Here is a 142955-nt window from a genome sequence, read left to right as displayed (position 1 = left end):
TGTGTTCAATATAGAAATTCCTGGCCCCACCCTTGGCGGTTCTGATTCTGTGGGTCTGTTTCAGGGCCCCAGAAAATGCATGTTAACATGTTCTTGGGGATTCTGATCCTTAGCCAGGTCCTTGAGACCTGCTCTGAATTCCAGCTGTTTCAGAACATGTAGGTCTGGAACATCTGATAAGGAGATGGAGATCTGACTCACACAAGACCCTGTACCAAGTTCTGATACTGCCCCCCCCCACCATGAACCCTTTTCTCCCCAGGAAGCTACCTGCCCACCCATCTCCACAATGCCCTGTGCTACCCCTCCCCTTGTGGCTTGAAGCAGGGAGAAGGGGCCGCTGTATTTTTAGGTAACTTGGATGGGGGAAAGAGCACTGGACTGGGAGTCAGGAAACGCTTGCCCCACCACCTTCAGGCACTCAAAGCCTCCACTCCTGCATCCGCATGTGGGGCTGACTCCCCTGACAGGAGGTCAGAGGTGGACGCTCACCAGGGCCCCACACTGCACAGCACCCCTCCCACAGCCTGCACCAAACTTGGTTTTCTCCCCTTGAAGTAAGGGCCCCATAAAATCCACCCTGGGCCCTGGTTGAGATAGTGGCTCCAAAAGTGCCAAATGAGGGAGAGACCCGGCAGCGGCTCTCGCCCAGGAAACTCAGCACCTTAGGAAGGGGAGAGATAAGGCCTCCTCGGTTGCTGCTGGGGGAGCACCCCCTCCTCTGCCGCTTGGATTTCTCCACTCTCTCCCAGCCAGAGACCTGCCTGGGAGTTTATCAGCGGGGAGTGGCAGGGCCTGCTAATCAGAGGCTGCCCTGGGCCAGGGGATTAACTCTGCAGAGCTGAGCAGGCCCGGGTCAGGGGCCCCGGCTACGAGCTGTGCCCCAAGGGTTCTCCGCTTGAGCTGGGGAGGAGGGGGTTTCTGGGACCCTCAGGGAGGAACCCACGGCAAGGCAACCAGCTACCGGACAGATTAAGGCTAAATGTTGTCCTTCACTGCCCTGCTTAGGACCCTCCAGGGGGCTTCCTCTCTACATAGAATAAACCCCCAAACCATGCTGTGCCCACAAGGCCCTGCTGGCCTCTCGGCCTGCGCTGTGGGGCGCTCCAGCCACACCTGCCTTCCTTCCCTGCTGGACAGCTGCCCCCAGGTTGTTCTCACTCTAGGACTCTGGAACTGGCCCTTCCTGTGTCTGGAACCCCCTTCCCAGACCTTCAAAAGACTCCCCTCTGGGTGTCTTCTCAAATGGCACATCCCAAAGAGGGCTCCCCCAGCTGCCTTCCTGTGGGAGGCCCCTTTCACCCCACTGTCACACTATCATCGCTCTGGATTTGTTCTTTCTTTCTTTCCTTTTTTCTTTTTTCTTTTTTTTTTTTTTTATTTGAGAGAGAGACGGCATCATTGGGGAGGGGAGAGGCAGTGGGAGAGAGAGAAGCAGACTCTCTGCTGAACATGAGACTTGATCCCAGGACCCTGAGATCATGACCTGAGCTGAAGTCAGACAGTTAACAGACTGAGCCATCCAGGTGCCCCTCTCTGTTTTATCTTTTGGTCAGAGACTAAAATTCATACCTGTTTTCTGCTTCTTGTCTGTCTCTGCCATGAGGAGGTGAGCTGAGATTCTCTCCCCGCTGTTAGGACAGTACGGGGGCTGGGGGCTGGGGGCCCCGGGCCCCCTGCTGGGGGCTCAGAGCAATTTACAGGATGAAGGGTATAGACTTGGCAAGACACGTCCTGGGCTCTCTGGTCAGGGACCAGGGTTGGGAAGATAAGGGGGCTATGCCAGGAGCCCTGCTCTGAGGAGTCCACGTGCTTCCCATTGTGGGAGAGCAAACTGGGTATATTTTTTTTAATTTTCTTTTTAATTTTTTAATTCAAATTCAATCAGCCAACATACAGTAAGTACATCGTTAGTCTCAGATGTAGTGCTCAATAATTTATCAGTTGCTTAGCACACCCTGTGCTCATCACATCACGTGCCCTCCTTACTTAATAACCCTCAGACTGGGTGTATTTAAAAAGGCAAGCAACAAATGCTGGTTTCAGGTGCAAGCTTGGGGTTGGGCCTGGAGGAGGTGGTTCCGTACCTGGCCACGTGGTACAATGCCCAGAGAACTTGTTACAAAGATGGCTACCTGAACTTCCCCTCCAGGAGCAGGTAGGATGGGAGGGACTTTGGGGCCTCAGTGGTGAAAGGCGGCTTCCCAGAGAGGCTGTGTGGTGAACAGGGCCAGCAGGTACATCTGGGGTTGAGGAGGAGAGGGTCACAGGGAAGGCTGGACACCTTCCCCTGCCCCAAGGGCAAGACCCCAGGATGGAATATGTCTTGGGGAGGCCCTGAAGAAAGGAAGCTGGGCAGAGTTCAGGCCCTCTGAGCTCCTCCCAGCCACCCCCTCCTGGGATATCCACCATCTACTGTCCCAGATGCAGCTCTGCCCGTGGGCTCACAACCAGCTGGCATCAGAGACCAGTTCACACCCTGCCTCCTACCCACTCCCAACAAGACCTGGGCCAACTGTCAACCCCTGCTTCGCTACCTGGTACGGTGAGGTGCTTCCTGCAGAGCACAGCTGACCCTCTGAACTGGGTTGCAGCCATGGTCCTGCCACAAATTTGAGTGGCTATAAGAAAGGTACTTAAAAATCTCTGAGTCTCAGTTACCTTATCTGTAAAATGGGATAATAAGATAATGTGAGGGTTAAACAAGCTAATGCGTAAAGGGCCCCCAGACCAGCGTTGGGCGCGCAGAAGTATTGCCTGTCCCTACCCCAGGGTCCAAGATCTCCGGGCCTGCGGGGAAGGGGGAGGGGCTGTGGGCAGCCCAGCCCTGGCCTCTAGCGCCACCTACTGGCCCACTGGCAGAATGGAGGCCTCAGGACCTGGGCGGACGAGTCTCAGAGCCGCCCGGACTCGCGCGGGGCCGGGACGCGCCCTTCCGCCCCATGGGTCTCCCCCTCCTCATCAGTTACTCGGTGGTGTCCTTCGGCCCTCAGGTCAGCTTGGTTTGGGGCTTTCGGAGCGTCTTCAGGGCCGAGGGGGCGGGGAAGAATGCTTTCCTGGAGGGACTGGCTTCAGGCTAAGTGCGGAAGACGGGTCCCCAAGGCAGACGTGCACGTGCGGATGCTGCTCTGGCGGGTCACGCTCCTTGCGCCCGTGGACCCGCTGCTGCAGGGCGAATGGCCGCGGAATCCGGATGCATTCCGCTGGGGTTACGACAGGTTCAAGGCTCGCTCCCTGCCCCCACTCGGAGCGCAAGGTCAGAGGCACAGCCGCTTGCCTCGCCGCCGCTGCACCCACTGGCAGGGGAGAACGGGTGCTCCAGACCTGCGGTTCCTCCACCACGCGCACCATCTCCCAGACCCAGACACACGGACCCATGAGGTTCATTTTGTTTTTTCCTGACTTGATTTAAGGTTTGTCCCCTCGACACTTCTCGGAAGTGTCCACTTCTTCAGGGAGGGCAAGGTCCTCAACCATTTTGTCACCCTGTGTCCCTGGCCCCGGCCCCCGGCATGGGGCTGACACTCAGCTAGCTCTGCACGGCTGTTTGGTGAGTTGGTAAACGGAACTACGCTCCCGGCACACACATCGCCTGCGTCCACACGCAGTCACAGAAGCAGATGAGCCCACAAACTGTCGAACTGTCGAGTGTGCACGCGTGCGCTTATACACACACACGCACACACACATACACACCCTCTGGCGCCCGCGTGTGCACCCTGGGTGCGGGCGAGCCCATCTGGCTTCCATTCCAGCCTCATGGCGCCTCCCTCCTTTGCTTTTGGTTGGGAGGGTTCCACCCAGCCCGCTTGAGGCCATCAGAGGAGGGAGTCCCGCAGGGCCCCAGTGACCCACCGGCAGGCACAAAGATTTTAGCAATTTGCTAGCTGTAAATTTCCCCAAGGAAGCCCATCCCCTACCCCTGCCCCACTGCCTTCTCACTTGAGGGGGAGTATTTCCCCACCCTCTGCATGCCCCCAGGGTTCGCCTCCAACTAATCAGCACAATTCTCGCGGGACCATTCACCTAGCCATCAAGGGCACCACACCACCATGGCCATTTAGACTGATAATGCTTGAGTCCCATCTGGCTCTGACCAGGTGGGTGTCAAGTGGGCTTGAGCACTTGAACAAGTGACTTGACCTCTCTTGGCCTCAGGGACTTCCTCTTTGAAATGTGACTAATAACAATACTTACTTCCCGTGGGAATAAGTGACAATGAAAAGAGATAATGCACAAGCCCCTGCCTCAAGCCTTTCACCTGTGAAATGCTCAGAAAATGGAAACAGATTTATTCTTATAGGGTCCTTGATATGACTAGTCTTAGGCTGCTATGTAGACTTAAAATAGCAGAACTGGACATGCTCTTACAGAACCTCTACTGCAATCATTTCACTGTAAGCTGGAGATAAAGAAGCCTGGAGAGAGGGCGGTGGCTTGCTCAAAATCACACTGCCAGTCAGCGGTACAACCATGTCAAGAATTCTGTTCTCTCAGAGGGTTCTTAGACACCACACACACACACACAATCTATAAAAGAAAAAATAAATTGGACTTTATTGAAATTAAGAACTTCTGCACTTGGAAAGACATTATTTTTTTTTTAAGATTTTATTTATTTGTCAGAGAGAGAGCACAAGCAGGGGAGGTGGCAGGCAGAGGGAGAAGCAGGCTACCGCTATACAAGGAGCCACGGGACATGATCCCAGGACCCCAGGATCATGACCTGAGCTGACGTCAGATGCTTAACAGACTGAACTACCCAGGTGTCCCTTGAAAGACATTATTTAGAAAATGAAAAAAACAAGCCACACAAAGGGAGATAATATTTATATTATATATCTGATCATATATCTGATAAATCACAAGTATCTAACATGTATATATAAAGAATTTGTAAAATTCGATAATAAGAAAACAACCCAATATTCAAATGGGCAAAAGATTGGAAGAGACAATTCACCAAAGAAGATATATGAATGATAAATAAGCTGGTGAGAAGATGCCCATCATTAGTCATTATGGAAATGCAAGTTAAAACCGTGATGAGATACTACTACACTCTCATTCGAATGGCTAAAATTGAAAAATAAAGCTGACAATACCTAGTGCTTGTGAGGATATGGAGTGACTGCAATTCTCTTACATCACTGGTGGGGATGCAGCATGTGCAGCCACTTCAGAATATAGTTTCATGGTTTTTAAAAAACATATACTTAACAACAAAACCCAGCAATCCCATTTCTAAGTATTTAGCAAGGGAAGGTGAAAATTCAGGGGCACACAAAAATCTGTACGTAAGTGTTTGTAAATAGCTTTATTTATAATCACATAAACAATCCAAATGTCTTTCTACTGGTGAAGAGGGAAAAACTATAGCACAAACTTACCCCCAGGAAATGCTGTTTCTGAAATCCCATTTGATTTGGCCAAGGTCCCCTTGGGTGAAAAATGTGTTCAAAACTTGAAAAATATTGTTTTAAATAAAATCACAGTGTAGGTCATAACATTATATGTGATTTATCTCCAAGACAATTCCTCATGGCTCTAGGAGAGTCATCTGCAGAATTTGAAAAAACACAAATTTTAGGGTGATTGCTGGAATGGTACTCAGGAATCTTTGAGGGTTTTAACTTTTTTATTGTGATATATAACACATCCTGAAAAAAAAAATTTTTAACACATCCTGATAATTGCACAAAAAGTAATTTTTATAGCTCAAGTAGTTCCCATAAAGTGAAAATACTGATGTGGTCAGCCCAGGTTAACAAATAGAACATTGTCTATCCCCCAAAATCTTCTTCACTCCCTTATGGTTTACACCACCCTCCCTCTTCCTCCAGAGGTCACACCAAACACTCTGACTTCTAACACTAGTTACGCCTGGTTGGGGACTTCATGTGAGTGAAATAATAATGCATGAACTTATCTGCATTTCCTTCTTATTGATCAACGTGTTTTAAAGCTTTACCCTTGGGCACCCGGATGGTTCAGTGGGTTAAGCATTTGCCTTCGGCTCAGGTCATGATCCCAGGGTCCTGGGATCGAGCCCCGCATCGAGCTCCCTGCTCAGTGGGAGTCTGCTTCTCCCTCTCCCACTCCCCCCTGATGCTCTCTCTCAAATAAATAAAATCTTTAAAAATAAATAAAGATTTATCCTTGCCAGCATATGAAACATTTTTTTTAACTTTTTTTAAAGATTTTTTTTTTATTCATTTGACAGACAGAGATCACAAGTAGGCAGAGAGGCAGGCAGAGAGAGGAGGAAGTAGGCTCCTTGCTGAGCAGAGAACCCGATTCGGGGCTTGATCCCAGGACCCTAGGATCATGACCTGCACCAAAGGCAGAGGCCCCAACCCACTGAGCCACCCAGGCGCCCCTTAACTCTATTTTTAAATAATTCTTAATTTTAAATAATTCTTAACGCCCCTTAACTCTATTTTTAAATAATGTCTACATCCAACATGGGGTTGGATGTAGAGGCCCCAACCCACTGAGCCACCCAGGCTCCCCTTAACTCTATTTTTAAATAATGTCTACATCCAACATGGGGCTCGGACTTACCACCCGGAGATCAAGAGTCACATGCTCTAACAACTGAGCCAGTCAGGAATGGAACATTTTTAAGTCAGCTGCTGATTCTTAAGCTCATCTAGGTTTGAAAGTCTTGTCCAAGCAAGCTGAGACTCAGAGGGTGGAGGAAGTCACCCAAAGTCACACAGGCAGTCAATGAGAAACCAGACTGAGCTCTTCTGACCCACATTCTGAGTTTTTGGTGTGTCGTCACATTTTAGTTGTTATTGGTGGTTCCGGAAACAGAATTTTGGTTTATTAATCGCATTTAGGTGGCAAACAACGTAATGGAATAAAACCATTGTTCCTAACCGAGACAACCTTCACAGGAAAACACCCAGCACACTGTAAGAAAGCCCGGATGAAGAGCCCAGCTCTGTCACTTACGGGTGTGTGAGCATGGATAGGAGTCATGACCACTCGGAGCCTCAATTTCCCCAACTGTGAAAGAGGGAGAGAAATACCAAACCTACTTCATAAGATTGTCAAAAGGGCTGAGAGAAAGCCTGGGAAGTGTCTCATCAAATGGCCTCAATAACTAAATGGCAGCTTTCTAGTATTCTCATCCCCCAGGGACTTGCACTGACCCACCACTCAGGGGGACAGCAGCCGCTCAAACAAAACCATAGCAAATCCCCCTAGGGTATCAGAGGGACAGGGGGGCATCATGGTAGAAAGTTCAGTGTAGGGGCGCCTGGGTGGCTCAGTGGGTTGGGCCGCTGCCTTCGGCTCAGGTCATGATCTCAGGGTCCTGGGATCGAGCCCCGCATCGGACTCTCTGCTCAGCAGAGAGCCTGCTCCCCTCTCCCTCTCTCTGCCTGCCTCTCTGCCTACTTGTGATCTCTGTCAAATAAATAAATAAAATCTTTAAAAAAAAAAAAAGAAAGTTCAGTGTAGAGAGCATGATTAGGAAGGGCTCGCTGGGGATACAGTGGTCCAGAGACCCCATTCTAGCCACTAACTGCCTTGTAGCCTTTGGCACGTTTCTTTCTCTCCCTGGACTCCAGTTTGCTCCTACTTAAAATGATGGTATTGAACTAAATGGTCCCTAGGTTTCAGAGTGGACATCTCAAGTCAGTGTATCTCCCCATGTTCCTCCAGCTTCAGTGGTGCTCCTCCTGTCTCTCCCTGAGCAACAAATGTCCTACCTACCCGTGGCCTCTGTGCCTTACCAGAGTAAGAGACCCCACCAGGACACAGCGTAACCTAGAAAAATGTCCACGTACCCCTACACCACTGCCCATGGGACTTCCTCATGCCAGGGCTTCCTAGAGCCTCTTCCTAGACCCCCCCATGAACTCTAACCCCCAGGTTAAGAACCCCCAATCTCTATCCTAGCCTTGAGTTCCAGACCCTTTTCTCCCAATGGTTCACAGGCACTTAAACAAACAAACGAAAACACCTACAGTTTGATGGAAACTGAATTCATATACCCTTTTCATGTGTGTAGCTTAGTGGTGTTTAGTGTATTTGGAGAGCTGCGCAACCATCATCACCACTGTCTAATCCCAGAACATTCTCATCACCTTAGCAGTCATTCCCCATTTCCCTCCATACCTCCCAGCCCTGCACAACCATTAATCCACTTTCTTTCTTTATGGATTTGCTTGTTCCAGACATTTCGTATAAATGGAACCGTACAGCATGTGACTTTTCGTGTCTGGCTTCTTTCCTTTATCATAATGTTTTCAAGGTTCATCCGTATGTAGCCTGTATTGGCACTTTCTTTTTATTGCCGAATAATATTCCTCTGCATGGCTGCCTATACACGTAATATGCATCCACTCATCCACTGATGGGCATTTGAGCTGCTGCCCTCTCTTGGCTGTTGTGAATAATGCATCTGTGAACAAGGGCATACAAATAATCTGTTGGAGTCCGTCCTTTCCGTTGTTTGGCTCTCTACCCAGACATGGAATGGCTTTATCATATGGTAATTCTATGTTCGATTTTTTTGAGGAGCCACCAAACTGTTTTCCATGGAGGCTGCCCCATTTGCCATTCCCATGGGCAGGAGAGGAGGGCTCCGGGTTCTCCACGTCCTCTCCAGTCCTCGTTTTTGATTACAGTCATTCTGCTGTGCGGGACGAGACACCTCACTGTGGTTTTGATTCGTGTCTTCTGGTGGCTAAATGATGGTGAGCATTTTTCATGGGTTTCCTGGCCATTTGCGTATTTCTTCTGGGGGAAATGTCTCCGTTTTTCCCAGTACTACACTGCTTTTACTATAGCTTTGTAGTAAATTTTAAAATCAGCAGGTGTGAGTCCTCCAGCTTCGTACTTTCCAAGATTGTTTTGGCTATTCTAGGTCCCTTGTGTTTCCATATGAATTTAGGATCAGCTTGTCAATTTCTGAAAAGGAGCCAGCTTTGATTCTGTAGGCATTGCATCGAATTTGCAGACAGTTTGGGGGAATATTTCCCATGAACATTGGACATCTTTCTATTTGGGCCTTCCGTTTCTTTCAATGATGTTTTATGCTTCTGTTAAATATGCTCCTGGTGTTTTATTCTTTATGATGCCATTGTAAAGTGGAATTATTTTTCTTAATTTCCTTTTCAATCTTTCCATGCCAGTGTGTAGAAATACAACTGATTTTTGCATACTGAAAAAAAAAATTAGTGCATCTAAAGAATCTTTCAAAATGCTGATTCCTGGACCCATCATAGAGTCTGTAGTGAGGTCTGGAAATCTGCACTTTTATTTTATTTTATTTTATTTTATTTTATTTTATTTTAAAGATTTTATTTATTTGACAGAGGGAGAGATCACAAGTACGCAGAGAGGCAGGCAGAGAGAAAGAAGGAGAAGAAGGCTCCCCGCTGAGCAGAGAGCCCGATATGGGGCTCAATTCCAGGACCCTGGGAGCATGACCTGAGCTGAAGGCAGAGGCTTTAACCCACTGAGCACCAGACACCCCAGGAAATTTGCATTTTTAATCCTCATCCCCGGTGATATGCTTTAGGAAGAGCTAACCTGATCCTTTCTGAAATCATGTTCAATCTCCCATCTGGGTCCTTGCACATACTGTTCCCACTGCTTACGACACTTTTTGTCCAGGTTTCTATGGTGATGAGTCCTATTCAGTCTTCGAAACTCAACTCAGTCTCCCCTCCTCAAGGAAGCAAGGGTCCCTCCATTCCCTGATGACCACCTCCTCCTAACTGCATTGGGCACCCCCAGTACTCTGAGCTTCTCCCTCTCTCTTAGCATATATAACACATCATGTCGACTGTCCTTTCTAAATTATAAACACATTTTCCTTGTAAATACTGAGAACACTGCAGGTAGACGCTAAGTCCTCTTGACAACCAGTCCCACTGTTTGGTGTGTGTTTTTTCCCCAGAAGTGTCTCAATGCATTAAGACTACAGTATTTTGTTTTGCATAAGTGGTATCATACTGTGTCTATTATTCCACGAATTGATTTTCCAGCAGTAGCATACCGAGGAGACGCATCTGCAAGTCAGCACCCACCAGTCCTGTTTGACTCCCACGCAGCACAGCGGAGGGTGGCCATATCCCACTGACTCCACACCTCCTTTTTCCTGTTTCCCCTTCACAACTGTCTTTTCGCATCTCCAGTTTCTCGTTCAATTGTCAGCTCTTTGAACAGAACCCACAGGCTCTGGGTCAGACCACCTGGGTTCAAACAGCAGTTCTGCCATTTACCAGCCATGCAAACTTGGGCAAGCTCCCAGTTTGCCTTTCTCATCTGTAAGGTAGGAACAACGGGGACTGATGCCTCCCGGGGCTGATTTGAGTCACAACATGGAAAGAACCTAGCACCAGCATCTGGTACACAGCAGGTGCTCAATAAATATTTGTTAGACATATCCCCCAGAACATCATGCCCCTAAAGAATAAAGAGAAGTACTGTGGTTAGCAGAGATTAGGAATGGCTGGCATTAGATTGCTTGTTTTCCGCAGCTGGGGGGCTCGGGAAGCTGGATTAGGAGGCAGCTGCTTGTGGTCGCAGATCTGTTCAGCAGGACTTGCCATGGGCTTTCGTAGCACCTCTAGCGTAGTCATAGGGCCTTCCATAAATCAGGGAGCCAGAGTTTGTCTAGTGGCAAAAGGTCCAGCCCTGGAATCAAATTCCAGACAGAATTGGCTTCAAGTCCTGATTCTACCACTTGCTAGTTGCATTGACCCTGTGAAAGTCGCTTAACCTCCCTGGAACTCAGCTTCTTCAACTGTAGAATGGGAAAATGGTGATGCTTATTTGGGAAGATGTTATGAGGATCACTATAAAGGGTTTGCCTTGGGGCACCTGGGTGGCTCAGTCATTAAGCCTTTGGTTCAGGTCATGATCCCAGGGTGCTGGGATCGAGCCCCACATCCGGCTCCTTGCTCAGCGGGAGTTCTGCTTCTCCCTTTCCTTCACCCTCTCCTGCACCCTCTCCTTCAACCTGCCGTTCCCCCTGCTTGTACATGCACTCCATCTCTCAAATAAATAAATAAAATCTTTTTTTTAAGATTTTATTTATTTGACACATAGAGAGAAATCACAAGTAGGCAGAGAGGCAGGCAGAGAGAGAGGAGGAAGCAGGCTCTCCACTGAGCAGAGAGCCCGATGCGGGACTCGATCCCAAGACCCCGAGACCTGAGCCGGAGGCAGAGGCTTAACCCACTGAGCCACCTAGTTGCCCTAAATAAATAAAATCTTTAAAAAAAAGTTTGCCTTGGTGCTTCATATATGATGATGCTCACTTTGTTGGTCCTCTGGATCTAGCTGTGCCTGAAGCTATGTGCCCCCGCCCCACAACTTTTCAGTTAACTGAGCCAATAAATAATTAAATAATTGTTGCTTGAGCCCATTATAGTTGGGTTTCTGTCCTTAACAGCTCAGAGAGTTTGATTAATTCACAGTGTGAACTTTGTTGTAAAGCTCCATATTTGGATGCACTATCCAACTCCCAGTGTCAAACTCCCTTCTTATTTTCCCTTATTGAAGCCCCACTGCGCAGGGTCTGGGGAAGCAGCATTTATTCCAGCAAATCACGGTAAAGGCACAGTCTTTCACCCTGGCCATGGGGGAGCACCTCAGGAGCCTTTTTCACAAGCATCCTCCCAATTCTTTCTGACTGAGGATGCGGTTTCTCTCTGTGAATCACTGGAGGCAGGGAGAAAAATAACTCTGGAGCCATCGGTACTTGGTTTAAAACCGAAATCTGCCGCTTGCTAGTTGTGTGACCTTGGTTACTTGCTTCTCTGGTCTCCATGAGGTCAGCTACAATAAAAGAAACATAAAGACAATAAACTCTCTCTGGGGGGATTTTGACACCAAATATACAAAATGCTAACACAAAGCCTGACACATAGTAACTACAGAAATCGCAACCACTGTTACTGTTAATAATAACAAAACATTTAGCGCAGTCCCTGGTAGAGAGAGCAGCCAGGCACTCAATAAATATTTCACTCAATAAATATTTGTTGGAATAAGTTAAATTCAAATCAGTGTCATGAAGATTGGGGGAGGGAGGAAAGGAAACTGTGACATATTTTTAAGGACTTTTAAAAATATTTAAGAAAAAGTCACAAATACGATGAGTAGACCTTGTTTGGACCTTCGTTTGTATAAAGCAACTGAATAGGGCGCCTGGGTGGCTCAGTGGGTTAAGCTGCTGCCTTCAGCTCAGGTCATGATCCCAGAGTCCTGGGATGGAGTCCCGAGTCGGGCTCTCTGCTCAGCGGGGAGCCTGCTTCTCCCCCTCTCCCTCTCTCTCTGCCTGCCTCTCCGCCTACTTGTGATCTCTGTCTGTCAAATAAATAAATAAAATATTTTTTAAAAAAAGCAACTGAATAAGGGGGAAATTTTAATTTCGGTGAGTGCAACAGCCACTTTGTGGTCATGTAAGAAACTGTCTGTTTTTTCAGATGCATACTGAGGAATCTAGAAGTGAAAGACACGACTCCTGAGATTGGCTTTATAGCACTCCACACGAAAAGCATTAAAGGTGGAGAAGGATGGAGAGAGGAAGTACGCCAAGGGCAGAGAGTTGTTGAAGCTGGGTGATGGTACCTAGATGCCGACTGTACTCTCTGCATTTGTGTATGTTTGGAAATTTTCACAATGAAAAAGAAATGAGTTACCTTGACTGTAAGCCATCTGAGAGCAAGGTGGGCTATCCCCTTGTCCAGGAACTCAGGTCTCACAGCGTGAGCACTAAGACACAGGCTTCGGGCGGGTTGAATGCTGTAAATTCCATAACAGGGGATCCCAGGGCACAGGGGTGCTCAGACATGCCCCTCTGGGGAGCCTGGGGTCCTGGTGGGGACATTTCCCATTTGGGAGCCACACAGGCTGACAGAAGAAGACAGAAGAACCCCAGAGACCCCCTACCCCACTCACACTCACACACACAAAACTGCCAGAGAAGTAGGGGGAGAACCAGGGCTCCCTTTGATGATACCCCTGATTAAATGAGGACTGGTTTTGGTTAAACTTCCTAAGTAAGTTCTATTCAGGCTAGAGCCCCATTGTGAAGTTGTTGTTTCAAATGGCATCTCGAATTTGTGGTCCTGTCAGAAGCACCTGATGTCTGAGAAATTCACCCAGAGGTTCTTTCTGGGTCACTGGGGTCTCTGAACTGCTGCCGGAGAGCTCCTGGCTAGATTTTTTTTTTTTTAAGATTTTATTTATTTATTTGTCAGAGAGGGAGAGAGAGCACGCAAGCACAAGCAGAGGCAGTGGCAGACAGAGGGAGAAATAGGCTTCTTCCTGCTGAGCAAGGAGCCCAATGCGGGACTCGATCCCAGGACCCTGGGATCACGACACACGCTGAAGGCAGACGCTTAATCGACTAAGCCACCCAGGAGTCCCTCCTGGCTAGATCTTGAGGAAGAAACACGACACTGGGTGAGGAGTCAGAGCCCAAGCCCCAGGCCTGACTCTGCAAGCCTTGAGAGCGACAAGATGAAGCATTCAGTGTAGGGATAGAGGAGTCCGTGGAGTCCCACAGACCGGGCACAGAACAGGTGCCAACCACGGGGAGCAAACTGACGTCCGGGCACCTCCGCCCACTAGCTAGGTGTCCCTCAGCCACCTACTTTACCTATGGGAGCCTCGGTTTCCTGGTTCATCAGATGGGGAGGCAGATCTCTCTGGGTCTGAGCCCGTGTCACTTCCCTGACTTCCGGAAGGGGTCGCATTTGCTCTCTGTTCCTGCCCCTGGCTTCCCCAGTTTGCATCGCTTGTTGACTTGCTTATTTCCTACGTCCCTCCCCAAGCCCACTCCCCACTTGTAAACTGCAGGTGGTCGTGCTCTGTTTAATCCGCTGTCGCATTGCCAGCACCCAGCCCAGCACCCAGCTCAGTGACCGACCCCTGCGTAAGTATATACTGGATGGATGCATGAAAAGGGCTTGGCCCTTGGTCTGATACACAGTAAGTGCTCAATAAATTAGAGCTGTTCTTCTTATTAGCAGCAGTATTGCTATTATAATTCCTGGGCTTCAGTTTCTTCTCTGTAGCGTGAAGAACTCATAGAGTACCTTCTGGGGAGAAGCCAGTGGGATGTCGTTTTTTTCAGTGTGACACCCTCCCCCCAAGGTTCTGGGGGCTCACTCTCTCAGACTCTGCTGGACATTGAGGAAAGGCCTGGCCCCCAAGTCACGTCTGCCGCAAAGGACTCCACGTGCATCTCCTTCCCTGTCTGGGTTTGTTTCTCCCTCTGGATGGTAAGGCAGACACTCTGGAAGGGTGCATCCAGCTGTGACTCACTCAGTTAGCTGTCTTGTCCCCACCCTAGACGGCCTTTCTTATAACTGTAACCACCGTGTGCTGAGTAGGCTCCTTTTCTCCTTTATTCCTCAGGCCAGCACTTAAAGAAAGTCTAATATGACTGTATCAGACAAGTTATACCTTCTGGGGCCATGCGACCCAGGAGGGCAGAGCCAGCTTTTAGTCCTTCGTGGGTATGACACCCAAACTCTGCTGTCTGTCCCCTCTGCATTTCATTCCCTTTCCAGAACTTCCCCTTACCCTGTCCCTGAGTTGAGACCCCAGCAAGAGGGAGAAGCTGAGTGGGATCTGGGGACACGTTGAGGGTCCTCCGCACTCCCCCACACCCCAGCCCCTTCCCGTCTCTGGCTTCAGTGTGGAGAGTCGGCCGGCCAGCCGCCCAGCCCAACCCAGGTGCCTCTAGGGGAAAACAAATAAAAATAAAACAGTCATAACTTGGGCCCCAGCCGGTGCATAGACAACAGCTTTAGCCAATTAACATTCCTTCAAGGTTTGGGGAGGCCCCCCCTTCAGCAGCACCTCGTAAATGTCAGGAGGGGCTTGGGAGTGGTCAGGGTTTCTCCGTGGCCTGGCTGAGGGCAGCACCCCGGGCCAGGCCGGCCGAAGGAGCTTCACTGGGAGCAGCCTCCCTGGCACAGCCGGCCAGGGGCTGAAAGCAAACCCAAGTGAACTCCCTGCCAGGTGTGCTAATCAGCATCCCAAGATCAGGGAGAGATTTATGGCGATAACCGGAGAACCTGCCTGCCTTGGGCCTGCAATGTGTTAAGCTTTGCCCAGCCAGAAAGAGGGGGAAAGGCACAAAGGCAGCCCCTCCCCGGCTTGATTCCCATTCCCTTTCCACATCGACAAGAGATGATAAAATCTTGTCCAGTCTCCTCACATCACCCACTGCACCCATTTCACAGGTACAGAGAGTGAGGCCTAGAAACCGGACATGACTTGCTTCAGGTGTCCATAAGGCAGTATAAATGGCAGGAGCACAACATCATCTGTGCCCTCCTTCTCTGTACTCCAAATGTCCGACCCTCACACCCTAGCCTGTGGAGGGGAGCCGCCAGCTCCCACTTCCTTCTCCCTCAGAGCTCAGCTTCCTTGAGGCCCCAGGCAGGATCTGGGCTTTCTGACCCCTTCTCCTGCCTCTCCAGATCTTTCTTTCAGAGCACATTTTGCACTGTGGACTGATGACTTTCCATCTCCTCCACTGGGCTTGAAAGTTCCAGGGCAGGGGCAGGGTCTGCTCTGCTCATGTTGCGTGCCCAGCAAGGGGTCTGTGGATGGGTAAATTCGTAAGGGGACAAATGCCCCATCTCTGCCTGAAGTCTCCCAGGTCCCTGGGGGGACAGAGGCTTTTCTAGGGCTTCTGTTAGTGCTTCGAACAGGCAAGGATCCCAAACATGCTGGCACATCAGATCTCCTTGGGCTGTGTGTGGCGATGCGGGTTCCCCAGGCTCCACAGCCAGAAATCCTGAAGGCGGAGTGCTGGGAAGCTGCATTTTAGCAAACATCTTACAAGGTTCCCATGATGCCAGGGAAGATCTCTTTACCTTTCTTAGCCTTGCCTTCCTTGTTTGCGAATTGGGAGGAAATAGAACAGACCCCAAAGGGCTACGGACAGGAGTTAAGTGGGATTTTATAAATAGGGCTGCAAAGTCACACACAGGCTACTGTGATCCTATCCCATCTCTGTCACTGTCATCATCATCGGTAGCTTGGACGGGATCAAGGTGGCTTTGAATGCCAGGGTGAGGGATGTACATTTAGATTTAAAGTCAGAAAGGTGTGTTTACTCATTCATTTGTTCAACATATGGTCGCTGTGTTATGACTGTGGTCCAGGCCCAGTGCTAGCGCTGGGGATACAGATGCTGTCCCTGTCCTGAGACGCCGCCTGGCCAGACCAGGGGCCCCAGGGCCCACAGGGCCAGGCAGCTCATGTGGGTGGTGTCCAGGGCTGGGGGGGAGGGGTGTTTGGCAGCAAACCAGCAGCCTAGGGACACCCCAGAGCTTCATCCCCTCACCAGCCCCCAACGAGCACCTGCTCTGGGCAGCCACTCCTCAGCCCACCCATAGGAAGTCAAGGTCAAGGGAAGCCAAGCTTGGAGATTCACGAAAGAGCCTGGTAATGTTCTCAAATGTTGGCCTCTAATCCAGAAAATCAGTTTAAGCTGAGCACTGAGGCGCTGAGTGAGAATTCCTCGGGGAATTCCTATCAGCCCAGGGAGCGGTGGGGGCGCCCTCCCCAGAGGAGGAGCCTGACGCAAGCCCTTGGGTTTCCGCTCAGAACAGCAAGGGGCAGGTTCTGGCCCTCCTCCTCCTCCTCCTTCCCTCCGGGAACAGATGCCCCCTGGGGCGAGGAGCCAGCTCAGACCCCGCTCAGACCCCTTACCAGGAGGAACACCGAGTCCAAGGAGCGACCAAACTTGCTTCCAGAGATCATCACCCGGGTGAGCGGCAACACCGGCAGGCCTGTGAAATCTGAGGGGATCTCCCAGGGAGCCAGAGACCTAGATGGGGGCCAGACCCAAGCAAGGTCCCACAGCAAGGAGCTGTCAGGCTGGGCTGAGAACCAGCCTTCGGGGATCCCTGCCCAGGGCGATTGCCGCCGCCCTAGGACACCTCACCGATGGCGTGCTGCTGCTGCTGCCTGTCCGGGACTGGTCAGCCAGGCCCCGGGATCAGGGGCAGACAACTGGACAGGTGGAGGACAGAGGCGGAGTCCGATCTTATTTCGCACTCTCCCTCCCCCACGGACACACACCCGTGCGCTCAGCACCGAGCTGGGCACGTGCCACAGGTGGAAATTAACTGCGTGCTGACAAACTTGTTCTCTGGCTAAGACTGGAAGCTCCCCCGTGCCTGGCAGGTGGCGTTCGGTATCTCCCCTCTCCCCGCACACCCACTCTGGGGAGCGCGGAAGGTGGGGGGATTTCTCGGAGCGGGTGTGTTGGAAGCGCCACGATCGCCGGGACCTCAGCTGTTCTCCGCCAGGGACACCGGCGGGACCAGCTCGGAGCGCGCGGGGTAGAGCGGGGCGCGCTAACAAATGCCGCCACGAGAGGGCGACAAACCCCAAGGCCTGAAGCTGGGGACCCGAGAGGTCAGGGTCCTCGAGATTGCGCGCATTTGGGGCACCCGACCCGCCGCCCCCGGACTTGGGCCGCGCCTCCGCCGACCGGTTCCCCTGGAGGAACGCGGGAACACCCCGCGAAGACTCGCGGCCCCGCATCCGAAGGAGGAGATGGCGCGCGTTTGAAAAGCTGGCACGGTGGGAGGAGGAGCTAGAAAATGCCGGAATGCCGGGGAAGGCTGCGCTCACGGCCCCGGCGGCCCCCTCTTCTGTGTTTCGTTGTCTCCCTCTAGCGGCAATCAAGGGAGCTTTAGAAGCTTTGTAACCCGGAAGATGCTTGTTTTCCTTCCCTCTCCCTCCCTTCCCCCCTTCCCTCCTTACCAGTGCTTGCTGCTTGGTTTGTTGTTTCTTTCTTTCCTGTTAAATGGCCGTCAGAAGGAAAACGGAGTGGAAGACCACAAACGAAATAGTAAGCTTTATCTGGTTCCCCGCCGAGTTCCAAGTCCCATCGTTAATCTACAAAACCAGGTTATGGAGAAATAGAAACACAGAATTCCGCGTCTGCATGTTCATGTATATGAATAGAAATAGCTTGAAACGTTTGGGAGAAGATCTGCAAAAATGAACGCCCGACGGGGTGGTTTCTGGGGAGGAAGGGACGGAGAGTTTTACCTGTGATGTGGGCATGGTTACGTGAGAAGGCGCTTGGCGACATTAAAAATTAAGGTAGCTTTTTGAAAAAAATTACAGTATTCGATATATAGTTAAGCAAAATGCTGGTTATGAAGTAATACATATGGTATGATTCCATATCTTTAAATAACGTGTGGGCATGTGCAGGAAAAAGGCTGGGAAAATATAAGCAAAATGTTTATCAATCGTTATTTCTGAGTGGTGGGGTTAAGGCCATCTTTGTTATTTACTCAGTAATCTGTGTCAGTGCTATAGGTCTGTATTTTCATTTTTAATCGTTTATGATCTGGTGGTGTATGGGCATACCATAATTGATTCACCAAATTCCCTTATTGATGGACATGTAAGCAGCTTCCAACATTCTCCTATTATAAGCAATGCTGTGGGAGACAGCTTTCATTGCATAAGGACAAATTCTGGAGGAACAGCCTCTGGGTCGGAGAGTGTGGCCCCTTACGTCTTGATATTATCAAATCTCTGTCCAGAGGTTTGACTCATTCTCAGTCCCCCCCACATACACACGCACACAGCAGTGTAGAAGGGGTCTGCCTCCGTCTCCCCACTTAACCCCCACCTCTGGAAACTATCGTTCTTCGTCTTTGCTAGACTGATAGATATAAAAGGTGATCTTGTTTTAATCTATGTTTCTTTCATGACCAAAGCGGTGAAAGAAGACGACTGGTTTTCCTGATGCTTTCTCTTTTCTTCATCTGTATTCCCAGAGCAGTACTCTCTTAATCATAGATGAAAAGCCCTCATACTCAGCCTTGCTCTTTGATAGAAGTTTCCCTTTCAGATCTTCCAGTTTCATGAATTTCTTGATGGTGGTTCACTCTTCCGCGTCATTCTAAAATAAGTGTATTAAATGCTACAGAAGACCTCAGTGGTGTTTTGATTGTATTCCTTTGCACTTCTAAACTGGGAAGAGTTGACATCTTTCATCGATGATGGTGATATATCTTGCCGTTTATCAGATTTTTTTGTTTTGCTTGGCATCCTTCCTCGAAGTTTTCTAATTGCCTTTATAAAGCTGACTCCAGGGTTCCCACCGTCAGCCACAGCACACACCCAGGGAAGCAATAACAACCGCCCCGGAAGGAGCCGAAAGCAGGAGCCGGCTGCTAATCATGTAGCAAACAGGTGCACCTGCCCGAGGTTCGCAGGCGGTGGAGGGTTCCGCTGAAGACCCAGCTGCGGGCTCTGCCCACGCACCATCCCCACCCGCTTGGGTAGGTCTCTTAGCCCAGTTAAGCTTTCGTGCCTCCGCAGGTAAAGCGGATTTAATGACAGGGGCCACCGTGTGCTGGCAGTTCAGGGAGGTGATGCCTATGGAAGTGTCAGCCCAGTGCCTTGCGTGCAGGAGGAAGGATTTTAAAATGTGGCCTTCCCACCGTTCAGCTGTGACACCAAGTACTAGCTGCGCGATTCTGCCACGTTCATCAACCTTCGGTTGGTTCCTGGCGGTTTTCTCTTTTGTAGAAAGGGATGACTGTAGCATCTCACCTCAGGATTTTGTGTGTGCGTTGAGAGTTGCTACTCCCCGGTACAATACATCCCAGACGGAGGTGGCCATTTTACTCCAGGGCTGTCACTGGTCCCGTGCTCAGCTGGGGCTGGGGGGGGGGGGGGTTGCAGAGAGGAACCCCAGGGGGTGCTCCTCAAGAAGGGAGGGCATAACTACAGCAGGTGATATGCAGTTTAAAAGGGTTGAGTGGGTGGCATCTGGGTGGCTCAGTCGGTTAAATATCTGCCTTGGACTCAGATCATGATCCCAGAGTCCTGGAATCCAGCCACACAGAGGGCTCCCTGCTCAGTGGAGAGTCTACATCCCCCCTCTCCCTTTGCCCCTCCCCCTGCTTGTGCTCTCTATCTCGGTCAAATAAATAAATAAACTCTTTTTAAAGAATACAAATAAAAATAAAGCAAAAGGGCCAAGAGGGAAAATGGCACCAGCAGAGGCACACAGGGGACCAGGCGGAGGAGGGGCTGGGATGGGGCAGGTGTGGCCCAACCAAAGGGGCCATGGAAAAAGCTCTGAGTTTCTGGGGCTGACTTGGCTGCTTGTTGGAGGGTCTCTTGCCTTGGCACTGGGGCCATCTGACTCAAGGGTATCCTGCCTGCCACCTGCAGATGAGGACGGCTGGTGGCTTTGGCTGAGTGTCAAAGAGCACCAACACCAGAGTCACCCCCCTGGGATTGGCTACCCCCTCCCAATCTGGGAGACTAGCCAAATGACCCCAGGTCAGACCCGTCCTGCTCAGAAACCTCTTGCTGCTTTTTTTTTTTTTTTTTTAACTTCCCTGGGCCTCCCCTGGGTCCATTTCCCACAACCACATTGAGTCACCCCCTTTCTGGACCTGTTTGCTCAGTACTAACACCGGAAGTGGCAACCTTCTTCCTACTATCCATTAAGCTAATGGATGCAGAAGGGACTTGTGGCGAATAAAGCACCCTACAAATAAAATGTCCTTTCTAGCCTGAAACCTTAGACCCCACTGTCACTTAGCCTTGCAGGGCTGGGTTTCCTTGTCTGGGAGTTGCAGGCAAATGTGACACTTCTCCACGAGGTTTTTCACTGATGTTTTCACTCATGTAGCCAGCCAGTTTTGGGGGTGCTGGGCACTGTGTGGGCCCTAGCCATGCTCAGGCCAACCCCATCCCCTCCTCTCTCCACTTGCCCTGAGCTGGTATACTCTCCTGCTCCGGGCAGGACGTTCCCGGGGCTGTGCCAGGCACCAGGGCTCTGCAGAGTGAAAAAAATTGGGACCATGTGGGCATTTCACACTGGGCCACATGTATTCACCCACAAGGACTATCCTTTATTCTGAAACCCTCTCTCTGTACGTAGACGAATAGTAAAAAAGTCTGTTTCATTTGTGAGATTATGGTAGCCAGAGGTGGGAAGTGATTTTCTAAGTGGGTAATTGGTGTGGCAGAGAGGTTCTAGAATGGCCCTCTATGATCCCTTCTTCCTGATATTCAAGCCCCTGTGTTCTCCCCTCCTTTGGAGGGTGGGCTGGGTCCAGTGACTCCCTTCTAACAAACAGAATGCGGCAAGAATCACTTCCACGATGAGGCTACAGGAGATTGTGACTTCCTTCTTGCCTTCATGCCCTGCTTTACACTCTGATGAAGCACACTCCCACGTGGGAGAGATTGGAGGTGTGGCCAGGAGCTGGGAAGATGTCAGTCCAACTGTCCTTGAGAATGAATCCTGCCAGCAGCTGCCACATGACCTTGGAAGCAGGTCATTTCCCAGTTAGTGCCCTTAAGATTAGCCCAGGGGCACCTGGGTGGCTCAGTTAAGCGTCCACATTTGGCTCAGGTCATGATCCCAGCGTTGGGCTCCTTGCTCAGCGGGAAGCCTGCTTCTCCCTCTCTCACTCCCCCTGCTTGTGTTCCCTCTCTCGATGTGTCTCTCTCTGTCAAATAAATAAATAAAATCTTTTAAAAAAAAAAGAAAGATTACTAGAGCCCAGCTGTGGGCTGGACTAGGGGCAGTAGGGCATCTAGGATACCAAATAGGTTTTAAAGCAATTTGTTATAGAGCAATAGTCAATCTACATCTAGGTTTGCTTTTTTTTTTTTTTTTTTTTTTAAAGTTCCTGGTATGTGGAATCCAAAACTCAGGCACCAGTGGTCGTTAAAAACAAAAACAAAACCTGTGCCCTACAACTCCTTTTCAGATGAGCAAGTGAAATGGTATCCTAAGCGGGGAGAGGCAGCTCCTGGCCAGACTTGGATTCTCATCTTAGACGTTACTGGCTTAGCCAAGTAGCTTCAGTCAAGTTCCCCTGACTTTTTCTGAGTCTCAAGTTCCTTATCTGTGAAATGGATATAATACTGCTTTCCTAAGCAGCAAAGAGATCTGTGTGTGAATACCAGTAATTACCATTTCTCGGACATTCTTTTGTGTCGGGGCCAGTGTTAAATGCTTTACATGAATGATTGCGTTTGATCCTCACAAAGGTATGAAGTACGTTGTTATTACTCCCCCTCTTGAGATGAGAAAGCTGAGTCTCACAGAGGCCTGGGACCGTTCTCAAGCCTGTCCGTGTCCAGCTCCAAGGCACAGGACCTGTGTGTGTCTAACACCTTCTAGACCCTTGATAAACGGGACTGGAGTGTATAAAGGCAGGAAGGAAGAATGCATTCCAATGTGTACTTTCTCACTATGACCACTAGGTGGCACCAAAGACAGGCATGCGAGCCTCCAGCGCTGAAAACTGAACTGAAAATTGATTCCTGAAAATACAATTGTTTGGCTGAAAGTTGATTCCTGCTTTACTTCCCTAAATATTTATGGACTGCTTGTTAAGTGCCCAAATGATTTACAATAATTAGTTATACTGATGCTCATCACAACCCTATGAGGTTTGTTATTACCTGCTTTAAAAGGGGAAACAGTCTGAGCTGTCCTTCCCCAAGTTCACACAGCTAGAAATGGCATGCGTCAATCATTTGTTGTAACTCCTTCCAGAACTTTCCATGGTAATATACTTGAGGTGCCATATGCGTTCGTTAAGAAGGGCAAGTAGCTTTAAGTCATGTATGTATGGTTTTCAGAGTTCCTGTTCATACATAGTCTTCAACTTGCTTCTTTCACCTGCGGTGAATTTTGGAAACATTTCCAAGGGACTCCACGCCTTGGTATTCCATAGGGTGACTGGGTCACACAATGTGTGGCTAATAACCGACTGTGGACAGTCACATGAAATACTTCCAACATTGTTTTGCTTTTTCCCACCCCCTCCCCAAAAGCTTTCACAAACACCCATGAACAGATGACTCTGCGAGGGGGGGTTCTGTCCCGTGGATTCCCAGGAATGTGACCCCTGGGTTGGGGGTTGTGTGTGTGGTTGTGTGTTGGTAAAGATATTTGTCACCCCCCTGGGGGCTGTGCTCATCGTCATTCTCACCCACACTGAGGGCAGAGCCTGTCTCCTATGTCCCCCCAACCCCGGAAGTGGTCCGTGTTCACACTTTCTGCCAGTTTAATACAAAGAATTATTGGTCTGTTTTTGAGCTCCTCCCTCCTTGCAGGTGAGTAGTAAGAGTCTGTGCAAACAAGACTTTCCCAGGGGAAAGAGGAGAGAAGATGTCCCCTCCTGGGCAGAGACTGCGGCTGAGCATACATACCATGTGTGTGCACTGGGTACTGGTCTTTTAAGTTGCAGTGTGCAAAGCCCAGCACTGCACCCAGCCCGGAAGCCCTCTAGGTTGCCTTTGGGCTTCCAGTGACGGAAGCTGAGTAACACGTATGGTGACCCTGGCCACAAGAGGGGACAATGGGCTCCAGGGAGAAGGTAGGATTTGCAGGCGGTGGGGGAGAACGTGGAAAGGGAGGCAAAGACTTCCAGGCCCCACCCTGTGACTTCAGGCTTAGACGGGGGACTCCTAGGCCTCCTTACAAAGCAGTGGGGGCTTCCAGAATGTGGAGCTATCCCTAAAATTAGAGGGGTGAAGCCCCGCCCACTCATCTGGCAACACCCAACCTCAGCCCCCGCGCTCCACTCTGCACCCTGTCTGCAAAGAGCTGTGATTGTCCCCATTGCACAGATGAAGTAGCTGAGGCTCCAGGAGGTGAAGGCACAGAGCAGCGTGGGGCAAGGGGTGGGTGGTAGGAGCAGGCAGAGGCTCAGTGAAACAGAGCTAAGTGGTCTCGAGGGTGCCCCTAAGCTCACAAGGGAGATGGAGCTCACCCCAGGCATGGCCTGCAAGAGCAGACCTGGCAGGGCCTCTACCGGGGAGGGCAGCCTGGGGGTCAGTCTTGTCCCATCCCTCCCTGGGACACACGTTATCTGCGTCCCGGGTACACAGCTGCAGACTCTCACCAGCTGAGGCCCTCCCTGGCAGGCTGCGACCGACCTTTGGACACGTAAACAAGCCTTGGCCTGGCCCAGGGTGGCCTGGCTCAGCGTCCTTGGGGCCTGCAGATGTGAGTATGCCCAGACAAGCAGGTGCACATGCGCTCAGCGTCCCAAGGGTGCCTTGGAGCCGCCACACGTCCACTCAGAGTTGAAGCTGGGCGCCGAGGACATCATGTCTATTCTGTTGTCTGTCCATACACTGGGGACTGTCGAGGATGGCTTCAGGGTCCAAGTCACTTCGTAAAAGAGGACCAAGCTGGAACCAGAGAATCCCAAGGGAACCTGAGGATCAGAGAGGGCATGAAGTGTGCCCAGGGCCGCACAGCTGACAGAGCCAGGTCCACATAGCCCAAGCAGGTCACGCCTTCTCTGGGTCTCAGCAGCCTTGTCAGCCCATTGGGGAGACACCTACCAACCCCTCTGACTTCCCACCCCACCTCCCTGCTGCAGACCCTTACGCTGCTGGTCCTCACCACCAAGCCCCAAGCTCCTGTTATCTCCAGGGCCCTGGAGCCTGCTGATTTCTGGAACAGGGACCTCCCTCCCTGGGGGGACCAGATGGATGGGCCCATCAGGGCTGCTCAGGCCTGATACGGGGCTCAGTGGGCCCTTGTCTTTATCAGTGGAACTTGGGGCTCTTGGCAGGCATGTGGCCCCATCTAGAAGAGGGAGCAGTGGGGGGAGGGTGCAGATGAGATATAGGACAGGGATGTTTTTCAGTAATTTTTTTTTTAATCTATACTGCTTTCTCTGATTAGGAAAGTAATTTGGGCAAGTTATAGTAAGTTCAACGTAATAGAAGTAGATAGTTTTGAAAGTGAAAGTGCTTATAAATCCACCTCCCAGACACAATGCCTGGGCCCAGATTGGGGTCATCTCTCCAGATTTTGTCCACATGTAGACTCACATTGCCAATTATTTGCTAGATTAGAGTCACTCCATAGAGCTCAGTGTGGTGGCCCAGAGTGTGTCCAAGGTCCCAGTCATGTGGCTCCTTGGCTTCGTACCCAAGCACGTGACTTCGTCTCTTTGAACCTGTTTCCTTCTCTAAAACTTCATATGGATATTGTCAAGGTTAAATAAGGTAATGCATGTGAGGCACTTAGCCTGAGCCTGGCCCACACTGAGCTCTCCACAGCCGCCCATTCACCCAGGTGGTCCCATCATTTGCCTTTCTTTTTTCACTTAACAATACAACGTGAACATCTCTCCATATTGATACCAAAGTTGTAGCCCTCTTTTTGACAAATCCAGAGCTTTCCTTGTGTGTGTGAATCATCATTTGTCTTAGTTTTTTTTTTAATTTTATTCATTTATTCATGAGTGACAGAGTAAGGGGGGCATGGAGGGAGAAGCTGACTCCCCACTGAGAAGGGAGCCTAAAGCGGGGCTCGATTCCAGGACCCTGGGATCATGACCTGAGCCGAAGGCAGACGCTTAACCAACTGAGCCACCCAGCCGCCCCATCATTTCTTTTTTAAATGAATTTTATTATTGTGTAATTTGTATATAGTACAATACACCCATTTTAAGAGTACTTTTCAGTGACTTTCAAAAATTACACAGTCATGGGGCACCTGGGTGGCTCAGTGGGTTAAAGCCTCTGCCTTCGGCTCAGGTCATGATCCCACGGTCCTGGGATTGAGCCTCATATCGGGCTCTCTGCTCGGTGGGGAGCCTGCTTCCCCCTCTCTCTCTGCCTGCCTCTCTGCCTACTTGTGATCTCTGTCTGCCAAATAAATAAATAAAATCTTTAAAATGGTTTAAAAAAAAATTACACAGTCATGTAACCACCAGCCATAGTCAAAATCTAGACTATTTCTGTCACTCCAAAAGTTCCTTCATGCTCCTTTGTAGTCAATCTTTTGCCCCCACATCCTGCCCCAGGCACCCCCTGGACTGTTTCCTGCCCTTATCGCTTAGATTTCCTTTTTCCAGAATTTCATTTCAGGGGATTCATCAGGAGGCACTCACCGGGGCTGCTTCATCTTGCACAGTGTTCTTGAGATTTGACCCATGTTGTTGTGTGACCTAGAGGTGATTGCTCGTCATTGCTGAAAAGGTTCTGCGGTGTGGTTGTTCTGGTTTGTGGGTCTGTGCACCTGCTGGAGAACATTCGGATTGCTTCCAGTGTGGGGCCATTATTCCCAGGTGTTTAAAATCCCAACGAGGAAAGGACATTGAGATGGCTTCTCAATGTTTACTGTTACTTTATAAATGATACAACAATAAATAGCCATGCACGTTTTCACGGTCATTATTGCCAGGGGAATGTCATGATGCTACAGGTACAATAGATCTCTCTTAAATGGACCCTTCCCCACCCCAACCCCCATTCCAGCTGGGGCCACAGAGACCCAGACATGGCAAACAGTGTGCTAAAACCACCCTGTGAATCAGTTTCCATGCAGAAAACAGAATACAACTCATCATTCACCCGTCTCTTCCTGGGGCCTTGAACAAAGCAGGGCCATGATGGCAGTGGTGATGTGCTCCCAGAGGTAACTACCGGCATCCAATGCTAGAGAGTGTTCTTTGTGTGGATCAACTTGCTTTAGTCCACACAGTATGCCAATAAAAGGTAAAATTGCAATTTCCATTCTATAGTTAAGAAAGCTGAGGCACAGAGAGATTAAGCCTCTTGCCTGAGGTCACACAGCCTGGAAATGGCAGGGCTGAGACTGGCACCAGACAGTCAAGCTCCAGAGCTCGCGAGTCCCTGCTGAGCAAAGAGGACAGCGTGCGTGGCACGGTGGACACAGCCTGAGTCAGACGCCAGCTGCCCTGGGCCTTTTGTCCCAACTTGCTGTGTGATGCAGGCAGTCTGGTTCCCTCTCTGGGACTCAGGTTCTTCACTTACCAACAGGGAGAGGGAATGGTTTGGCAAGATAGTTCTCAGATCATCCAACACTGTGGTTTAGACTGTTCTAGAGCTGGGATGAGGAGAGAAGCAGGGAGCTGGAGTCTTCACACCCGGAAGTGGGGCAGGAGAAGAGGTGGTCTGGTGGCTCTTCGGGGCCCAAAATTGGAAGCCTGTGGCCTTGAGCAGGGGATCCAGCCTCTGTGCCCAGGAGCACATGAGCCTGGCCCTCCCTTCACACTGCATCTCTCTGCTGGCGGGGACGCCTGAGTCCCTGTGGTTCAGGCCAGTCTGTGCCCCCAGCCCCTGAGAACAACACGCTCCTAGTCTGGAAGCCCCTCCCTCCCCCTCCAGGCCCCTCATCTTCTCCCTGCCATGGCCCTGCCTTCAGGACCGATGCCATAGCTGCCCCCTGCCTCTCTCCAGCTTCAGCAAAACCACGTCATGGCCTGTTCCCAAATCTATACCAACTCAAAGATGTGTAATATATTTATATTATATGTATGGAGCACTGTTACAATTTGCATGAATTAACATTGAATCCTCCCCATGACTTCATGATGTAAATACCATATGATGACATTTTACAGGAGTATCTGAGGCTCAGAGGAGTTGAGCACTTTGCCCCTGGTCACACAACATGTAATGGCACAGCCAGGATGTGTGTCCAGGTGCTGTTCCCAAGCCCATTATCTTAACCACCATGCTACATCTCCCCAGAACCTTTGCTCCTTCCTGATCCATTTCTCCTACCACATCTGTCCATCAGCTAGGGGCTGCAGTACAGTGTTGCTGTTAGGAACTCACTTTCCCAGAGTCAATGATCTTGGGTTCAGATCTTGATACCACTGCTCACTGGCTGTGTGTCTTGGAGCAAGCCTTGGAACCTCTCTGAGCCCCATTTTGCTCATCTACAAAATGGAAATAACAACAGGATGTACTCTGACGGCGTAGTGAAAATTAAATCAATAGTGTAGACCAGTGTTTCTAAAGCATGGTCCCTGGGAACTCCTGAGTTCCCCGAGACCCTTTCGGGGGATCCATGAAAGGGGTCGAAATTGTTTGCACTATCAGACCAAGGTGTTATTTGCTTTTTTACTCTCATTCTTTCATGAGTGTACAGGGGGTTTTCCAAGAGGCTATGTATCATATCTCACAACAGACTAGAGAAGCAGGTATGCGAACCCAGCTGTCTTCTTTTAAGCCAGGCAATAAAGATTTGGAAAAATGTAAAACAATGCTACTCTTTGCAATCTTTTTTTTTGTTCTCAAAAATATTATTTTTCATAAAATAGATTCTTTATATTAGAATGTTTATTGTTGTTTTTACATTAATTAGTACTTATTAGATATCTCAGTTTTAATTTTTAATACAATAAATGTTGGTGGATATAATGACCACAAAAAGAAGATCCTTGGGGCCGTTGATAATTTTTAAGGGTACAAAGGGGTCCTGAGACCAAAAAGTTTTAGAACGACTCTGGGAGTGCAAGGCACTGGCTACATTTGTGGAGGGAGACGCCCTTGACCTTGGCCTTGCTAAAACTCCTCTTTTTCACCAGGGCTCTGTCTGCCCTGTCTGCCTGCCCTGCTGGAGGTCATTGCTAAACCGCAGGGGATTGAACACTGGCCAAGAGACACATGTCAGACCTTGGCCCTGGTTCCACCATGGCTGATTGCTATGTGACCCTGGACTAGACCCTGGGATGCTCTTGGCTTTCCGCTTCCTCACCTGAAGGACTAGACCCTGGGATGCTCTTGGCTTTCCGCTTCCTCACCTCTGCATGGTCAGCCACGCAGACTTTTCGGGCACCTTGAACTGCTAACACGTGGAGAAAGTGTGAACAATAAATCCTAAATCTGCCAGCCTCGAGGTTGGAGCTTGAGAACACCGGTAGGAATGCAGCCGTTTGCCCCCAGCCTTGGAGGTGACATTTGCCATGGCTGGGTCACGAGACAGGATGCCAGCATGAGAAAACTCCACAGTGGGGTCTCCTGGTCTGGGTTTCTGGCCTCTGCAAACTCTTTGTGGTGCAGGACCCACAGCCTCAGGGATCCTCAGCGACGGCATCTGTGAATGGGAAGATTGAACCCGGGCTTGCCGATGTTCTAGCGGGAACTTGGGAAGCCCCAGTCACGCGCACCTCCTTTGTCTTGTCACCTGGAAGGCGGCAGTTGCAGAGGAGAAAACTCTGAACAGAGGGAAGGGCTGGATTGGAAGCTGCGCAGCCTTATCTGGCTCTGCCAGAGTCCCGGGTGACCTCAGGCAAGTCTGTGTCCTCATCTGAGCCTTAGCTCCCAGGAATTTAACATGGGCACAGCCTGGTGGGACAGAGTTGGCCTCTGCCTGCCTTGCAAACCGATGGCTGGTTGGGGATTCAGCAGACACCCCGTTCTCAGGGTCTCATGTCCCAGACTGAGATGCCAACCCCAAACATCCTTGTCTTTCTCCAGAGGGCCAGTCTGCTACTGAGTCACTCAACACAAGTTTATGCAACACTCACTGTCACCAAGCCACAGAGCAGGTTGGAGCCCAGATACTTTCAATTCTTTGTATTCCAGTCTACTTAATCAGGATGCCGGAAACATTCACTTGGGTCCCAGCGCTGTGCTAGAAATAAGAGAGGAGTGAATTGTGGTCTTTGTCTTATAATGAGCCTGGGACCTTACTACGAGATGCGTTTGTTCATTCATTCTTTCATTCATTCATTCAACAAATACATACTGAGCACCTACTCTGAGCCAGGTCCTATGGTATGAACAAAATAGACACGGGCCCTGCCCTCATGGAAATTATAGTTTAGTAGAGGAAGCAGACATTAAACAAATAAACACACAAGTGTTATCATCCATTCTGGTGACTTACCTGAATGGCGTGAGATGGAATAGGGAAGATTTTTTAGTGGGCATTTTGAGCAGCTGTTAGTAACGCCTTAAAGACAGTTACATAAGCATGTAAGAGTCTGAAGATAGTGGCTGCTGGTATTAGTTCAGCAATTCAGGAACAGAAGTCTCTGTTGTACCTCATGTTCCCAAGATGGCTGCTGGAGCGTCAGCCTTCATGTTTGTATTCCAGACAGAAAGCTCGAAGGCTGGGAGATCAAAAGAGTACACCTTGGTTCTCTATCCCCCTTTTAAGGAATCTTCACAAAAATCCACACAACCTCTGCTTATATCTCACTGGCCAGAACCTTGTCACATATCCATCCACACCTGGCTGGAAAGGAGGCTGGGAAATGAAGACATGAGCTGGGCATCCTTCACGAAGTAAGAAATCTGTAAGCAGAGTGAAAGGGAGAAAGAATATTGAGTAGGTATATTTGTTTCCTGTTGCCTCCGTAACAAATTACTATGGTCTGGGTGGCCTGAAACAAGACATTTATCCTCTCACAGTCCGGGATGCCAGAATCCAAAGTCAGTATCACTGCGCTGAAACCAAGGGCTTCACAGTGCTCCAGGGCGGCCTCCGGAGGTTCTACAGCAGAATCCGCTCCTTGCCTCTTCCAGCTTCCGGGGCTGCAGGCGTTCCTTGGTTTGTGGCCACGTGACTGCAGTGTTCAAGGCCAACATTTTCACATCTCTCACTGCTTCATCTTTGTGCCGCCTTCTCCTCCATGCACGTGTCCAGTCTGCCCCTGCATCTCTTACAAGGATAGGTGTGATTGAATTTAGCCCCACTCCGCCTCCCCCATCCCCACCCCCACCACCTGCCAGATAGTTCAGGATAATCCCCCCATCTCCAGTCCTAAACTTAATCACATCTGCAAATGTTACCCTTTTTCTAAACAAGGTAACACAGGTCCCAGGGATTAGGGCCGGATAGGTTTTGGGGTTGTTGGGTTTTTTTTTAAGATTTATTTATTTATTTCAGAGAGAGCAAGAAAACCAGGGAGGAGCCAAGGGAGAAGGAGAGAGAAACTCAAGCAAACTCCACGCTGACTGCAAGGCCCAAGGGGGGCTTGATCTCACAACCCTGAGATCACGACCTGAGCCGAAACCAAGAGTTGGGTGCTTAACTGACTGTGCCACCCAGGCACCCCTAAGGCCTGATAGCTTTGGGGGCCATTTATTAGCCTTCTACAGTAGGGAGCGCCAGTTTCTTTTCCCCGTGACTTCATTTAAACCGAGATGTCTCCAAAGAAGGGATACTGCACCTGAGCTGGAAAGGATGCCTGGGAGTTCGCCTGGGGAGGGGTGGGGAAGAGTGTCCCAGAACAGCATGTGTGAAGGCCTGAGGTGACAGAGAGCTGGCCATGCAGCCAGTGAAACTGGCAAGGGTAGGGGACTGTAGAGAAAGAGGAGCTGCAGTCCAAAAGCCTGGAAGCCATGGTGGGGCTCTTTGTCTTTATTCTATTTTTATCCTTTTTTTCAGTTATTGGTTTTGGTCTTTGTTTTGTTTTGTTTTGGAGGGTTTTTTGTTTGTTTGTTTGTTTGTTTTTAGTAATCTCTACACCCAATGTGAGGCTCAAACTCACAACCCTGAGATCAAGGGTCATACGCTTCTCCAGCCAGGTGGCACCTGAGCCAGCTAGGTGCCCCTGTTCTACCTTTAAGATCACTTAGGCAGCCATTTGGACACAGGCTGCCGCCGTAATCCAGAGTGGGGGCGGATGACAGCTTGGTTGGGGCCGTGACTGGGGGCTGGGAGCGGTGGTCAGGGGTTGGTGACAGATTGGATGGGGTGGACGTGCCCCCTCGATGCTGGGACATAGGATTCAAGGCTCTCTCAAAAAATCAAAATGAAAAAACCCAGCAACCTGTAATTCCATAGTTCAAGGACACTTAGACTTCATTTTCCACTTGCAGAAACTGCATCCCAGAGGGGGAACTATACTGGCCCACACCACGATGAAAGCAGAGCAGAGTAGGGACATACATAGCTAATGACCCAAATAGGAAGAGGCCAGAGTGGACCCATGGAGTCCTGAGGGGCTTCCTGGAGGAGGCAGAAGTTGATAAGATCTGGATAGAGAAAGAGAAGGGGCTTGGGGGTTGGGGCACAAAATATGTTTGGCCTTATAATAGCACTTACTTTTTCCAGGTTCCTGATCTTACCTTCTCCTCCTAGCTTGGGAGTGCTCTGGGGATGTGTCTGAATTTATTTACCAAACCCAAGAGTCATGGGTGTGTAGAGCTGGTTAGTGTGAAGGTCACAATGGAGAGCTGATGACCTTGGACAACCCGTTTCCTTTCTAAACCTCAGTTGCTCCATCTATGAAATGGGGTAATAACAGTGCCTACAAGATAGAATTGTGAGGATTCAATGAAGTAGAGAATTAAATCTAGGGGTGGATTTAGTGAGAAGCTTAAACCTTTCAGAGGCCCTCACTTGCCCTAATTCTTCCCCTGTGAGGGGCCCTCAAAATGCATTCACAGAGTGATTTAGAGGGTGAGGGGCCAAAAACCTAAGCCCAAATACAAGAAGGGTGTGTCAGGCAGTTAACTAATAAAAGTGTTATTTTATTTATCTGGATTTTGTCATGTTTATGGGATGTGTTATTTGCTGTGCTTTTTTTTACACACTATTTAGAATTCTGTATTTAGAATTTTGCAATTTGCGCTCCTTTTCCTGAGGAAGGCTCTGATGGTTGCATGAGCTGCAGGCCTCTGTACACCTGCACCCGTAGGCCCAGACACATGTGCTGTGCTCATCTGCTCGCCAATGGATGGAAGGGCACGTTGCTAGCAGCCTCGTCTGGTCCCCAGTCAGAGCAAACAGCAGGCACTTACTGCCTTTTCTCTTGCTACTTGAAAACTGTCTCCCCAGGACTGAAGTCTCTGAGGGTGGGGATCTGTCCCTCCTGACCCCGACCAGACCTCCGGCACTCACGCAGCACCTGGCACGAGGCAGGCCTGCAGTCCCGAGGACGAGAATGACTGAACACAGAGGAACGATGGGTGCTGTGAGACAGGTGCTGGAGACCAAACCTGAAGGCAAGACAGTGCATGAGCAGGCTGGCCTGGAGCTCTCCCAGGGGCTCGGTGGGGTGGGGGTAGGGGCGGACCCTAGACCAGTGGCCCAGGGCGGGGTGGGGGGGTGATTCAGAGGGAGGACAGTGCAAGGCCTTGGCTGATGAGAACAAGTTCAAGACCCATTGATAAGCCACAAGAACACCTCTCAGAGAAGACCTCTCTAGCCAGGCCACCACACCCCTGACTGCACCTCACTGGGACCTGCCCTTTTGTCCCCTGACTTTGGACTGAACTTCAAACTCAGGGCAGGCTACCCACTGGTTCTCAGGGCACAGGGTGGGCAGAGAGCAAATTACCTGGAAGTAAAGTGGGAACTGCCATAGTTTACTCAACCTCTCTAGAGGCTGGCTTCCAGATATGTAAATTCAGATATGTAAATGTCACCTTTCTGAACCTCAACTTCCACATCTGTGAATGGGCCAATAATAGTTTCCATTTCCGAGGCTTATGGTTAGGATTATGTGGGATAAGCCCTGTAGAGCATTTAGTACAAGGCTTGGCACATAGGAAGACTCAACAAATACCATTTATCATCTATTCATTATTTCCAAATATCTGTTTGTGGAAGTTTTCTTTGATTCAAGGTGAAATAAGAAAAATTAATATGGCAGAAAGCCTAATTAATATTAATATTTCCATTTTCTTCTGTTTATTTTTTCCTACATTTCCATTAATGTACTACTTTAACAATAAGAAAAAAAGGAACAGAATTCATATATAAATTAGAAATACACTATATATGTTTAATAAATACTGTTAAGAAACAGCTGAAATGTTAATGGTAATTACCCCTCTGGGTGCTGAGAATAAGGGTGGGTAATTTTTATTCTGTTTGTGATAAATTTCCCAAATGCTTTGCAATGAGTGTGTGTTTCTTTCACTAAACAGTATGTGTTTATTCTTGGAAAACAGGAATAAAATTTTATTCAACTCTCTATTCTGTGCCTGTGTCCTTCTAATTTCATGTTAAAATGCTCTTTCTTTTTCTGAAATCATGATCAGAATAGACAATTCATTTTTTAAATTTGTTTCCCTCCCCTCTCCCAGTCCTTCGTCTTTTAAAAAAGATTTTATTTATTTATCTGAGTTAGAGCACTCATGAGCAGTAGCAGGGGGAGGGGGTTAGAGGGAGAAGCAGACTCCCTGCTGAGCAAGGAGCCTGATGCAGGACTCCATCCCAGGACCTGGGATCATGACCTGAGCTAAAGACAGATGCTTAACTGCTTAACTGGGTGGCTTAACTGAGCCACCCAGGCATCCCCGATAATTCATTTTTTAAAAACCCATTCTGGGGGGTGCCTGGGTGGCTCAGTGGGTTAAAGCCTCTGCTTCTATCTCTCTGCCTGCCTCTCTGCCTACTTGTAATCTCTGCCTGTCAAATAAATAAATAAAATCTTTAAAAAAAAAAAACCGATTCTGGGCAAAATTTAAAATAGTCATCCCTATTGCCGATTTTTTTTTCCCTGAAATTTCATTTGTCCCTGTAACCTATTATCTGATAACCACACACATTCTAGATGAACAACCTTATTTTAGAGCTGGAGAAAGTGAGGCCTAGGAAGACCGAGCAAGCTTTTTTTCTAAAAACACAAAAAATACAAACAGTAAGATCACAAACCTCCAAGTCCTTCTATTCAGAATTGACAACTGGTAGGAAGTAGTGATAAATACTTAATCTGTGTTTTTACTTTTTAATTACAGACAGAGTCAAAGCCCCATTGGCCTCCATCTCTGTCCCATTCCCTCCTACCCACTCCCCCACGCAGCCCCCACCATCCTCTATCAAATGCAAATAACAATATTTGTAGTATTTGTACATATTTAGTGTATATATTTTGAAATTACATAAATGGTACAAAACTATACCTGTCATTCTGTCACTTGCTTTTTTTCTCCCCTCTCAACATTGTATTTTCCAGGTACATCTGCATATAAACTCTGAATCATTTCTCCTTAGTATTTAGTGTTCTGACTGGTATAGCCATTCTCCTTTGAGGTACATTGAAGTTGTTTCCAGATGACTCTTCCCAGGTCACACGGGAATCAAATGCCCTTTCTACTGCCCAGTGGCCCAGGCGCATACTCACTCTGGGGGAGATACAGTTCAGTATTCAGAGCTCCATCACGGTCACCCATGGTCACGGGTGGGATCCGATTGTCTCCCTGGACCCACTCTTCTGTTATCCTTATATCCTGGAGCCCCAGAAATTTAGGGCAACTGGGCTTCACAGTATGGTCAAGAGGGGGATGGGTCTTTCCTTAGGGTCAGAATGCTGACAGATGCCCAGGCACTTCTGGCCTGGACTTAATGGTTCCAAAACGTGCTTAGGACTGTCAGACTGTCAGACTGTCTCTAAATGGTCAGCAGACGACAAGGCCTGTGGGGGGCATCAGTGTTGTTCAGTTCTCCCCACTTGGAGCGCATGGAAGAGAACAACCTCTCTTCCCCGCTTAAGCATACCTATGCGATTTGCTTTGTCCAAAAAAAAAAAAAAAAAAAAAGTGACAGGAAGTAACAAGTCACTTCCGGGTGAGGCTTGAAGAGCCAGTGAGCTATTGACTACATTCTCTCTTGCCTCCTGGAATGGCAACTGGTCAGGTTGGTGGCTGACCACGCAACAGAACCCATCGCAGCCACAATGAATGAAATGAAACAATGAATGTTTTAAGCCCCTGTCTCGGGGTTGTTTGTCACCGGAACATAACCTGGACCATCGTGTCTGTTACGGGCCGTGTCTGTTGTGTCCAGGCTGCCAGGGGCCTGGTGATAAGCTACCAAGACCTGTCCTTTTAAGCCGATGCCTCTTTCAAGTCCAGTGCTGCTCACGAACCTGCCACAGAGCAAAGACAAGTATTCCTCAGGGGCACTGTTGGAATAAAGAACTTTAGGACTGAGAAAGCGGGGAATTATCCAACCTTAAAAGGCACTCTGAGTTAGACAAGAGCCTAAAAGTGTCATTGTCTAGCTGAGTTTCCCTTGGCTGTGGAGGATTAAGTGAGGTGCAGCCACATCAGGGACTTAGGACAGCCCCTGGCACGCAATGAGCTCTGGGCTCCAAAGATGCTCACTGATACCTCATTGTGAATAGGAAAAACTTGGAAGCTAAGTGTACAACAGTAGGGGAAAGAGTTAGCTAATTATGGCGTGTCCATATATATAGCTGTCCCTTACTTTTGGCAAGTTTGTGTTACGCCACTTGCTTTTACAAAAGACCTACATCAGGGGCACCTGGGTGGCTCAGTCATTAAGCAGCTGCCTTCGGCTCAAGGTTCTGGGATCGAACCCCACATCGGGCTCCCTGCTCAGCAGGGAGCCTGTTTCTCCCTCTCCCACTCTCCCTACTTGTGTTCCTTCTCTAGCTGTGTCTCTCTCTGTCAAATAAATAAATAAAATCTTAAAAAAAAAAAAAAAAGACCTAATCAGCACCTATGTGAGTACTTTGTCAGAGACCCCAAGCCAGAGCCCATGCAGCTAAATCACTCCCGAATTCCTAATCCACAAGGAACTGCGAGATAATAAATATTTGTTTTAGGTACATTGAGGTGGTTTCCAGATGACTTTTCCCAGGTCACACAGGAATCAAATGCCCTTTCTACTGCGGTAGGACTTGTCTACACTTTAGGGTTATTTGCTACATAACAATAAGTAACTAATACAACTACACAATCACAGTACAAGAAAAAACAACTCCTTGAATATCTTTAAAAGAAAGCAAGACAATTATCACATGACTCTCTTTGTCCCCCTTGGCCAAGTATTGGAAGAACTAACGCTTGTGCACAGAACCACCTGGCCACGTTCTCACAGCTCCTGATACGCACACCGTCTCTCTCTGGCATCAGCTCTAAAATGGGCCGCCCATCTCTTCCTGTGACTTAAAGCCTTCGTTACCTTTCCTACAACCCAGTTCAAACAAAAGCACCAGAACAATATATACCCTGGCTCAGAATACAAATCAACTTTATGCACTAATAAAAACTTGGCAACACCTCTTAGAGGTCATGAGACCACGGCCCACTGTGCTAGGAATTTCATCAAAAGCTGAAAAAGGGCAACTTCACCCCTTTATTTTTTAATCTTTTTTTCTTATGAGAGGAGAGAACAAGTGGCAGAGGGAGAGAGAGAACCTTAAGCAGGCTCCCCACCCAACATGGCACCCAACGTGGGGCTCGATCCCATGACCTTGAGATCATGACTTGACCTGAAATCAAGAGTTGGATGCCCAACTGACTGAGCCACCCAGACGCCCTGATCCCTTTTAAGCCAAACCCCTCCTCTGCCCAGGGACCTCCACCACCATTGCCTTCTCCATGTCTCCCACATTTCTGCTGCCCGCCCCAGCTGGTGAGGAGCCCCGCTTCCTATGGGGAAATCTGCTTTCAGTAGAGATCAGGGTGATTAGGCTTTGCAGGGACAACACCAGATTCCTCTTAGCGCCGTCACCCGGGGTAAGTCACTTAGCATCATCACATCTGAGCTTCCTCTTCGCTGCTGTGAGACTAATAATAGCTCTTTCCTTACAGAGCTGTTGAAGGGATCAAAGGAGGAAAAAAAAAATTGTCCAGGACTGAGCCCAGGGCCCGGCAATTAACAAGTGCTCACGTGTCTTTCCTTGTTCCTAAAGAATAATGGCAATAGTGGGAGCCGCTGTTTATTAGGGGCTCCCTGCATACCTTGTATCCTTTACACGTACTACCTCATCTAGTCCTGCCAGACCCGCCTCTCAGTATCCCCACTTTAGAAACGAGGAAGTTGAGGCACGGGGAGGTGAAATGCCTTGCCCAAGATCACCCAGACTCGGGCAATGAGGTGCCAGAACCCCACCTTTTTTTTTTTTTTTAAGATTTTATTTAGTTCAGAATCCCCACCTTGAACCACTCTGCAGCCTCCCAAGAGGAAATGGAACGAGGCCTTGCAAACATAGGCACGCTGCACGGGTTGCGGGAGAAAGGAAGGAGCACAGGGAGAGCCGGGGCAGCAAAGGAACACACCGTCGGGAGAAGAGAGCTTCGGGGGCGGTGGAGATGGCGGTGGTGTGGAGGTCCTCTGTGACCGTGGCCCGCTCTGTCTTGTCTGTAGCAGGAGCCTGAGGCCTCCGGCTCGTGTGGCAGAGCTATGGCTCTCTCCTCCACCTGCCACCCAGGCCCGCCCAGCAGCACGAACACCCTGCCCAGGTCTGGACACGCCGACGGCCTTGCACATGGCTCCACCTTGCCCTTCCTGAGCACCTGCTCTGGCTATGAGGCAGCTCTTGCTCATTAAAATCAGGCCCTGCTGGTGGGGAAAGTCAAGCTGTTTTATTTGCAAAAACAGAATAGCATAATTATGACAGCGTCAAAGGGGACCAGCTTTGGCTCAACACTATAGCACTGTATTCTCACCAAACCAGGAAAGCAAACTCGCAGAACCAGCAGCGTCCACAGCTCTAGGCCAGAGAGAGCTGGCTGGCTTGGGGCCCTCTTTCTCCACGTTCTGACCCCAGGGAACCCCTGTGACTTGCCGGATAACAGTAAGAGCTGTCGATGTATCAGTGGAGTGCGAAGCGTTCTGAGGCTGACGTTCAGAGAGGTTGAGTTGCTGAGCAAGGTGGCCTAGCTGCTCAACCCTCCATTTGTGGCACAGGCGAGGGGCTACGTGCATGAAAGCAAGGATCCCCGTGGAAGAGGAGGGGGCAGCTGAAGCCACTGGACCAGGTGGAGAAGGTACAGCCCCTCAAGAGACATTTAGCCAGCGAGGCAGGACAGGTCTAGCACAGTGGTTCTCAATCAGGGGGTGATTCTGTCCCCAGGGGACATTTGGACTTGTCTGGAGACATTTTGGTTGTCACAACCAGGGAGGGAGGTGTAACTGGCATCCAGTATGGAGACCACGGAGGCTGGTGACCATCCTATGGTGCCCACGGCAGACCCGCATCACTGAATTCTCTGGCCTCCAACGTTAATAGTGCTGAGATTGCAAGCCCGTGGTCTAGCCATTGAGAAGGCACGAAGCCTCTGGAGTCGGAGGCACCCTTCCTAGCTATGGAAACAGCAGCAGGCACTTGACCAACTCAGTTTCCCTTATGAAACGGGGGATACTAGATTTCTGCCTCCCAGAGTTGAACCAATGCTAGTTCACTGCTTTCGTGGGAGCTCACACAGCCAGTGAGCCCCCACGTTGCTATTGTTCATTAGCAAGGTCATGCGCTCCGCAGAGGAGCACTGCCCCGGGCTGACAAGATGAACCGACCTGGGAGGAGGCCTGGAGACAAAGAGACTAAGCACCTGAGAGGGCCCAGAAAGCCAGAGGAGGCTACAAAGGCTGGTGCTGGCATTCGAGGTCTTGCTTTAGCCTACCTTGTTCCCCCAGCCTCCCACTGCTCTGAATGGCCCCTGGGCCAACACAACAGGGGATTTTTCTCCCTTTCACGGTTCCCACCCCCTACACACACCAAGGGCCTCTTCCTCCAGGAGGCACCTCCACTAGCCCAACCCTTAAGAATCACATGGACCTAAAAAAACAAGGAAATCCTATCGGTTACAATAGGGATGGATCTTTTAGGCCTTATACTAAGCAAAATCAGTCCAACGAACAGAAGTACTGTATAATCTCATTTAAATGTGGAATCTAAAAACAAACAAACAAAAAAACAAGTGATAGAAAAAGAGATCAGACTTGTGGTTGCCAGAGGGAGAGTGAAAGAGAAAATGGAGGAGGTGGTCAGAAAACACAAACTTCCAGCGAGGAGGTAAGTAAGCACCAGAGAGGTCCTGCACAACGTGAGGACTATAGCTAACACTCTCAATGATATGTCAGAAAGTTGTTAAGAGTAGATCCTAAGCGTTCTCATCACAAGGAGAAATTCTCTTTTCCTTTTTTTCTTCTTTTCTTTTATTGTATCTTGTATCTGTATGAGAAGATAGATGTTAGTTAGCTGAGCCTACTGCGGTATCGCTTCACAATATACGTAAATCAGACCATCATGCTGTACACCTGACACTTAGACAATGATGTATGTTATTTTTCAATAAAACTGGAAAGGATCACATGCCTCTTAGACTGAATCAGAAGAATGACTACAGAGAGGCATCAAGACACGTACACAACTGTATCCATTCAGACTCTGAAAAACGAATGTGTTCTCACTTATACACACAGACACACGCATGCAACCTTAAGACACACTCCAGCCTAGGTCACAGACTCACAGATGTATTCTCCTACGGACACACACACCTGCATAACACAATCTCACCAAGACACATGCAGTCCCCCATACACACACACACACAACATCAGCACATGAAAGCAAAACATACCCAAGGACATGTAGTCACATACACAAACCTACAAATTCATGTGCAGATATATATTTACATTCAAACTTAGGGATGCCCGTAGATCTCATACATACACACACATGTTTAGCCTTGAGGCACATAAGCACCTGTGCATATCCACAGAGATACATTCTAGGCACACAGATTCATACACAACTATCAATATGCTTACATGTATAAGCACGCATATACATATATCATTCAACACACACACACACACACACTCTCCTATACATCCTCCCAAACACACAAGAACACACATTCATATAAAAAGGCATTTAAAAATAACTGCACGCATACGTGCTCCCACTGCACATTTCATTCATTCATAGATTCATTTATATTATCAAAAATTTGTTAAGGAAACTTCCTTGGGGCACCTTCCAAATTCAACTTTGTGTTACAGCTATTTGTGTAAGCCCCCCAAAATGAGCCAGTAGATTATTTCTCCCTTTAAACTTGCACTTGTAGGGTAGGAGGTGTGGGCTATCTCTCGCCCGCAAGCACCCCCGCCCTTCCAAGCAGAGCTCAGACTCCTTCATCTCGGTCTCCTAGGTCCTGCCCAGGACCTAAGGCCCCCACCGGGAGGTGCTCCATAAAAGTCCACGGCTAAAGGTGCATTCCCTCTCGCCAGCCCATCAACGGCAAGGGTGGGCCTGTCAGTGTGGCTAGGAAGCGCCCGTCCACACGCGCATTCGGGAGTCGGGCTCCACTGCGGGGAGCGTACGAACCTCCCTTCTCCGTCTCAGCCGCGCCCCCTCCGCTATTCCCTACCCAGCTCCCCCAGCAAACAGCCAGCCCGACGTCCGTACGGCTGCTGGAGCAAGGGGGCGGGGCTTAGGCCTCCCCCTCCCCCCCACTCAGCCCCGCCCCTCCTTCCTCCTCCCTCCCCTCCCCTCCCCCCAGGCCCCTCCTCTCCGCCCTCCCTCCCTTCTCCGCCTCCCTCTCCTCCTCTCTCCTCCCTCCGCGGCCACTTCTCGTCCCCTCCCTTTCCCGTCTTTCCTCCTTCCTCCTCCCTCCCCTCCCCGCCCTCGCCCTCGCCCCTCCCCCGCCGCGCCCGGGCAGCCAGAGGCTGAGTCATCGCTGCGGCGCTGCGGGGACGGCGGGCGAGCAGGTAGGGAGGGTGCGAAGAAAGCGACGTGCGCCCGTCGCCGCCACCACGGATGGGGCCGAGTGCCTGCGCACGGCCCTCCGCGGGAGAGGCCTGGGAGGGGGCACCCGTGGGCGCCGGCGCCGCGGCGGGGAGGGGAGGGCGGTCCCGGAGGGCGCGGATTCTGCCGCCCTTGCGGCAGCCTCTGTGCGGCATTCTGAAAGAGCTACACGTAGGTTGGAGTCATAAACTTACACCATTAGGATGGCATCCAGGCCGGGCAGCGCGAGCGGGAGGCCCACGGGCACATCTCCCCTGCACCTGATCTGCGTTTGACCCACAGAGTGTAGTTTAAGTTGAAGCAGATGCCCGTATTTAAACACCGTATGATATTCCGTAGGGGGAACACCAGATTCCCAACCCTTGAAAAATTAGAATTACATGGCGACACCGGTCCCCTATTTCCCGGGACAACAATAGCCTAAGGCTGAGTGAGGCCGCCTTTTTTAGTCAAGGTAATGCACCCTCTCGTTCACCACAGTCCCCACGAGGCCCCTGAACTTCCTTGAGGCTACACGCCAAGCCCTGGATCTAGTGATTCCTGCCCTGTCCATCGTACCCATTTCTCAGATGCCAATGAGGAAGTGGAGTTGGGAGTTTCCCAGGGTCACAGAACATGTGGCCTTAACGGGGAGAGAACCCAGCCTTTTCTCACCCACTCATCTTTTCCCCGGCAAACCACCTTGCCTCCTTTGGTATGGGGACTGAGAAAGGGAATTGTCTTGCCAAAGGTGGGTCCCAGAACATGATCTGGGGGTCCGTGCACCCCAAATGGAAGATGATTTGGAGCAGTAATTAACCAGGAGAAGGGTCAAATCGCTTCACATATATTCCTGGATGAGAGCAGATCATACTAAGAATTTGAGCAGAGGTAGTGTCTCAGCAGCCCCTCCCTGGAGTTGATGGAGCATTCTTGGTCTTTCTTTTGGAGTCGCAACAGAAGGCAAAACTGAGGCGGTGGATGGATGGAGCAGTTGGCAATTCTGGCAAATTTGGTTAGAATAAGCTGTTTTCAAGTCACTGGAGTCCTGCCTGTGAGACTCGAGACTGTTGTGTAAGGGTTGCAAAAGCAGTCATTGCTTGGATTAGTCTCGGTGTTCTTAGCCTGTGATGTGTACATGAGTCGGGTAAAATGCAGATTTGAGGTCAGTAGGACGGGGATGGTACGTGAAAGTCTCAATTTCTGACAAGTTTCCAGGTGATACCAATACCTCAGGCCCCCAGACCCCACTCTGAGTGGCAAGGTGCCATACTCCCTGTGCCTTCTAGTTTATTCCTGAGGGTCGTTCTACCTGGCAACCAAAGGAGGGGCTCAGAATCCCACAGATCTGGGTGTGGGTCCCCGCCCACCCCTGAGTAGCCAGGTGACATTGGGCAGCCCACTTATCTTCTGTGTGCCTCAATTTTCTCATCTGTTGGATTGGAATCAAAGGATACTTACTTCCTTAGGAGGATAGGAGAGGAAGAATGGGCTAGACGTGTGGCCCCAGCACAGTGTGTGGCTCATGGTAGGTGTTCTGGAAAGGTAGTTTTTGTTACCTTGAACTCTGTAGGCCTGCCCAGAAGCAGTGACCCCCCCAACAGCAACCTGGTCAGGGAGGGGGATACAGAAGATACTTCAGGATGAGAATCAAACCCCCCAATAATGGCTTTCCAGGCTTTGCATGGGATGGTCACTACCCGGCCCACCCTTTGCTGCTCTTCCCCTCTCTATCCACGCTGCAGCTGTGCTAGCCCTTCAGCTATGGTACTTTCTGTCCTCAGAGGCCTGGTATGTGCTGTTGTTCCCATATTTCCACCTGCCTGTATATCACTGTATCACTTCCTCAGAGATGCCCACCTTGATCCCCAGAGTCTCTGAAGTAAGGATTTAGGGAATATATTCTGGTAGACAGGAAAAGCGGGGACTTCTCTTGAGACTGTGTCTATATAGAGAAGTCACCATTTTAATTTAGATTCTACATTTATTTAGAGCAGCTTTTAGGGGGAGTTGTGGGGTGGTCAGAGAAACTAAACACTGCCCCTGCATTTCTGCAAAGTAGAAAAGGGCACAGCTTGGGCAAGCAAGACTTCAGCTTTCGTCTGCCCTCTCAGCTGGTTACCCTTGTGCAGTATACGGACTGTGCAACCTTATGTGGCAGCCTGGAGTGCTAACGCTTCGCCCAAGCTGCCTCACCCAAGCTGCCTCGTGACCTGCTTAATCCTCCTGCCTAGATTAAGCTCCTTTTACAAACTTTCTTAACTCCATAAAAACGAATCACCAAAAACAAACAAACAAAAACACATCACAATTGGAATTAGGTATCTTGGGAATAATTTTTTTAAGTTCTGTCCCCTGCAGTAGACTCTACATTCCATCAAGGCAAAGTCTATCTGTCTTGTTCTAGGCCGCAGTCTTAGTTTGATGCCTGCAACAGAGCAGGTGCTTCTTAAATATTTGTCAAATATTCCAGGAGCATGTTGTCTACCAGGGGAGATCGGACTCATTGAAATCAGCTGTGGCATGAGATGGGCAGGCACAGAGCCTGGTGTGGCCCCAAGGAGGGAGAGGTCACGTCTAGCCAGGGTCATCCGGGGATGCTCCCGGAAGACGTGGTGTCCCAGCTGGGTCTGACAGACTAGGTAGAGTTCACCAGACCCAGACGAGTGGGAGGGTGTTCTTGGCAGTGGAAATAGCAAAAGCAAAGGTACAGAGGGAGAAAAGTTCAATGTGTTCCTATGAGAAGTCACAAATTACGATCAGCCGACTGGCCAAATGTGTTTTGCGAATTAGCTGCCAGTATTAAAAAAAAAAAAGAAAAATCAGGAGATTTCTCATAAAGATCCAGATTTCCGGATTTTCTTTAAAAGAAATTGGAAGATACCACCAAAGGACCATTGCCTGGCCCTGAGAAGTGACAGGCCCTTTAGAACGTCTGTGCTTGCTCCGTTTGCTACAGTCTCCCTTTCCCGGCTGTGTCCGTACACTCAGCTCTCCTTGCTCCTCCCTGTTCCTTCCCCGCCGGCTGTTCGGTTGGCTCGAGGACCGTTTGATCCACTCCTGGGAGATGCGAGGGAAGCTGGTTCAGATGGTAGGGGCACTTACAGGCTAGACTAAGGAAGTTGGCAGATGCCCACCTTGAAGGAAATGAGGAGTCACTAAAGGATTAAGAGCTGTAAACCTTCACTGTAAATCATGGTAAAGCTGGGGGGGACTCCGAGAAGGTCCTCGAGGCCTGTAAAGAACACACGAAGAAGCATAATAACCCAGAGTGGGGGAGAACCCATGCCCCAGCGGGGTTTTTGTTTGAACTGGTAAATAACAGACCTCCTTATCTCACCAAGTAAGCTGGTAACTGCAGGGACCTGGGGGTCATCTCCAGCTCCCCAGGGCACAGCCCGCAGCTGCCGTGGCCAGGCTAGGCCTGACTTCAGAAGCAGAAACTCTGGGCTGAGGAGGCTGGTGAAGTTCTGGAAGCCGAAGGAGTGGGAGCTCTGCATGGGGCTTTCAAAGAAAATAAAACATGGACTGACCCACGGCTGGGGGACGGGGTGCTTGCTAAAGGCAGAATTGTCATCCTAAAGAGTTCTGATTGCTCACAGACGGGTGACCTCTAACTTGTTTCAGCTTAGCCTTGACTATTTTCAAGCACGTTATTTTTCTTTAAAAATCACTGTCGTCGTCTTCTATTTATAAAAATAGTATACTTGTTAGAAAGAGGGAAATAGAGAAAAATAAAGATGAAGACAATAGTTATCAGTAACCCTACTACCCAGAGGTAACTTAACATGTTCATGGGTTTCCTTACCCTTATTTATTTTTGTTTTCAGTGTATTTATACTTTTTAAAAATGTAGTAGGGGTCACACTTCACATACAATGGATTGCCCTTTTCTGATGAACCTTATACCATGAATGTGTTACCATGAGAATATATTTATGCGTCTTTGTGTAAAATCCTTAAATAAGAAATTCACAATAGGGAAGTAAGCCTTATATATTGGCATCACTTTTCCTGGTTATTAAATATGCTTTGAAAAAACACTTTGTATGTTTGTTTCCTTCTATTCTCATAGTAGTCAGGAATCTGCTCAAAACAGATAAAAGAAGGATTATTATCCCCATTTGACAGAGCATATTGAATCACAAAGATGAAGCGATTTACCCAAGTAGGTGGGGGGAGACCGTGCCTGAACGACAACGCCCAGGCCTTCTGAGTCTAAGTTAGTGCTGTGGGGAAAGGGGTCCACAGGATGCTCTTCTCCACCCCAGTCTTAGTTCAGCTGTGCTTTAAATACTGGAAATCAAGGAAGCCTTTAAACTGAGTGCAGTTAATCTGGGTGGACTTCGTAGAGGAGGCAGGTTCTATTCCGGATCTAGAAGGTTTGTCCAGTATGTAAGTAAATTAGTGGCAGGTACCCATGCCTCCTGAGTCCCAGGTTAATAATAATAACCAGCCTTTATCATGTGGCAAGTGCCTTACTAGGCCCTTAAATACTACTTATGTTATTTAATTCTCATACCGAACCCTATGAAGCACTGTTATTTTCACCAAGTTAAAAATGAAAAAACAGAAGCACAGAGGGGACGTGAGCAGCTCAAGGTTGCACAGCTGGTGAGTGAGGACAGAGATTTAAAACAGGCAGCATGGCCCCAGAGCAGTTCCTGTCACTCCATCTGTGCACCCTCCGTGCCTAGGCTGAAGGATGGATGGCAAGGGAGCAGGGAGTCTGCACCCCCAGCTGGGGATGGGGCCTCGGGACAGGGGATGGCCCCCTATCTGAAGGGCTGTGCGACAAAAACCAACTGGGAGGACGCCCCATCCCTCAGAGAGGATTCCCAAAGTGGGAAAATAGAAATTAAAAAACGAAGTATTCCCCAGAGTATGGGGTAACCTGGTGGCTAATCCAAAGCGGTTGTGTCTTGGTCCCTCTTTGATTCTGAAATAGACTCCATCCTGAAAGAGTAGCAGACTTGGAACTAAGAGACACAGCACCACTAGTCCTGTCTCTGCTGAGATATGACTGTGTGACCTTGGGCCAGTCGCTTCCCCTCTCTGGCTCTCGGAGGTTAAGGCTGGGGCTGCAGCGGGTCTTTGCTGCTCACCACGTCTCACTGGGATATGGCCCACAGGTTGCTGATCTCTGGGATGAGGCTGGGATAAAGCAGCCTGCAGGGCTCTGGGGAGTCCAGAGTGCAGGGCCAACCCGGTGTCTGCCCGCCTCGCTGGGAAGGCTGCAGGTGTCCCGCAGAACCCGCCCCTAAATCCTTTCTCCCTCCCAGGCCTCCTGATGCCCAGGAAAGTAAGAATCAGCATACAGGCCTGGGAGGCATCTCCCTCCATCTCTGTTCGCCAGGTCCCACTGGTCTGAAGGGACACCTGGCTTGCCCCTGAGAGCTCACCCCAGCAGCTGTCCACTCATCCTTCACAGGGTTGAGTTCCAAGGTGCATGTTCCCAGATACAGCCCTGCCGCCCAGACCAGGAAACTTGCACTTGCCGCTGGAATAACGTTCAAACTCCGGATGACTGAGAAGACCTGTCTCCACCTGTCCCCAGCCGGCCTCCCCAACTCCGCTGCCCCTGTCACCTTAACACTGGAGCTTAGTGCTTCTTAAAGGCAGAGGTTCAGGAGTCAGGCAACCGGATTCAAATCCTGAGTCTTCCTGTTTCTAGCTATGTAACCTTAGATGAGTTCCCACGTATCACTCAACCTTGACTCCACACCCTTAAAATGGGAAAATGGGGGTGGTGGCACCCATTCCATAGGACTGTGTGAAGAATTAAATGAGTCACTTAGCATAGTTTCTGGAACGCAGTAAACTCACCTTAAGTGTTTGGTATCCTTACAACTATTCTCAACCACATTTCAGCTACCACCTCCTACTTCCTAAAGCCGGTCATTCTCTTCCCCAACACTGTGCCTCCATGTATGTCTGGAGAACCCTTCCTCTTCCTTTGTCTCCAGCCAGTAGCCTCCTACAGACTCTTTAAAGCCCTATTCAAATGTCACTGGGAAGACTTAACCACCCTTCCCAGTTCCTTTCTCCTCTATCTGTCTGTTACCTCCTTAACCCAGGGACCACGCAGCGTGGCCAGTGATGGGACAGCCAGCATTCCCCGCCTTCTGATAGGATGCAGTAGGACCCACAGCTCCACCTGTTTTGGCTCTTGCCCAAAATGTTGAGCCTAAATCTAATCAGGTCTTTAAAGTTGGCTTCAGTTTACAGGAATTTCAGGGGCAGAGGAACATAGTGAATAACACCCAGAAAAGAAGCCAGACACATCCAGAACGTGGGACAGTTTATAAGACGACAGTTGGGATCTCTCTTAAAAGTCAATATCATAAGAACAAAACAAAAGCAAAGGCAATGGGAGAAGAGATTCTAGATTTAAAGAGATCTAAGAAAGATGTGACTCTTGATTATATCTTTGTTCATTTTCTTTCCTTAAGCTATTGAGACCATGTATTCAGACAATGGGGGAAATCTGACTGAACTGGGCATCAGATGACGTAAGGAAATGATTGTTAGTTTGTGAGTTGAGGTGAGTATATTGTGGTTATGGAGGAGTTTTTTTGTTTTTTGGGTTTTTTTTTTGAAATGCACGCTGAAGTGTTTAGGGCTCAAGTGCCAGAATATTTGTAATTAACTTTCAGATGTTTTAGCCACAAATTTAACATAGAGTGAGATGAAGTAAATACGGTGAAATATTCGCAGTTGTTGAATCTGTGTGATGAACATGTAGGTATTCAGTTTACAGCCCTACTTTTTTGTATGTTTCCACATTTCCGTAATGAAAAGAGTCTTCACTGAGATTGGTTTCAGGTGTACAACCAACAATTTGGTCTATGCATATATTGCAAGATGATCGCCACAATAAGTCTAATTACCATCCATCACCCCACAGTTACAGGGTTTTTTTTCTTGTCATGAGAACTTTTAACTCTCTTAGTAACTTTTAAGCATACAGTACTATTAACTATAGTCACCATACTGTATGGTATAGCCCCAGGACTTATTTATTTTATAAAAAGGTTTTTTTTTTTTTAAAGATTTTATTTATTTGACAGACAGAGACCACAAGTAGGCAGAGAGGCAGGCAGAGAGACGGGGGAAGCAGGCTCCCTGCTGAGCAGAGCACCTGATGCGGGGCTCGATCCCAGGACCCTGGGATCATGACCTGAGCCGAAGGTAGAGGCTTTAACCCACTGAGCCACCCAAGCGCCCCTATAAAAAGGTTTTTTAAACGCTCCTTCTCCTGGGCTCCCATGGCGAAGTTTTGGACCTTCATTAATTTTTTTTTTTTTTAAGATTTTATTTATTAGAGAGAGAGAGCACAAGCAGGGGCTCCATCCCAAGACCCTGGGATCATGACCTGAGCGGAAGGCAGTCGCCCAACCAACTGAGCCACTCAGGTGCCCTTTGGGCCTTCATTAAAACATGAATCACAATATACGGAGGTGATGTATACCAGTGGAGTCTTGCCATTCAGATTACAGATTATGAACTTCTGGGGGTAGGATCCAGATCAACTGTGTTTCTCTCAGGGTACTAAATTTATATACTAAATACTCATCAAACATTTGTTGAATGAATGAAGACTGTACATTTGCTATAGTGCATGATTCATCAGTAAACTTCGGAATTTCCAGAATGGAAAATGATGATGGCAAACTTCTATTAAGCACTATGTACCAAGTTTGGTGTTAAACCCCTAATTTTGTTTGTCATGTATTTTTTGCATTAATTTTGGTTTTTAGAATATTGCATTTGCATGTAATTTATCTAGGTTACTAAGTTGGGGGGGGTCCCTTATTTAGTGCCGGAGGCACCCTGATATGGGCCCCCTGATAAAACAAGTTTTTTGGACGTGGCTGAGTAATGACCCATTGCCCTCTGGGAATCCTTCCAGATCCCATCAGTTTGTCTGACAGAATTGAGGCTTGTTTGGCCTCACTGTAACATTGCTCTTGTCATCTGACCTGAAGAGAAGTTTGGAATCTGCAGTGCATATTTATTTTGCTGCCCCAGCAACATTCTCCCTTCTTTGGCAACAGCAGCTCTGGGCTGCTTGGGGATCCTCCCCTCCGTGTCTGCAGAGTGGACTCAGGCCCGTAGCCCGAGGTGCGCATGGGACTCAATTCCGCCAATCAGAGCCTTGCAAATCCTGGTCACAGTGATTGCTTTGGAGAGGGCATGTGACTCAGTTATAGCCAATGAGACTCAGTTCTGGGAGGTTGACCTGAATTGGGGTGGGGAGACCTTTTCTCATTTCTGTGGATCTGAGGTAGGATGGAAGCCACCTTGGAAGCTTGAACCTCTCTTGAGACTGGAGCTCACACAGAAGACAGTATAGGGGGATGGAGTCGGGAAGGAGACGTCCTGAAAGTGTTTGAGCTCCTGGATCCAGTTGTGCACAAAGCCGCTCTGCTGTCTAGGCTTAAGGGATGTGTGGGCCAGCTTTGTCTAAGTCAGTTTAAGTCGTGTTTCTGTCCCTTAGATGATTTACTCCCTCTTGCCTGTGGTCTGTCCACGCTGGCCCCAGGAGATGCCATGGGAAAGCCTGGCACCTAGCGCCAGACTAACGCCCTGAAGGGCTCCTTCCAAGGTGCCTTTCATCCCTTTGCAGCCTTGGAGGGCAGAGGATTGAGAGCAACCACAGTAACTCCACAGAGCCTTCCTGAGCACGGGGCACTGTCAGGTCCTATAGCAAATATTTACACATCGATTTACTCCTTGTGTCCTGTAGCAGATTCCATGAACTCCAGGTTGAAATCATCCACCTGCTCCCAGGCCAACTGTCCCAAATCACCAACTAGAGGCAAAGAGAAGGCCCCAGTTAACCACCAGACAAGCCTGCTTCCCACTCCATTTTGTCTCTTTTGTAAATGGGTAGACTTTCTAGGAGGCAGGCTCTTTCTAAGAGCAGCTGAGCCTGGGTGTTAGCAAACCCTTCCGCTGCTCCCCCCACCCCCCACTTTCCCATAATACTCTTCGCTCCTTGAAGTGAAGGGCCTAAGGGCAGCTTCCTTTGGCCCGGTAGTGTGCTCAGCACCTAGAGCAGTGTATGCTTTCCAGATTGGCATGTGAGTTGACCCAGTGGCCATGGCCATCTTTACCATCTGTGTTCATTTGTTCGTTCAACAAACATTGAGTATCAGATACATGCCAAGCACCAGGAATACAATCATGAATGATACCAGGGGCAATCTCTGCCCCCAGGTTGCTGACAGTCTTGTCAGGGAGGCACGCATTAAATAAATAATTGCATGTGCAATTATTTAATTACAAGCATGATAAGCACTGAGAGGGAACAGTTCGGGCTGTTAGGATTGTTACGATTGAGTGCTCATTGTGGCACTGTGTTTGATGCCGAGTGCTGGGCAGAGTGGGGAACCAGGTCCAGCCCCTGCTCACAAGGAGATCACTGTGCACAAGACCCACACCATCGGACAGGCTGTGTCCCCAGCCTGCCGCCTGTGAGCAGCTGCAAGGTGACAGCTTTGATATCCGCTCAAAAGGACAACTTCACTCCTGCTTCCACAGAGCCAAATATATTTAACCGGTTCCCTTTGCCTCACATTGGTCTGACTGTGTCTTTCTGTGACCCTCAGTGATTTTCACTCTGTAGGGTTGGGGAATTGGGACCAATGGTCACTGAGCCAACCAAGAATGTTTTGTTGGGCTCTCTGAAAATGGGGTCTTGGGTGAGAAATACACATGGTTTCCCTGAGAGGAGAAAGCATCAGGAAAGGGAAGGAACTGGGTATTGAAACTCCCTATGCTCTGTGGCTCCGGCAAGCTGGGGACAGGAGCTCAGCTTTGAGGGCAGGCTTTTGTGATATTTCTGGCTGCCTGGCCCCAAGGGTGCAGACCAGAGTGTGGTGCCCAGCTCACCACAGGGAACTTTCTGGATGGCTTTATTATTCAGAGCATGTGATGCTTTGGCTCTGGCAGCCCGAGACAGTCAGGGAATCTGCAGAGCTGGGGGAATGGGGTTCTCAGCAGTAGAGGTGAGCACGTGTGTGCGTTCAGACCCAGCAGGCCTGGCCTGGTCATTTTTAGAGCCAGCTTGCCTGCGGGATAAAATAGTCAGAATCATTTGGCCCCAGGCGCCCTGATCCAGGCCTGAAATGTAACAGCGTGGGGAGAGATGTAAAGGAAGGAGTGGCTTCTGACCGTATCCTCCACTGGACTGAAGCACTCTGAGGGAAGGAAATGCAGTTGATTCTTTTTTGTGTCTCCCGAGCCTAACACCCTGGCATAGATGTCTTTCATCGTCAGCAGCACAGCTCCTATATATTGAGGGCGTACCATGTGCTAGGCATTAGTTCATCCTGACAACAACCCCATGACATTCGATCTTTTTTTTTTTTTTTAAGATTTTATTTACTTAAATCTTAAGTTAAATTGAGAGAAAGTGTTTGAGCAGGGGGAGAAGCGGTAGGGGTGGTGGGGGAGGAGTAAGGATCTCAAGCAGACTCTGCACTGAGTGTAGAGCCTGACATGGGGCTCGATCTCACAACCCCGAGATCATGACCTGAGCCGAAACCAAGAGTTGGACACTTAACCGACTGCACCACGCAGGTGCCCCCATGACATAGGTTCTATTATTATCCTCATTTTACAAGGAACTGGGTTTCAGGGTGGTGGAGCAGAACCCACACAGATCTAACCACTTGAGAGCAACATAGAATGTAGCATTTTGTCCTTTTGCCAGTGCCTTTCCTTCTATCAATAATAGTAAAAGTAAATAACCTATCCACTGAGGTCTGACTCCTTTACAGTCATGGGGTTAAGTGCTTTATGTATATCAATTCATTTAATCTTCACTTTGACCTATGAAGTATTTCTATACTTCTGAGAAAAGAGAATAACTTGGCCAAGGTCACAGCTAGTAATTACAGAGCCGGGGTTCTGCTAAAGAATGTATGGCTCCAAGATCTGATTCTGCTGAGCATCAGAGACCTCTTACAATTCCTGGTTCCTCCACAAACCAGCCGTGTGCCTTGGCAAGTTCATTTAACTTCTCTGGGCCTCATTTTCCCCATCTATAAAATGGGTAGGTTGGGCTCAATGATATGTCAGGGTCAGCCCCCCCTCTAGCTCTTATATCTAGACTTTAAAATCCTTGAGGGACATCACTTCTGTATTCCCAGGACTCAGGAAAGGGCCTTCCCAGGAGTGGGTACAAAGTCAACATGTTGAGCCAAGTCTATCCTGATGGGGTTCTGGCTCCTGTGTCCACATAGACTTACCATTTCATAGCCTACATTTCATAGCCTACATTTCATAGCCTACAATTTCATACATTTCATAGCCAATCCCTACATTTCATAGCCTCCCCCTGCCTCTCGTGGTCCAGAGATGTTAGAAATTATCCATTTGGGTTGTTTTCCATTTTTGCTATTTAAAAAATGCTTCTGTATGTCTCTTAATGGACTAAAGTTTCTCTTGAGTATAGATCCGGATGGGTCAAAAATTGTAGGAATTTACATTCCCACCCTCTGTGAGAGCTCCCTTCCCTGTATCCTTTCCAAACTTCGAGTTTGTCAGATTTAAAAGATTTTGTCAATTGGTTAAGTGTGAAATGTTATAAATATATTTTAACTTTTCATAGCAGAAATTTTTAAGTATTTACAAAATAACAGAGAGAGTAGGGAACAAATTTCTATGTACCTGTCACCCACCATCCAACCCCTTTCCAATTTTGTTTCCTTTCGATTTTACCACCCATTCTTGTCAGCCAAATCCGAGTTATCACTCCATTTCATCTCTAAATGTTTTAACAAATAGCTCTAAAAGATAAGGACTCCCCCTTTTAAACATAACCACAGTGTATCATCAAACATCTCCAAATGTTAACAAGAATTCCTCCATATTATTAAATATTCAGATCAGTGTCCACATTTATCCAATTATCCCATATTTTAAAAAAATAATTGCTTGAATTAAGAGTCAGATAAGGTCCATACGATGTGATTGGCTAGTATTTCTTAAGTTTCTTTTACTCTAGAGGTACCCTTCTCCCTCAAGATACTTTTTTAAAAGATTTTATTTATTTATTTGACAGAGATCACAAGTAGGCAGAGAAGCAGGCAGAGAGAGAGGGGAGGAAGCAGGCTCCCTGCTGAGCAGAGAGCCAGATGAGATGATGCGGGGCTCAATCCCAGGACCCTGAGATCATGACCTGAGCTGAAGGCAGAGGCTTTAACCCACTGAGCCACCCAAGCGCCCCTCAAGATATCTTTAATATCTTGACATTCATTTGTTAAAGAAATCAGGTTGATTTTCCCGTTAGGCTTTCCCCCAGTTTGGCTTTTGTGTATTGTGTCCTGATGGTGTTATTTCATATGTTCCTCATCCCTGTATTTCCCGTAAACTGGTAGTGGGATTCAGAACAAGGGTTGGCAAACTATGGTCCATGGGCCAAATCTAGCATCTACCCTTTTTTAGAAACAGGATTTTGTTGGAACAAACTGCCCATTTGTTTGGCTATTGTCCACAGCTGCCTTTTGTGCTCCGACAGCAAAGTCGTTGCCTTAGAGACCAGACATAGCCTGTAACGTTTAAATTACCTGGCCCATTGAAGACAAAGTTGGCCAGTACCTACTCCAAAGGCTTGATCAGACTCCTGCTTGATTCTTGGGGCCTGAGTTCTTCCTAGGAGGTGGCGGTTAATTCCACCAAGAGGCCCATTATGTCTGGTTGTTTCTTTCTTTGGAGGATTATCAGCTAGATCAACTAATTCATAAGGAGTTGCAAAATGCTGATATTCCGAGTTAATCCTTCTTCATTCCTATTTCATTTAATTCATTGGAATGCTTACATAAAAAGCACCTTCCTCTCCTCTACTCTTTGGTTGCCTGAGGCACAGTTCTTACAGGAAGGACAGAATAAATGCTTAATTGTCTCCTTTTATTTACCAGGTTTCAAAATATAATGAGTTGATTTCCTAATCCCTTCCAGAGATGATCAGTGAGGTTTTTTGCTTATTTAAAATATCATTATGAACTCACGGATTGAAATATATTCAATGTTTTCTACTCGTTGCAATTCTTTTCTTTACTGATGCAGAAGTTGTCTGGACTTTGGCAAATAGGAGTCTCTTCTGATTATCTCCTGAGTCCCTTTGCTGTGACTCCAGTTTCCTTGATTTGATCAAGAGTTGATGTACATGTTGTACATTTTCTGCCCCAAAGTTGGAATCACCTTTTTTTTTTTTTTTTGAGGAGACTGGGTTCCTTTACAGAACATCGTATTTAGAGACCACAGTCTGGGCACTGAAGGTGCTCACTCAAATGTTGGTTGTTGTTTCTACCCCTGACAACAATAGGCATGGCTAGGGAACATGGTGCTTGTTTTCAGATCCACGACATCAAAAATTCACACCGGGACTTCTGATTTAAATCCAGGATTGTAAAATTTTGACTTCACCACTTTTGCCTTTCATTTGTCTCTCCTTTCTCTCACACCAAAAGTCCTGATTCTCAACACTACCAACATGAAACCCACTTGTTTTAACCCACACTACCCATCCGACAGTTTCAGAATAACAGCCATAACAACTCCAGTGTTCTCACCACTAACATGATGGCTGAAAACAGGCAGCCCTTTTTAAAAATCAGAGTAAGGGGCGCCTGGGTGGCTCAGTGGGTTGAAGCCTCTGCCTTCGGCTCAGGTCATGATCTCAGGGTCCTCTGATCGAGCCCGCATCGGGCTCTCTGCTCGGCAGGGAGCCTGCTTCCCTTCCTCTCTCTCTGCCTGCCTCTCTGCCTACTTGTGATCTCTGTCAAATAAATAAATAAAATCTTTTTAAAAAATAAAAATAAAAATCAGAGTAAAAAATTCTGAAAACAAAAGTGGAAAGGCATTGAACGGGAAGGGGCTGTGCTGGCCCTGTGTCACCACATGGCAGTTTGCATTGCTGCTGCAATTTTTAGTCCCATGTTGTTGGTCAGGATTTGATTCCTCAATGTGGGGAACTCCTGAAATCATAGCCCGTGCCCTTTGGGGGCTTACACATGTCTACATAGTGGAAGAAACATGAAGTAAAAGCAGAGTAGGCTCGTGGAATGATTGTTTTATTGGTGACTCAAATGTGCTGGGCGCCTGGGTGGCTCAGTGGGTTAAGCCTCTGCCTTTGGCTCAGGTCATGGTCTCAGGGTCCTGGGATCGAGTCCCACATCGAGCTCTCTGCTAGGCAGGGAGCTTGCTTCCTCCTCCCTCTCTCTCTCTGCCTGCCTCTCTGCCTACTTGTGATCTCTGTCAAATAAATAAAATCTTTAAAAAAAAAAAATGTGCTGATGAACTCCACACTTCAGTTTCCCTCCATAATGCATGAGGATAAAGAAAGGAAGGAGAAATGGCAAGAGGGGATCTTGGGCAAGCCATTGCTCTGAATCATTTCCTTATCTATTAAAAAGGGAGTTCGGGGATTGGACTATGCTCTAGCCACAGCAGCTTTCATTGTAGTCTCCAAATACACCTGACTCAGGGCCTTTGCACTTGCAGTTCCCAAAGCCTGGAACACTTTTGCTCCAGCTCTTTTAATAACTGGTTCCTTGTTATTATTCAAGTCTCAGCTTCAATATCCCCTCCTCAGAGAGGGCCTCACTGACTACATACTTTAAAATAGCCTCCCCGTTACTTTATCATATCAACCTATTTTATTTCTTCATGGTACTTTTACTATCTAGGCTGTTTACTTGTTTATGTCTATCTTTCTTCTCTCTAGAGTGCAAACTCAATAAGGTCCTTGGTTTTCCCATTCACTGATGTAGCCCTAGGACTTAAAACAGGTGTGGCACTACTAGTCGCTGAAGAACCATGCCTGCAGAATGAGGGAATGCCTGCTGTGTGAATGGATGAGCTAGATCATCTCCCGAGTCCCTTTAAGCTCTAAGTCTCTGAGACACTCAATAAATTGAGTAGAGACTTACATGCAACCATGACCGTACCATCTTACAGATGTGGAAACTGAGGCAGTGAGTGGCTTGCCAGAGGCCTCACTGAGAGGGAGGTGGTGTGGTCCAGGAGCAGTGTATGGAAAGTCAAAGGCAGGAGACTCACGTTTGGGTCCTCACACTGTCCTACTAGGTCCCCCTTCCTTCCAAGAGCTGCGTGAGCTGGACAAGCCATTTCGTATCTCCAAGGACAGTTTCTCCGTCGACCGAGAGGACATATAGGTAACTCTGGTCTAGGGTTACTGTGAGCTAGTGAAGCTTCAGGAACTGAATGGCACTAGGCATTTTGCAGGATGTTTGCCCTTTCTTTACCTCCCGCGGGACCTGCGGTGGGGGCGGGGATAAGGAAGGAAGCCCAGGAAGGAAGGGCTGTCTGGGGAGGAAGGGAGAGCCAGCTCATTGTCACTGTTTGTTTTCTCACCTGAGTCCCCAGCCCTCCCCTAGCCTTGCTTCTCTCACCTGCTCAGGTAAAGAGGTAGGGGGAGCCTTGCTCAGCCAATGAACTGCAGTCATGCTCTTAAAGGCACCCAGCCACTGGCAGGAAAACCAGCCATGCCACCTGGAGAGCTCCCCGGTGGGGGCCAGAGGCAGCTGTGCCAACTAGGTGTAATTAAGCCCTCCGTGGCCAAGCCGTGACCCCAGGGCCTGGTCATCTGGTGGTGTCCTAGTGGGTGCTGTCTTCAGAGAGGCCACCTTCGCCTTTGCCCAGAGCTGGCCTTCCAGGAGGCTCCCTTGCCTAGCTGCCCTGGCAGACACCCAGGGAGGAAAGACAGCGTGGCCTTGGCAACTGCCCGCCAGGAAGGAGCCCACAGGTGTGAGGGAGAAGCCACTTCCCTGTCGTGACCCCCTGCAGCAACCCTGGTGAGTCCGGACAATCTGGGTTTCTTGAGCCTCAGCCCAGCAGGGTCTCGGGGGGAAGATGTGTCTCTCGAGGGGCAGAAACCTTGGGTGCTGATTCGGGCCCTGCTGTGTGACCTTGAGCAAATCACTCCAGCTTTCTGAGCCTCGTGTTCTCCATCTGGGAGAATGAGGAGCTCAAATTTCCATGTCAGCTTTCTCCTTTTCTTATTTTCCCCTGTCACACCCCCTGTTTTGAAAGATTTTTGTCGGCCAAGCTGTACTTGTTACATAATGTCATTAATTGGGACCCTATACTAGCTGATCTGTTTTCTGGGCAGCAGGAACGCACCGCGGTGATACCGCTGAGCTGATGTAAGTTAAACCAAAAGCAAAGAAATGTGGTGTTTTAGGCTGCCTGTGCGAGCTTATCTAGAGTCAATATTTGCTTTTCATTTGGCCTTTTGAAATACGAGAAATAGGGCAATTTTCAGGGAATGGAGAACCTAGGTGGGAGCCTCTAGATCTGGCTTGCATGGTTTATGAGGGAACCAGGCAGAAATACCGCCTTCATACCCCAACCCAGCTTTGGTCTCTACAATACGTGGGATGTGTTCTTGAAAGAGGGATCCTGTGGCCTGAAAATTTCCTATATGGGGCTGGACTACTCCTAGGAGACCCCACAGTGGGTTCATCCCCCCTCTGCCTGAGGATGGACAACCCTGGATGGGAGAGCTGAGGTGTCCCTCAGACCTCTGTTAGGGGTTGGCCAGTGGAGTGATGGAAACAGGTAGGTGTGAGCACAGTATCTGGAGTCCAGGAGCGTAAGGTGGACCCAGCTTGTGCTGGAAATCAGGACACAGGGCTAATCTGCATTGGCTGGCTTTGTAACCTCGGGCAAGTTGCCTAACCTCTTTGAACCTCAGTTTTCCCAGCTGTAAAATGGGGATTGTAATCTTGGCAATGCTTGCCTACCAGGATTATTCTTAGGGCCAAATAAAATAGTGTATATCATGGAAGCTCAGAGACCACAGATTTTTAAATGCTTCCCAAACTCAAAGACTGAAAACCAAAAACCCCACAGGCATGCATTTTAGAATTGACAAAATAGAGTAATGGATGTTTTATAAAATGTGACCTCCACGATAAAGAAGTATTCCAATTATGATGGGAATGTGGTTGCTTGTTAAGTTCTTTTGCTTTTTTACAATATCATTTATTGGGGCTTTTTTTTGAAATACAGACTCATATAAACACAAAGCAGGGGGAAACAGCTCACTGAGTCATGGTATTTTCTAATGACTCCTGGAACTGAACCCCAGGCCGGAAACGTGGCCTTGATGCACGAGGTGGTGTGATACGTGGTTGGAACGTGCACTTTGGAGTCAATCTTGAGTTCAAATACAGACTTGAAGACCTACCAATAACCTTGGGTATAAGTCAGTTTTCTCTGCCTCGATGTCTTCTAAGTTCTAATATGAAGTGTGAGTGGAGGAATATCAAGAGTGTTGCTGGCTAAGTGGTAGCGATGTTGTTGTTAAGCTGAGGTTCAGCTTAGGACAAGGACTCAGAACCCACATACTTGTTCCGTTAGAGAGTCCCAGATCGGGAGGGCTCCTGACCCTTGGAGTGGATTGGATAAACTGACTCAGAGCAAGACATTCGTGTCTGTCTCCCCATCTGTGAAGTGGAGCCCCTCATAGTCGGGCCACCATCTGGGGGTGGCAGGAGACTCCTGGAGACACTGGATGGGCGGGTCTTTGGAACCAGTCCATTCCCCTGAGTCCCAAGGGCTGTTGTCGCTTCTTGCTTCGGGGGCCCGGACTAGGTTCCAAGGCCCTTCTATTCAGTCATTTGAGCTTCTTTGCCTTGTCCCTTCTCCCACAGCTCCCTGCTGAGCAAATCGGTCTCAGGGAATGCTGATTCAAGGGTCAGGATGGTACCTTCCTTCCCAGTGAGCCTGCAGGAGAATGAGAGGAGTGAGAGCTAGAAAAGAAGTTTCCCAAGAACGGGAAAGGCAGCCTCTCTTGCCCAGGCTCTGGGCAGATAGTGTGTGAGAGCCTGTACGTGTGTGTGTATTGGTGCACATGAGCTAACAAAATTCAAGTTGAAAAATTCCAATGCTGTGAAGAACCCCAACAGGTCACGTTCGCCAACCCTCTGCACTGTATAGGCCTCTCTTCTAAACAACACTAGAGGATTGTGGCTGCACCCCAGGGAAGCCTCCTAAACATCTTTCCTTGGTAACCACACTTGGCATCTCCAAATCCTCCCGAGGGTGTGTGCAGGGTATGTGTGAGCAGGTTTGAGGGCCTTGCGTGTCTACGTTAGAGTTCCTTGGGCACTGAGCTCCGAGACCTTGCAGAAATAAGCTTGAGGTGGATGGGCTGTGGTGTTCATCCGATCACCGTGAAGCCTAGAGGCACTTTGGTGGAGGAGCTACAATTTCTTGAGCACCTACTATGATCGAATGATTGGGCTAATTGTTTACAATTCATCACCTCCCTTAATCCATACTCTAGTCCATTCTAGTATTCCCATTTTATAGATGAAAGCTGTGGGGCTCAGAGAGGCTACAGATCTTGAGTAAGACTGCTCAGCTAACAAAATGCCAGAACCGTGACTCAGGTCTTTGTACCACTGAATCCAGAGCCTGGGCTCTCACCTGCTCTCCCAGAAGTTGCTAATCAAGCCAGATTCTAAAGTCCCCAGATCCAATCTGTTTGATCTACCCAGTGTTTTGTTATGTTTTAACCTCTTAAAATTTAGACACCAACATTTGAGAATGGAGTTGTTTAATTAAAAAAAAAATCTCGATTCTGACTTCTCTTTAAAATCAGGAGAATGGGGCCCTCTAGGTCCACACCTTCCCATGCCAACCATCAACTTAAACTGATAATCAGCGGCTGCCTCGCAACAGAACGCGTGACCTCCAATTTGCCACAGTTCCCATCATTCCCTACTATCTACCCAGCACACTCTCTCTGCAGAGACCTGGGCCCTGGTCCTAGCACTTGAACTGGCTGTGACCTTAAGTTATAACACTTGTCTGGGCTTTAGCTGTAACCTGGGCTAGTGAACACTGAGAAATGACTTTCTAAGTGGCTTTTTGTGCCGTTTGGGAGAGAAACCACATATCTACAGCACAGCCACTCTTGACCACCTGCGTGTTGTCAGGCCGTGTAAAGGACACTAGGAGTGGTGGGTGTTATTCACTCTTTGTCACCGTCATTCTGCTGCACTACGTGTCTGTTGCTTCTTGTGACAGGAGACATCTGGGGACAGGTAGGGCCTGGCGTCACTGGTCCTGGCGTGATGCCCATTCCCAACACTGCTCAGAGTTCGACTTCCATGTGCCTCTGCTCATCTGTTCTGGGAAGCCTGATTGAGATTTCAACATCTGAGTGTCCTGTTCTGACCCCATTTTTGCTCTAGAGTGTATAAGAGAAAATCTATAGCCCGGCTAAGAATGTTCTCTCTTTCCTGTCTCTTTCTTTCTCTCTCTCTCTCTCTCTCTCTCTCTCTCTCTCTCTCACACACACACACACACACACACGTCTGAGTGAGAAATAGCCATGCTTGAGAGGTCTGCACTTCTAGCTACTATCTTACTTGAGTTCCTGGACTCAGATCTTTAGAGGCATGGACGGACTAGTCCAGATGGAAATGTGTAGATCTTCTGGTCCAGCAATACCAGATATGATTCATTTGCTAATTCCAGTCAACTGGTAGAGTGTTGAGACGGCTTCTGAAGCTGCCTGTGAACATGGAATGATCGTGTGCTGAAATCTATCAGCAATGTCTACTGTGGGCATGGCAAGGGCTTGTAACTTAGGAAGGCAATTACACTGCCCCGAAAACTGCATGGGCAAGGGAGGTGACTTGCCCAGAGTCGCTCAGCAAGGCAAGGAAGGGTCCCATCTGAAAGCAGGTCTCTCTTCATCTTGAGGCCACTGTTGCTTCTGCTATATTAGCTCAGAGAAGACAATTGAGACTGGGCAGGGAAATGAGAAACAGGACTCGGACCCACAAGTCCTGGCTCCCCCGGAAGCCTGGCTGGGGTCGGGACTGAGGGATTCAGTTCTGTCCCACTAGACCGAGCCCTGCCATCCTGGCCCGTTGGCTTCTGCTCTACTTCTCGGAGTCCCTTTGCTCCTGCCCCACTTTCCTGTCTCATTTTCCTCAGGCTCAGAGTGTGCACGTTGGAGCATGGGGCCTCCGGGGACCCTGGGTCCTACATGCCCTCTTTTGGCAGAGCCTTCAACAGCTCCCAGCCCCCTCCATTCTGGAAGAGAAGTCCTAGAACAGGGGCTCGTAACCTACTGATGCCTCAGACTCCTCTGGCAGTCTGTGAAGCTGGAAGGACCCCTTTCCAGACCATTTTTAAATGCACAAAAGAAAATATGGAGGCATCAAGAAAATTTTTAAATTGTATGCACAATAATGTCTACTTCTTTATTAATAACTTTAAAATGAGATTTGGCAGCAGATATAATAACTATTGTCATTTTAAAGTAATAAGCATAAATGATGTTTTGAAAGATCTATGACAACTATAATGTGATGCAAAAATATCTGATTTCTCTTAGTGACAGAGTCACAGGAACGGTCTCTCTTAGTGTGGTCACTGCTGACATTTATAATGGAACAAAGTATTTAACTTGAGTTAGAGGTCAGTGAAATAAAGATGGAATGTTTTCCTTCCAAGTTCGGAGAATTCTATTTGTGGATCCAGGTGGAGAATCCCTCACTCTAGGATGCTGAAGTAGGAGGCCTCCAGTCTGTGGTTCACAAACTGTGGGCCACGGAACCCTGGGGATTCTGACAGTGTCACGGAGGCTGCCAGATGGTGGGGGCAGTCGGGACAACCAGCCAACCAAATAGCCACCTCTGCCTCAGCCTGAGAAGGTTCTTTTTTATTTGAGTTCAGGTTAGTGATCCGTAAGATTCCTTCGTTTAAAAAAAAGGGGGTTCACCTGTTTATGTCTGAATGTCAAGAACTTTCCTTTGGCCCCACCCACTTCATACGATGAACAGCAAAGCCTGAGCAGGGGCATGCAGGTGCTGGAAGAACGCTGCCCTTCGGCAGCAGGCTTGGGGCTGTGGACTGCAGGGGAGGCAGTGGGAAGCAGCTGGGCAGGGGCAAACTTCCCACCACCTCTGCCTGCCAGTCAGTTCAGGGAAACCATTTTTGTGGCCAAGCATGGAGCCAAGAGTCAGGAGACCTGAATTTGAGGTTCTAATTGTGCCCCTACCTTACATTTCTCATTTGCAAAACAGACAAGTGTTGGGAGGGCCAAATGAGAAAACATTTCCTTAAGAAAACGTCATAAAGTACTATTGAAGGGATTTTAATGTATCTGTCTCTAAGCCTGAGACCCTTTTCTCTACTCTTCCTTGAGGTCTTGTTCCCCATACTGACAGAGCAGATCGTGCCTGTGACTCATGGCAGTGTAGCATGTAACATGTAACTGGCATGTAACATGTAACTGACATGTAGCATGTAACCGACGTGGTATAGTCAGATTTGTGGTTGAACCACGGATTAGGAGTCACCCAGTCTGCCAGCTGACCTCCTCACTTCCTCCCCTTTGCTGGCCCTACTGCCCTGTCATGGTCTCTGGCCTGCATTCTCAGACAGCCCCCCATCTCTCCCTCTCTCTCTGCCCCCACTTCCATGGAGCCCAAGCACTTAGTAACTGTGTCCATGACCTTCTTATGCTTCAACACCCTTGGTGTCTCCTCCCCGCAGACCAGGCCAACTCCAGCCTCCAGAGAGTCATAGCCCAGGTTCCTCGGGATCTACCTCCAGCCTCCCCCCATCCCCCCGGCACCCCTCCTTCCTTTTGCTGGGAGGCTGTTATGCTCCTGCCACGGGAGTCTTCTCTGCCTTTTCCGTCTGATTCTCCCAAGCCCTGGGAGCTGTGGGAAGAAGAGAAGGTCCAGGAAACTAGGAGTGCTTCTCTCCCAGAGGCTGGTCGGTGCGGGGGGTGGAAAGAAGCTGAACATGCACAGGGCTCAGGGGAGTTATGTTGATGGAGGCTGGTCGGTGCGGGGAGTGGAAAGAAGCTGAACATGCACAGGGCTCAGGGGAGTTCTGTTGATGGAGGCCTGGGACAGGCGTGGCTCTGCCCTCTGTCAGGACCAGGCAGGGGTTAATTTCAGAGACCAGCCAGTAACGTGCTGGGAGAGCTGGGAGCACCTGCACAGTCAGAGAGAGTCTACTATTTGCTACACTTATCTGAACCAGAGGCAGGAACCAGGTTACCAGGAAAAGAATACTGCTGAGTGGTGGGGAATTCACAGAATACCTGATTTGTAGAATGTCAGAGCCAAAAGGGACCAGGTAGATCTTTCCTCTAGTTTAATTCTTTTCTGCTCCAGACGGAAAAGTAAGGCCCAGAGAAGGGTAATGGCTTGCCGAAACTCACATGAGTTTGAGGCAGAGCCAGGACTGGAGCTGACATCTCATTTTCTTCCCAATCTCCATGTTCTGGGCTCTGGCCTCTGGACTCCTATCAGAAGACTGAGTAACTGATCCAGGACTGATTTACCAATAATGGGTTAATGTGTCACTTTTGGGCACTGCAGTGTTGGCTCTTACGTGGGGCTGTCAACGTCTTAGCGCAGAGGGCCCCAGACAGGTTATAAGTATGCTGAAATATAGAGCCTTCAGGTCTCGAGTGGCCAGGTGGAGCCTAGGGCAGCCAAAGCCCCCAAATCTGATGAGACAGTCACCTGCAGGCCTCTAATAGCCTCATTAGCATAGCCTAGGTGGTATCCAAATGTTTTCATGTACTGTGATAGGAAAAGTTGGGAAATAATGCCTTAACCCTAGAGTAGGAGAAATTTTAGGGGTGCTGTGGGCAAAGGTGGGGAAAGGGAGAATCTGAAGACACAGGTTCTATCCTGGTAGTACAGAGTGGAATAAAGCATGGTTTCTTCCCCTTTAAAATATAACATAAATGTTAGATGAGCAAGGGTTCTGTATTTCCAATAATTCTTTAATTCCAATAATTACAGATAATTCTGTATTTCCAATAGCTTATTAAAGACCAACCTTACATTGAGAATTGTTAAACGAGCTGAACAAAATAAGTGTGTGTGTTTGTATGTGTGTGTGTGTATTAGCATTAGAGAGCTACCAAAGCAACAAGGACCTGAGAGTTCAAGATTCCAGAGAGAGAAATGCAGAGAGGTATAGTCCATATTCAGGGGCCACTTTGCCCTTCAAGGCATATGCTGTTTCTCAAGAGATGACTAAGAAGCTAAGCAGAAGCTGAACATCTGAAGGCATTATAAAGCTAAGATATAAAAAGTGGATTTCAGTGTCCACCAAGTAGGAGTGTCCCTAGTAAACACCCAAGCTTTCAGATGGAACCCCTAAAGGATTCTACCCTAGGATAAGAGACAAATCAGAAATAAACCAACCCCACAAAACTGGAGACAAGCATATAATCAATTCAGTCCCTTACAGGATTTCTAAGACTCTTGCTTGCCAAAAAGTAAACATTTCTCTGAAGGGAGATAAAATTTTCCTATAATTTTTTTTCACATATAATATCTAGCATTCAATAAAAATTTTTTCAAAAAATCTTAGTAGGCAAACCACATGGCCAAAAACCAGAAGAAAAAATAGACAGTAGAAATAGGTCCACAGAAGATCCAGATACTGGCATTATAAGATATGGACTGGTTTTTTTTAAGATGTGGACTTTAAAATGTGATTTATGTAAACAAGAAATTAATTGACAGGATGGAGAATTTCATCAGAGAACTGGAATCTACCAAGGAAGAGTCAAATAAAATTTGATCAAATTAAAATTCTAAGCCTGAAATACAACAACTGAAATTAAGAAGTCACCAGATGGATATAACAGTACAGTATCTTAAGCATAGCTGAAGATCAAATTAGTGAACTGAAAGGTAGGTCAGTAGAAAGTACCCAGACTACAGCACATATAATAAAGAAGAGAGTCATATGGAACATGGTGAAAATGTCTAATTATGTATAATTGAAATCCCAAGGGAGAGTGGGAACAAAGCAGGTACAGGGATAGAAAAGAAGTAAAAGGAGGGAAGAGAGACTCTGAGGAATGAAGTGACACTGGAGGCAGTATTTTATGATAGTAATTTTCCAAACCTGATGAAAGACATCAAGCCACAGATTTAAGAATCACTTTGAACCACACACAGAATAAATAAAGAGAAAGCTGAACTAGGGCCTATTATGGTATAACTGCTGAAAACCAAAGATAAGGGAAAATCTTGAAAGCAGCAATAATGAAACTGACAGGTTCTCACCAGAAATAATAAAAGCCAGAAGGCAATGGAACAGCATCTTCAAAAGTGGTGAATGAGAACAGATACTGCGTGAGCACAGGTTAATGGTTCTCAAGTTTTATTATGGGTATGAATCACCTGGGCTGGAGTGGGAGGAGAGGAGGAGTGTTAAAATTTTAGACTCCCAAATCCTACCGCAGATGTTTGGATTTAGCGGTTCTAGAGCAGAGTCAAGGAATAGACTTTCAAAGAGTATTCTGCTGTCTCTGATGCTGTTGGACTGTGGTAGACTGATTGCAGTGATGGCTGCAACATTCCCACCATTCCTGTGCCCGTGCTCATTTGCAATGTGACTTTGCCATTTTTCTAATCAAGAGATAGGATTTATTTTTCCTCCCTTTAAATCTGGGCTTGCTCTATGGCTTATTTTGACTGACAGATATCAGTTAACCTGATGTTATGGGACATATGAGCCTTGGCCTCAAGAGGCCTTACATTTTCAGCATTCACCTTTTGGGACACAGCTGCCGTGTTAAAAAAAAAAAAAAAAAATCAAGACTATCCTGCTGGAGACATTTAGAGAGAAAGGCACAGTCAATAGCCAGACAGATAAGTGAGGCATAGGTCCAACTAGGAGAGAGAAACCATGTAGTATGTCAAACGGGAAATGTTTAAAGAATTGTTCATTGTAAAGGAGGTTGAAGTAACAAGGGACTGACTAACAAGAAGTAAAGAGAATTCTTAAGAATTCAAGAACAGCAAATACAAGGGGCATCTAGTATCTCTAGGGGTACATAGAATACCGAAAGAAGAGATTCCCCTGCCGCCCCCAGGGCTGAGATCCAGCTCTCATCGCAGAGGACATGGCTGTGGCCTCTAAATGGCAGAGAGGTCCCCGTGGTACCATGCCAGGCAATCCCCTGGAAGTTGCTGGAATTGTGTCCTCTCATGTTCCAGGAAAGCCATTCGTAGGGAAATGTCTCTCCAGAGACTGCTACAAAATCACTGAAGAGAGATTCCTGGGGAAGCTGTTGGCTGCCAGGTTCTGCTGGCCCCTCTGCCCTGCCAGAGCCTGATGCTGGAGAAGCCACGCACTGCAGGAGCTAGGCATGGGGACCCACACACACCCCAGGAGGCTGGTGAGATGGCACATGAAAACCAGGAGGCAAAACGCTTTCTTACTCAAATGTCTCCCCAGCTCCCTCTACCGATAAGAGGGAGGCATCCTGCCAGCTGCCAAAGGAAACAAATTTAGAAAGGGCCCAGATTAATTTTCCTGGAGCAGGCAAAAAGGGTAAACAGCACAGTCTGTCTTGGGCTAGCTAGCCCCAGTCTATCTGACTACAGTCATTTGAGTGACCTTAGAGGAGACAGCACTGTCTGGCTAAGCCCAGCCCAAACTGTCAACTTTAAGAATTCTGAGCAAATAAATGTCATTGTTTTTAAGCCGTAAGTTTTAGGGTCTTTGTTTATGGCAAAATGTTGTAATACCAATGTTGCAAGCAAGCTGGACTGCTTCTTGCACTCTTGTAACTTTCTCTGTGCTATTTACTCTGTCTGAAGTGATATCCTTGGCCTTCTTTACCTGATGGATGTATTTACCTGGGCTTGCTCTAATTAATTGATGTTTTAATTGACTTATAGAACATATGTAGAAAAGCACATAGCCAGAAATGTACAGCGAGATACATTTCACCAAGTGCTTATATGGTCTTACCTACAGTCAGATACCTACCCCCACGGTCCCTTCTAGTCACTAGCCATGCCCCCAAATGTAAACAGTGTCCTGACATCTGTTTTTAATTTATATTCAATTAGGCGACTTATAGTACATCATTAGTTTCAGATGCAGTGTCCAATTATTTATCAGTTGCATGTAACACTCAGGGCTTGTCACATTGGGTTGTTCTGACATCTTATCATCTGACATCTGATGTCTTAACCACATCATGGTTACTTTTGCCTGGTTTTGCACTTTATATCACCAGATTGTAAGGTATGTTCTTTTTTGTGCCTGGCTTCTTTTGCTCAACATTATATCTGTGAGATGCATCCGTGTTGCTAGGTGTAGCTATCGTTTATTTTCATCACTGTATACTTTTTGATTTGGGAAGTATAGCACAATTTATATATCTATGCTATTGATGCATATTCAGGTTGTTTTCAGTTTGGGACTGTTTTGAAAAGTGCTGCTTGCATATGCCTTTGGGTGAACATAGGTATGTACACATTTGGTTATTCTTAGAATTAATATTGGTTATTCTTAGAATTAATGGGTTATGGAGCACTCTCATAGTATATTAAAAGTTTAAAATCAAGGAGTGCCAGGGTGGCTCAGTCAGTTAAGCATCTGACTCTTGATCTCAGCTCACGTCTTAATCTCAGGGTTGTGGGTTCAAGCTCCAGATTTGGGCTCCATGATCCATTAAAAAAAACCAACTTTATAAAAATCAAAATATGAAATGACACACATAGATTAACAACCATGAGAAAGGAGGGGGAAAAAGACCAAAGATCTATGCATGGAGTAAAAAGATACTAGAAGAGAAAAATAAAACAAAATGTTGACATACCTTATGGGTAAAGGAACTAGGAGTGATTTTACCTCTCAATAGTCTGTATTTTCAAATAATTGTGAAATGACCATATATTACTTTTATAGTCGTAGAACCATTTAGTCCATTTGATCTCCAACGTCTTACTCAAATGCCATCTCCTTCCAAGTAGCCTCACCATGGCCAGATCACTGTAGCCGGCCAATGTCTTACTTCATTTTTGTAGTCTGGAGCAAAAACACCTTGCAGTAGGAGCACAATACCTCACCTAGAGAAGGTGCTCTCAAAATATCTGACCCTTTGCCTACAGTCATAGAAATTTCAGCAACAGCTCACATTTCTCAATAGAGCACCCAGCTTGCCAGTAAGAGAGGCAAGGATATGAATCCAGACGATTGTCTCCATTTTCAACTTGAAAACACCCAACACACAAAGATTTAAAGGGATAGGTTGCCTGCCTGGTAGGGGCATTCTAAACAGCTCAGCCAGGAAAGAGGAATCTAGTGCAAAACATATGATCTACCAAGTATATTCTGAACAGAGCAAAAAAGCAGGGGTGGAGATTAAGAAATAAGCAAAAGTTTGGAAACAGGGGCACCTGAGTGGCTCAGTTGGTTAAGCATCTGCCTTCGGCTCAGGTTATGATCCCAGAGTCCTGGGATTGAGCACCATGTCAGGCTTCCTGCTCTGCGGGAGCCTGCTTCCCCTTCTCCCTGCCACTTCCCCTGCTTGTACACTCTGTGTGTGAAATAAATAAATATTAAAAAAAAAAGAATTTGGAAACCTCAGCTTTGTATTACCAGCGGTGTAACTTTGAGCAAGTTAATTTACCTCTCTGAACTCCAGTCCCCTCTCTGTCACATGGGAGGGATGGGAATGGACCAATTTCCAGGATGGCAAATAGGATTGGACTCTGATTAGGTGGTGGTAGCTGCTGAGAGTGCTATGTTGAGAAAGATTCTGAGATTAAGTCCAGGCTTAGTGAGAAAGAGTGCTGTGATTGATTAATTTCCATCATGAGCAGGGAATCTGAAATTGATTTTATGTTTATTACATATTTATTTGTCTTTTTAAAATAAACTGCTTATCAAGATCCTTTCCAGCCTTAAGTTCAACTCTCCCAAGTTTAGATCTATTTATGTGTCTAGTGGTATCATATTCATCCCACAGGGAATTCTCCTAATTACAAAGGCAAAGGAATTTTAGTTATCTTCTAAAACTCTAAAACTATAGACTTTGGGGTGCCTGGATGGCTCAGTCAGTTAAGCATCTGACTGTTGATTTTGGCTCAGGTCATGATCTCAGGGTAGTGAGATTGAGTCCCATGTCAGGGTGGAGCCGGTTTAAGATGCTTTCTCTCCCCGGGGTGCCTGGGTGGCTCAGTGGGTTAAGCTTCTGCCTTCAGCTCAGGTCATGATCTCAGGGTTCTGAGATCAAGTCCCGCATTGGGCGCTCTGCTCAGCAGGAAGCCTGCTTCCCCCTCTCTCTCTGCCTGTCTCTCTGCCTACTTGTGATCTTTCTCTCTGTTAAATAGGTAAATAAAATCTTTAAAAAAAAAAAAAAAAGAGTCTCTCTCTCTCCCTCCTCTTCCCCTCCCCTCCCACACACTCTCCCTCTAAAAAAAAATTAAAATGAATAAAAAATAAAACTATAAATCTTGTCTCCAACAATGTATGTGATATATATTTAAACAACCTGACTCTCAGAGATCCTTAGAGATGAAAATGTTTGAATACAAAGTGTTAATTACATAATCATAATCATTCTTTTGAAATCATATTATTACAGTTACCATCTTTGACAGCCTTTCTTTCCTGTCTGCCCATTGCCTTCCCCTCAGGTTGAAGTTGGTCCTGGGAGGTGGGTGTGTGTCCTGCTTGGTTGTAGTGGGTAGTGGAGTTAATATCTACACGAATAAGCTGAGTGTCCAGGATACAGTCCCACAATCCCAAACCACTCAGAGTCCCTAGGATTGGCTCATTCATTTGCTGTTTGTGGACCTATCTGGAATGTAATGTGGCTTGGGATTTCTGGAGAGAGGTTGACCTTTGCCTTATCTGAGAAACAAACATCCTACGACCACCAGGAGAGTGGTGGGAGAGCTGACTGAACATTGTAAGTAACACATAAATTGTATGTTCATGGCTGCTGAAGGGACCTGTGCACAGGGTGACAGGTGAGTACATCATGTGTGCCTAGCAGAATAGCCAGGCTATCAGAAACACAGGCTTTGGGATCAGACTGCTGTGAGTTTCAACACAGACTTGATGTTTGTAAATGAGTTTGTACCAGCTACTTAACCTCTGTTTCCTCCTCTGCAGAATGGGTTTATAGTGGTACCTACTTTGAAGGGTGATTGTCTGAGATAATTCGTGAGAAGCCCAAGTGTTGAGCACAGATTAAGTTTGCCCTACATAGGAAATATTACTATTGCTATTGTTTTCTTAAAATTATTAGCAGTGATTTCTAATTATATACACAATAAAACCTCAGGAATGTGAGTTTTGCTTATGAAAATCTTGTGGACATAAAGACAAGGGCCAGAATGGGATAAAGTTTTTGTTGTTGTTTCAGTAAGGAACAAAGTGCTTCCCTAAAAAAAGTTAGAAAAGGGGCGCCTGGGTGGCTCAGTTGGTTGAGTCACTGCCTTCGGCTCAGGTCATGATCCTGGAGTTCCAAGATAGAGTCCCACGTCGGGTTCCCTGCTTGTCAGAGAGTCTGCTTCTCCCTCTGACCCTCCCCCATCTCATGGTCTCTCTCTCTCTCATTCTGTCTCTCTCTCAAATAAATAAATAAAAATATTTTTTAAAAAAAGTTAGAAAATACAGATGGTAAAAAGAACAAAATCAGTACTCAGAAGTAGCCATTGTTAATCATTTGGTGTATATTTGAATGATAATAATGAATATGTATTGGAATGAAAAGGGACATTTGACAAAAATAGGATCATACAGGCTGTTTTATAACCAGCAGTTTTTCAGTGAGTAAAGGGAAGTCTACAGGCAAATGTATTGCTTTCTTGTTTATTTGTTGTAATAGAAGACATCTGACATAAAATTTACCATTTTAAAAGTGTGTGGTTCAGTAGTGTTATGTATATTTACGTTGTTATAAAACAGATCTCCAGAGCTTTCCCATCTTGCAAATATGAAACCCTATATCCATGAAACAGCTCCTCCTCCCCGTTTCCCCAGTCTCTGGAACCTACCATTCTACTTTCTATTTCTATGAATTTGACTGCTCTATTATTTTTTCTGGGTTGTTTTTTTTTTTCCAGTGTAAGTTCTGTGCCCAACATGGAGTCAAGAGTCTCATGCTCCGCTGACTGAGCCAGCCAGGCGCCCCTGAATTTGACTGTGTTAGATACCTCATATAAGTGGAATCATACCTATCTGTTGTTTTGTGACTGGCTTACATTTAGTAGAGGATCCTCAAGGTTCATCCATGTGGCAGAATTTCCTTCCTTTCTCAGGCTGAATAATATTCTTTTTATAGGTAAACACCACATTTGTGTGTCCATTCATCCATTGCTAGACACGTGGATTGTTTCCACCTCGTGGCCATTTTGAATATGGCCGCTATGGACATGGGTGTACAAATATCTCTTCGAGTCTCTGCTTTCAATTCCTTTGGATAAATACCCAGACGTGGGATTTCTAGGCCATATAGGAACTCCATTTTTAGTTTTGTTTTTAAAGATTTTATTTATTTACTTATCAGGGAGAGAGAGAGAGAGAGAGAGAGAGGAAACTAGTAGGGGGAGGGGCAGGCAGAAGGAGAAACAGGCTCCCCACTGAGGAGGGAACCCTATCCCAGGACTCTGGGATCATGACCTGAGCCAAAGGCAGACACTTAACCGACTGAGCCACCCAGGCATCCCATCTGTTTTTAATTTTTTGAGAAAGCTACATACTGGTTTCCATAGCAATCACACCATTTTGCATTCCCACCAGCAGGGCACAAGGGCTCCAATTTTTCCACATCCTCACCAACACTTGTCCATCCATCCTTCCTTTCTTCTTTGGTAATAGCCTTCCAAAGGGGTGTGAGGTGAACAAAGGTATCATTTTAATACAGCCCTAGGAAAAATATTTCAAGTCCTCAAAAAAACAAACCTTTTTGACACTGAGCAGCCTGGAAATCTTCCTTTTTATACATAAACAACTAACAAACTGTTCTGAAGCGTATCAGATCTAATCTCATTAAACACACTCTGCTTTGTGGATTAACCTCCTCCATCTCCATCCCTCCACATTTTGGGGTGTTTACTTGTTAAAGGAGAGTTACTCGTTTTGCAATAGTGCAGCAGGTCAACCTAGGCAACTTGCTTTCTCCTCAAAAACCAGGCTACCTCCAAAGCCTCTCTTTGATGTCCTCCAGCTGTTTCTCTCCTTCACCTCCACTGGTTCCCACCACAGCCCTCCCTTCTTGAATGAGAGGTTCTTCATTGTGTCAGCTTTTTCCAGCCCTGCTCCAACCTCCTACCCTCAGCCCTGCCTCTCAGAGGCCCCGAAATTCTCCTGACTTAACTCACTTGCTGGGTCCCAGGAACCCTCAGATCCTCGTCCCCAGCTTCAGGCCCAGTACCAAAAGCTACCATTCCCTTAGCAGTCTTGGTTCCCACTTGTGCCTTTCACCACACCACATAGCCTCCTTTTGTAGAGATACATTCTTTCTCTCACAGCCTGCCCCCTGCGTGGCAGCCGGCATCCAATGTGGACCTTTGGAAGAAGCAGCAGGCTATTACAATGCTTGCAGAAACACTGGCTGAGAGACCCTGCTGGCCTCAGCTTGTTCCCTTCCGAAGGGCTTAGTTTTGCCTTAACCCTGGCCTTAGACACTGACTCCCTCATGAAATAGAACTCTGCCACACCATTTTATCACGTTAAAAACTGAGTTAAATTTAACCCCAGTACTGTTCAGGTTTTAAGTGTTACAGTTCGATGAGAGTTTTGGGTTGTGTTTTTTTTTGTTTTTGTTTTTTAAGATTTTATTTCTGAGTAATCCCTACACCCAAAGCAGGTCCTAAACCCAGAACTCCAAGATTAGGAGTCACACGCTCCACCTACCATGCCAGTTAAGCACCCCCAGTTCAATGAGTTTTGACAAATGTGAGCCCCCACGAATTACATGATTTTGATACACAATCAGCTAATTTAGAGAAATCACAAGATTCCATAGAATTGTTGGAAAGAGTATGGGGTTTGGAGTCAGGAGACCTGGTTACCTGGTCAAGCCTCTGCCGTAAACAAGCTGTGTGACTTCAGGTGAGTGCCTTCCCCTCTCTGAGCCTCTGTCTCTGATTTGTACAGTAAGACACTTTCTGGGGGCCTCTTCCTGCTGTAGCCCCACATGACATGACAGGTATTGAACAGAAGTCACCCCAGACTTCCTGAAACTATGCAGAGCTCCTGTGTCCTGCCTACATTTACAAAGTGAGTGCACCCAACCTGGATCCTTCCAATCAGATTCCCAAACAAGAGAAACGGAAGAAATAATAATTATGACAGTAAACAAAGATGTCAGAAATCAGCCAAACCAAGCCCTGTGTCCTGTAGGAATGTACCAAATGCTTATAAATAAATCCTTCTCAAATTTGTTTGCTCCAGTGCATTAATGAAAGAAGATTCTGAAGGGATTAGCTTCAAATTCACAGCAAGTATCAAACACACACTGTTTGCCAAATAGGTTGAGTTTAGCTATTTTGCTGTGTGGGAGCTAATGGGCCTGGCTAAAAGAGGACAGGACTCTCCAACAAAATAAGACAAATCCCTCACATCCATGGGCCATTTTTGCACTTTCCAAAGCTTCTTGTTTATTTCTCATTTGATCTACATCAGTTCTATGACAGGAAGCAGGACAGGGATTATTCTTTTTCCTTTTTTCAGGTGAAGTCCTGAAGCCTGGAATGGTAAAGTCAATTCTCATAGTTCCAAGCGAGCCCACTGCTCTGGATTCCCAGCCCCGTATCTTTGGGCTGGCCCCCACTGTCTCTTTTTGCAAACAAATCCACCAACCCCAAGAACAGAGTCGAAGGAGATCTAAAAACGATAATAACAAGGAGAACACTCCTAGGTAGCAGTTAACAGAAATAGACATTTATTGCCTTTGCACTGAGTATTAATGCTTATAGTTTTCCCAACAGCCCAACAGGGGTTCTCCCTATTTTGCAGAAGACGAATGGAGGCACAGAGACGGTTCATGGCTTGCCCAAGCTCACACAGCAAGTAGGTTCCAGAGCTGGGATTCTGCCCAGGCCAGTTAGAGTCCAGACTGTTTGCCCCTATGCTCCACTCCCTCGTGTTCCGTCACACTGCTGAAAGGGCTTCCTAAAACTTCACTGGTGAGATGAGTGGCCCTGAGAGTCAGTGAGTCCCCTCTTTCCAAGCACTTCAAGGGGAATTCAGGTGATCATGCTCACTACTGAGCAAGGGTTTGAGGGCAGTTACGTTTAAGGCAGATGGCCAGGCCAAGTGTCCCGGAGGGTCCTTTCTAACCAGAGATTTACAGGATTTGTTGAACACTCCCAAAGAGTCCAGTCTTTCCTATCAGGACAATGACAAGTCTTCTTGGCCTTTGAACTTCCAGACTGAACATCCTCTCCCAGGTGGCTGTGCAGGGATCATGCTGGAAATCTTATAGCATGTTTCCCAGCCCAGGGACAGGGGAGGAGGGACAGCAGAACACAAAATTACAGGGTGTCTGCCACCTGATTAAATCAGCGTGCTGTGTGCAGTGCTGTGGCAACAGAACATACCAGGCTCACTCCTGGGCCCGGAGCCCAGGTATTAGTCACAGAGCCACAGTCCGAGCTGCCGAGGCGCTCAGCAGCACCTCATTCAAACACCGCCTTTTACACGTGGGGAGACAGAGGCCCAGAGAGGGGATGTCACTTGCCAGAGGCCACCCAGCATTCATTCAACTAAATATTAAGTGCCTACTGTGTGAAGCACTCTACTTGGGACTGGGAATGAAGGGTGAACAAAATAGCCACAAGCTCCAGGCCCACGGAGTTTATACATTATTGGAGAAAAGGGCAAAAGAAGATAAGCCCATAAAGTCAGAGATTGTGATCTGTGGTATGGAGAACACAGAGTACTTCAGCCAAGGCGATCAAGGGAGGTCTCTCTGAGAAGGGGGGCAGTGTAAGCTGAGGCTGGAGGGACAGGAAGTTTATGTGTGGCCTTTGTGTGTGTGTGTGCTGGGGGCCATGTGTTCTGGGCTGTGGGAACTGGGCCCTAGAGCCCCCAGACTGGGAAGAACTCCGCGTGCTTGAGAAGTTGGCGCAGGGCAAGGGCAGAGAACAGGAGCAGAGACAGGCAGTCAGAGGTAGATGGAGTCAGGAGCACATGGGGTCTTGCAGGCTGAGGTGATAGGTCTGGAGTTCATTCCTGTTGTGATACAGAGTCACTGGAGGGTCTTTTTTTTTTTTTTTAAGATTTTATTTATTTATTTGACAGATAGAGATCACAAGTAGGCAGAGAGGCAGGCAGAGAGAGAGGAAGGGAAGCAGGCTCCCTGCCGAGCAAAGGGCCCGATTCGGGGCTTGATCCCAGGACCCTGAGATCATGACCTGAGCTGAAGGCAGAGGCTTTAACCCACTGAGCCACCCAGGTGCCCCTGGAGGGTCTTTTGCAGAAGAGTGGCAGGCATGCCCCAACATTTCCGGCTTTTCTTGGTTGAGGGGCCCTGTAGAAGCCCCATCACCCTGGAGGCTTGCAGAAAACACAGCAGGCGGTGCTACTCACACAAAATGAGCCTGGCTATTCCTCGTCTTTATCCGGTGATCTCTGTGCGCTTTAGCCACGTTAAGTAATTAGGCCACTCACATCATTTGAGGTTTTCTCTTCGTACCATGTGTTGCAAATCTAGAAACTCAAGTGCTGGGGGACCTTGTGGGAATTGGAAAACCTCTCTGATCCAGTGATGGTTGCTGGGACATGTAGTCAGGCAGCTTCATCAGCTTGCCGTGGGCTTTTCCCACCTCATTCTTGTGACCAGCACTCATCCTCTTTGTCAGAGAGGTATGAAATGTGAGAAACTGGGGCACCGGGCGGCTCAGTCAGTTAAGCATCTGCCTTTGGCTTCGTCATGATCTCAGGGCCCTGGGATTCAGCCCCACGTAAGGCTCCCTGCTCAGAGGGGAGTCTGCTTCTCCCTCTGCCGCTCTCCCTGCTATTCTGTCTTTTTCTTCAGTTAAATAAATAAATAAAATCTTTTTAAAAAAATTTTATTTATTTGACAGAGATCACAAGTAGGCAGAGAGGCAGGCGGAAAGAGAGAGAGGGTTAAGCAGGCCCCCCGCCTAGCAGAGAGTCCAATGCGGGGCTCAATCCCAGGACCCTGAGATCATAACCTGAGCCGAAGGCAGAGGCTTTAACCCACTGAGCCACCCAGGCACCCCACATAAATAAAATCTTTTTAAAAAAATGTTAGAAACTGCTATCAAGACTGCTAGAATACGAAGAAGCTTCCACAGCGTTCAGACTTTTTTTTTTTTTTTAATGGAAAACTAAAGTCCAGAGAAGAAAAGAGACTTTTCTAGATTCATAGAACCTAGAAGTAGTCACAGAGCCCGAGCTGGGAGGCAGACCTCTTCCTACACCTCTTTATCTGACACTACCCCAGCAGAAAGGGAGTCAGTGTTTCTCAAAGAGGGTTCCACAAATAGCCAGCTCAGATTTGCTCTGTATTACATGAGTTTGAGGAATGCGCTCTTTCTGAGAGATTCACCATGAATGGTAAAAGTCCCGATCTGTCCCACAGCAAAACATTTATTTAACATTGATTTTTTTTTTTTAAGATTTTATTTATTTATTTATTTATTTGACAGAGAGAGAGAGAGAGAGACAGCGAGAGAGGGAACACAAGCAGGGGGAGCAGCAGAGGGAGAGGGAGAAGCAGGCTTTCCGATGAGCAGGGAGCCTAATGCAAGGCTTGCTCCCAGGACCCTGGAATCATGATGAGTTGAAAGCAGACACCCAACGACTAAGCCACCCAGGCGCCCCATTATTTAACATTGCTTAAATCCAGTGTCTTCCCAAATGGTTTGGTGACAGATTCCATCCTAGTGGACTATCTATTTACATTCTGGAGAATTTACTTTGGGAAGTGCCACCCTAAACAAAAACAAGAAGGGAAAAACCCTGTCTGTAGATCCTGCCATTATCCTTATTATTCTTGGTATTATCACTGAGGGCAGGGGCCCTAGTTCATACTTCTGCTCGTGTGATCACATCTCTCTCCAGGTATCTTGCACGGTGCTGAGTACTCAGGGAGGAGGACACAGATCAATTAATCAACAAACACAGACAATGTGTATTGACTCTGGACCTCCTAAGTCACATGGCCTCATATGAAATAAGGGGCAGCTTATTTATTTTCTCTTCTCCACTAAGGGAAAAACCTGGGGAAGTGCTGGGGAGGAAACTCATCATCCCTGAAGGTCACCAAATGCTAAAGTAATCTTCCCTACCTCATATCCTCCCTTCCATTCTGGACAAAGCCCACTCCCTAATTTTAAGTTGTAATCCACATACAGCCACCTGCAGGAAGGCTTCCCTGACTACCTCTTCCCTGTCCCTCTGGCCTGTGCCCCTCTTTGCCTCATCTTTAGTCTCCACAACTTGTCTATACCATGTGTTTAGTGACTGGTACCATAAGAGCCTGTGCAAGGATCTAAATGTGGGTCGTTCGCTGCTTGGCTGGGAGTAACAAACACCAGAGGAAGGGTTAGGCCTGACGCTCACTAGTGTGTACTAGGCCCATCAAATCACAGTTAAATTCAATTAAAAAAAAATACTGTGTGGGCCAAACAAAACATGCCTGTGGGCTGAAATTGGTCAGAAGGCTGACAGCTTGCGACAGCTAAAATATGATCTGGAGAGGGAAGGCATTGCATTTGGAATATCTAGCAGTCCTGGAGCTACCGTCGGCTAGCATCAGGGTTCTAAATAAATGCCTCATCTTTCCGAGAGTTGGTTTCCTCATCTACAGATCAGGGTGACACTTGTTCTGCGTTTTGTGTGTGGGATTCGAAGAGTGTTTCTCTTGATTCTGTGCCAATGATAATAATAGCAAACATTCATTCAGTGTGTACTATTTGTCAGGCACTGTTCTAAGCACTTTGCATATATTTACTAACTTAATCCTCACAATTACCCTAAAGGTCAGTGCTGTTATCATCACCATTTTACAGATGAGAAAACCCACACAGAGGCCAGGGAACTTTCTCGAAGGCATAATGAATTTTCTCAGGCAAGTATTTTCCTTTCACCGTTTTATAGATGGGGGCAGTAAAACTCAGAGAAGGAAAGGAATTTGCCTAACATCACACAGCTAGGAAGTAGGCAAACCTGAATCTGAACCTAACTCTTTTGAACTCAAACTCTTTACCCCTTTTTTTCCCCCGTACTATAGGTAAAGGACAGGCAAGTGGTCTGTGACGAGAACACTGCTAGTATATGGAGTTTTGTTCCCTGGGACAGAGAACATGTCTTGTCCTTTATTGTTTCCACTCTAGTCCCTAGGTCAGAGCCCTTCTGTTCTGAGAGCTCAGTAGTTGTGACTGATTACACTATGTTGTCAGTAAAATTGCCTCCTGCCTTCGTTTTAGCTGCTAATTTCCACCTCTCTCCATGAACTTGGATGCTTGCAGACCCTGGAATGATTGCACATGGTTGTCTGAGTTTGTCTGATTGGTGGGGACGGGAGGTGCATTTCAAAGTGTGCTGTATCTCCTGTGGGGTTGTGGAAGGGTCTGGAATGGGAGGGGTATGACCTGGGTTCTCACCTTGAGTCTGTTGCCCCAGCATCCTGAAGCAATTAACTGAACTTCTGGGAGCCTCAGTTCTTCAGCTGCCAACTGGGGACAGTCACACCTGCCCTTCTCCATGAAAGCCCTTTGGGAAATGCAGTATAGCACAAACAGAAGGCAGGCAGCTGTGAAGTAAGGCAAACCATAGGCACTCAATAGATGACATAAGTTACTGTGCGTAGGGAATTTGCAGTGCTCATAGTACAGTGTTAAGGTGGGGAAACAAAAAAATAAAGCTGCTGAATGTGCAATATGATCTTAGTTATTTAAAATATCTAAAATATATCTAAAATATGCATAGAAAAAAGGACTAGAAGAAAATACACCAACATGTTGCCAATGATTGCCCTTGGGCTGTGGGCTTATATGCGGATTTTGCTTTGCTAGACTTAAAATACTTTCTGTTTGTTAAAGTTAGCACATTTTATTTTCATATTTTATCATTTAAAAGTACATATGTAATTTAGTTATATATAAGTAATATGTTTATTAGATATAATATATATTAAGTATCTATAATATTTAGCACTTGGCCCTTGACAGTATCACTCTAGCTACCAAAACATTGATGTGATCAGGAGTGAGTCTGTAGTCATTAATTCATTTATTTTTTTTGTGCAGGAAATAGACACTAAGGGCCAGCTGTGCAGAAGGCACCACTGGTGAGTCCCATAAGGGACACTAAGAAGAATGGGGTGCAATCCTTACCTTCAAGAAACCTTATAATCTAGATGGAGAATAAGGCATACTCATAAGTAACCATGATTGAAGGCAGAAAGAAAGTAAAAAATACCATGTGCTTTAGGGAAGTTGCCACTAGGAACTAAGAGTGGGGAGATATCTATTCTAGTTGTGGAAACTAAATAAGATTTTGTGAAGCAGTTAGCATTTTGTGCTGAGCCTTGAAGGACAAGTAGAATTCTGGACAAGTGGAGATGGAATGACATTACTAGCAATAATACATGTAATGAAAGGTAATAATTACTTAGCACATACTATGTGCAGGCATTGTGCTATTAAATTATACACATTTTCTCCTTTAAAGGTCACTGAAGCTCTATGAGATAAGTAGTTTATTATCATCTCCAATTTACAGATGGGGAAACTGAGGCTTAGAGAGAAGTTAAATATTTGCTCGAAGTCACCAGATAGTTGAGCTGGGATTCTCACTCAGGACCTCACTCTCAACAGGAATAACATGGTGAGGGGAATTCCATGACTTGAGGTGGGAAAGCGTGGGGCCCACAGGGTGAGACCAGGAGCTTCCCGAAGGCAGGAAACCCACGTATCTTGCTCACTTGTCCAACTCCAGGGCCCGGGCAGTACCTGGCACATCGTGGATGCTTAATAAATATTTGTCGAAGGAAAGCTACAGTGAGTGGTCCCCTGCTGCTGGAATATAGGGTGTGGTAGAGGTGGCAGGACAGGGTGGGGTGTGAGTAGGGAGATTTTTAGCAGAGGCAAGGCTCATCAAAGTCCAGGAAAGAGTCAGAGAACTGGCTCAGGCATTGTGGTAGGCTGCCCTGCAGTGGGGAGAAGTTAGGGGGCAAGCTCATCATGAGACTATTTGAGAAGTGCAGCCATGCCGGGGAGGGGAGCAGGGCTGGGGAAAGAGGATAATATCGAAGAGAAAGAGGCTGGGATGAGGCCAGTGTGAGGCTGGTCTCTAACTCAAAATGGTGACTATGTTAGAAGTTAAATTCTCTGTCCAACCACCTTCATTACAAACCCATTCTCCTCTTCTCCTAACCCCTGGGGAAGCTGGGCTGCCTCTCAGCCTACTTCCTCATCTGTAAAATGGGGATAATCCTACTTACACAAAAGTGTTGCTCTGGGGATTAACCAGGTCTTATGGAAACAATCAGTATTCCCCCGTCCTCACCCCACTGAGCTATTGCTGTTTGTACTGACTTCACAAGAAGTCTAGGCTGAGCCTCCTCCCACGAACTGAAATAAATTTCTTGGCATGTGCCAAAGAACCCAAGAGTTTTCAGAGTTTGGAATAGCACGCCCCGGCTGGCACCGTTCGTATTGGCCCAGGCCCCTCCCTTGCTGACCCCACCCACTCCTCTGTGTCTGCCTAGAGGCCTCCTGCCCAGGAGCCCCTGATATCAGAAGATAAGTTATGCAGCCCAAGTTCTTCCAGAAACACAAGTTCCTTTGGAAAATCAAACTGAAAGAGGATTAAAACTGTATACCTATGTGTTTTAAAATTTTTCTTGCTAATACAGATAACTGGAGGAACCTCCACACTACCTTCTCCCTGTGCTCCCCACAAAAGAGTGAAGCTTCGTGGAAACTGTACCTTTCACATCCATAAGCCACATAGACAGGGATTACGCTTCCCATTTTGTGGATGGAGAAATGGAAGCCCAGGAAAACAGAGAGGCTGCCCGAAGTCATTGGGCAAAGCCAGAGATGGGCTGTAGCTTATCAGTTAGGTCTCCCAGCTCTCTGGGGTCCCTCCATCCCTGGGGTGGCTTCCTTTGTCTCTCTTCGGGAAGTTGTCAGCACTGGGGGCAAACGAGCACATAATTAAATACAAATAAATATTTGGACCCACCCGACAATTTTTATTTTTTAAGTTTGATTTTCTAATGCTTTGTCTCTGTTTTCAAGCACTGGTGTGTTGAAACCACACAAGTTAGTTTGATCCCTGTCACTTTCTGCCCAAAGCAAATCTTGTCTTACCTCTTTTTTAGCCTAGGGTCACATATTGCTTAATTGCTTGCCCCTCTCCCTGTCGTTGGAGTTTGCCTTTTGGGGAGACAAGATTCAACATTTTTAGCATCTTTCCCAGGACAATATATTTGATGGTTTCTGTATAATTACTTGTGGGTTTGGCAATGGGAGGAAGAGAGAGGCAGGCCTTACAGTGTGGTGTGAGTTAGAACAATGCCTGGGAAGTTACACTGCCCTGAAACAGGTCACTCTGATATTTAGCTGCTGCCCATGACCCTAGGCACCCACCTTACTTTCCTTTTTTAAAGATCTATTTATCTGGGGAGCCTGGGTGGCTCAGTTGGCCAAGTGGCTGCCTTTGGCTCTGGTCAGAATCCCAGGATCCTGGGATCGAGCCCTTCTACCTCTCCTCCCTGCTTGTGCTCTCTCTCACTGTCCCTGTCTCTCTCTCAAATAAATAAGTTAAAATCTTTTTTAAAAAGATGTATTTATTTATTTGAGAGAGAGAGAGCATGAGTGGGAGGGGGAGAAGGAGAAGAGAGAATCTCAAGCAGACTCCATGCTGAGTGGGAGCCTGACACGGGGCTCAGTCTCACCATCCTGAGATCATGACCCTGAGATCCTTACCTGAGGCAAAAGCAAAGGTTGGACACTTAGCCAGCTGCCCCACCCAGGCATCCCAGTGCACCGTGCTTTCTTTTCTGAACTTCAGTGACCTTTTGTGATTGAAGAGTACAGCCACAGGGCCTTGTCATGCCAGGCACACAGTAGGGACTCAATGGATAATTTGTGGCAAGAATTAATATGTATCTCATTGGGTTATTGTGTGAATTAATTGAGATAATGAATGTCAAGGATTTCTCATAGTACCTAGGATATAGTAGGTACTCAATAAAAGCAGGTGCTCTTAACTGGTTTTAGTCATTATTAATATTTAAAACTGAATATTAAATGTCACAGGGGATCAGGAATTTTAAAGACCTGAACTTGAATCCCAATTCCATCATTTTATATTGAAAAAACTACTGGATTTAGGGTCAAGAAATTCAGGTGTGTGACCTTGGTTAAGTAACTTCACTTCTCTGAACCTCACTGCCCTCATCTGCAAAACGAGGAAATTGAGTAATCATTAAGATTCCTTTTTCCAGCTCTAACAGCCTCAGTTTAAGATGTAGTCTTTTCTTTTACTGTCTCTGGCCCCAGTTTGCCCGTCTGTAACATGGCACGCTGATATTTAAGAGCCCCTTTCTGGGACAGAGCAGGCCCAGGGTGTGCAGATCCCAATGCCCCTCTAGCCTCCAAACAGCAATCTTGAAGGTGCTTGTTCAGCTCAGACTGAGTGCTGGGTGGTGTGAACAGGTTACTCATCCAGAGTCCGGGTTCCCTTACAAGTTGTATGGGGACAACTCTACTTTCTACCTCCAGTTACAGGAATATAGAACAGAATGACCAACAGTGACCATAATGCCCCTTATTAACAAATAAGGCCTAGTTTGAATTACCTCTTCAGGAAATACTTATCAGTAAATATGATAAAAAAAATAGTGCATTTGGGTGGCAAGGTGAAATAATTTACCTTCTGATTAAGGGCATATATAATGCAATTATGAAGAATCCTGCTTAAATTTATTGACATTCCTGTAATCATTACAGGAAGAGGTACCATTTCTTAGTAGCTCTTTTGAAGCACTGGCCTCAGTCTCTATAATTTACACAGCACTTTGACTAACATTGTCTCACTTGACTCCTTAGAAAAGATGGGAAGGTAGAAGCAAGTCAGGCATAATTTACCCCATTTCTCTGCCAGGAAAGTGTACCCAGGAGAGTGGAATGCTGACCATGGTGCAGAGGCTGAGTTGCAAGTTAGGGAAGAGCTGGGACTAGACATCAGATTGCCTCGCTGTCCCCAACAGCTCCTCTCCCCAGTAGTCATGGTTACAGCCACCCTACAACCAACCTTATCCCTTGGGGCAGTTCCAAGAGGCTATTCAATAAGCCTCCTCCCATACCCAGGCCTTGGTGTGCTCTAATTCTTGCCATGGAGATGGCTAACATCCCAGGCTGTTATGTCTTGAGCAGGTGGGATCACAGCCCTTCAGAGAGGCCAGGAATTCTCCAAGGGAAGTGTAGGACTGGCTGATCAGTAAGCACCCAAGGGGGCTTCTTAGACACGCGGGTTTCTGGGTCCATCCCATACATACTTAATCCTTAAAACATTTGGAATCTGCATTCAGAATTTTCCCTCATCATCCAAACTGAAGTAGCTGGTCGAGTCCAAGCTACCACTGTAGTAATTATTGTTTTCATAGATACTAGACAAGCGCTTGTTTACCAGTTTCTTTCTCCACCTTAGAGTGTAAATTTCATAACATGGAGACCTCGTTAGCCTGACTGATTGCCGAACCCCGTTTTCTAGAACTCTGCAGGCCCCCACAATACAAGGTTAGTAAGTATTTACTGAATGTGCACCCAAGTTTGAAATCACTGTCCTACACAACTGGTTCCTTTTACAGAAGAGAAACTGAGGCCCACTGAGGAGACCACTGCTGCGGAGTTCTTAAGGCGCAGGGTCAGCGCCTGGATAAAATCTCAGATCTGAGTCCCAATAGGGCATAGGTTTAACTCCGCCCAAAGCAATTATTTAGAAAAAACGAAAAGCACTTGAAAGAAAAAAAACATTTCCTGCCTATAAACACTCGGCTTAGGGGGCTTGGCCGGGCGTGGGGCTGTTGGTAATTCGTTCCCACTTTGTAGGCACCCTCGTCCCCAAGGGTTAAGGGCCTGCCTTCGGGCCGGGCGTCGAACCCAACTCAGGGCAGTGTCCGGGCCAGAGCCCGCGGGGAGGAGCCGAGCACGGCCCACGGAGGTGAGGGCGGCTCGCCCAAGGTCACCCAGGCGGCGCCCAGAGGGGCCAGGCCCATGGGGCGCCAGGGAGTCGGCAGCATCGGTACGTGTTCGAAGTGGATGGGCACCCCTCTCCTTCACCCTGTAAATCAAGGGTGACATTAATGGCTCCTTCTCCCGAATTTGGCGCACCCAACCTAAAGAGCGCGACCAGGCCCGGTCGGCCGCGTGGCCCGTTCCCATGTGCTCCACCTGCGGACGCCCTGACGCGCTGGCCCTTTAAGACACCTCCCCCTCTTCACCCACCCATCTCTCCTGCCCCCCCTCCCCATTGCCCTCCCTTCCGAATTGCATCAGGCACGTGCTCGCCCCCGTCCGGTCAGAGCACCCCTCACCCCCCAGTCTGGGAGGTGCTCCGAGGAATTGGAGGCGAGGGGCGGGGCGAGGGGCGGGGCCGCGAGGCTGTGTGCGCGCGCGCTCCCGCCGGCTTCGCCCGCCCGCCTGTGGCCAAGGTCCGGCCTCGGCGGGCGCGTCCCCGCTGCGCCGTCCCCTCCCCTCGCCCGCCGCGTCGCGAGGCGCGCGCCCGCCCGCCGCCTGCCGCGGATCGCGTGGTCGCCTCGGCTCGCCGCGCCTCTCCCCCGTCCGTCCATATTGCTGCAGCCCCCGAGCCGGGAAGCCCGGGCCGCCCCGGCGGCGGGGGGGAGGGAGGGACGGGACGAGAAGCCTGCCAGGCTCGGGGTGGGGGCGCCTTGCGAGGAACGGGCGGGGGGGGGACGCGCGCCGAGGAGGCCTGGACCGCAGAGTGGGGGGCCTTCCTACCCCCCCCGCCCCGCCAGCGGGCCTCGGATCTACGGCGGCTGCATCAGACCGCGAGGGGGGCCGCACCTAGCGTGAACCCCGACCCTTCTCCGCAGGGACTGGGGCCCAGCGCCCCGGAGGAAGGCGTCGCGGGTGCCCTGAAAGCCAAGTTCGAGGCGGGGGAGGCAGCCTCGGGCGCGCCCGGCTTCTCCGGGGGGGCGGGCGCGCAGATGGCCACTCAGGTGGAGCCGCTGCTGCCGGGGGGCGCCCCCCTCTTGCAGGCCGAAGAGCACGGGGGTCTGGTGAGGAAGAAGCCGCCGCCGCCACAGCCCGAGGGCAAGGGCGAACCCGGGGCGAACGACGTCGGAGGGGGGGAGCCGGACGGCGGCGCCCGGAGACCTCGGCCGCCCTGCGCCAAGCCACACAAGGAGGGCACCGGGCAGCTGGAGCGCGAGAGCCCGCGGCCGCCGCAGCCGCCGGGCGCCGAGGGCCTGGCGATCAGCGACGGGGAGGAGGGCGGCGGCGGTGAGCCGGGCGCTGGCGGAGGAGCGGCTGGAGCCGCGGGCGCCGGGCGTCGTGACTTCGTGGAGGCCCCTCCGCCCAAGGTGAACCCGTGGACTAAGAACGCGCTGCCGCCGGTCCTGGCCACTGTGAACGGACAGTCCCCTCCAGGTGGGTCTCCCTGCTTGCTCTCTTGGATCCGGGGACCTCTTCCGGGGACTTGGACGTCCCCTCCCCCAGCGGCCTTCAGGGCCCGGGGGTCCGCCACTGGTCGTGGTGACTCGGGATTTTTTTTTTTTTTTTTTTTTAATTGCCTCCTGGCTCGTTTGGGTCGCGGTTCCCTTTCACACACTCGGGAAGCCGCCCCTGCCGGAGGGCCCAGCCCCCAGGAGCCCATGGCCACCGCCTGGGCCTCAGCGGTTAGTGGGCAACGGCGTGGTCCGGGCCTACCTCGCCAGGAGAGGGTGGGCGCTAGTTTCGGTGAAAAGGGCTCGCCCTCCCTCCCGCGTGTTGGTGTCGAAGACGGTTTCTAGCTTAACCCTTTCTCGGGAAGCCCCTCTTCCCACCCCGCCCCACGTTCCCCGTTTTGGTAGCGATCGTCCCCATGTTGTAAATGTTTAATGAGCATATGTCACGGGCAGCGAAGCGCGCGGTGATGAGTTCATACCGACCACACGGATTCGGGCTTTAAAAGTTAACAAGTTTTGTTCTCTGGTAGATGATACTAGGTGGTGGAATCGCCATTGGCGACGGGTTGAGGGGTCGGTTACGGGGAGAATGATGAGAAGAGGAAACCCAACGTGTCATTGAATTCGGTGGTTTCCCTTCCCGATCCCGGAGACCTTCCGCCTCGAGAGGGAGCCGGATGGCGAGTGTGCGGGGATCCAGTTAGGGGTTGGCGGAAAATGTGAGGAGAGGAAGGGGGCATGCGGCGACAGGAGGGGCGTGTGGCGGCGGGGGAGGGAGTGGCCGGGCTGGGCGGGCGGGTGACAGTTGGGCGCCATGCGCCGCGCCGCCGGCCCGCGGGCTGCTCGCGGCCGCTGGGCCTGTGCGTTCGGCCCCCGCCGCCGCTCTCGGCGTGGAAGGCGGGTGCGGGCCGGCGGCGCGGCGCGGCGCGGCGCGGCCCGGAGTGTGCGTGTGCGCGAGTGTGAGTGCGCGGCCCCCCTTCCCGGCATTCCTCCGCAGCCGGGACAACGTGGTGCCTCCCCGCGCGGGGAGCGGCATGTGACCGCCGGCCGGCACTCCTCGCGCCCTCCTTCTCCCTGCTCGGATTTTCGGTCTTGTGGACCCCGTCCCTTGGGAGATCCCGGCGGAGCCGTGTCAGCTTTGGGGGGAAAGGCGGTGAAGAATATGGAGGCTCGTCTCGGCCTCCCTTCGCCTAGACGAGATCGTCGGTTGGTTGGGGGGCGCGCCCTGCCGCCTCCCTTTGCCGGCGCGTGGAGGCTCAGCGGCTCTGTTTTGGGTCCTTTTGAAGTGGACCAGTATCAAAACCCGCTTACAGCTAGAATGTTGGGCCAGTGGCCATAGCCCTAGTGCTTTTCAAAACCCCCCTTCTGCAGTCGCTGGTTGAGACTGACTAGTTTAAACCATCAAAATGGGGAAAGTTGAAGAGGGAGCTTATTAATGCTTTTACATTCGAGGGATTAGGATCACTCATGGTCTTAGGGAAAGTAGAACAGCCAATTCGGAAAATACCATGTTGCAATTTTTATTTCTTTTAAGGTTGCTTCATTTGGAGGAGGGGACATTTGGGGTTTACTAATAATACCTCAAACCGTGCTCTCTTCCTTCTGCCCTCTCCCCCTTCCCCCCTTTCCCTTCCAGAACTTTATTATGCAAAGGGCAGTGCTGAAACCTCCATTTTCTTGCATATCCCTCCTGATCCACCCACAGAGGGAGGGAATGTAACTTTAAGACACTCTTTAGTCCTCCCCCCCCCCCTTTAAACTCAAAGGGGTATAATCATCCCCAGGAGAGAGCACTCCTCAGAAGTTTAAATGGGGCTACTCACCCTGGCTGCTGCTGCTTAGCTAATGGTGAACCTGCCTTGTGGGTTTTAAATCAGCCATGACATCAGGTGGTATTGGGTGCCTGAGCTGGCGTTTTGTGCAAGTGCAGGGGCCCTTGATAGGGTGCGTCACTGGGGTTATTGATCGTGGGAAGAAGACAGCTTGGCTGGCATCTCGCCTTCCTTGAGTGGAGAAGCCAGCTTGGTTTAAGTGCCCAAAGCAAAATTCTGAGTCTGGTAGTTTTGCTCTGTTCTTGTTTTTCTGGAATCTTAAGGCAACAAAGTGTCTTGTCTGCTGGTTGGTTTTTGAACCTTAGGACTAGTTTTTGACAGACTGACTCTGAATTGATCCAGTAGCATTTCTAGGTCTGTTGTTAGGGCTTGGTTGCTTTTTGAAGGGAGAATTCTGATTGAATTGTCTGTCTAGTAAGGTTAGATGGAGGCTCTTTTTTTTTTTTTTTTTCTTTTTTTTTTTGGAGAGTGCATGGACTGCTAAGGCCATTTTTTCAGCCCTGATTTTATTTGGAGCTTGGACAAGTTTAAATGTGACACCAGTGGAGTGGCGGTGTGGTCTTGGGAATTTTTGTGTTCTGTGATGCATATGTTTTTGGGAGTCTACAGAAATGAGTGCCTCATAAGCAAGCTAAAAGCTTTCCAGAGCTTGCTGCAAATGCCTATTTTTAGCCCTCCTTTTGGCTCCGATGTTAGTGTTTTAGTGCTTTAAGGGACACATGCAGTAACTAGTAATAAAAGATGTTTTTCAGTATCCCCCCCCCATTCTTGTGGGGTTCTCTATTCTGGTTTAAGTGTCCACATGTTAGATTTGTAGTTTTCATTTTAAGTCAGGATTTGCATTTTGGCCTTTTGTATATCCCTCCCCTAAACTATTTTGAAGACCTTTAAATTTTTTTCCTTATTCTAGCCACAACTCTTGTGAGTATGAAAGAAGCAGGATGGGAAATGATCCACAGCAAAGGTTCTGGGGTTAAAACTGCATTGGCTCAAGTGCCAGCTCTACCACTTGCTGGCTGTGTCTCCTTGGGCAAGGTACTTTTAACCATTCTGTGTCTCAGCTTCTCGGTTTGTATAAAAAGGATTAAATTATGACTTATCTGTTTCATGGGGTTGTGAGCATTGACTGTGGTGATAGCCCAATGCTTAGCATGTGGTAGCTGTTCTACCATGTCTGGGAGACGGGCTTTCCAGGACTTTTTCTGGGTCTTCTTTTTCTCCACCTGGAAGAGGAGGAGGGTGGAGAATGCAGTACTTTCCTTTTCTGGTATTGTGTCAGTACTCAAATATATGGGATCCATCTCCTTGAAAATGGAGTTTTGCTTATCCGTAGACAGGAAAGACATATTGTCTATAATCTTAAAGGTTGCTGACCCAAGGAATTGGCTATTTTTGCTTTGGAATGTGGTATGATGAATGTTTTAAAAATAAATTCTAATTTGTTTATTTGCGTTTTGTAAAAACTACCTTTGGTAGAGTGCACATATGCTCTCAAGGCTGTGGGGAAAGACCATAACTGAACTAAGTTTGCTGTAGCTAGTGCACGTGCGGTGGGTTGAGACCTGAGAGTGTATCATCACCACAAGCTTCTGCCCACCCCAGCAGGGTGAATCAGTGGATTGGTTGTGTAGGACTTCTAACTTCATGTAACAAGAAAATTAAGCAGTGGTATAGTGTTCTTTACTCTTACTTTATTTTTTTAAAGACTTTTAAAATTTATTTGTCGGGGGTGGGGCACAAGCAGGGGGAGCAGCAGGTAGAGGCAGAAGCAGGATCCCCTCCTTGAGCAGGAAGCCCGACAGTCCTGGGATCATGACCTGAGCCGAAGGCAGATACCTAACTGACTGAGCCACACAGGCACCACAGCGTTCTTGACTTTAAAGGGAAATCCAGTCAGGGTCTCTGACATGAGTATTTATGTTCTGGGCATCACTTTTGTGTGTGTTCGTTTGAAGTGTAGCTAACTGATGGCACAAAGTAAAGAAGAGGCAAAGTCTCAGCTAACCCAGAGCAACCCTAGGAATCCTCCACCACAGGGAACTGGCCCCAAATAAATCTCTACTCTCTTTCTCTACTTTTCTTCTTAGGTTTGGTCCCTTTTTCAGGCTCCTCCTAGTGGATGGGTATCTGTGTGGGTCTGGGGTATCAGTTTTCAGTATAGCTTTTAGAGCTTCGTCAGACCCTTGCCTTTTCCTTTCCCCACCATGAGAAGTGGACTATGGAAGCAACAGGTCTGCCTTGGAATCCTGCAGTCTACAGTTTTTAGTCCCAGTTTCGCTGCTGTTGCTGCTTTTTTAAAAAATATCGAGGTATAATTGACTATTACTTGCAGATCAGCAACATAATGTTTCAATATTTGTATATATTGAGTTTTGATTCTAACCTGTTGTGCAATCTTGGGTGAATTACTCAGCCTCCCTGAGCCACCATTTTCTCATCCCCAAAATGAGAATAATGATAGTTACTATTTCTAAAGGGTGTGAGAATTGAAGAAGATAATGTTTATAAAGCCCTTAGCATAGTGCCATCTAATAGGTGCACAGACCATCTAATAGGTGCTACTTATCCAATAATTGCTATTTTAAAATTTTTATAATAAATGATGACCATTATGAAGCATGTTCATTCCACTTCTGATTCTGTTATTGAATAGCATTGTGGATACCAGCATGCCCTGGTCTTCCTCTGCCCCTGTTTCTTCATCTCAGGATGAGGGAATCCAATTAGGTCTAAACGTCTTTAAAGTATTTTTCCTATCGAAAGTTTTTCAGTAGGGCACCTAGGTGGCTCAGTGGGTTAGGCCTCTGCCTTCAGCTCAGGTCATGATCTCAGGGTCCTGGGATGGAGCCCCACATCAGGCTGTCTGCTCTGTGGGGAGCTTGCTTCCCCCTCTCTCTCTCTGCCTGCCTCTTTGCTTACTTGTGATTTCTCTCTCTCTCTCTCTTAAATAAATAAAAGCCTTTAAAAAAAATGGGATAATTTAAAAAAAAAAAGTTTTTCAATAAATCACCCCCCCCACACACACACAAGAAAGAAACCGAAACAGAGTTTTGTTTTTTGTTTTTTGGTTTTTTTTTAAGATTTTATTTATTTATTTGACAGAGATCACAAAACACGAAACAGAAACAGAGTTTTTAATATGTGTTTATTTCTATTTGCTGTAGCAGTTAAGAACTTAGTTTGAATACAAGTTATGCGAGGGCTGGAGAGACTCTTCTGGCTTTAGGAACCTAGACGGGTCACTTGGAGTGCGTATCAGATACTGTGGAGCAAGCAGACAGTATATGCCTTGCAGTGCCGTGATAGAAAGTACCCAGCACTGCCTGTGAACATTTCCCCCCACCAAAGAAGAATTGAACCCAAACCTAATAGAGCCCTAGATCTGTGGACATGGAGGAACAAGTTAATGGACCTTGGGGTAGCAGTCCACTTTCCGGATGTGAGAAATTCTACAGGACAGGTTATCGATAAATGACATTTTTTTTTTAAAGAGTTGAGACGTTAGTGGGATGCATTGTGTGGATCCTGATTTGAACCAGTTTCAAGAAGACATTTTGGTGACAATGGATGAAATCTGATCCCTTTAGATTATGATAAAGGAATTGCTTGTCAGGCGTGATGAGCCCCCTGTTTATATGGCGCACCCTCAGCTAAGAACTGCTAGGTTAGCCTCCATAAATGAGGCTTTAAAGCTGTTTTCCTACATTTCAGATTACTTTTTCCCCTTCTAAAGAAAGCACTCAGTTAGGACCCTCTGAAAGGGAGGTGGGAGGAGGCTGACTGTCCCTGAAACTTCAGGGTAGGGTGTTTGAGTTTTCTACTTCCCTGGGGAAATGAGTGCCTGCTAGGAAGGGAGAGGTATACCCATTCAGGCTGGGGGGGTACGGGGTGGTCTCTGCAGTCTGAAACCCTGAACCTCCTGAGGGGTGGAGTGTCTTGGCTGACCCACCCCCGGTCTGCAGTGGGACCAAGGCTAGAGTAAGCATTTTAGAGCTGTTACTCAGCACTCGGTTCCCTCCCAGAGGGAGGCGGGGAGAGAGAGGAGTGGGTCTGAAACCACAAAAACCTCTTTAAAATGGAGAGCTTGGCAGATGGGAGTGCCACTGTTTGCAAAATCCAAGACAAGCTCCAAAGGAGGTAATTAGGGTGCTGGGGCCTCGAGAGGGCTCACAGGTCCTTCAGTCTGGGCTCACGAACATCCCTGGCTGGTCCAGAGTTACCTGGTGGAGTGGTCAGGAGAGAGGATGGCCTTACCTTGCTGGGGGTTCATGAAAGGAAGTAAGTTTTGATATCTGGCTGATGAAAGCATAGGGAACAGCTGAGTGAGGGAGCAGAAGAATAGGTAGTGATAGGATTTAAATCAGAACATGTGCAGAGTACCTCTCTCTGCCCTCAACTTGGTGACTTAGCCTACCTAAACTCTGTTTTTCTTAGTCTCAGAATGGGACTAATCCCTGTACTGAGGTTGTTTTGAGAACCAAATTAATTTGAGTATGGGGTAGCCCCATTCATTAGTTAAAATGTCACACGCAGGTGTAAGTGGTTTATATTCCAGAAGATGCATTCCAAAGCCAGATATATGTAGTTTCAGTTATCCCTTCTGGGGGGTTATTCATAACTTTCCTAAGTGAGGATGGATAATCAGGAGTTAGCTTAATTTTCAAGTAGCGCTATTCGTGGATGTTACCAGGGCCATTTGGCCAACTTCTTATGGCAGATAGCCTAGGGTGTCTCCCTGAGGGATTTTCTGAGAATCACAGGGACAGTGTTGACTTGGCATCTTTCTTTTGGCTGCACCTTGGACTGGCAAAGCCATAGGTGTGGGGTATGAGCCATCAGCCTTTGTTGATGAATTTTGTAAAGCCAGCCATACAGATCGGTCCTGTGTAGTGAGGGACTTCCGCATCTCAGTATGAGGTACTCTTAGCAAACCCAGCTGACCCCTTCCATCAGAGGCCTTGTTTAGAGGGCCCTTTGTTTTTTGTTTGTTTGCTTTTTGGCTTATTGTTGTCTTAAGATCTTATTTATTTGAGAGAGTACAAGCGGCAGTGGGTGGGGGTCGTAGCAGAGGGAGAGGGAGAAACGGGCTCCTTGCTTAGCAGGGAGCCCAGTGCAGAGCACGATCCCAAGGATCCTGGGATCATCACCTGCGCCGAAGGCAGACACTTGTAATAATAATCCTCCCTACTTTTGATAACCACCTTACCTAACTCCAGACATCCATTCCAGTAACTCGAGGTAGGCTTTTCTTTTCTCTGTCTTAAAGTGAACTTGCAAGGAGCTTCTCAGAGAAGCTGAGTCCCACCGTGGCCAGGAGCCATCTGGATAAATGGTCCACCTGGGCTCTGTATGGTTTTTGCTCTCCTTTTCACATACAGCAGCTTACTTAAGTTCCTGCTGATCCCAAGATAAGTCATGGTGATACCATAGTTACCCCCTTACTGGATACTTGATGTGTTCTAGCCCATGTAGTACCCTGCTTCACAGATGAGGAAAGTGAGACTCAAATTAGTAAGCAACTACCCTTCTAATTGTGTGGACTAAGAGTCTTGGGTCATCCTTGCTAAAGCAGCCTCCCACCTGGCTTCCTGTCATTCTTCCCTTAAGAACTTCTCATGGCTTCTCATTGTGGAATAAAGCCCTAAGTCCTTGGAGTATTCTCTAATCTACCCTTGATATGGCTCCCCACACCACCCATTCATATTACACCCCCTGCCCCCGCCCCAAGCTCTGACCTTCTTTTTCATTGCTTTTCCCACCCAGCAGCGTTGATCTTTGCGTTTCCTAGAGTATGTTGCATTCTCTCTGCTTCAGAGGTCCAGTTCTGGAATGCTCTTTCCCCAGATAGCCATATGGCTTACACCATCACTTTGTTCAGGTTCCTGTTCAGATAATTAGTGCACGAGTGGATAAATCTCATACTTTGACAGCATCACACAGCACATTTTGAGTTTGGCATAGAAAATGCCACGGTGAGTAACAAAAATCTGCGCTGGGAAGGAGCACATGCACTCACAATCCAGTATGAAAGGTGCTGTGTAAGAAAGGGATGGGATTCTCTGGGAGTGTGGGTAGCAGGGGTACCCACTCAAATCTAGGTCAGAGAATTCTTTCTGGAGGAAGCAATGGCTGAACCCCTTGAAATGGGAAGGTTGGGTAGAAGTTATTTGAGAAAAAGCCTGGAAAGAGAGCTCATGCTTGGTGAAGCAAAGGCCCTAGGTTTCAGGGAATTAAGTAAATTCCCTGTGGCTGTAGTGTAGATGACTTAGATAAACTGTGATTTTTTAACTGGAAGGCAGAGGGAAGCCATTAAAGATTTTAAATGAGAGAGTGGCATGGTCAGATTTTTTTCTTTTGAAAGATTATTCTGGCCATGTGAGAACCTCTTAAGAGTAGATGGTTTGGAAAAAAAAAAAAAGAGTAGATGGTTTGGGGTTTCCTGTCTGATCCTTTGGGGCAAGGTTCCCAGAATACAAAAGGGAGCAGATTTCTAAGTCATTGCTGAAGTGTTGGGCAATTATCAGCTGTCATCCTTTAGGCATAGGGAGCGGCTCCATTTTATGGGATTTCTCTGACCTTTCAGAAGGCCACATTAGCTGGAATGTGGCTCAGTTGCCGGAAGAAGCAGTTTCTGATGGACTGGCCTCAGCTGAGTTCACGCTGGAGCTTGGAGCCACCAGCCTGCTTCACCCTGATGCAGCAGTACAGGCATGAAGAAGAGGAAGCCCTGGAAGTAGTAGCAGGGGACAAGCTGGCTGGTGGGCTGGTGTGGCGACTCCCACCTCCACCAGGGAGGCACCTCTGTGGCAGAACTTGCTAGGCTCAGCGGGCTGCCTGTCGTCAACCATTCTGCTGCTTGGCTCTGTAGGCTTTTCCACAGGTAGCCACGTGCACAAGGTTCCCTTCCATCAGAGCCGCCTCCCCTCAGCTTACTTCAGCTGGTTTGACTCTTGTGGGGGGGGTGTGGTGGGTCTGCATTTGCCCATGAATAGACTGCTATCAGGTGTCCCTGAGAAGGTGGGACTCTCATCAGGCTCACCCAGCCCAATACCCAGTTGGCAGCGCAGCTCTGTCCTGACTGCTGTGCTCGTTCCCTACCTTTTTTTTTTTTAATATTTACTTATTTTAGAGAGAGGATAGCAGAGGGGCAGAGAGAGAGAGTCTTAAGTGCAGTCCATGCTGAGTGTGGAGCCACCGTGGGGTTCGATCCCACAACCCTGAGATGACGACCTGAGCCGAAACCAGAGTGAACACTCAGCTCAACCAACTGTGCCACCCAGGCACCGCTCCCTTCTTCTTGAGCGGAAGGAGTATATAGCGCTGGAAGGGACCCCAGAGGTCACTGAATCTAAACCTCTTGTTTACAGGTTATGTGCTTCAGGCCTAGAAAGGAAATAGGGAGTTGCTCAGGGTCACAGTTGAAAAGAACGCCGAGACTTGAACCCAGTCTTCTTGGCTCCCACCCCAGTTCTGTTTTCACTCCACCTCTGGAGGAAGAGGTAGATGGGGTGGTTGATCAGGAACTTGGGAGTCAGTTGAGCATAGTTTGAGGTCATGCCAGCCGCTTAGCAACCGAGTGCCCTTGGACAGGTTGGTAATGTTTAGGCTTCAGTAAATGTGATGTGTTCTATCTAGGGTACTCACACGCTGGAGTCCCTGTTGAAAATGAGGGGGATGAACATGAGAGCTCAGCTGGAGCTCTCAATAAGAAGTGAGAGTTTGAGAGTGTCAAGGGCTTGGTTTTGACCCATGTCTTCATGTGCTAACAGAGGTCAGGTGCCAAAGCCAGCCTTTCTGTCTCTTCCTGGATCTTCTGCATCTCGATCCCTTCTGTTCAGTCCTGTTCAGTCCTGAGGAAGGCAGCTCATGCCTCTTAGAGCCAGCTCTTCAGATCCTGTCCTGGCTGTCAGGCAGCTGTAGAGCAGAGGGGGACTTAAGGAGTCACTGGAGGCTATAATCCTGCAGCAGGAAGCCCTCATTTTGGTGCTTAGGAAGGCACTAGTAGTTGTGTCAGTGAGAAATGGACTCCAGTGCTACTCCATCTTTGATGTCTTTCTGCAGCTTTGGGTTGGTTTGTGGGGAGTGGAGGTCTCTGCTTTTCCTGTTCTGTGTATATGTATTAACAGCAGCCTGAGAAAGATATACCTATTATGTGTATAGAACAAACTGGTTTGGGTTTTGCCCCCTGTGGAGCTGAATATAGGGGTAGAGTTTAGATGTGGTAAGAGCAAGGTTCTTGGGTGTGGGCAGCCAGATGCTGCCGATAGGGAATGTGGGAGGGAGACAGGAAATCAGGAACACAGAGCAGCTCACAGGGATGCTTGCACCTTTCTGTGAGGAGGGAATGGTTGAAGGAACTAGGATTATTTTGTCCAAAGAATCAAAGCTTGGGGTGGGTAGAAATGCTGGCTGTTCTGAAATACAGTGTTTGAATAGACCTGCTTCCTGTGTCCCTATTGAGTAAAGCTCTGAATGCAGATGGGGGGTAGAAGGTCAAGAAGGAATTTTCAACAGTGTCCCCAGATGCATTCAGCTGTTCATGAGGTGTACTGAATTTCTTGATGTGGTGATAATACTTAAACAGGTTGGTTGGTGATGTGCTCCAGGGGCCTGCAGCTGCAGATTTGCAAAAGCAGTTGCCCAGATTTGTTCATTTAGAAATTTTTGAGTACTTGTAGGTGCCAGTCCCTGAAATTCAGGGATAGACAATTTAGGGGCTGTCGTGATAGGGCTTACATTCTGAAAGGGAGAAGTCCTGAAATAGTATTCCTCATCTTACATCCTGAGGCCCATTCCAGCTAACTGACAGGTTTTTTGGTTTTGGTTTTTTTTGTTGTTGTTGTTACTCATCTATTTTAGAGCGAGAACACGCGTGGGAGGGGGGGAAGAGCAGAGGGACAGGGACAAGCTGACTCCACACTGAGCATGAAGCCTGACATGGGGCCTGGTCCCACGACCCCAACATCATGACCTGAGCGGAAATCAAGAGTCAGACGCCCAACCAAGTCACCCAAGTGCGCCCCTCCCTTTTTAAAAGTTTGAACCTACTGACGGGTTTTGATTGGCCTTGAGTTTAAAAACAATTTAAAGCATGGGGAGGGTATGTGCCATGGTGAATGCTGTGAAATGTGTAAACCTGGCAATTCACAGACCTGTACCCCTGGGGCCAATAATACATTATAGGTTTATTTAAAAACAAAAAAATTAAAAAAAACCACAATTTAGAGTAATCACCTATATTTTAAAATCTGAAAACCTAGAGTAGCTTATTTTTAAGAGGGCAAACTCGATATGTAGAAAAACCCCAAATAAACAAGCAAAACCCATTGAATTTTGTACTTTGAATGGATAAATAGCATGGTATGTGAATGATATCAGTAAAGCTGTTAGAGAAAAAAATGAGAAGAGCTGGCCACACTGAATCTGTGTTCTTGAGGACTCGGTTTTTGACCCGTGCTGATGAGTGCTATCGAGTGGCAGTACCCGCCCCACTTTAGACTGGGACACCAGCGTGCTTCACTTGGGCCCAGACTTGGTGTGTTTGATCATACAAAGCAGAGACTGGCAGCAGTCTGTCCAGCCTGCAAGCTGAGAGTATCCTCATGGGAGGAGTTTGAGAGAGGAGGGGAGGGAAGACTTTAAGGCCTATGGCAGGAATTGGGAGTCTCTAGGGGGACTCCTTACCTACGAGGAGACCTGATAGCACTGGGCGTTGTGGCCCAGGACCGTGATAGAAAGCTATCTGGGAGCGAAAGGATGGGAAAACTGGCTTGAGTTAGGTCCCATTGAGCCTTTGCTCCCCTCCTCTTTGAAATGGGTATGGTATCTTTGGTCTCTGTCTCTCAGGCCCCTTCCATTTCCAACACTAGGTGTGAGGGTGGTTGAGGCACATGTTAGTAGTTCTCAGCTGAAAAGGAAAAAGATCCTGACTAGGTCCTGTGTCATTGGAGCATTGAATTCTCTCTGGGGGAAGAGACACTGGAGAGAAGCTTCCCCAAGGCAGGCCTGCTCCTCACATCGTTGTTGGTGTAAGCCCTGTAGTAGGGGTAGGATGGAGAAGTCTGGGCAGGAAACTGGAGACCAGCCTTCTAGTCCCAGCTGTTTGGCTCACTTGCTAAGACACTTTGGGCAATTTACTGAGGCTGTTTGGGTTTTCTTTTCCTCTCTGTAAATGAAAATGTTTAAGCCAGAAGATCTTTCAAGGTCCTTTCCTGCTGGGGTTAAGTTTGATACTTCAAATTGGAGGTGAAGACTACATTAGATTGAGAAAGATTCCATCTAAAGGGAATTACTCTCCCCCACCCGACTGGCCTGGTTTTAGGGTTACACTTGAGAGCTTACCCAAGACTTTGGGATTCTTCTACCTAGGCATGAGCTATTCTGGCTTAGGCTTCTGGAAAATGCTGGGCTAAAATGAGCTGCCGCAGAAGGTTATGAGTACCCGTCGCAGTGTATAAACAGTGGTGGCCCGTCGCTTGACAGAAGTGTTGTTGAGAAGATTTGCCATCCTGTACCTGGCTGTGCTGGGTTGTTGCTGAGACCACCCCCTGCTTCTGGCTGTGAGATTTAGAACCTGTGTCTTGTGGAGGCCAGGGTTAAAGTGTCAGCCAGCTCAGTGGAAGGGAAGCTGGCCCATCTCAAGAGACTGAGTGTTCAGAGTCCACAGGCTAATCAAGAGGAGCACCAGGGCTTGAGCCTACCCTTTTGTGTGAAAGGAACTAACTTGACTACCAGCAAAGTGAAAATCATTCATTTAACATACTTGAGTAACCTACTGAATGTTAGACCATGGGAGTACTGACGGGAACAAGACAGAGGAGGGCTGCCTTCATAGTTTACCTTCTAGTGGGGAGACACAGTAAACCAACAAGGTAGTTCTTGCTGTCTCTTGCTGCCTAACCAATCACCCCAAACTTAGTAACATAAAAAAAACAAGTATTTGTTCACTGATTTGTGTGTGGGTGTGGATTAGGACAGGCTTTAGCCAGGTGAGTCTTTCTGTATGGCAGTGATGGATGTAGCTGGTGTTCTGGTCTGGAGGGCCCACCAGGCTTCACTAACATTTTTGGTACCTTGGCAGGGGTGGCTGGAAGGCTGAGTTCAGCTGGAACTTGAGTGCCCTCAGGTGCCCTCTCCAGCCTGGTGGTTTCAGAGTGGTAGGACTTACTGTGCGGTGGTTTAGTGCTCCCTGACGGAGTTTTTCAAGAGACGAGAACTAGACACTGTCAGTATTCTGAGGTCTGGGTCTGAGCACTAGCGCATCATCACTTTCACCACGGTGTGATGATAGAGGCCACAGACCCTGCTGAGATGAAGGGGAGGGGTCATGGGCCCTGCCTTTCAGTGGGAGGAAGGCCAGCTTGCAGCCATCTTTAATACTACATGGTGGCTGCCAATCATGGTTAAGTGCTGTGAAAGAAAGTAAGGCAGTGTGCTAGAGAGGTGGGGATGTGTGGCTGGGGACAGCTTCAGACACTGTGTTCAGGAAGACCTCCAAGGATGAGCCAAGGTGAGACTGATAAGGAGCATGGTGGTGAGCATTCTTGCCTGGAGGAACAGCAAGTACTAGGAGGTGATGAGTTCTGAGTTTTGCAAGGGAACAGATCAAGAGGCCTGTGAGGATGAGAGGTGAGGGGCCCAAAAACTCAGAAGCGAGAGGCCCTGGGAGGCCAGCCTAGGGAGTTTGTTTGGATTCTGCTCTGAAGGCATTGAGAGAGGTAGTGTGATAGGATTTCCCCTTGAGGGTTACTTTGTCCTTTGCAGAATGGACTGGTGTGGAGGGCAGGGAGAGCCCTTGGAGACTTGTACAATAGCTAGGGAAGAGATGGAAAGGAGTGGACGATGGCATGGTGACTGGGCCTGATTTTTTTACCTTACAATTTTCCTTTGAGACTAGGCCACTTAAAGAGTAAGTTTTCTGGTTGCTGTTTCTTACTTTCTCTTGTTTGTCCAGAAGCCAAATCATTGTTGTATGGTTGGTGCCCATTAATAAGAAGAGGATGGTCTGAGGCAGGTAGCTGTTTTATCTGGGTTCTGGGTCTCTTGGCCCCAGGGCCAGGAGAGTATTGGTGTTGCCCTGCTAGGTGGCTTCCCTTGGACTCTCAGACTCCATGTCCCAGGGTGAAGGTGGAGGGAGAGTGTGGGTGAATAGCATGGAGGCCTGGGGCTGGGGCTCATTCCCCATCCCCCAGGCCCCACCATTCTAGCCCCTCTAACCCCCACCACCTCCTGCTGGTGCCCCCATGCTATTTACCCACACTCTCCCTCCACCTCTACCCTGGGACCTGGAGCCTGAGATAGGCCAAGGGTCCGCCTAGCGGGGAAACACCAATACTCTTCTGGCCCTGGGGCTTTCTAATTCCAGGTAAGATCTTCAGGGTGGGGTCAGAGCAAGCTGAAATCTGTGGATCCAAGTTCTGTTTCTGGCCTTGCTCTCTTGATTCTCCTGGCTAGACCTTCATTTCTCACAACTCGTAAGAAGGGATTGGGTGTGTGCTTATGAACACATTGCTTGTCTGTCACTAATGTGCCTTTATCATGTCCCTGGGCATAGCCAGGTGTCCTAGAATCTGCCTCATGGGTAGCTTGCTTTGAGGACACATGTCCCAAGGGGCCGGGGCAGACGGCCCCAGACCGTCCGCTTCTGACATGATTATCAAACTGAACCACCACGCCGTCTCACTCATTATCTAGGTTCATTTTCACAAAAACCCTGTGGGATCTGGCTACAATTCTTCTAATCCTCATTTTATGGATGAGAAAATAGAAGCGTTCAGAGAGGTTCAGTAATTTGCTTAAGTGTACGCAGCGTTTATTTATTTTTTTTAAGATTTTATTTATTTATTTGACAGAGACCACAAGTGGGCAGAAAGGCAGGCAGAGAGAGAGAGAGGGGAGGAAGCAGGCTCCCCGCTGAGCAGAGAGCCTGTGGGGCTCGATCCCAGGACCCTGGGATCATGACCTGAGCTGAAGGCAGAGGCTTTAACCCACTGAGCCACCCAGGCGCCCTGTACGCAGCATTTATTAAGGAGCTGGGATTGCAGCTCCTGGCACGCTGACTCGAGGATTGGTGCAGTACTTGCTATCTAGCTGTGCATCCTTCCAGACCACAGATGTATACGTACCCTGCCTGGAAACCTTTCTGGAAGAGAGAGGACCCATACAAATCTTCAGGCAGCAGGAATCTACAGGACCCTTGTGCCGCAGCCTGGATTTCCTAGTTCTCCCTGACCACCTTTAGTGGGCGTGAGCTACTCCCTGGAACTTCTGATCTTCTCTCTCTTCCCCCAGATATGTTCCTCTTCAGCTCTGTCAGGCCACGTGCAGCCTTCTGGCAAGGGCTGTGCTGACCTTGTGGGTTTCTCAGGCGTGGCCTCCAGGCCAGTCGTGGGGGGGGGGGGGGGGGCGTGGCTCTCTGCAGGCACAGGGAGGCTCTCTGGCTCTTCCCAGAGGAAAATACTGTTAGGTATTGGGCCTTTTAACTTCTTTTCAAAGGGGAAATCTTTTCAACTACTTAACCAACACCAATTAATTGTAGAAAAATGTCCACCAACCACCATCAACACTACTAAGCAACCACATCCTTTTAGACTAGTGTTGCCTAATAGAAATACAACACAAGCTATGTGTATAATTTTAAATTTTTTAGTAGCCATAGTTTTAAAAAAGTAAAGATAGGTGAAATCAATTAAAATGATATAACCCAAGATAATCAAAAGAGTATCATTTCAACATACAATCAACATCAAAATTGTAGTGAAATATATTCTTTGTACTAAGTCTTCGAAATTTGGTGTGTCTTTTACACTTAAAAACATGTCTTGGTTTGGAGTGTTCACATTACAAGTGCTCAGCATCCACATGTGGCTAGTGACCGTTGGATAGCACATTTCTATACTTTTTTTGTTGTTGCCTGTGAGTATATATATACCTGCTTTTTAAAAAAAAAAAAGTAAGATCGTAATATCTCATGACCTGTGTCCCATCTCCCCTCCCCAACACTTAGAAACATAATCTTTAAAGGACACTTATCTGCTTGTAATCCTCAGAGCAACTCTTGGTAAGGAAGGTAGCATTTTCTTGATAAGGGTTAAGGGTTAATGTCACCACACACACAGCCCAGCTCCGCTGCCCCTGAAGCTTCCCCCCTCCGCTGCCCCCCTGCAGGCACCTGGAGTGGACCCGAACCCACTGAGCCCAGTCCAGAATTCACATACATCACGTGCACATGCCCACACACCACTCACTGTGCTGAATGAAGCAGGCCCCTATAGGGGAGGCTACTGGCCAAGGCTGCCGAACAGGGGTGCAAGGTTTAAAACCCAAGCACGCAGATGCCCAGATTAGTGCTCTTTCCACCACACTTAATCTGCCCTCCAAGAGCTTACTGCTTGGTTTGCAACTAGCCAGAGTACAGAAGGAAAATCAGTGGGGGGAGGGCGGAGTCAGAGGCTTTCACTTGGGTTTGTTCCGGGGTTCCCCCAAGCCCCAAAGTACACACGCCATGGAGAAGAGACGAGCTAGGTCATAGTGGGTGCAGAAAGGGACGTGGTTTGACCTGGAAGGGGTTCAGACTTAGAAATCTCTAAAGGACTTTTTGTCAAGAACCAGTGCTATTGCAGGGATGTGTGTGCTTCACACCAGGCCCCTTCTGCGGCAAGTACCTCATTCTGTAGCAGCTCTGAGATTTGTAGGAGCCTGATTTCAATCCCTGCCCCCCCCCATACACACAAAATTGTGCTTCAGTTTTTCAGACTGTAAGATGGGGTTCCTTTCTAAGTAGATCACATGCTGCTGGCTACCCCTGCCCCTTTGTAGGACAGCTGGGGACAAGGAGCAGACCTTGGATTAGCCCTCAGGTAAAGAGGACTGGAGTACTGATGATTGAGGTTCGGAAGACTGGGTAGATAGATCCAGGGAAGCCGGCCTTCTCCCCCATTACCCTGGCACCCGGGAACGCTGAGCCAAGTCTGCACAGGCTGGGTGCAGCCTGCTCCAGTGGATGAGGAGGTGACTTGGTCTGCACTCTTTTGGGAGCTCTGTTGCCCTGAGGTGTAGGATACTGTCCAGGGTGGCACCTGCCAAAGCCAAGGATTCAAAGCCATCATCTGTCAGTTTATCTAGGGTCTAGTCTTACTCAGCAACTCTTATTCAACTCTTGGATTGTAAGAGTTGGTACTGCCTTTGGGATCTCCCTTAAGGTTTTAGAAGACTGTACATAACATTTCTTTATTCATATCTCGTAAGTGCCTTTCAGGGGGTGGTAGTTGGCCCCCTCTTAAGGAGAAATTCCTTTTTCATAGTCTTATGGTGATTAAGGGACCTGCCCAGGGTCAGAGTTAAAAACTTGTCAGGCCAGTCTGTTCTCCCCCCCCCTTTAAATCAACAACTAATAAAGAAAAGATAAGTATCCGTCTTCCTATTAAGTAAGATATTGCAAGGGTGGCACTTAGCACAGAGTTCATACTAAGGGCTCAATAGTAGCTCCAGAAACACTTTTTTTAAAAAGATACTCGTCTCCACCCATCTTTCCAGGAGCAGTGAGCACAGCAGTTTGTCCGTTGAGCTGGAGGCCCTCCTGCCAGGCATGGGGCAGGAGCACGAGGGCAGCCGCCGCCTGGGAATGCTAGACTGCTGGCTGGGAGTGGAGAGGCTGATCAAGTTCCCCATTTGCTGCTGGGCTTGGAGTTGCTCTAGAATGTTCTCTGCCATTCTAGGCTTTCTTGGTCCCACCCCCTGATTTGTGTCATCCTGCCACTGCCCTTCGGAGGTGGTGGCAGCACTTTGGAGATCCTCAAGGAAGGCCAGAATCCAAAGGGACTTTGGAAGCCATCAGGTTACTTCTCATTCTATAGAAAACTGAGGCCGTCTCTTGGCCAGAGTCTCCCACATGGCACTAAGGGAATCATGATGCCTGTGCTCGATCTCTTTTCATTCTGCTTTGTTCTTTCAAGGAAAGAAAAATGGGAGCCCCCTTTGCATGGCAGGAGCTGCAGGAGCGTAGATGAGAAGAGGACTAGGTCTGGCAGCACCAGCCCCCAAGACTGATCAGCGTGCTGTCATTCCTGCTCCTCCAGGCAATGAGCCTTTGGCTCTTTTCCCTCCCACCACATGGGCCAGCCGTTGACACACCCTGAGCCCTCAGAAGGCCAGGAGGTGTTGCCCAGAAATGTTCTACATTTCCTGGAAACAGGTCCACCCTTATACTCTGCCCTGCCGGTGAGCTCTTTAAGATAGAGCCCAACACATGGTTCCGGGAAGACTGGAGGCACTGCACAAGCTTCCAGGACTGAGTACCTAATAGGAGGCTCACTTCAGAAACTGAGCTGGGGGCGGGTGTGGAAATATTTGGCTGTGGCCTTTCTACAGAAGATTGATTCTGCAGCGACTTTTATTGAATTCATAGAGGCATTCCTTTATGAAAAATAAACTAAAGTTGTACAGGCATGCTTTGTAATGGGACAAACCAGGGATGAAGCCTGCTTGGATACACAGAGATGCCTCTAAAGTTCCAAGATAGGGGCGCCTGGGTGGCTCAGTGGGTTAAAGCCTCTGCCTTCGGCTCAGGTCATGATCCCAGGGTCCTGGGATCGAGCCCAGCATCTGGCTCTGCTCAGCAGGGAGCCTGCTTCCTCCTCTCTCTCTGCCTGCCTCTCCGCCTGCTTGTGGTATCTCTCTCTCTCTCTCTCTCTCTCTCTGTCAAATAAATAAATAAATAAAATAAAATCTTTTAAAAAAAAAAAAAAGTTCCAAGATAGTAGCTAACAAGTGTTTGGTGCTTACTGTGTGCTAGGTGTTTTTCTGAGCACTTCACAAATAGCAGCTCAGTTAGTCCTTATAGTCCCATTAGGTTAGAAACTATTCCCATTTACAGAAACCTGGAGTCACCAAGGGGGAACAGGTATTGGAGCCCAGGCGCTTAACCGAGCCCATTTACTGCATCCCACGCAGTGGAGATGAAGCAGTCACATGTGGAGGTTAAGATTAAAGCCCTTGTATGAAGTGAACCCTCAGAGGACAGGGACTGTCTTACTCACCACTGCTTCCCCAGTGCCTGGCACACAGGCCCCTCCATAGCCCAGTTACCAGTGGTCAGGTGTCTCGGTAGGATGGTGGGAACTCAGGACAGGGACCTCAAAAAACAAGTTGATATTCTTAGCACAAGTCAGGAAGCTCTTTTTCTCAGTTCTTGTTCTGTGATATGGGGAGAACCACGGCTACCCTTCCTCAGACTGTTTGAGACTCGGACACAGTGATGGGTGAGGAAATGTCTTACAAGCTCATTAGTCCTGGTCAGCAGGGGGAAAGAGAGTTTACCTGAATGGGTGGTGGTGTATGCTTTGTTCAGGTTTCTTCTGTGTGCCAGAGCAGGGTCTGTACAAAGTCCCTGTTTTTTCCACCTCCCTTTCCCTTCTCCTGCCTGTCCATTTTCCTATTAAGTGTCCGCAGTTTCCTCCATCCTTTCCTTTCTGATCTGCTGGAGGCGGCAAAATCCTCCTGGGCTTGGTGCTGGCTAGAGCTCAGGCCTTTGGGTTGCAGGTGGCCTTAGAGCATTGCCTTTCAATAAACAGTGCTTTGATTCCTGACTGTGCTTTGCCCTTCTTCCCTTACACTGTGTGATGGCATCCCCACCTGGTGGCAGGTAAGCAGGCTAATAGGCTCAGAGAAGCAGATTCCAGTGCTGGTGGCCTCAGTCCCTTGTTCAGCCTGCGCACGTGAGCTGGAGCCCTTTGGGGACTTGAGGAACATAATGTTTGTCTCCTGCACTGCCAGAAGAGGCCTCAGGTAGCCTGGGATTTCGTATCCTTAGGGTCAGGTATCTTTTCACTGTGACCTTGGCTCGCCACTTTGCCTCTGAAACCGGGATTGAGTTCCACCGTTGTGAGGATCGGGAGACATGATGCGCAGAAAACCTGCAGCAGGAAGCTTGCCGTGGTGAACACTTAGTAAGTGGCAGCCGTTATTATGTAGCGGACTCAGACCTTGGGGCCATTGGATGAGCAAGGAACAGGCTTAGCCTAAGAGAGTGGAGATTATTTGGCTGTGAAGGAGGGAGGCAGGCAAGCAGTTCCCTTAAAGAGCCTTCGTTCTTCTCCTTTTGGCACAGCCATAGTTTGGGGCTCGTTGTGAAACTGAACCCCAAGCCCAGCCCAGGCTGATCCTTTGTGACCTCACGTCTGTCACAACATTGAGCCTGTGGCTTCTTGGCCTGATGGGTCTTGGTTCCTAATGCTAGAGATTGAACTCGTGGGTAAATGGAGGGGTTGTGCTCCTTGTGCATCCCTCTTGTGGCTGCTGTTCGTGTGTGTAATGAACTCATGCTACGTCCTGCTCTTGTGAGCCTGTTAATTCCTGTCTGCAGAAGTGAGACCCTCGTCCGAGGGTCGGAGACCGGGGTTCCTTCCCAGCACTCTCGTTCCCAGGCAGCTTAGTTCTCAAACATTAACTGGCACCCGTATTGCATAGGAAGCTTGCTGAAACTGTAGATGCCCAAGCTCTGTCTTCCTCAAACTGATTCCTGGAGCTCGAGGGAATCCAGGAATGTGCATTTAAACCAAGCCTTCCCTCTCCACCAAGTGGTTTTGCAAGCCTGCTAGCTCCCTGGTCCCAGTTTCCACAGCTGTGACGTGGGGGCTTTTCATACAGGCTTCTCTGGCTGAGCAGAAGGTAAACGGGGAGGGGGCTTGGGTTACACATCCATTAGAACAGCTCTGCCAAGTCAGCGTATGTGACTCTTGATCTCAGGGTTGTGAGTTCAAGCCCCACATTGAGTGTAGAGAGATTACTTAAAATATTTTTAGAAAAAATATTAAACATACTTTTTAAAAAGAACATAAATGTAGAAGTATTAAATGTTTTAATTTTAATCCAAGTATGTTGAATTTAATTATGAATAAGTAGATGTAATATTAATTTTAATATAAAATAGGGGCACCTGGGTAGCTCAGTTAAGTGTTTGCCTTTGGTCTAGCTCATGATCCCAGAGTTCTGGGGACGAACCCTGCTTCAGGAGTCTGTTTCTCTCTCTCTCTCTACTCCTACCCCTGCTTCTTCTCTCTCTCACTCCTCAAATAAATAAAATCTTTTAAAAAAATAAAATATAAAAATGAGACCCATGTACCTACTACCAGTTTAAGAAGTGCAGCCATGATTTTAAAATGTTAGATGCGGTGTTGTAGTTCTGGGTAACCCCTATGAGAATTTAACAATTGAAACTCCTTGGGTTCAATAAAATTAACTCCCTAAATATGTCCAGAGAAGACCTGCCTTAGAATTACCTAGCAGAATAAACAAAATCTTTAAAAAGGGAGGGAGCGCCTGGGTGGCTCAGTCTGTTAAGTGTCTGCCTTTGGCTCAGGTTATGATCCCAAGGGTCCTGGGATCGAGTCCTACTGAGGGCTCCCTGCTCAGCCAGGGGGCCCTGCTTCTCCCTCCACCTCTGCCTGCCCCTCCCTGTGCTTATGCGTGCGTGCGCTGTCTCTCTCAAATAAATAAATAAAATCTTTTAAAAAATGAAATCTTCGAGTTGATATCCTGTGTAGCAGTAGTTTTGATGGTAGCTTGTTCCCCTGGGAAGCTAGCTTCATCTAAAGTTGTAGTTAGGGTGATCAGTGAATGTAGGGATAAAAGTCAAAGGATGTTAGGCTTGGAAGGACTGCAGATGACAGGATCCCGTCCATCCTAACCATAGGCCTCTGAATGGAGGGACTGAAGACCCCCAGATAGGAATTCACCTGAAGCTCACACAGCAAGGGCTCTAGCACCTGCATTGGTGCTGGCCTCCCATCCCCTGACTCCCAGCCCAGGGCTTTGCTCACCACCCCACTGTCCTGGAACATGGGGCAGTGGTCCTTCTTTCCTGGTCTTTCCTTCCCCTGGTGGCCAGATTAAGCAAGTAAAAATAAGTAAAAATACAAGTCTCCCAATTAAATTTGAATTTCAGATAAATGGTGCATTATCTTTTAGTATAAAGTGTTCCAAATATTGCACAGGACGTACTTATTCTGAGAGATTACTTGCTGATCATCTGAAATTCAAATTTAATTAGGTACATCCTGAGATTTTTTTTTTTTAAAATCTGGCAACCATAATCCATCTCACTCTTTTTTTTTTTTTTAGGCACCAGACAGATAGAAGAATTACCTCAAAGAGATAAAAAAAAAAAAATACCATGCATTGTGTGTTTAATGAGGACCTCATTTAAGCTGTTAATGTGTGAGGTAGCCGCTGTCATAAACCTCACAGTTAGAGATCCAGTCTGGCTCTGGGATCTCTCATATAAATTGCCTTTTTGCCTCCATCTCAGACCTGCTTGTTTGGCACTCATGCCTGTGTGGCGTGGTTAATGCCTGTTGCGTTACAAGTGCATGAAAGGTTAGTCGGATCTGACTGTGTCCCCTGGCCTTGTGGGTTCTCTTACTTGACGCCAACTGATGGCTAGAACAGCTTTGGGAGGACCCAGCCTAGTATGTTGGTGATGCTGTGGGGTTTGGGTAGAACGTAGACACCCTCTTCATTTGCTGAAGGGTAAGGGACCTGCCAGTGGCTGGAGGGCATCTGAGCAGTGGTGGGAAGTCTGCCAGTGATGCAGCCCCTCTCCACCCATGGGTTCCCAGGGCTCTGCTCTTTCCCAGCGGGGGTGGAGCACGTGGCACTGAAGGGGCCCCCTGGCCCGAAATCCTCAAAAGAAACAGATCAGCTGCTTCTGGGAAGCAAGGGCTGACTGGCTGACCGGCTGACCTGGGTTGGGATAACTAGTCCCTACCCAAGAACTCCAGCTTGCCATCCGCTTCCGGGATTCCTGGCAGGTCTCTTCCACTGCCGTGGAGTTGCACTTTGCCAGGTATACCCAGCCTGCAGGGCTGTAGCTGTTAGGGCTTGGTGATCTCAGAGAGCAGGAAACTGAGGACTGGTGGGGGTGCCTTGCCCTACCTCACCACACGGATAAGGGATCAGTCCTGCCTGCCTGCATCCTGTCTTGCAGAGGGAGCCCTGGGGAGGTGTGAAGAAAAAAGTTGGAGGTAGAAATGACCTCTGCCTCCTAGATCCACTTCAACAAGAGCACTCCTCCTCTGTCATGTGTTCCAGTTCCATGTGAGAAGTTGTTTTCTGAAAAACATGGGCAGTTCCTCTAACGCTTGGGTTCCTAAGCCTGCCCTCCAGCCCCCATGCATGCCCTGCCCCCTTCCCATGAGTGGGTGTCCAGTGCGTAGAGCATAGTCTGTTTCGGCAGGAGCTGGGTATTCAGCGGCAGCTCCGCAACAATTAACTGGCCACTGTGGGCACGGCCTGGCCCCTCCTGGGCTCACTTTTCCTGTCTGTACAAGGAGATGCCTTCTTAAGTCTCTTCTGGCCCTGGCTGGGTCTCAGAGCCTCTCGGTTCCAATAAAAGTGATAATCGAAGTAATTGGGACGAGGGAGGCTGAGAAGCCTCTTGAAGCAGAGAATTAGGTTAAGACAATAAAAAGGGTGCCTGGGTGGCTCAGTTGCATAAGCTTCTGCCTTCAGTTCAGGTCATGATCCCAGGATCCTGGGATTGAGCCCCACTTCAGGCTCCCTGCTTAGCTGGGAGTCTGCTTCTCCCCATCCCTCTGCCTTTCCCCTGCTAGTGCACAAGCGCTCTCTCTCTCTTCTCTCAAATAAAATCTTTCTAAAAAATGAATTTGTATTACCTTGAGATGGTGGGTGAGCACTAGGGACGGGAAAATCAGCTTTCAGGTTAGTAGCCTCCCACATCAGGATGGTGGAGTCAGGCAGGCAGCAGAGCATTGCTTGTGCCTCAGAACCTTCCCGAGAGCAGTGGCTCCTGAAATCCAGGGCTTAGGAGAGCATGCGGGAGCCCGGAAGTGGAATTTGGCTGGTAGACGATTTTTTTTTTTTAAGGTGAACTGTTTAGCAGTATTTATAAAGCAGGAAATTCTACTTTATTTTTCTGCTTTTCTGGGAAAACTCAGAAGCCCTGGCAACACCAGGTCGTTGGAGGGGAGAGCTTGACTGCTGCTGAGCAGGTGCTACTGCTGCCCCCTTAGCTGGTATATGTGCCTCCCGGCTTGCCAGGGCTGCCAGCCCGCCTTGGGATTTCTGCTACAGCCTGAGGCCCAGAGGCTGAATGTCTGGGAGGCTCGCGTGCTGTGTTTTTTTGCTGCATACCGTCTCTGTCCTCTCTTTTCCACGAACTGGTTTGGGTTAAAGCTCACCGATTCCAAGTCTGAGAATAGAACAGAGGTCTAGACTTCACAGGGGTTGCTGGTGCCAGACCGTACCACTGTGCTATCCAGTCGTGATGCAAAGGGGTCATTCACCTTTCCTCCCAGAAGAGAACGCTTTGGGAGTTCTTTGAGAAGCACCCATACTTAGGTAAATTCCTTCATTGAGTGAAATGTTGACTGTGGGCCTGCCATGTATGTGCTGCAGTCTGGGGTTACACAGGCCTGCAGGCACGGTAGAAAAGATCCCTACCCCATGTGGTTGGTGGTCACTGTCCACAAAAGGTGTGTCACAGGCTGACAAAGCCCAGGGGGTCAGGCTGTATGAGGATTTCTCTCCCACTCTGGAACCTGGTAGCCTGCTGAGCTTGGACAAGTCATTTAGCCTCTCAGCCTTAGTGTCCTCATCTGTGATCTGGGAATCATCCTAACCCTATCTCCTGAGTGGTTGTGAAAAACAAATGAGCTGCTGTATGTAAAGAACTTTGGCGGGGCGCCTGGGTGGCTCAGTGGGTTAAAGCCTCGGCCTTCGGCTCAGGTCATGATCCCAGGGTCCTGGGATCGAGCCCCGCATCGGGCTCTCTGCTCAGCAAGGAGCCTGCTTCTACCTCTCTTTCTGCCTGCCTCTCTGCCTACTTGTGATCTCTGCCTGTTAAATAAATAAATAAAATCTTTAAAAAAAAAAAAAAAAGAACTTTGGCATCTGAGGGGCACCTTGGTGGTTCAGTTGGTTAAGTGTCTGCCTTTGGCTCAGGTCATGATCCCAGGGTCCTGGGATTGAGCCCCACATCGGGCTCACTGCTCAGCGGGGAGCCCGCTCCTCCCTGTCTGCCTGCCCCCCCCCCTGTCAAGTAAATGAATATAATCTTAGAAAAAACAATAGGGGGGGGCGCCTGGGTGGCTCAGTGGGTTAAGCTGCTGCCTTCGGCTCAGGTCATGATCTCAGGGTCCTGGGATCGAGCCCCACATCGGGCTCTCTGCTCAGCAGGGAGCCTGCTTCCTCCTCTCTCTCTGCCTGCCTCTCTGTCTACTTGTGATCTCTCTCTGTCAAAATAAATAAATAAAATCTTTAAAAAAAAAAAAAAAAAAACAATAGGGGAACTTTGGCACCTTGCAAGGATGTACTACGGCCTCAGTAAGTAATGAGTGGGGTTGAGATATAGTTGCAGTCATTTCTGGGGGTGGCTCTGAAGACCCCAAGTTACAGACTAAGTTAGAATTTTCTCCAGAGTTCCTAGTTGGGTAGCTCTTTATATTGGGCACTCGCAGGGAAGGCTTCCTTGGAAGAAATCTGAAATTAATGCTGAGGTCTGTGAGTAATGTCATCCGGAATATATACTAGGCCATTTTGCTTTCTCAGCAACTGGAATAATGGTGTCTTTTTGAGGCAGCTTAGTAAAGTCACACCTACAAAGCAACTTAGACTAGCACCCAGTCAACAGGGGTTGTTACTACAGCTCTTCGAACATGGAACCAAATGTGCTCTTTAGCAAGGCCGGGTTAGGGTGCTGGCGCTCGGTGCTTGTGTGTCACAGCTGTGATGTTTATTAGTTAGCTTGTGGGCAGGACTTCAGGGGCTAGCACCAGCCTTAGGGGCAAGGTCCATGTCTGGTCAGGGAGAGTGGGGGTGCCAGGCACCCTGGTCACCACAGGCTAAAGATAGTCCATTGGGGATGGGCCTGGGCCAGGCCAGGCAGCTCCATGTGACTGGAGCCCAGTGGCCCTGCCCCTCCTCCCAGGCCAAGGGGCACAGACTGTGGCCGGCACCTTCCTTTGAGCCAAGCCTCAGGATGGTCTGATGTTTTGAAGGCTCCCCACACCCCCCAGACCTCCACACAGGGATGCCCTCCAGGCCCTTTCTCCGTTTCATCCACAGGTCTGGTGGAGTCAGGATGGGAGGGCTGGGCAGAGAGAGGTCTCTGAGGAGTGGTGGCAATGGCAGCAGCAAGAACTGGTGAGCAGGGGGAGGAAGTTAGCTCGGCATCCTTTTTACTCTGGAGGGTTTCTGCCTAAGGGCTATTAGGGTCAGTGGAGACGGGATGAGAGGCTTATGGTCACCAGACTCCTCTGTGACCCTACCCCAATCGCCAGGGTGGGTGATAGCTGAGAATATAGCAGGTTTTCAGACTCTGCCCCTGGGCTGGCATAGGAAGGATGAGCACAGGTGGGTGATGTCACCCAGACTCTTCCTGCCTCACCTTCTTCTTAGCTGGTTTTGCTGCCTTCTGCATTCATGGTCCCAGGCTGCAGCTTATGCAGATAGTGGTGGCCTTCCCCATATTGGGAGGCTATAGGTGGGGGCAGAATCCATGTTAACTGGAAACCCCCAACCCCCAGAACCTCATTACACTGGGGCAGAGGCAGGAGTAGAAGAACTGGGAGTTGGGCCTGGAAGCAGTGCCTCTTTCCGCACCAGGGCTGCTGGGGTGCCAGAAGTAGGGACTTCAGCTGGGTGTGTGGTGGCACTTTCCCTTGCCTGTCTCTGTGTAGGGAGAGGGGGATTGTCAGGTTGTTGGCGTCCCGTCATGGGATTGTGGCTTGCCCTGCTCTATGACCTTAGGTTTTCCTGCAGTGAGCTTTGGTTTTCCCCAGTGTGTAGAATGATAGCCCCACATCCCTGCCACTGAGGGCCTGCCCTGTTGGCCATAGTGAGCAGGGAACTTGGACTGTCCTCCTAGTGGCTGAGAGCAGAGGTTTTAGTGTCAGACTGCTTGTTGCTTGTGATCTTGGGCAAATCTTTCTGCCCTGTGCCTTGGTTTTCTCATTTGTAAAATGAGACCAATTAGAGAAACTAGCTCGGTGTTCCAGCAATGCATGGCATCTAGTAAGGGCTTACTGCATTTCATAAGCACTTGTTACTATTCTGACCACAGCTGATTGCTAGCATCTCTTCTGCTTGCATGAGAAATCTCAGTGGTCGAGGGCTTGCCTTCTCTCCGTTCATACCTCTAGACCTCATGTTACTACCTTTCATTCATTTGAGGAAGGTGAGGCTTGGGCAGGATGGGAGGTAGTGCCCGCTCCCCCCGCAAGGTTATACAAGTGCCAGAGTCTGGATTAGGACCCAGCCCTGATTGCAGGTAATCGGCTGCCTCAGAGTCAAGGCATGGTTGGGTGTGGGGTTCTTCTGGAAGCCAGCAGTGCCTAGGTTTCTTGTTTCTCTGCCGGGGGAGAGCTCTGACTAAAGGTGGGAGGGTGAGACTGTAGCCTTGGGAATTAGCACTTGGAAAGCAAAGCCTCTTTTCTTCGGTATAAAATCATGGACAAGATGGGTTTGTGAATTCATTCATTCAACAGATGTTGCCAGGCCCTGAGTTAGACACTGGGATTACTGATTATGTGGCACTCAAGGAGCCACGTAATCGGGGGTTGAGGGCTATAGTGCTGGGAGAGCATGGAGCAGGGACACTTGAGTGGGGTTCTGAGAGGGTTCCCCAGGGAGAATGATCTAATGGCCAGATGAAGGTCCACAGGTGGTGGATGAGTGTGAACTCGGGTAATGCAGCCCGTTCTTTAGCCTAATAAATTCCCCTGTTCCCCCAGGTAGAAGTTCTTTCCAGTCAGGGTAAACACCCTTTTCAGATGCCAATCTTTAGGCAGTAGTGCCAGCCCCAACATAAGCATTAGGTCTTGTCCGTTCTGCTGGCACTGAGGTTGAACTCTCTGGCCACCCACTCAGGCCTGCAGTGTCTCTCCCATCCGGCCCCACCTGGTCTCACCTTTACCCACGTCTGTCCCCCAGTTTCATTTCTAGCTTCTCCCTCTTACCAATTCTTTTTACCATGACCTGATGAGTTCAACTCACCCTTGTGCCTTCTCCCCCAAAGCCTCTAGTCTCTCACTGCGAGACCAAGTCTTTGCTCTTGCGATCTCCTGGATATGGCCCCTCTGGGTTGCTTTTATTGCAAAGGGTCAGTAGCATTAGGATTTTTCTAGAACAAGACAGTATAGAAAATGTGTGTGTTTGTTTGTTTTATCTGGCTTTATACCAGGTGTTTATGGGTTTGTTCCCGTTGTAGGCTGAGAGATACTCCTGGGGGCCAGGCTCTCTTCCTTCCATGCTATGGAAAAAAATGATGCTGGTGGGGACCCAGAAAGGGATTTGTAATTGAAGTCAGAACTCCAAACCTTCACTATGCTCTTCCTTCCTCTGGCGTGGCAGGGGCTTATGCCAAAGCCTCCCCCGAGGACCTGTGGTGAATTTCCCCCCCTTTCTTTCCTCTTTCCTGGGGAAACCTGCCCTGGAGCCCAGCCTGTCTATGCAGGGCGGGTCCGGAAGAAGGGCCAGGCTGGTGTTGGCGGGAGCCAGGCAGGCATTTGTAATCTGAATCAGGGAATTGAGCCGGTTGATCCTGAGGAGTTTTTCTCCACACATTCTGATTCTTTTCATGTTGAGAGATCATTTGATGTTTTTGTTTTTGTTTTTTCCTTTTTAATGATGAGGATGAAGATTACTTGGAAGTAGTAAACTTTGTGTGTGAATCTGAATTGAAGTATTTCACATTTGCCATGTGCTGGGCCCTCTCATGCTCTGTTCAGGGAACCGTCATGGCTGTGCTGTGAGATAATCAGGACTTCAGTCTTAGAGATGAGGAAACTCGAGTTCAGAGGGGTTCTCCGGGGGCAGAGAATGTGTAGTAGATAATAAATCCGTGTAGTTACGATGGGCTGTCTCCTCTCCTCGACTGTGTTTGAATGAAGGGGCGGCAGTTGAGGCTGAGAGAGCGAATCTCGGGGTGTTAAGCAGTCAGCCACTCCACTTCGCAGGGGAGCTGTCCTCTGCTCTCCCCACCCTTGGCACCCACCTCTGCCCACCTCGTTCCCTGCTATCCCGCATTAGCCGTGATGGTTTAGCTCCCCTGCTGCCTGCCGCTCTCAGTAACCTGAATGAAAATGGTGAGTTGGCCATGCAGATCCGGGTTCACAAAGTCTCCTGGTGTTCCACCCCGACGACCACAACCAGACGTAGAGGAGAGGTTCTGGTGGGCTTCATTTAAGACCCAAATGCAGGTGTATATTTAGGAAGCCCCTTCACCCCCTGGAACTAGAATCATTACCGACTTCTTTGCTGAGGATGGTCCTATGGGACAGAAAGTGGCTTTTCTCCTTTTCCAGCTACCTGTTAGCTCCTGACTTGCCTTAATCAAGGAGGAAGGTCCTCCTGCGGCCCGTTCGTGCCATCCTGCTCCCTTAGAACGGTGGGCCTCAAGCAGGGCCTGCCTCACCACACTTGCACCTCCAGAGAACCTGTCTCTGTCTTCAGTAACTCCGTTTATCAGGAAACCCCAAAAGTGCCCTAAGATGGCACCAGGAAGGAGTTTTGACCCTACTGGTGGACATCTGGGGTTCATGGCAAGCCAGAAGAGTGCTTGAACAAAGAGAGTTGGGACTTCTGGTTCTCATCCTGGCTGTTCCCTAGGGATGCACCTTCAGAGCTTGGTTCCCTATCTGCAGACAGAAGGGATTAGAAACATGGTCCTTTTTGCTGCTCTAACCTTCTATGACTGTTATCTTGTGCAGGTGCAGGGTGGTGAGTTTAGTGTTTCCTGAGCTGGGTTTGGGTCAGTGGCAGCTGGCCCAAGTGTCAGAACGCAGAGGTGGGAGGAGGGGGCTTATTCCCTGTTTTGGCTGGGATGATACTGGATGTGGGGACTGGCACCTGCACAAAGGATTGGTTTTCATTGGGAGCCATTTCAGATGCCAAGCCCTGTATATATTGTGGAGCTGAAGAGTGTGTTAGTTGGTTGCCTGGTGAGGGAAGATGCTGGGGGGTGGGGAGGTTGGGGACCCAGAAGGGGATGTGTAATTGAAGTCAGAAAGCCTAGTCTTTTTTTCTGGTCTCCCACAGGGCCTGACAGCAGTGCATTCAAGCCTTCCCAGCTTCTCCTAGGCCCCCACAGGATTTTAACAGATCTAGGAATTTTACATAACGGCAGAAGTAGTTCTCTCTCCCTAGTGCACTTATGTCTCTAGGAGACTTTGTTCTTCCTTAGAGTAGAGGCAGTCTAAAGTTCCAGCTGTGAGCGGAGCAAGAGCAGGGCACTATGGGTCCTGGGGTCAGCAGGGGGCTAGCTAGGCATGGGGCTTTTTCAACAAACTGCACATGGGACTCCTTGAAGAATATTCCTATGTATGTCCAGATCAGCCATATTTTCTCAAGTCATCTTGGGGATGGTGAGGGAATAGGGATTCACTGTGGTCTTGTAGTGCAAGATGGCTCTCCCATTAATTGAAGGCCCAACTTTCAGAACATTACATGTCCCTTTGTGATCTTGGTGGGTAAAATGTCAGGCAGGGTGATCACAGGATAGGACTCCTCCCAATTTTAAGGGTTTTCATTAGAAGAAACAGTGACCTGAAGAACTTTTCCTCACCTTTTCAAGGAAAGTCTCCAGGAACACCTCGCTCTCTGAGCCGGATTCTCTTTTCCTGCTACTTGTTAATGAACTTGAAGTTGCAGGCCCTTGGCCTCCTCTTGTCCTGATAGCATGCAGGGAGTGTTTTGGGGGCTGGAGCATGCGTCCTTGGAGAAGTGATTACTGCCATAATAACTCAAGTGTAGTCAAGGGAGATGATCCTGTAGCAGCTGCTTCTGCCGGGTCCTGGCTTCAAGCAGCAGCCCAGTTGGGGAACTGGGCGGTGGTAAGGCTTCTCAGGGCCACCCAGGATTGGCAAGAAAGTTGGTGCATAGTAGCTCCCTGGTTCTACAAGCTTCATCCTCTTGGGACTGAGAGATTTTCTGTGTTTCTTCTGTCCGGCACCAAGGATGGAAGAGGCTGTGGGCTGAGTTCCACAGCTCCAGCTCTCTGAAGGTCTGTGGGGTATCTTGAGGGGCAGTGGCTCCGGTAGGGTTTGAAAGTCAAGAATGCTGTGGCCTCACAGTAGTCACGGACTCTTCCTACTCATTAAGAGAACATGGGTCTGTTCAAAGGGTAGAAAATTCCTTTTGAGGCCAGTGAGGGAGATTTCTTTGCTCAGGGACTGGGGGCAGCTCTTGGCCTTGGCATGGTTGGCCAACAATGGAGTCAAGGTGATTGGAAAGAAGTGGGTGAGCAGAGCCCCAGGATGTACCTTTTCCCATCGATCTCTGGAGGTGGCAGGGTTCAGAAACCCTTGTTCTTCAGAAGCATGTTTGGAAAATAAGTGTAGGTGTAGAAGGGACCAGACCTTTTAGAGTCACTTCCTTTAAATTTTTTTTTTCTTTTTATAAAAAGCCCATGTCTTTGTTGAAATGACCGGAAAATTCTAAACAGAATTAAATCACTGTTAACATACTATTTTACTCCTGCTAATACTTGGTTATATGGCCTTCTAGATATTCCTACTGGTGTGTATGTGCATATACATGGGGCTTTTTATTTATTTATTTTTTAGAAGATTTTATTTATTTATTTGACAGACAGAGATCACAAGTAGGCAGAGAGGCAGGCAGAGAGGAGGAAGCAGGCTCCCTGCTGAGCAGAGAGCCCGATGCGGGACTGATCCCAGGACCCTGGGATCATGACCTGAGCTGAAGGCAGAGGCTTTAACCCACTGAGCCACCCAGGTTCCCATACATGGGGCTTTTTAAAAAGAGTTGAAAGAAGTTGAGCAAGCAGGGGCAAGGGCAGAGGGAGAGGGAGAGAAATCAAGAAATCAAAATCAAGGAGATTTTGCTGAGTGTGTGAGACTCACAACTCTGAGATTATGACCTAAGCTGAAACCAAGAATTGGTGCTCAGCTTACTGAGCCACCCAGGTGCCCCTAAATATACATGTTTTTTATTTGCTTTATAAAAATAGGATTGCAGGGGTACCTAGGTGGCTCAGTTGTTAAGTGTCTGCCTTCGGCTCAGGGTAGTGGTCCCAGGGTCCTGGCATCAAGCCCCACATTGGACTCTGCTCAGCAGGGAGCCTACTTCTCACTCTCCCACTCCCCCTGCTTGTGTTCCCTCTCTCGCTGTCTCTCTGTCAAACAAATAAATAAAATCTTTAAAAAAAAAAGTTTGCAGCCTTCTCATTTATTGCATTTATCTTTTCATATCTTTTATCTCTGGCAGAGAGCATTATCTTTTTAATGACTACTCTAAAAATTGTTGAACTAATTTCTTTAGCCATTTTTCTGCTGTTGGACATGAAAAATTTTCAATTTTTTAAAGTTAGACATAGCACTTCCATTATGTACAACAGGTTTTTACGTAATCTAAACAGACATCTAATTCGTATGATTAGGATAAATTCCTAAAGGTGGGACCGTTAAGTCAAGTGGGTCTCACTTTTGCTTTGGGAACTTGGAGAGCAGTCTTTCCTGAGTGGCTAACCCTTCTATTGACTGCAGTCATTGAGGACTGAGCTGGCCTGGGTGAGGGGATGGGGAAGCTTAGAAGAGAGAGCCCTGGACTTGATTGCCAGCTCAGGGTTTTTATCTTGCCTTCCCCGTGATCACTAGCTTGGGCCTGCTCACACACAGGCTTCCACAGTATTAGAGCCCGAGAAGGCCTTTCAGATCCTTCCTTTTTGGAATCTGCTGGGATTAGGGAGCCTTCCGCTATAGAGCTGGCTCTGGCATGGCCTCAGTCGTGGACTTTTACCCTCCCCAGGACTCAGGGCCCTCTTTATGGGAGGGTGCAGAGCTGGGAGGGCCCTTCTGCTTCAGAGTTGAGTTCCTGGGGTGTTGGCTGCTGTTTGTGTCCATGATCTCACTTTCTGTGATTGCTTCCGAGAAGCTGGTACAGTTGCTGCTGTATCCTTCCCCTCTTCACCACGTCTTCCTCCTTTGGAAACCTGCAGGTTGTTTGATGGCATAGGGGTGGTAAAGAGGGTGAGGAGCTAGTGGTGGCCCCCTCCATGGGTTTTGCATAACCGCCGCTCCCTTCTTGTTCCCACAGAACATTCTGCTCCAGCCAAAGTGGTGAGGGCGGCAGTTCCTAAACAGCGCAAAGGCAGCAAGGTAAGGAGACCTAAGCAACCGAAGGGGACTTGCTTGAAGAAAGAAGTGGTGGCCTCTTCTGAGCTTCCGGGTAGTTCTGGATCTTCTCAGTAGTGGCGGAGCCCCTCTGGGCCTCCAGTGTGGATGGTAGTAGTGGACAGACTGATTGTGGCTTCTGATCTCTTGGGGGAATGGTATTTGGGGTGAGAGGCTGAATGGCAGAGACAAGGCCACCCCAGGGCCCTCATAGAATGTGTCTTGCAGGTTGGTGACTTTGGAGATGCAATCAACTGGCCCACACCTGGAGAGATAGCCCACAAGAGTGTACAGGTACGACTGTGGGGAAGAATGGGCAGATTGGAATGCTCTGGACATACACACATTTGGTTTCTTAAGTTGTCAGAGCCTTGGATCTTACCTTACTCAGTTTTTTAGGAGGAGTGGTTTGTATAATATGGCAGCACTGAAATAACTAAGTATCATCATCATTTGAGCCCTTGCTGTATGTCAGGAACTGCTAAGTGCTGCTTACATTGCACCTGTCCCTCACGGTGACTTAGAGACAGGTCCTTTAGCAATTTCTGTTTTACAGATGAGGCCACTGAAGATAATAACTGTGAGCCCTTGGGAGAGGCTCATAACCAGCCCTTGATGGTCAAGTGGGGATTGGAAGTCAAGTGTGTTACGTTGTTCCAGAGCTTGTGTTTTCCATCATCCGTACTTGGGTTGCCAGTGAGTGAAGGAGGAGACTGGCCATTAGGCCAAGTACCCACCTCTAGACCATATGTCTTAGGGAAGCTTTTGTAGCACTCTCTAGTCCCAGCAGAGGAGGAACTCCGGATCAGTCCTGTCTTTCTGGTGCTTTTGTGCTGGGCTGATGGCCTAGATTTCTCACTGGCTGTGACTCCTGGCCTTCATGCCACAGACAGGGTTGCTGTGGACAAGCCGAGGGCCAACAGCTCTTCCATGCCACAGACTGCCAGGACAGTATGGTCTTGTGGGGAGTAAATATATAGCCCCTGTGTCCTGAGGGTTGTTTCTCAAGACTCAAGGAAGATGGAGAGACAGATTGTCTCCCACCTGCTGCCTGCCTGACCACGCTTCCCAGTGGAAGCCTCTCAGGTGTAAAAACGGGACCTTAGAATACATCTAGTCCAACTTGTCACATGCTTCAGTTCCTAGTTCCTGCCCTGTCTCTCCAGTAGCAGGGGTTCCCTCCTGTCCCATCCCAGGAGGCTCTCAGGTACACCTCACCTCCCTATTACTCTGTTTCCCGCTGCAGCCACAGTCCCACAAGTCCCAGCCTGCCCGGAAGCTGCCACTCAGAAAAGACATGAAAGAACAGGAGAAAGGAGAGGGAAGCGATAGTAAAGAGAGCCCGAAAACCAAATCAGATGAATCTGGGGAGGAGAAGAATGGGGACGAGGACTGCCAGCGAGGGGGCCAGAAGAAGAAAGGTGAGTGACTTGGCAACAGGGCTCGGGAGAAGTGGCAGGCAGAACTGTGAAGCGTCAGAACTTGGGGTTGCCAGACGGGTTTCCAGAGCCCTGAGAACTCCTTGGGAGGCTGACTGACGTAGGCCCCTGGGCCCGCAGTCTTCGCTTCTGCCTTCCGTCTGTCAGTTCCTTGTGTTACTTAACAAGCATCGGTAGGCCCTGTTCTCAACAGTTGGGCTCCTAGCAGTGCACAGAACAGATGAGGTCCCTGCCTCAGAATAATCAGTGTATTTCTCTCTATTGCTGTCCCATGTAACATTTTGTTTAAAGGCAAGAGTTCCCATTTCCTTGGCTAAGGTGTTCAGGGTTATTGGTTGGCTTCTCTAACAGAGATTCAAAGTAACAGTGTTTTGAACAAGATAGAAGGTTCTTTCTCTCAGCTGACAGCTGGGTGTAAGTAGGCCAGCTCTAGAATGGCGACCATTTCATCTCATTTTCCTTTCCTCTTGCTGTGGCGTGTTGGCTCTTCCCGTCCAGGGTGGCTCACACTTTGCTTCTCATTTCAACTAGCAGGAGTGGGAAAGGGGGAGAGTAGCTCCCTTTGAAGGACTCAGCCTGGAATTGACTACTTTAACGTAGCTCTTGTAGACAGGATTTTGGCACATGTCTAAAGGGAGCCTGGAAGTGCAGTCTCGATTTTGGGCCCCCATGTGTCTGGCCCCAGAAGGGGGTTCTCCGACCATGGAGAGATTGATATTAGGAGTCAGCCAGGACTGACTGTCACCCTGAGGTCCATGGCTTCCTTATTTTAAAGGTAAAAATGAGGTCCAGTGTGGGAGGAGTAATTTGCCCAAGGTCATCAGACTGGAATCAGACCTTTTGCTCCAGACAGAGGAGTAACAGAGGTAGGGATGGCTAGAAGGGACCTCTCCTTCAAGACTTCCTCATGTCCCCATGCCGTCCTCCAGGGAACAAACACAAGTGGGTTCCGTTGCAAATAGACATGAAGCCTGAAGTGCCCAGAGAAAAACTGGTCTCGCGCCCTGTTCGCCCGCCAGAGCCGCGGCACACAGCTGCCAACCGAGGGGAGATCAAAGGTATGCACCGCCCACTGTGGAACGCCTGGGCATGGGGGTCACCCTCAGGCGTGACCCAGTGCCCCTCTCCCCATAGGGTCTGAGCCTGCCACCTACGTGCCCGTGCCCATGGCCCCCCCAACCCCAGCCTGGCAACCAGAGACCAAACCGGAGCCTGCCTGGCACGACCAGGATGAGACATCGAGTGTGAAGAGTGATGGGGCTGGTGGGGCGCGGGCTTCCTTCCGTGGCCGTGGACGGGGGCGTGGTCGCGGCCGGGGACGCGGCCGGGGTGGCACTCGAAGTACGTGAGGCCCCTTTGGGCTCCGGGATGTCCAAGGGAGTGTGGCGGGGGCGGTGGGCAGGGATCTCCCCTCCCTTATGGCACCCATTTGCCCCGTAGCCCATTTTGACTACCAGTTTGGCTACCGAAAGTTTGATGGTGCAGAGGGGCCTCGCACCCCCAAGTACATGAACAACATCACCTACTACTTTGACAATGTCAGCAGCACTGAGCTTTACAGTGTGGATCAGGAGCTGCTCAAAGACTACATCAAGCGGCAGATGTGAGTGGACGGGAGCCTTCTTCCTGAAGAGGCATAGGGGGTCGGGACCTGTCAGAGGGTGGCTGGCGTGGCAGAGCAGCAACGGGCAGGTCCTCCTGGTGCTCTGCTAGCCCAAGGGGCTGCCCCTGGCTGGAACTGGGAGAGAGAGAACTGCTGCTTATCCTTTAAAAGCTGATTTTTCATAAAGTAATACTTATCACAAAAGTAATACCATATCTGCCCTAAGAAAATTAGAAACACCACCAACGAAAAGGAGAGGGAATGTCCGGAGTCCACCCCGCTCAGCAGTTCTCTTTGTAATGGCAGAATGGTCAGAATGCTGGCAGACACGTGCAGGGTTCTCCCTGTTGGCGGGGTGCAGTGTTAAATGCTTTACAGGATTATCTTATTTAGTCCTGCACTAGTCCTGTGAGCTAGGTCTTACCTCCGTTTCGGAGATGAGCAGACAGACCCAGGAACTTGCCCAGAGTCTCACAGCTGGTAAACAACAAGGCACAGATTTTATCCATTTCTGTTTGATGGCAAAACCCTAGCTCCTAACCACTCCCATATATTGTCCCTTGGTCCAGTGGGGAAGCCATACAAGGAAGTAGATCATTTCAGGAGACTGTGACAGTATTTTGGGAGAAGAGAAAGTGACTGGTAACAGTGGAACTGGGTTGTAAAGGCAGATGAGGGGTTTGCCAGGTGTACAGCGAGGCTGAAGGGCCGGGGGAATGGGTCTGACCCGAGGTTAGGGAGCCACAACAGGATAACATTTCTTTTCAGCCTGTAATACTGTACATACGTACGATAGGGTCAGGGTTGGTCAGAGGCTATGTGAGGTGGCCGGGGTGTACAGGATGAGAAAGGCAGTCTCCTAAATGACGCAGCAACCCTCCATCTTCTCCCCTCCACCTAGCGAATACTACTTCAGCGTGGACAATTTAGAGCGAGACTTCTTCCTGCGACGGAAAATGGATGCTGACGGTTTCCTTCCCATCACCCTTATTGCTTCCTTCCACCGAGTGCAGGCCCTTACCACTGACATTTCACTCATCTTTGCGGTAGGTCTCCCTCCCTGGGGCTGGGGTGCGGGGGAAGGAAAGGTCCTTACTTACGGAGCTGGAGTGTGGGCCCCCGCAGAGAACCCTGGAGGAGTCCTCATCTGATGACCTCTGCTAAAGCTTCAAGGCTTGGCTGGCCTCTCTGCCTCCCTCCTTCTCTCCTCTCTCTCCCTCTTACTATGGAAAATTGCAGACATTTACAGAAGTAGACAGAATGGTATGATGAACCCATCGCCCAGCCTCAGCAATTGTCAACTCATGGCCTGTCTTACTCCATCTATCCCCCATCTGTTTCCTCTTCCAAATTACTTTGCAGAAAATCTCAGGTAACCTGACATTTCATCCATGTTTCAGTACTTATCTCTAAAAGATAAATACCTGGTTAAAAAAAAAAACGTGGTCACCGTATCATTATCACATATAAAGATATTAACAATTCCTTAATATGTCCAAACTGTCCCTTGCAATTCACCCTATTTGGGGGGAAAAAAATTTTGTACTCGATGAGAATCGGGATCCAAGTAAGACCCATGTGTTGTCTTGCTAAGTGTCCTCTTCCCCTGTCTTTTTCCCTGCAACTCATTATTTGGATAAAACTGGATTGTGTATCTTGTCTAATTTCTCACGGGACACAGTGGTGGCGTCTGACGTGTTCTTCTGTATTCCAAATTTTGTGTAAACTGCTGATGCAGAGGCCTGATCAGATTCAGGTTTGGGGGGTTTTCCTCCCCTTTTTGACAAGACTCCTTTATAGATAATGATATGTTCTCTCGGTGGCACAGAGCATTTCATCTGTTCCCTTGTGATGCAAGCTGCTGTCGATCACTGCCTGCTATTTCGGTAGGGACTGTGGAGTGGTGAAATTCTAATTCTATGGCTCTGTCTTCGTTTGTTAGCCGGAATACCTTTTTAAGGAGGGACTTTGCCTCATTGGCTATTCAGTTACCAAGAGGTATGGTTTGTACAGAAAGGGCGGATAAAAGCCTGATCTTTCCCTTTGTTAACCAGTTGTCAGAATTATGAGTTGATCCCTAATAACTTTCAAGGGCTTGGGTTGGTTTGGTTGGTTTTTGTTTTGCTTTAGTGTCTTTTAGTAGCATCACAAACCTGCGGATTCAGCCTTACTACAGTCTCAGCCCATTGCAGTTCCTGTGCTGAATCCAGTTGTCCCTCCGTGGCTAGCGGAGCCCCACTTGATCTGGTACACTTCCTGCCTCAGATCTGGAATAGGCCATTTTTTCAAGGAGCTCTAGGTCCTCTCTTTTGGGGAAATGGTATTTATGTACCACACAGTCTGAGTTATAGGGATGTTTGTTGCTGCGTTGATTGGTCATTGTTTCTAGAGCTTTTTTTTTTCTTTTTTTTAAATACATCAGGAAATTATATTGATATTTTCTATTAAAGTTCAGGATTACACAGTCTTTACTTAATACCAATGGTCTTTTTTTTTTTTTTTTTAAGATTTTATTTATTTATTTGAGAGAGAGACAGTGAGAGAGAGCATGAGCGAGGAGAAGGTGAGAGGGAGAAGCAGACTCCCCATGGAGCTGGGAGCCCGATGCGGGGCTCGATCCCAGGATTCTGGGATCATGACCTGAGCTGAAGGCAGTCACTTGACCGACTGAGCCACCCAGGCGCCCAATACCAATGATCTTTTATGTCTAATACTCCTTTCTCCTACACCCCAAGTCCTCATTGCTGTTGACCTCAACGTAATTACTCATTTGTTTTATTCGATAGTTTATAAACCTTATTCTTTTAATAATACCTCTACTACTACTAAAAACGTGGGGGAGTTTTTGTTACTTATACCTCAAATGACTGTATTCTCAAGTACTTGGAATAATCTTTGTGTAGTTTTGTCTCTAATTTGACATATTTGTTTTGTTAGTTCCATCTTGCTCTCAAGTTTTAGGGATTACTTTCCCCTCTAATTTCTAATTTGTTTTGCATTTAGGTAAAACATTTACATGGTTCTAAAGTCAACATGGTATCTTCCTAGAAGTCCGATTTAAAATTCTCTCACTTCTGCCTTCCTTTTATTCCCCATAGGCAACTTGTTTTGAATCCTTCCATTAAAAAAAAATTAGCAAATGCCACTCGGTGTATTTGTATCCTTCCCCTGTGTTAGTTGGATGGCACCATGTAATGCATGCATTTCTTCACCTGTTCTTTTGCTTTCACTTAATACATTTGGGAGCTGACTGCATGGTAGTACATAAGAGAAGGATGTTCATCGTTCCTGCTTAGGGCTGCATATATATCTTGCCGTATTTTTGCCAGTGTATCTTTGATGTAGATTTCTAGAAGTGAGAAGCCTGCACTACAGGGCAAATTGCTGGGTTCCCTTTCCTCAGGGACTCCTGCCAGCAGTGTAGCAGAGCGCCTCTAGCTGTGGCCTCACCGACAGAGCGTGTTGTCCTGTGTCACACTGTGGAAATGTCTCCTATTTCCACTGCAAAGATTCTTAAAGACAACTCTCCTCCCTTCTCTACTCTTGACTCTTTTTCCTAGAGATAAACACCCATAGGTGTTTACCTGTGAATCCTAGAAGAATGTGTATGTAGTTTGTTTGTATTTATTTAAAAATTCAAACACCAGTGGCATCTTAGACACATTGACCTAGGCCTGCTTTTTTATGGCTCTTTCCCCCTCAGCACATGCGAAGCTATTTTTTAATGTCTGAGTCGTATAGCACTGAATGGATGTGCCATCATTTATTTTAAGTTGTTGGTGTGGTGGCAAGTCGGGTAGTTTCTAGTGTTTTCCATATTACAGACGATGTTGCTGTGAATGGCTTTTTATCTGTATCTCTACACATAATGTAATCTGTCTATGGCCCTATTTCTCTGGGAGTAGATTGCTAGATACAGAATGGCAAGGTCACGGGGCAGGTGTGTTTTTCATGTTGGTCCCCTCTTATAAGTTTGAACATCTCGTAATCCGCCAGTTATGGAAGATGGTGCCAGTTTTCTTATACCCCCGTCAGCACCAGACTCTTAACTGAGCTCATGGGGCCCAGTCATCCATCTGCCAGCCGCCCAGACTTCATTCTGTCCAAGTCTTTCCTCTGTATCATCTCCTTCCTTCTCCCCTACAGGCCCTAAAGGACAGCAAGGTGGTGGAGATCGTTGATGAGAAAGTCCGCAGGAGGGAGGAGCCAGAGAAATGGCCTCTTCCTGGTCCCCCAATAGTGGATTATTCCCAGACTGATTTCTCCCAGCTTCTCAACTGCCCCGAGTTTGTGCCCCGTCAGCATTACCAGAAGGAGACAGGTAGGTACTGCTGGCCTGTGGGCGCCTTCCTGTTGTCCTTGTCCTTCAGCCAGCACACCTCCTCAGAGCTGGTGTCAGGAGGAGGACTGGAAGGTTGAGGACCTCACTTTCCACCCTTCAGAGTCAGCACCTGGTTCTCCCCGGGCCGTCACCCCAGTGCCAACCAAAACAGAGGAGGTCAGCAACCTAAAGACGCTGCCCAAGGGCCTGTCTGCCAGCTTGCCTGACCTGGATTCTGAAAACTGGATCGAAGTAAAGAAGAGGCCGCGGCCGTCCCCAGCACGGCCCAAGGTGGGTGGGGCTGGGCCTCAGAGGGGCTAAGCCCACAGGCTGGCTGGCTCTTGGCTGTGACGCGAGCCGAGGTCAGCAGTGACTGCGGGAAAGGTGCTGGGCTCGTGTCCCCTTCCAGTGAGGATCACCTCTCAGGACAGCCCCCGCTGTGTGAGTTCCTAAGTGGCATTCTTCACAGGAGGAACTCCTATGGCCCCTGGCAGCAGTGTCCCTGGTTTCTTGGTGTGTAGCTCTTTGTCTTGCCCCATTGAAATCCCTGGGGCTGCCGTAGTGCCCGAGTGTGTCCTCACTGTCCCCTATATAAGCCACTCAGGCCCTGTGAAGAGCGAAGGGAAAGAGCAGACACACAGCCTGGATGTAGAGTTAGTCTAGACATGAACACAGGTTTCCTGTCACTGATGGCTGTTGGCCTTGGGAAGCTTGTTGTTTAGTATCTCAAGTCTTCAATGTTCCCATCTCAGAGGAAAGAAAGAAGGGCTTAGACTGCTGTAGAAATTGTAAAGCAGTATGCCAGTAGTACACATTGAGTCCACTCTGAGAAGTGTTTCCATTTCAAACTAAAACTAGTGCCCCCTTTCCAGGAGCAAATATGTGTTCCATCTGTCCCACTCCCCACCTTCTCTTGGGAGATCTCTTTGGTTTAGGGCTTGTGAGGAGGCCTCACAGATGACCTTGGACTTTGGGTCTCTGAAATTCCGTGTCCCCTTTTCCATTGTGCCACTGAGACTGCCTCCGTTTCTTCATACCCCGACTTCCCTCTCTGTTCTGGCTGTGATCCTTCACACAGTGTCAGGGATCAGGCCAGAGTCATGAGGAGAACATTGGAGAGGGACCTTTCAAGTTCCAGGCCTATAGGCTGTTAAGGTTTGGAAAGGCAGGCAGGCTTAGCCCCCATTCCACAATTAGAGCCCTGTTGTTCCCACCAGGCCTATCCTGAAGCTTAAGAGAGAGTAGGTTTGGAGTTTATATGGGAAGTTTTTTGCATAGGAGGGAATTGACCTTTTGGATAGAAATTGTGAGGTAGACAAATGCTTCTGCCCTGAGGTCTCAGATAAATTCATCCTAGCAACACTCTGAAATAATTTCTTTTTGCCAGAAGCAGCCTGTTTTTTCTTGCCTCTAGAACATGCTGTTCTTTCTGCCTCGTACACTCTTTGTCCCTGCCTTCATCTGGCTTACTTATGTTCCTCTTTCTTCTGTCATTACATCTCCCAGGAAGCCTTCCCTAACTGTCCTCACTCCCACCTCTAGCTGGTTAAGTGCCGATCCCTGTGTAGTCCACAAATTCTGTTTATACTCTTGACCAATACCACACTGCATTTGGCTGGCTGGTTGGTTGACTTTTCTCCCACCAAACTGTGAGCTGCCTTAAGTTCAAGAATTGTGTCTTCTATAGGGCCTGGTGTCAGTGGGTTCTTGTTAACTCATCAAAGAGTTGAGCATCCGGGGTAGTTAAGCATCTGCCTTCAGCTCAGGTCATGATCCCAGGGTCCTGGGATCGAGCCCTTCACCAGGCCCTTTGCTCAGTGGGGAACATGCTTCTCCCTCTCCCACTCCCCCTGCTTGTGTTCCCTCTCTTGCTGTCTCTCTCTCATTCTGTGTCAAATGAAAAAAAAAAAAAAAGAGTTGAGCATCTGCTATTGCTAAGTCTCAGTCTAGGTACTAAGGATATGATGGAAGGCAAGGCAGCCGTGGTCTCTGTCTGATGAAGCTCTCCTTTTCTTGGAGAGATTTTGGATAGATGGAATGGATGGATCAACCCGTAGAATCGTGTGCCCACTCCCAGACTGGGTAAATGAGAGCACAGGTGGCTGCAGGGCCTTGTCCCCTCACCGTTTGAGAATTACTGTGATGTCAGCTGGGAGAGAGGAAGCCTAGAGTCATAGGGGACAGGCTGCAAGGCTGGCAGCTGTGGCTTGCTGGCATTGCCAGGGCCTCTCTCTCAGTGACAGCTACAGAGGCTAGTCCAAGGACCTCTGGTAATCTCACCCCGCACTCTTCATCTTCCCCATTTTAGAAGTCCGAGGAGCCCAGGTTCCTCCACCCAACCTCTCTGCCTCAGCAGCTGCCATCTCAGCAGCTAATGTCCAAGGAGCAGGAGGAGCAAGAGGAGCTCGATTTCCTGTTTGACGAGGAGATGGAGCAAATGGATGGGCGGAAGAACACCTTCACCGCCTGGTCTGACGAGGACTCTGACTATGAGATTGATGACCGGGATGTGAACAAGATCCTCATTGTCACCCAGACGCCGCCTTACATGCGTCGGCACCCTGGGGGGGACCGCACAGGCAACCATACCTCGCGTGCCAAGATGAGCGCGGAGCTGGCCAAGGTCATTAACGATGGGCTCTTCTACTACGAGCAGGACCTGTGGACCGAGAAGTTTGAGCCCGAGTATTCCCAGATCAAGGTGAGGCTTGGACATATCAGTGAGGGTGGAGCCCGGGGTGTTTGTAATCTGCGGGAGAGAGGAAGGCTGATTCGCTGTGTGCCCTTGGGCACAGAGTCTCAGTATCCTTGTGTATGAAGAGAGGGTGGTAATTGACACTTTGCTGGGGCATGAAGTGAGGAGAGATGGAGAGACACTTTGTAAGCTGTGTCACTGTGAGAGGCGATCACTGTGCTGCCTCAGCATCCACATTTAATGTCCTGACAGCCACACTTGTGGGGAAGAGAAGACAGACTGGATTGTTACTTCTCTTCTTAAAAATTTAGGCCTATATAAAAGTTTTCAGGAGCTTGTTTTGAGTATGGAAATTAGAGAAAAGACAGGTTAAAAAAAAAAATCACTGCTGCCTGGAAACAGTCAAAACTTGCAGGATTGTCCGGAGTAGCTGTGAGGTGAGCCTTTGCGGTAGTAAGCAGCAGGGAGTTTGGTGGAGGTGAGGAGACAGTGGAAAGAGGAGAGTCAGGGGCCTGTGGGGAGCTCCTCATCTAGCCTTGCTGCAAAGAGGGCTGGGCTGGCACTCAGCCCTTCTGGTTCGGTACTCTGGTGTCCAGGTAACTGCGGCTGGGGAATGGTGTGGGGCAGCTGAGAGCCTGGGGACCAGAATTCCACGTATGTGGACGTGGGAGCTGCCCCCTACAACTTCCTGCATATCTTGATTCCTAAACAGGCTGGGGCAGTCTTCTTACTAACACCGACTCCCCACCCATTTTGTATCCTCCACAGCAAGAAGTTGAGAACTTCAAGAAAGTCAACATGATCAGCCGGGAGCAATTTGATACACTAACCCCAGAGCCCCCCGTGGATCCCAACCAGGAGGTCCCTCCTGGGCCACCCCGCTTCCAACAAGGTGAGAGAGGGGTACCACCTGGCCTGGGTGGGAGAGTACAGCCCTCTGATGGGGGGCTTCCCAGGTGCAGTCAGTCACAGGCCCACCCCTGCTCAATGGCCCGCTCTCTCCCTCTGCAGTCCCCACCGACGCCCTGGCCAACAAACTGTTTGGTGCTCCTGAGCCCTCCACCATCGCCCGTTCTCTACCAACCACTGTCCCAGAGTCGCCAAACTACCGCAATGCCAGGACCCCCCGCACTCCCCGGACACCACAGCTCAAAGACTCAAGTCAGACATCACGGTTTTACCCAGTAGTGAAAGAAGGACGGACGCTAGATGCCAAGGTGAGGGGCTCCTGCTGCGTGGCTAAGAGTCTTGGGCTCACTTTACCGCGTTCCAGTGCTTTGCTGCGTTCCCTTGTCTGAGCCAAGAGACTGCCAAATCCCAGACCTGCTCTGTGTTCGTAGGCTGGTGGGCCGCCCTGGATTGAGTGGCTACATCTGAGGAAGGCACTGGGTGGGAGAGTGGTGGCCCATGTCTCCGTGATAAGGCCCAAGGAGGATTGACCAGCTGTGGCTCCTTGGGCTCCCAAACCTGTTTCCTCACCTGTGGGATAGGCATAACCAGTCTCTGGCTCAGAGCTGTGGACCTCATGTGTGAGAGACTAGATATAAAAATTCTTTGTAAATTGTGATAAACTCACGCACATGAAGGAATCTTAGTCCTGCAAATGCTTGGTGTTTCTCAGAGTTCTGTGAGTTAATAACAAATTCTGGACTGACCTTTGCAGATGCCTCGAAAAAGGAAGACAAGACACAGCTCAAACCCGCCCCTGGAGAGTCACGTGGGCTGGGTGATGGATTCCCGCGAGCACAGGCCCCGGACGGCATCCATCAGGTGCTGGTGCAGTGGAGAGGAGAGATGAGGCTGACGGCAGGGTGGGTGGGAAAGCCAGGCAGTAGATGGGACCAAGAAGAAGGAAACTCTTTGGTCTGTAAATTAAAGAAGGGGCCCTTACCTAAATCCAAAAATCTGAAGAAGTCTAGAGAAGTAAATCCAGGACTGGGAAGGTTTTCCCAAAGAGGTGGTGTCACAGCCCCTCGGACCAGAGTCTCTCAGAGAGTATCTGTGAATTGATTTTTGGAGGTAGATATCTGCTGCCTGCCTCAGGATAGCCAGGTCATTAAAGAAAAATACAGATTCCTGGGCCCCCACTCTAGACCTACTGACTCAGCTTCTTGGGGGTAAGGTTCAGGTCCCCCCCACCCCACCCCCAGGAAAATTGTCCCAGTTTTCCCTGTTCAAGAGCAACATTTGGGAGCCACTGACCTGTGCACTCTACTCCCTGCACAGATGTCACAGACTGGGAATAGGCGTGGTTTTAAAGAAAAACGTAGATGGACTATCCCATAATAGTTCATCAAACAAAGTTAAATGTGAACTTGGGATAAATAAATGCTTATAAGCTCAGGTTTGGGCATTGTGCCGATCTGGGATATGAAACAGTCCATGACCCAGGACAAGTCTCCCAGTCTCTGTGAGCCTCAGTGGCTGCTTTGTAAAACCCACCAAAGGTGGACACGAAGAGTGATTCGGGCCGAAGGATGTTGGTTGGCCTACCATAGTACTTAGGTCTCTTTGTTGCCCTTTGAGAGGCTAGATCTTGGCTGATGGACCAGAGGAGCCCCTCCTTACCTGATGGCCAGCTGCTCCAGGGAACCTGGTGACACTGTCTCTCTCCTGGCCTCTAGCTCCAGCCCCTCAGAAGGGACACCTGCAGTTGGCAGCTATGGCTGTACCCCGCAGTCTCTACCCAAGTTCCAGCACCCTTCCCATGAGCTGCTCAAGGAAAATGGCTTCACACAACACGTCTACCACAAGTATCGTAGGCGCTGCCTTAATGGTAAGAAGCACAGGGGCAGAGGGGCCCAGCCTCGGGGGCCAGAGTGTAAGGGCTGGTGGAGCAGGTGATTCTGCTTTCTTCTGACCTTAGAGCAAGAAGGATTGGAGTTAGACTTAGGCCACGTAGTTTTGGAATACAGGAAGCTAAAAGAATCTGATACTCAGAACATTTCTGTTCCTTGATCTTCCTCTATTGATAATAAAAAGGTATCAAAAGTTTACCTATTTCTGGCATGGCTGTTAAGTCAGCTGTTGTCCACTGTAGCCCACTGTTAATCATAAAAGGGTGTGCATGGCGTGGCATAGATTCTCTAGAACAGGGGCGGCTTAACCATGGCCTGTAGACCAAATCCAGCTAGCTGCCTATTTTTGTATGGCCCTTGAGCTTAGAGAAGTTTTTACATTTTTAAGGGGTTATGAAGGAGAAAAGAGAGGAACCTATGACTGAGACCACATGAAGCCTATAAAGCTTAAAATATTTACTCTGGTCTTTTATAGAAAAAAGTTTGCTGACCCCTGTTTTTAGAAGATAGCGTAAGGAAAGAATGTCTAGATACTCCCATGTGTTTCCTTTTATCACACAATGAGATATCTTTTAACTGTAGATTATCAGTTTGGCTGTAAAGATGCTCAGAAGCAATCTCAGTGCTCCTGCAGAGTTGTTACTTTTAATTCCCCCCCTCACCCCTTCTCAGTTAGCAGCACATGGCTGCTAAGTGCTCCGCTCATCTGCCTTACTCTCCTGTGTGTTTGGGTGTGGTGACTGCTTTATTGAGATAGAATTCATATACTCCACAGTCGACCCATTTAAAGTGTGCGGTGTCGTGCAGTGGCTTTTAGTATATTCCAGCGTTGTGTGTCTGTCCCCGGCATCGATGTTGGAACGTTTTCATTAGCACCTCGGAAGAGACCCTGTGCCCCTTACCAGTCACTTCCCACCTCTGCCCCTGCAGCTCCTCCCAGGCCTGCACAACCCCCAGTCTTAAGGATTTGCCTGTTCTAGACTTTTCCCGTAAATAGAATCGTCCCATCAGTAGTCCTTTGTGGCTGGCCTCTTCCCCGAGCGTGCTGTTCTCACACTCGATCTCTGTGGTAGCACGGTACCAGTACTTCACTACTGTCCGAGGCCGGCTAGCACTCCAGTAGAGGGACATGTCACGTCACATCTGTCTCTCCGTCACCAATGGGCCTTTGGGTTTCCACTTTCTGTCTATGCTGAATAATGCCGCCCTGAACATGTCCATTTTTCTGTGGGCGTAGGTTTTCATGTGCAGGGTCATGTGATAACTCTGTTGTTTAACCTTCAGAGGAGTTGTGAGACTTTTTCCCAAAGAGGGGCCGCCGCTATTTGTTGTTCCTGACAGAAAGCATGAGGCTTCTGATGGCTTTGAGTCCTCCCAACACTTGTTGTCTGTCTTTCTGGTAATAGCCATCCTAGTAGGTGTGAGGTGATAAGTATATACCTCCTGGGGATTTAGATTTGCGTCCCCCCACCCCATAGCTGTTCGTGCTGAACATTTTTTTCATGGGCTTATTGGCCATTTGTATGTCTTTGGAGAAATGTTCGCTCAGATCCTTTGCCTACTTTTTAACTAGATTATTTGTCTTTATTATTAAATTATAAGAGTTCTTTATATGTTGTAGGTACAAGACCCTTATCAGATTCATGATTTTTAATACTGTTTTCCACTCTGTGGCTTGTTTTTTCACTTTGTTGATGGTGTCCTTTGAAGCACAGAAGTTTTTATTTTATTTTTATTTTAAGGAAATCTCTTTTTTTTTTTTAGTAGTTTTTTTAAGATTTTATTTATTTGTCAGAACAAGAGAGCGAGAGCACAAGCAGGGGAGGGAGTGGCAGGCAGAGGGAGAAGCAGGCTCAGGGAGCCGGATGCGGGACTCGATCCCACAACCCTGGGATGAAGACCTGAGCTAAGGCAGATTCTTGATTGAGCTACTCAGGTGCCCATGGTTTTTTTAAATGATACTAAATTTATCTCTTCTTTTGTTTGTTCTGTGGTGTTGTGTGCTTTTAATGTTACTCTTTTGTAATTGTTAATATCTAGGATTCCTGAAATAATAATTGGTAATGAATAATTAATACAAGTTGTTAGATTGCCAAATTATTTGTTGATGCTTTTCCTTGTTCAGCTATGCTTGAGAGCAGTCGTATTTGAGGTGAACAGCTAGACTGCGGTGACTTGGTTTAGAAGCCGATGCCACCTGCTTCTGGGTGCCCAGCAGCAGGGCCTGACACGGGATCATGTTCAGTAACTGTCTCTTCAAACACCAGAAGGACAGGGATGAGCCAGGGAATTGGCGGGGGAGGGGGTATAGGAGAAAGGACCAAGTCCTTGAGCCCAAGAACGTTTGTCCCCTGAATCACAGGCAGTGTGGCCCTGACATGTCTTTCCTCCTTCCTCCCCCATCAGAGCGGAAACGCTTGGGCATTGGCCAGTCTCAGGAGATGAACACTCTCTTCCGCTTCTGGTCCTTCTTCCTCCGAGATCACTTCAACAAGAAGATGTATGAGGAATTTAAGCAGCTGGCTCTGGAGGATGCCAAAGAAGGCTACAGGTGAGCGGGGTGGGGGTCTGGGGTCTGGCTGGTGCTTGTGTGAGGGGTGAGGGATCCCTGGTGGGCCTGCCTCCAGAACTGTAACCAAAAATCTCTGGCGTGTATCCCAAATATACTTTATAAAAAGATGATAATTTTTGAATGAGTAATAATGTTCACATGGTTCAGATGCAGAGAGGTCAAAGATTATATCATGAGCGGTCTCCTCAGCCACACCCTGCCTCCAGTTCCTTTCCCCACAGACAGTGAGCATGGTCCGAAGCCTGTGGGCTTTCCTAAAAATATTTTGCTTGAGTAAGCAAGGATATCCCTGTAGTCTCCCACCAGGTCCCTGTTGTTTACCCAGAGATTAGTCTCTATTAGATACTGATTTGCACCCTTTTTTTGCACTTTTTTAAATAGTTTTTTTTTTTTAAGATTTTATTTGTTTGTTTGTTTATTTATTTGTCAGAGATAGCACGAGCAGCATGAGTGTTCGGCAGAGGGAGAAGCAGGCTCCCCACTGAGCAGGGAGTCTTAATGCGGGACTTGATCCCAGGACCCTGAGATCGTTACCTGAGCCGAAGGCAGACACTTAACCAAATGCGCCACCCAGGCATTCCTAATACTGTATTTTAGAGATCGTTCCCTGTCCATATATAAGTAACTTTCTTGTTCCTTTTTATAGCCAGTATAGGCTTATGCTGTATGGATGTATCCCAGCTTATTTAACCAGTCTCCTGTTAATAGATACTTCGGTTGTTTTCAGTATTTAAAAACAAATACTAGAGCACCTGTGTGGCTCAGTCAGGCGTCTGCTTTCGTCTTGGGTTGTGATCGCAGTGTCCTGGGATCGATCCCCAGGTCTGGCTTCCTGCTCCGTGGAGAGCCTGCTTCTCTCCCTCTGCCTGCCGCTCCCCCTACTTCCGTGCTCGCTCTCTCTGTCAAGAAGATAAAATCTTAAAAACAAAACCAGATACCTTTTAAAGATACTTTTCTTCCCCCCAAATAAAAGATTCTCTCTGTAAGCAATTTGAAAAGTACAGAATTTTTTTTTTTTTAAAGATTTTATTTATTATTTGACAGAGACACAGAGAGAGAGGAAACACAAGCAGGGAGAGTGGGAGAGGGAGAAGCAGGCTTCTGGCTGAGCAGGGAGCCCGATGTGGGGCTGGATCCCAGGACTCTGGGATCATGACCTGAGCCAAAGGCTGACACTTAACGACTGAGCCACCCAGGCGCCCCTCAGAAATGTTTAAGAAGCTGGTGGGGGAGGAGAAACCCTTCAGTCCAGAGATTACAATCAGTGTTAATGTCCTGCCATATTTAATGCATTTAGATCATCACATGAATGCCTGTTGGAATCTTTTTTTTTAAGATTTTATTTATCTGACAGAGAGAGACAATGAGAGAGGGAGCACAGCAGGGGGAGCAGCAGAGGGAGAGGGAGAAGCAGGTTCCCTGCTGAGCAGAGAGCCCAATGTAGGGCTGGATCCCAGGACCCTGGCATCAGGACCTGAGCTGAAGGCAAACACTTAACAGCTGCGCCACCCAGGCACCCCTTCTGTTTGTGTCTTACCATTTATAAGCATTGCGTTTTTCCATGTCGTTAAAATATTTAACTTTCTTGTCTTCTTACAGAAATTCTTACATGCTTTTTGTTGAAAGTTTAGAAAATATAGATGAGATAATTTGAAAATCCCAACTCCCAGAGATAACCAGTATTAATATATTTAAGTATGTGCCCTTCCAGGGGGTGCCTGGATGGCTCAGTGGATTAAGCCTCTGCCTTTGGCTCAGGTCATGATCTCAGGGTCCTGGGATCAAGCCCCGCATCAGGCTCTCTGCACTGCAGAGAGCCAGCTTCCCTCTCTGTATCTGCCTGCCTCTCTCCCTACTTGTGATCTCTCTCTCTGTCAAATAAATAAAATCTTAAAAAAAAAAAAAAGTATTTGCCCTTCCAGACTTTTCATACCTGTGCAGATGTGAAAATTACATATTTTTTTATAAAGTGGGCTCATTATCACGTAACATTTTGAAACACATTTTTTCCACTTGATAATCTATCATAAGCATCTCAGTATCCCTTGGTATAGATTTAAGTTACAATTTTTTTGAAGATTTACTTATTTGAGTGAGAGTGAGCGAGTTAGCACTGAATGCAAGCGCACATGGTGGTGAGACACAGAGGGAGAGAGACTGACTCCCAGTCAGACTCTGTGCTAAGCATGGAGCCCAACACGGGGCTCGATCTTACAACCCTAAGATCACTATCTGAGCTGAAATCAAAAGTCGGACGTTCAACTGACTGCACCACGTGGGTGCCCCAGGTTATAATTCCTAACAACTTATATTCTGTTGTACAGACTTACCATGATTTTTCTTAATTGCTTTTCTAAGACTTTTAAATTTTAATAATGTTATGAATAGTTTTATATATCTGTAAAATATAAAAATGTATTTTTGGTCATTTCCCTGGCATATTGTTTATAGAAGTAAAATTTTTATTTTTTTAAAAGATTTTTTTTATTTGCATGAGAGAGAGAGCGCAAGCACAAGTGGAGGAGTGTGCAGAGAGGGAGAAGCAGGCTTCCCGCTGAGCAGGGAGCTCGACACAGGGCTCAATTCCAGGACCCCCAGATCACATCCTGAGCCAAAGGCAGACGTTTAACCAACTGAGCCACCCAGGTGCCCCAGAAGTAAAGTTTCTGAAGTCAGATAAGCAAACTTACTAACTGACATAGCCACATGACTTTGTAGAGAGCTCATCCCAAGGACTGGCAGACTCTTTCTGTAAAGGGACAGATGAGAAATATTTCAGGCTTTGCCAGACATCGGAAGGAGGGTGCTGTCTGTCGAAAGTACTCAGCTCTGCTCCTCTGGCACAAAGAAGCCAGTGATGTTTCATGAACAAATGAGTGTGTGCAGGGGGCCGTTGTTCATTTGGATGGAGTTTGCTGACCCCTGGCAAACTATAAACTGCTAGACCCCACTTAGACTAGCATTAAATATTAGTCTTCTTGAAGATTAGTTAGCATTTTCTTGAAAATCCATATGCTTAAATGGTTTCCTAGTTCATTTGTGATGCAGGTACATTTCCAGAAACCGTGTCCCAATTTTACTGGCTTGTGTTCTACAGATATGGTTTGGAGTGCCTTTTTCGATACTACAGTTATGGCCTGGAAAAGAAGTTCCGGCTGGATATCTTCAAGGATTTTCAGGAGGAAACGGTGAAGGACTATGAAGCTGGTGAGAGCTGGAGTTGGAGCTCTGCAAGGCCTGGTCTTCCAGGCCTTCTTTCCCCTCTCCCTCCCTGGGTCAACCCAGGTCACATCCCACCTCCTGGTTCCCCTAGCCTCTTTATTCTCAACTCCTCACCAGCCTGGCTTCTCTCTGATTCTGCTTCTTCTTTCCTGTAGGCCAACTCTATGGACTGGAGAAGTTCTGGGCCTTCTTGAAATATTCCAAAGCCAAAAATTTGGACATTGACCCCAAACTTCAAGAATACCTCGGCAAATTCCGACGTCTGGAAGACTTCCGAGTGGATGTGAGTGGAAGTCTCTCCTTTTTCTCACCCCTGTCCTGGAAAGAAAACTAGACCAGAGTTCAGGATACCTGCGTTCTTGTCCCAGCTGTGCCACTGGCTTAGGGACTCTTACCCCCATTGGGTCCTTGGTGTCTTCACCTGTAAAATAGAGGGTGAGAAGTGGACTCTGACCCCTAATTGGGGGGGGGTTTTATGGTTGCTCCTCCCTCCCTCCCATGTTCCAGTAGCTAAATATCCTAATGCCCTCTCCCTTTTATTTGCTACCCCTCCTTACTGGTGAGCCCTAGTCAGCCATAACTAGTTGACTGGGGTGAGTACTCAAGTAAATGTCGTTTTTTCTGGAAGACGCCAGTTCTAGCCCTAGAAGTTTATAAATTCTGTTTAACACCCCCACCACCACAGCCATGCTCCGGTCTTCTCAGAGCAGTGACTCAATGGTGACATCCAGTGGTGGGTCAGAGTTATTGCTGCTAGGCATATCCAGGGAAGCACTAGAGTGATGGATGTCTTTGTGTTACGTGCTTCAGGGACTCCAGAAATGAAACTTTTTCTTTCACAGAGTTTGTAATATATTAGAGGTATGCTAATCATTTTATTCCCTTTGGAGCCTTTTAGCAAAAAGATAAATATAAGTAAGTAACAATAGTACTCCTCAATTAAAAAATTGCCATTGATTGAATGATTACCATTTGCCAGGCACTGTGCTGGGCACTTTATAATGATCTTCTTTAACCTTTATAATGTGGTGAAGGAGGCAGGGTTTACTGTTACTGTTGCTGAACCAGTGGGTATATAGGAGCCCATGACCACCCAGTGAGATGGTGGCAGTGCTGCTCAGCCCTCCCAGTATAAAGAGGAATCTGTTGTCTTCCATCCTTGAGCACCTCCTCGTTTGGGGGCTAGAGGGAGGCACATGTGCAGAGAAGCCTTGTAGTAGGAAAACCTGTGGAGGTGGGACAAGAAGGGCTGAGCTTTGACACCCGGAAATGGAAGGACATGTCGTCGAGGTCACCTTTGGTAGCCATGAATCCAGACTGGATCATGGTCTGACTCTTAGGTCAGTGTCCTCTTTAGAGCTTGGTCGGAGCTGAGACAATCCCCAGGAGTATCTGGGCCTTCTGAGCTGAGACGTCCCAGGGTATGCAGGCCACATTCCATGCATCGTCATCAGAGCAGCAATCCCTTCTCAGAAAGGGAGCAGAAACTTGTGTTAGGTGAAGGCCTGGGCCTTGGAGGTAGATAGGTCTAGCCCACATTTTGTCTTTACCGGTTACAAGCTATGGGACCCTGGGCAAATTATTTTTTGTGTGCTTTACTTTGGGGATGATCATGTCTCCATCAAAGGGTGGTGTAGACCCCATGAGTGAATGTGCAGAAAATAGCATGGGGCTTGCATCTTGGCACAGAGATGTGCTTTGTAAAACAGGTAATTGGTTTTTAAGGTTACATCTGTTATCTACATTTGGAGGTAAGAAGGTAAGTCTCTAGAGAGGCCTGGCAAGGAAGGGGGTCTGGGTCGTGGCTGCTAATTACTGTGATCCCCTCCTCTGTTACAGCCCCCCATGGGTGAGGAGGGCAACCACAAGCGACATCCAGTGGCGGCAGGTGGCGGCAGCGGTGAGGGCAGGAAGCGATGCCCCTCCCAGTCTTCCAGCAGGCCCACCACCATGATCAGCCAACCCCCTACACCACCCACTGGCCAGCCCGTCCGGGAAGATGCCAAATGGACAAGCCAGCACTCGGACACACAGACTTTGGGAAAGTGAAAAGCCCATTAGCCCTGGGGTTTGGGGGGGTGGGGACGGGGTGGGCAAGAGTCCATGGGGGTGCCCAGTCCCAGGAGAGGGGACAGAGAAGGGACAGGCCTCGAGTCATTAGAATGGGCCTTCGTGCTGAGTAGCAACGTGTACACCATTTGGGCTATCAGAGGTACCCCTGGGCAGGAGCCTCCACACACCCTCTTCCCCCTCCTCTCTCCATGACTCTTCTTCACATCCTAGCTTCTTCTAAGGGGGGGGAGGGAAAGGGGGGAGATTTTTTTTATATATATATATATATATATATCAAGTTTTAAATTATTGATAGTTCGTCTGGATTACCAAAATCACTCTGTAGCCCTGCCCGCGGCTGGTAGGCCGCCACCCTGGTTCCCAGCCACAGCCTCCTGCTCCCCCTCAAGCCAACTATGCAGCCCACAAGAAGGCCCTGTGGGCCCCATTGCCCAGCACTGTCCCATGGAAGGCTCTGGCAGCGTCCCTGGGCCCCACAAGCATCAGCCCCCTGATCATCTGGGGCTTGTCATCACCATGTTCTCCCCCTGCTGTCCCCACCATGCCTTCTGCCATCTTCTGGGAGAAGGAAACCAAAGGATCTAGAAGTGGGGGCAGGGGAAGGTTTCATCCTCTCCCCACCCCCCTCTCCCCATATCCCTTACTCCCCAGCCCAGAGAGACGCTGCTCATACCAGAAAAGACTATTGAAAGATGATTTATTTTATTTTTCTCTGACCTTTCCATCCTCGGAAAAATGGAAAAAAAAAAAAAAAAGACAAAATCGACCATAAAAGACCAAAAAAATAAATCAGAAAACCCCCACCTAATCCACAGAAAGTGATGTCTTTCCCCTACCCTTGGATTTTGTTTTTTGTTTTGTTTTGTTCTTGGAAATAATATTTTTTTAAAAGTTGCCTTATTGTGGAGCGGGAATCTGAAATACCCAAATGCCTGTTTTCCTCGGTGGAGTCAACTCGAAGAGCTCACACCTTCTCTGGATGTGCCTGGGCTGGATTGGCTAGAATCTTCCTCTGGACTGAGTTGCATGTACAGTGCCTCCTGCCTGTAGGCAAGAGAGTCGGGGGTGGCTCACGTAGAGCCGTCCCTGAAATACCCCTGCTGTTGCATCGTTTGAAGCTGACGTCCTGTGTCTGTACACTGCTGCCACTGTCGTGTCCTCGCTCTGCTTGCTGTTGCTTCATGACAGGCCCTGTCCTGCCGTGACACCCTTCATCCTACCCTGGGAACCCCAAGGCCAGGTTGGCTTCAAACTGTTGAAGAAGAGCATTGGCCTGCATCTGGGACACACTTGGCCTCAGCTTGACCGTCTCCCCCCACCTCCAAGGGGAAACGTGAACGCCTGGCAGCCGAGGCTGGGGAACGTGTTGCCCGGAAAGCTCTGAGACCTCAAGGAGGCTTTGTCTCCTAACAGGCGGAGAAGGATGCCATTCTTCTCCCTTGGGTCTGGTGGGGTCTCCCCATCTTGCATCCCCCCTCTGCAAGCCATCTCTGCCCACCCTCCAATTGACCCTGCCTGGGAATGAGGGATGAGGAGGATTTGGGGGCTGGGGGGAATCCTGCCAGTTGGAGAAGCTCCACGGCAGGAAGGTATATGTGGACATAGAGTATACCTGACTTCTCTTCTCCAGCCACTGACTGCTGGGGTTGGGCTGAGTGACAATGGCATGGTTGGAGTCCGCTGGCACCCGAAACTAGGGAGGGTGACGAAGGACTGACCCACACAGATTGAGCTGTGTGTCGGGTGTGGGCGTGACGACATGTTCCCCCGTAGTGGGGACCGGGCAGCACAGAGAAGTTGATGGTAGTGTTGCTCCATTGCTGACACTTCCTTGGCCCTCTTTTTAACTGTTTCTTCTGTTGGGCCCAAAGATCAGGAGCAGGAGACAGTATCCCAGACTGGCAAGGGCTTGCCCTCTGTTATGGGCACCTCACTGCTTTCGGCCTGTACCCTTCCCCATCGCTGCCCTCCCAGTGGTTAGTATGTGGGAAGCCCACCTCAGTTCCTGTGACCTGGTTTGTCTCAAAAGTCAAGGATGAGTGTCTGGTCTTTGCTCTATAAGTGGGATCTGAGGCCTTCCCCTGCTGTTTGGTGCCTGCCCCGCGTTGTACCGGATGCTGGACTCCTGCATCCCTTCTTTCTTTCCTTTTTACCCCCTTTCTTTGGGTCACTCAGCCCTGTACTGTATCCAGCACCATAGAACCTCAGTGTTTGTCCTCTGCTGTGTTTGGGGGCGCAAGGAAGCCTTGGGGGTGTGCAGAAAGGCTTTTCTTACCTAGAGTTTACTCCCAGGCCAGGGGGCTGCCATCCCCTCCCTGATCCTCCCACAGACACCCCAGAGAGAGGAAGCCCCTTTGGGGTGGGGAGGTGTGAGGACTTCATCTCATCACAGGCTGAGGATGGGGGGGAGGGGCTTTTTCTCTTTCTTTTTGTAACATGTTAGGAGTTAATGTTGCAAAGAGTAGTTTACATCTTCACTTTCTGAAGACACTTGAATTTAGGACCGACGTATCTGTGACAGGCATGCCGGGAGCGGCCGGAGCCATCAGGGGCTTGCCACTTCACACCGACCACCCTCCTGTGGGGGTCCCAAGACCTGAGACACAAAGCAGCCTGCCCAAACCCTTCCACTCATCCTGTACCCCTCCACGGGTGGTCCACGCCAGTATGACCTCTGGGCATCAAACATCACAAGGTCTGAGTGCCTCAGCCCTGCTAAGGGGCAGGGTTCTCTTGCCGTCTTCTGAACCTGGCAGCAGACTCTCTCCCAGTAGAGTGGCTGCCTGGCCCCGCCCCAGCCTGGACCCCTGGGGCTCAGGCCCAGGTGCTGAGCCCCCATGTCAAAGTTGTTACGTTTTTGTTTTGTTCCATTGTAGCTCATTTCCCCCCCTTTCCTGATGATTGATTTTACAAAAGAAAGTAAGCTGCTCAGCAGGCCCTGGAAGTGGGGAGCAGGGGCAAGGAAGACGACTAGACGAGGGGCAAGGGCGGGTGGGCGTGGGTTTTGCTTTTGTTTTTGCCAAAAAGCCTGAGTACAGCGGTGTGGATGATCGGGTGCCCTCGTGAGTGGGACCCAAAGTATGTCCTGTGTGGAAGGGCCCCTGGATTTGCCCCAGCCCCCGCCCTCTCCTTCAGCCACGTCGATGGCAGAGGCAGAGAAGATCAGAACTTCTAGCCCGTTTCTCACTGGCGAGGAAAACTTGTCATCTGGCTTTGCGGAGAAGGTTCCACCTTACGCTCATAGTACATTATCTTTACCATGTGCTAGGATATCACATTTAAAAGGACAAAAAAAATGTAAAATACTTGAATGAGCTTGTATTATAACATTAATATTATTGAGAGCATCTGCTTTCCAGGCTGAAGTGATTCATTCATTATTCTAGTCCTGCTTTAGTCCTTTGTAATTTGTGGTAATTATGCTTTTCTTTTTAATACAAAAAAATGTATAAAAATAAAAACTTGAAAAGGCAAAACACTGGCTGGTCTCCCATCTGGGGTACAGCTCTTGAGGGATGGAGCCTCAGATCCAGGGGAGTCCTGCAGTC

At 48.5% G+C, this 142955-nt stretch overlaps 1 protein-coding gene across 1 annotated transcript; it reads left to right on the top strand.

The window, feature by feature from the left end:
* The first annotated feature begins 84347 nt into the window (after positions 1 to 84347).
* Positions 84348 to 140146, top strand: LARP1 (La ribonucleoprotein 1, translational regulator). Its single transcript, XM_080805077.1, has 19 exons — positions 84348 to 85687; positions 118608 to 118669; positions 118913 to 118978; positions 119931 to 120105; positions 121053 to 121181; positions 121258 to 121464; positions 121564 to 121726; positions 122628 to 122772; positions 125873 to 126047; positions 126169 to 126338; positions 128356 to 128748; positions 129511 to 129634; positions 129754 to 129959; positions 130406 to 130512; positions 131367 to 131518; positions 133947 to 134091; positions 137210 to 137319; positions 137490 to 137617; positions 139174 to 140146. Exons 1-19 carry the CDS (start codon positions 84382 to 84384, stop codon positions 139381 to 139383), a joined length of 4173 nt encoding a protein of 1390 aa, XP_080661203.1. The 5' UTR covers positions 84348 to 84381; the 3' UTR covers positions 139384 to 140146.
* The last annotated feature ends 2809 nt before the right edge of the window (positions 140147 to 142955 follow it).

This window comes from Martes martes (assembly GCF_963455335.1).
Source record: "Martes martes genome assembly, chromosome: 5".
Classification (NCBI taxonomy): Eukaryota; Metazoa; Chordata; class Mammalia; order Carnivora; family Mustelidae; genus Martes; species Martes martes.
The sequence above is the reverse complement of the archived record's forward strand: the minus strand, read 5'-3'. Positions and strand labels throughout refer to the sequence as shown.

Coding starts and splice junctions, on each gene's coding strand:
- LARP1 (XM_080805077.1), top strand. CDS start 84,382: ATGGCTCCTTCTCCCGAATTTGGCGCACCCAACCTAAAGAGCGCGACC. Junction 121,727..122,627: donor GACTACATCAAGCGGCAGAT/GTGAGTGGACGG, acceptor CCCTCCACCTAG/CGAATACTACTTCAGCGTGG. Junction 129,960..130,405: donor GACGGACGCTAGATGCCAAG/GTGAGGGGCTCC, acceptor TGACCTTTGCAG/ATGCCTCGAAAAAGGAAGAC.